The sequence below is a fragment of the Carcharodon carcharias genome, chromosome 11 (genome assembly GCF_017639515.1).
Source record: "Carcharodon carcharias isolate sCarCar2 chromosome 11, sCarCar2.pri, whole genome shotgun sequence".
NCBI classification, from domain to species: domain Eukaryota; kingdom Metazoa; phylum Chordata; class Chondrichthyes; order Lamniformes; family Lamnidae; genus Carcharodon; species Carcharodon carcharias.
Window position 1 is genome coordinate 94,928,098 of NC_054477.1, and position 139,821 is coordinate 95,067,918.

Genomic DNA, 139,821 nt, shown 5'->3' on the forward strand with positions numbered 1-139,821 from the left:
ACACTTCTCTACATTGAACTTCATCTATTATGCTTCTATATTTCTGCCCATTTATCCAGCCCATCAAGATCATCCTGAATTCTACAATTCTTCCCCATCTACCATACTGCCAAGTTTGCAAACTATAATAATTCTCCCTAAACAGAGTCCAGACTGTTTATAAAAATTAGAGAGAGAAGCGGATCCAACCTAATCCTTAGAGAATACCAATGTAAACCGCCTCCCAGTCAAAAAACTACCAATCCACCACTCCCCTCTGCATCTTGCCACTGAGCTAATAGCATATTGATACCGCTACTTTCTAATTAATCAATGGGGCTTCCATCTTCTTAACAAATCTGTATAGCACTTTGTTGAATGCCTTCCAAAGGTCGATAATATACATCTACTTCACCACCTGGATCAACCTTCACTGTTACCTTAAGGGACTCAAACACTTGCCTTTAACAAATCCATGCTGGTTGCTCTTGATAAACCCATGCTTTTCCAGATGAAAGTTTATTTTGTCCCTGTTGATGTTAATACTTGCACCAAATCTTGCACTGTGACGCACAATAAAATCATAGATTAAGATATATTAATAATTCACTTTGTTCATGCTAATAGTGGCTCTATTTTAAATTAAAATAAAACAATGGTTTTACGAATAACATTTATTTTTAAAATTGGGGTAAGTCTAGTAACAAAATGTCTTATTCCTCAGTGGGTTGAAACTGATTTGCCGATGAAAGTCATACCTTTATATCTTGCATTACACCAAGAGAGCGGCACCTTAGTTTTAACACAAACTGTTATTGCTCATAACTTACAATTAAATATTCACTATATGTTTCAAGACATACAAATGTCCTTAGACTTTTCCAGAAAAAAACACTATATGCAAATTATATTCTGCTAACTACATTGATTAAAAAAAAATATTTTTAAGATGGCAAAAACAGTTAGGTGGCAACTCACACTGATGCAACATGTGGTTAATAAAGAAATAGGACACAAGTTCAACTGAGTCTCCTCCTTCCTATGTCACCAAGCTCTTAATTTCATTTGTGATGCAACAGGATGCACTGGAGTAGAAATCAGGTGCTTCATGAATAGGTGTACAAATATTTCCTGGGCTGCTTATGTCTGCCACTGACAGAAACTTCAAAGTAGATGATTTTCTTCTGGAGTTTAGCTGCAAGGTCCGAGGGGGCAAATAGGGAGGAAAATAGAGTTTACCATCCTTGGAGGGGGAAGAAAAACATGTTTTCTGTAACTATTGAACAGCAATAGAGTATTTGATGCCAATTATTTAATGTACTTTTCCATAAACTTCTTGTGGAATTCTGAGCGAAGTGTATCATTCACAAATCTTTTATCCCTCTTTGATTCATCTATTCCTTTAGCACAGTTCTTGAACACCACATCATCATCCCACCTAAAAGAGAAACAAAATTAAATGATGGCACTAATATCCTAGGTACAAAAACATCTGAATGTTTTTTTGTCATTTGTCACTCTTGTAATTTTCATGGGATGATGTGAGCAAAATTTAAATTTATGCCCTCCCAAATCGGCACATCCTACTCCCAGTCATGAGCACAATTTACTAGATTGTTCCCTGTTCAGTTATGCAATGCTGTTAGTATCATTAGACAGATCTCATAATGACTGTTTTAAGACAAGACTTATTACTTCCCAGCCTTAATTGCATGCATTGTCTTTCAAGCATGGAAGTAGGAAAATCAGGCTCAAAACTTGAACTAACTACGCAAGACCCAACATGGTGCCTCCATATACAGGACATCAGTACGCCTAAATCTTTAAGACTGCTTAAAGTGCTACTGCAGCAAAACACTAACATTCTTCAGTATCAGGACAGGAACATAAAATCTACATAACCAGCTTGCAAGCAGCTTCAAAGGCATCCTCTGAGCTACATGTCCACTGCAGGGGTAGGAAGGAATCTAACTTTCCCTGAGGGTTCTTCCCCACCAGAAAATAAGACTACATATATTTACGATGCTATTTCATACTTGTTAGAAAAGGTATAAATTTAAATTTTGCCCTGAAATGAAAAAAATTGTTGTGTAGGTTACAACTCTGACATTTGAGAGGAATGCCAGAACTAGCAGATTAACCTTTGATGGAAGGAGATTTACGAAATACGAATTAGAAGTAGGCCACTTGGACCTTCGAGCCTGTGCCACCATTCAATAAGGTCATGGCTGATCTGATCGTAACCTCAATTCCACATTCCAGACTATCCCCAATAACCTTTCATCCCCTTGCTTATTAAGAATCTATCTACCTCTGCTTTAAAAATATTCAAAGACTCTGTTTCCACTGCCTTTTGAGGAAGAGTGTTCTAAAGACTCTCAACCTTCGGAGAAAAAAAATTCTCATCTCTGTCCTAAATGGGCGACCCCTTATTTTTAAACAGTGGCCGAGTACTAGATACGCCCACAAAAGGAAACATCCTCTACACATTCACCCCTCAGGATCTTATATGTTTCAATCAAGTTGCCTCTTACTCTTCTAAACTCCTGCGGATACAAGCCTAGCCTGTCCAACCTTTCCTGATAAGGCAGCCCACCCAATCCAGGTATTAGTCTAGTAAACCTTCTCTGAACTGCGTCCAACGCATTTACATCCTTCCTTAAGGGGACCTATACCGTAAACAGTACTCCAGATGTGGTCTTATCAATGCCCTGTACAACTGAAGCATAACCTCCCTATTTTTATATTCAATTCTCCTTGTAATAAATGATAATATTAACTTTACTAATTACTTGCTGTACCAGCATACTAACCTTTTGCAATTCATGTACTAGGAACCCTAAATGCTTCTGCATCTCAGAGCTCTGCAATCTCTCACCATTTAGATAATGTTTCTTTTTTATTTTTCCTGCTAAAACGGACAATTTCACTTTTTCCCACATTACACTGCATTTGCCAGGTCTTTGCCCACTCACTTAACCTATCGATATCCTTGTGACCTCTTCACATCTCACTATCCCACCTATCTTTGTGTCATCAGCAAACTTAGCAACCATACCTTTGGTTACTTCATCCAAGTCATTTATATAAATCCTAAAAAGTTGAGGCCCCAGCACTAATCTCTGTGGCATACTACTCATTACATCTTGCCAACCAGAAAGGCCCATCTATGCTATTTTCCAATCAAATGGAATCACCCCTGAATCGAGGGGATTTTGGAAAATTAAAACCAACACATTAACTACCTCACTAGCCACTTCTTTTATGAACTAGGATGGAGTCCATCAGGACCCAGGGACTTATCAGTCCGCAGCTCCAACAATTTTCTCAGTACCACATCCCTGGTGATTGTAATTTTCCAGAGTTCCTCCCTCCCTTCCATTTCTTGATTTACAACCATTTCTGGGGTGTGACCTGCATCTTCTATAGTGAAGACCGATGCAAAATAACAGTTCAATTCATCTGCCACCCCCTTATTAATTCCCCATACTTACTTTCTATAGGATCTTCTACAGAACACTCACTTTGTTAACTCTTCTCTTTAAAATATTGACAGAAACTCTTATTATCTGTCTTTATATTTCTAGCTAGCTTTCTCATGTACTCTAATTTTACCTTCCTTATCAATCTTTTGGTCATTCTTTGCTGTTTTTGCTCACACAAATCCATAGGTTCAGAGAGTTCTAACATTCTAGTCAAATAAATTCTAATTCCTAGTGGGGGTAAATGGCAGAACGAAAGCCTGAATGTTTTGTGCTGTTTGCAATGGGGAAATAAAAATTAAGGGAGCAGCCCTGAACTAAGTCTCGAGTACAAAGCAGATTAGGAGAGACTGTGTGACTGTATAGCTATGCATGGTGCACAATGCTAAAAAGAACACTGTCACATGGTGATTTTCTTTTTAGCATTTAAATGAGCACCTTCGTCGCAAAACACTTTACAGCCAATGAAGTATTTCTGAAGTGTATTGTAAGGAAATGCAGCAAAGTTTTGCATAGCAAACTCCCACAAACAGCAATAAGATGAAAGACCAATTGAACTGATTTAGTCATGTTGGTTGAGGAATAAATGTTAGCCAGGGCACCGGGTGATCCCCATGCTCTGCAAGGAATAGCGATATGAAAGCTTTCAAGTCCAGCTGAGAGGGCACATGGAGTCTCAGTTTAATGTCTCACCTGACAGATGGTGCCTCAGGCAGTTTAGCACTTCCTCAATACTGAATCTGTCAGCTTCAATTGCGTTTTGAAGCCTTGAGAGCTTGAACCTATGACCTTGAAATTCAGCCAAGAGTGCAATGAACACAAATTAATTTGCCATACCCTTTAGTTTTATTCTAAATGTAGAAAGGCTCACTTCTTCAATATCATTTTCATACAGGGAAATCTATAATGAAGACTGATGACATTCATCTCATCCATCTAGATGAAATAAGGTACATCTCCAGACTACACTATACTCAACACGGGTGAGAAAGTGGATTTGAGGCAGATATTCCATGAGCCATGATCATAATGAATGGCAGAGCAGACTCAAGGGGCATATGGTCTACTCCTGCTCCTATTTCTTACATTCTTCAAGTTGCCCTGCCTTCAAGACATTTTATTCCACAAGATTTTAGTTTCGTGCAAACAATTTTATTCACTGGAAATTATGCTCAAGTTGCTTAAGAACCCATTTTGATGATTTATCATATTTTATTACAGCAGGGAAACAAAAAAAGATATGCCATTGACAATATTATAAAATGTAGCTACTGATTACTGCATAGAACATCTTCAGTATTAGGTCAGTGGGTATTACAAAATGTATTTCCAACTCCAAGCCTACAGAAAAAGTCAGCACACTGGCTACTCAAACAGTCATGTGTATTCTTCTGTTAACAGAATATTCTAAATGGTTGTCTTTCACTTTACCTTCGTTTCACTTTAAAGTTTGACTGTCCGATGAGGTTCAAGAGAGGATTGCCACTCAGAATATTTTCCATTCTAATTCTTTCTTCTTCAGCTTTCTGTTCACGCTCCTATGGAAGTTATAAATTCAATTATGTACAACATGCCAGCTGTAAACTTGTGATTCCTGAATATGTTTATTTTCTAACAGGTCTGATATGAGGTTTTGGCAAAAGCACTTTCCCCCCCAAATTTGAGGAGTGTTACAAGTCAGACTCTATTAAGGCCTCTCAAATTCCCAAAAACATATTATAGAAGTTTTCCAGTTCACAATAGGTAAGATTCATACCAGTTGTCCTCGATGGCTCTCATTTCTGCTGTCACTCATATGCTAAATTTACAATACTGCCAGGAAAGCAGAGGAACATAGAAACAAGAGTAGGTCATTCAGCTCTTCAAGTCTGTTTTTCCATTCAAGGGAATTGTGACTGATCTGCAGCCTACCTCCATAAACTGCTTTTCCCCATACCCCTTAGTACCTTGGCCAACAAAAGTCTATTAATCTCAATTTTAAAATTAACTGATCTAGTATCAATTGTTATATGTGGAAGAGAATTCCAAATTCCAACACCCTTTGCGTGAAGAAGTATTTCCTCACTTCACTTGTGAAAAGTCTGCCTCTAAATTTTTGTTCACATCCCCAATCCTAGACTACCTAATTGGCAGCAATTATTATTTTTTTTTTTAAAAATTCATTCATGGGGTTTATTGCCCATCTCTAGTTGCCCTTGAGAAGGTGGTGGTGAGCTGCCTTCTTGAATCACTACAGTCCATGTGGTGTGGGTACACCCACAGTGCTTTTAGGGAGGGAGTTCCAGGATTTTGACCCAGCGACAGTGAAGGAATGGTGACATACTTCCAAATCAGGATGGTGAGTGACCTGGAGCAGAACTTCTAGGTGGTGGTGTTCCCATCTATCTGCAGCCCTTGTCCTTCTAGATGGTAGAAGTCGTGGGTTTGGAAGATGCTGTCAAAGAAGCCTTGGTGAATTCCTGCAGTGCATCTTGTAGATGGTAAACACTGCTGCTACTGTGCGTCAGTGATGGAGGGAGTGGATGTGGTGCCAATCAAGTGGACTGCTTTGCCCTGTATGATGTCAAGCTTCTTGAGTGTTGTGGGAGCTGCACTCATCCAGGCAAGTGGGGAGTATTCCATCACACTCCTGACTTGTCGATGGTGGACAGGCTTTGGGGAGTCAGGAGGTGAGTCTCCCAAGCAAATTACAGGAACTTCATTTTTAAAAACTCCATACAAAATGTAATTGGTGCTTCGACTTATACACAAAATTTTAAAAAAAATACAGCAGCCTATTTTCACTATAATTCAAATCTACAGAATATAACCATTTTCTCCACATGGCCAATAATTCTTTTGGCACAAGGGAAAGAGTGGGAAATTTATGTAAGATATAATTTTTCAAAAATGCAATTAGAAAAGTTAGAATCAAAGTTGATTTCTGTATTTCTTTTAACTGCAGCTACCAGAAACATCCCATTCTCAAGTCAATTGTGTATTAGAAAAACAAGAACAACTTACTTTCCTGATAAAAGATTCTTAGTTTTTTTTTAAATAGCCAATCATTTTTAAACTTTAGGTTTATAGACAGCTAGCTGGTTAACTATGAAACAGACTTGATATATTGACATATGAAACTTGGGAAGATCAAAGACATTGCTTTAACTTCTATCACAACCTCTGTACCCTTGCACTAATTGCATCCCCTTCATGATTTGGGCAGAACCACAATGTTCACAATTATAGCATCCTATTCGACATTGCGAGCTCCTGTCTCTATATACACTCTATCACAAAGTCCACCTAATTCCATTTCAATAGCATTGCTCATCTCTTCATTCTTGATTCAGTTGTTGCTGAAACCCTCATTCATGACCAGGGACTAGGAACTGTGGAGCAGCAGTGTGACCGAGTACATAAATCACTAAAAGCCAATGCACAGATACAAAAGGTAATCAGAAAGGCTAATGGAATGTTGGCTTTCATCTCAAGGGGGCTGAAATACAAAGGGGTGGATGTTATTCTTCAATTATACAGAAACTTAGTCATACGCCATCTGAAGCACTGCTTTCAGAATTGGGCACTGCATCTCAGCAAAAATATATCAGCCTTGGAGGGAGACACAAGTGCAGATTCACCAGCATGATATCAAGTGTTAAAGCATTAAATTGTGAAGGCAGGTTGCATAAACATAGTTTGCATTCCAATGAGTTAAGATAGTTGAGGGGTGATCTACTTGAGATGCTTAAAACAATGGTGACTCAATAGAATTGATACAGAGAAGGGAGAGAGGATCCACAACCAAGGATGTAATCTTAAAATTACAGCTACGAATTTTGAGACTGAAATCAGGAAGCACCACCCACCCCCCCAACAAAGAGTAGTATAAATCTGTAACTTGCTCTCCCGAAGGGTCTGGATGCTGGGTCAATTTAAAATTTCAAGACTGAGATCAATAGATTTTTGCTAGCTAAGGGTATCAATGGATATAGGTCAAAGGCTGGTAAATGGAGTTGAGATACTGATCAGTCTTGATGCTTTAAGAGCAGAACGAGGTTGAGGAGCTGAATAGCCAACTCCCATTCCCATGGGAGCATAAATAGGCTATTTACCTATTCAAGCCTGTTCACCATTCAATGAGATCATGGCTAATCAGTAACCTAAGTTCATATGCCTGTCTTTGCCCCATATATTTTAAGCCTTTGGGTAACAAAAATCTCAAACTTAAAATTAACAACTGGCCTAACATATGTGCTGAATATGGAAGAGAGTCCAAGCTTCTACCATCCTGTGCACATATAAGTTTTCCAAGCTTCATTCCAGAAAAATCTAGCTCCAATTTTAGTCCATGTCCCCCTATCCTAGACTCCTCAACCAGCAAAATTAGTTAAAAGCAAAATACTGCAGATGCTGGAAGTCTGAAACAAAAACAGAAATAGCTGGAAAAACTCAGCAGGTCTGACAGCATCTGTGGAGAGGAATACAGTTAACATTTCGAGTCCATATGACTCTTCATCAGAACTGAGGAAATATAGCCTGTCTATCTACCTCAGGAGTTTCCCTCAATATCTCAAAAACACTGATAAATCACTCCTACAACTTCTAAATTCCAGATTGTGTAATCTCTCCTCGCAATTTTCCCCTTGGAGTCCAGGCATCATTCTAGCAAATCTTCAATGCACTTCCTCCTTAAGGTGTGGAGCTCAGAACTGCACACAGTGCTCCAGGTGCTATCTAATTTAAGCTTAGTATAGCTGCAACATAATGTCTACCTCCTTGTATTATGGGTCAAATATTCCGGTCTCCGGATTGCAGTCTGGATTTATGATTGAAGATGCGCGTCGGGACCCTGTAGAAGTCCTGCTGTGCGGACCTACGTGGAAATTTCCCAGGAAGTTTAAACTTCCGATAGGCAACACCCCTGCTCCGAGGGCCCTCTGCAAGTTTCTCCAACTATAAATCAGAGTCCAGAGTTTGGACAGTCCCACTGGGATTTACCTGGGTAGTTACCCAGGAAACGTTAGACAGATTAAAACAGTCTGACATCTGAGTAACTCCACAACTGACCCCCAATCACCCCTTCTGACCCCCCAACTACCCACGACTCGACTAGCCTAACACCCTGACCCACTCTCCACCTCCTAAATCGCCGACTGCCCGGCTAACCACACCCTCACCGACCGCCTGGCTAACTTCACCCCCACTAACCAACTCCAGCAGCCAGCTGGCTAATCCCATCCTTTCCCCCTCCCTCACCAACCAACCAGCTAACATCCGTCTGACCCCCACTCTGTACCAACCACCCAGCTAACCCCACTGCAAACTGACCACCCAACCCATCCACCCACCCTATCCCTTTGCCCAACCCAACCAGCCATTCACTCACTCATCCATTCATTCATCCATTCAGCAAAGTTCAGATTAGGCATTTAAATTTACCATACGGTAGCCGTAAAAAGGGTGCATGTCCAGTCTTTCCCCAACTCTACTCTGTTCCAATGGAGCTCCCCGAATGATGCTGTGCTCCGCATTTATTCGACAGCCGGGCTTGGGAGGTCCCAGAAGAAATGCACAGCAGTGTCAAGTTGGGGGAATTTTTGAGCGTAGGGGCAATCCGATTGTTGCTGTTGCTTGGAAGATCCAAGCCCCAAGTCTTCTAGATATAAAGCCCTATCAACCTTTTAAAATATTTTCTGTATCTGTCTGTGACATTTAATGATCCATGTGCATGGATTCCCAAATCTCTTTGGACTTAAACTGTTTCTTGCTTTTCATCATTTGGGAAGTACACTGATCGATCCTTTTTAGGTCCAATCTGGATGATCCGAAATCTATTTGCCACTGTTTTGCCCATTCACTTAATCGTTCAATCTCTTTACAATTTTATGCTTCCATCTACACTGCTTATCTGTGTCATTGGTAAGCTTGGATATGTGGCTCTCTATCCTGTCTTCTAAGTCGTTAATAAATATGGTGAATAGATGAGGCCTCAAACAGATGTGGGACACAAATAGTCAATCGATCAGAGTACCTACTGGTAACCTATAGGGCTACTTGGAGCAGCCATCCCCGCTCTGTCTCCTGCCCTTAAGCCAATTTCCTAACCATGTCAATAATTTATCTTCAATACGATGAACTTCAACTTGAGCTAACAGACTCCTGCATTATTTTCCAATCTAAAGAAATGGTTCCTTAATCAAGAGAACTTTGCAAAATTATAGTTAGGGCATCTCCAATGTTCTCAACTATTTCCTTTAAAATCCGAGGATGGACACCATCTGGTCAGAGGGGGGGTGTGTCATTTTTAGTGCCATTATTTTCTTCATTACTGTTATTTTGGTTACATTAATATTAATGAGGCCTTAACCCTTATTTAAGGTGTTTGTTTGGAATGTCCTGCATGGTAACTTCTTCCTCTATTGTAAATTCTGATGCCAGGTCTGATTCAACATGTCGTCATTTCCTTATTATCACTGACTGCCCATATTGATCTTGCCCACCCTCTTTTCCGGAACATATCTAATTTGTGTGTGTTATATCCCTTGTAAGCTTCTATACTCTTCCTCTATTATAAATATTGACATGAAGTAATTATTCATTGTCAGCCATCTCTTTATTTTCATTTATATTATCACAGTTATCAGTTCTGTGGGGGCCCTGGCCACACTTTCCCCCCCCCTAATATATTTGTAAAATAAATTACAAGTTTCCTTTTATAGTTCTTAATCTGTTTTGTCATCTTTTGTTGTTTATTTCTAATACTCCTGCAGATTATCACTGGCAGATAATTGGGCAAATCTGTTAATGAGTAAAATGACAGATTATCAGTGGCTGGTGTTTAAAAAGTCAAATTTAACATGATGTGGAACCATTTATATTCCTAAGGAGCAAGAGCTTTCCTTGCTTTTTTTGATTTTTTATATGCATTTTCTTTTTTTTTTTGTTGTGTTCTTTAGTCACCCATTGCTGTTTTTTTTTGGCAAGGAGAGCTCTTTCTCCTTAGGAGTATAAACTGGTCCCACATCATGTTAAATTTAATTTTTAAACACCTGCCACTGATGATCTGTCATTTTATTCATTAACATATTTGCCCAACTTTATCTACCACTAATAATCAGTCATCTTGCCCGATAACAGATACGCCCAGTTTATTGTAGACTGTCTGTCTCAACCCATTGAGGTCAGCCTTACCTTAATCTAGTACCTTAGAAGCCCTGTTCCTTTGTCACGTCCAGACTCAACTATTATAATGCTCTGATCAGCCATCCTCAAAAAACTCAGCTCATCCTAAATGCTGTTCCCTGCTAACAAAACAATCCTGTCCTTGCTAGATTAAAATGGTTCTTTGCCCTAAAACTTTTTATTCTCATCCTTGTTAAATTACTTAATAGCCTGCCCCTCCCTATCTCTAACATCCTCCAGTGCAACACCCTCGTTCAGCCTTTGCTCTTCACCACCCCCAATTTTGACCTCTTCAGCAGACACCTCCATAGTACCCTCCAATCTGCCACCACAATGTTAAAGGCTTCCATAGCTGCCTAAGCCCCATGTCCTTGAATTCATTCTCTAAATACTGCCATCTCTCTATCTTCCTCTCCCTTTTTGAGGCCCTCCCTAAAACACAATGACTATTTTTTATTATGAAGTGGCATGGGATATTTTCTATGTTAAGGGTACTACATAAATAGAAGTTTTGTTATTGATAATATGGTTAAATACTCCACAAATTAAAAAAAAAATCAACAATACTTTAGAAAACAAAACAAAACATGCATTTATATAGTGCTTTTCATAACCACCAGATGTCTCAAAACACTTTACAGCCAATGAAGTATTTTCAATGAGTGGTCGCTGTTGTAATGTAGGAAACACAACAGCCAATTTGTGCTCAAACTTCTACAAACAGCAATGTTATAATGACCAAATAATCTGTTTTTGTGGTGATATTTGAGGGGTAAATATTGGCTAGTGCACCAGGAATAACTCCCCTAATATAGTGAAATTGAAACCTTTTACATCCAACCGAACAGGTAGATGGGGCAAAAACAGAAAATGCTGGAAAAACTCAACAGGTCTAACAGCATCTGTGGAGGGAAAGACAGAGTTAACGTTTCGAGTCCGTATGACTCTTCTTCAGAGGTACATGGGGCCTTGGTTTAACGTCCCATCTGAGAGACAGCGTCTCCGACAGCACAGTGCTCCCTCAGTAATGTACTGGAGTGTTGGCCTTCATTTTTGTGCTCAAACCCTGGAGTGGGACTTGAACCTGAAACCTTGTGATTTACAGCGAGCGTGCCACCGACTGACGCTAAAAATATCACACTGGCAGTAATACAAGGAACAGAGCATTTTAATTCCAGAAGGAAGAGAGTTTGAGCCCAAGTGCAGCAGGTACACAAATATTTCTTTAAACAATTCTTATCTGAGTCACTAGAGGGACTGCAACTCATTATTGAGTCAGGTTATGACTTCTGCTGGTCAATCATAAAACAGCATGATTGGTAGCAGCAACAGCAGAGAAGACTGCAGTCTACACACTACAGACTACTTAGTTGAAAAATATAGAGGCCAGCAGTCCTTGAGGGAAAAAGTAATTTAAGAAATTAAATGGCACTTTCAATTATTTTATTACAGATGCTAATGCACAACTCCAGCATTAGGTATGAAAATTGGCCTCATTCCTGGGCAAGCAAATGTATACAATTGCTAATATTTTATCATTTGAAATTAAACAGTCAATTGTTCAATTGCATTGGTGCACATCAGCCAGCTAGCTCCTACTCTCTGCAATTCTTTCCCAAACCATTCCACCCATCTACCTTCACCCCTTCCTTGAAATCTACATCTATGTCCACGGCTTTAGTCATTCTTCATAATCATCTCCATTGGTTCAGCTGCTTTTTCACCATGCTTCTTGAGCACCTTGAGACATTTGTTTATATTAAAAGGTGCTATATAAATACACATGGTGGCATTGTTCAAAAACAACAACAAAAAAATGCTAGCAGTACTACACTGGGCCCTGTACCAAGTAGCTAATTTAAATGAAGTGCCCCCATTCTGCAAGTTCCAACAATTCATAGTTGGCCTCTGAACCAAAGAAGAATACAATGCAGGAACGCATCTCCTGGCCAGTTAAGAAATTAAAACAATAAGTGCCTGTGGAGAAAACCACAACTCAGCCTGCTCCATCCTCATGACTAAAGGATGAAATGCAGTAGCAGGAAGCAATACCGGCAACCAAAGCAGAAAAGTATGTATAAAAATGTGTTGGGAATAAGAGACCTGAAAAGAACATTCATGTTTTCCAAGATAAATGTTACTGAAGTAGTACAGTAAATTGATTTAATCCATGTCCCTGGAATCTGCCAACAACAGAACAACTGTTCATGATCTTAAGTCTCTGCGCATCATATATTTAAAAAATCCTATTGGTCTAGGTTTAAAACTCCTAAGACATGTCTGACTAAACTCCTAAATGCCATTTATATATTCACTGTAACCAAGTGCACGTCAAACTGCCAACTCCTTTTTGAAAAGGCAGTTCCAAATCGCAAGACAGGAAATACTTTGTAAAAAGCCACAGTTTACCAAATATAGGCTACAAATACACGTGCTGAAATCAAGCATTTACTAAACACCAAGATCAACCAGGCAGTACTGAATTATAAACATTTCCAAATTTTATAAACTCTTATTTCACGGCTACATGAATCATGATTTTCAGCAGGGTAAATATTCACTTTACTTCCTCAGAACTTATTCAAGTTTAGCCAGTCCCACCCAAAAGATTAAAGGATATAAAAGCAATTAAACTTCTGATAGAGGACCTGAGGGGAGGAACGAGTAGAATCCTCAAATGGTCACAATCAGTGTCATTCTCAAGTTAAAAATAACCTCCCTTCAAAGTGAGCATTATTTGTGATTGGAGAGGACAGTGTGCAGTGTAGCAAACAGGGGGAGCATTGATGGGTCTGATCCTTTTCATATGTTTGTATAACCAATTGTATCAGTCTTCCTTCTTCCCTCCACCGCCACCCCCCACCCCCCCCCCCCACCCCCCCCCAAACAACTACGAATACCTAACAAATGGACAAAACTGTAATTCCTCTAACTGTATCTCAAGTTATTTTTTCAGCCAACATAATAATTGAGCCACTGATGACTGAATTTATTCAATGTGTCTATCACTTTTGTGTACAAACTCATGCCAAACTTCCCTTTTTACTTCCTAATTCCAGTGTATGTATAAATTAAGCAACTAGAACGACATGTTGTTTACAGTAAAGAAACGTATTGGACATACAGGGCACTGATTACAATAATCTGCATTGTCACTGTTTAAGATATTTCCAACCTCTGCATGGTATATGTTCTACAGGTCAGGTCACCAAATTTTGGAAAGGGAAAGGGCACAGATGAGCAAAATATCAGTAATGTGTTATGAGGAAATGTTAGAGTTTGGGCTTGTGAAGAAATTTCAAAATGGTTTGAATAAAGTCTTCAAATTTGCAATTGTTCATGATGGCAAAGGTTTCAAGAGTCAAAGGACAAGTTAAAAATTAAAGACAGAAGGGAAAGCAGGTCTTTTTTTTTTTAAAGCAGGCTAACAAAGTAACTTGCCAAAGAAAGTCTTTGAAGTGGGTGGTTTAAAGAGGACTAACAAAAAAGGATGACTCAATGGGTCAAAAATTCTTTTACTACACTTGAAAATTCTTACGTTCATAAAATACAGGCATTAATTAAAAAGAGTGCCCAAACTGCAGCCTCTGACCCTGAACAACCTGGCACACTAAAAGGTTACATTTATTTGTTGGTTTGTTCCATTTGAATTTTCTCCAGCAGTACTGTCTCATTAATGAATAAATGCAAAATAAGAGCAATCACCAGCAATTTCATGCATGTACAAATTAATGAGAACATGGTTTTAAATTTTATGATCTCTAATATCTTATGGTACAAATAGACTTGGCCAATGAAGGCTAAAAGCTCGGACAACCTACAAGATAAGTAATCTGTGAAACAAAATAGGCCAGATTTTGCGATGCCAGTAAAGGTTGTAAACTCAGCATTCACCTCTAACTGGATGTCAGACAGGCCATGCAACGTCTGGAGTGTGCACTCTGTAGAGTGCAAAGTTGTGGTGGGTCAACCAACTCTACTCCCAAGGGTTGGTTACTTCAAACGGCAAGTATGGAACCAGTGTAGATTTGGCTTAATTGACCACTAATTACAAACTAAATACACATTAAAATTTTACACCTGTATTTTTTTGCATAAAGAGTGTCCTTTCAATTTGCAAATGCTTAATGAGGAGGCCCACGCAGGGATTGGAGAGTTGTCGGCCAGCTCTCTAAGGTGAGATTTCTTCCTGAGTGAGGGGCAGAAGTCCTGCCTGCAGCTGCTTAACGCTCATTTGAGCATGAAATGGCTGTGGGGCACTCTGAGTTGGCAGGGCTATGTTTCCCGTTACTCTTCAGATGGCAGGAAATTGAGATGCCGCCATTCAAAAAATTCAGACTAGTGAAATCAAGGCTGCACCACAGAAAAATTTTAACATGTAAACTCCTGTCCACTAAGATTCTTAATTACTATCAGATTAAATTTATGCAACTTGTACTGGATTTTAACCTAAGAATCTACCACTTGAAACTGAAGATTTTTTGCACTCTTCTTGTACTGGGATTTCTTGGACATCTGTGAAACGTACTGAATTCAACAGGTTAAAACAAGTATTAACTAGTACGGCTATATTAAAAGAAAACTGACTTTAGGATGAGCACAATATTAACTTTTTTAACAAAATGAGGAAAAATAATGAAAATACTTTTAATTTGAAACATAACTATGAACGAGTTAATAAAAAAAGTTCTGTCTACGGCAACAAATCTTTAGATAGAAGGGAAAATGTTACTAAACTTGTTTTGGCCTAAAAAGAAACTGTGGTGATGCACAAAAACAGTACATGTTACAACTGATAGTCACAATACAAATAAGGAACATTCTAAGCTCTCAAGGGTCGATTCAGTTAAACTGGGAAACAACCCACAAACTGAAACAGGGTCATAACATACAGATTTGAAACAACATAGTGGAGGATCTTTAGCAGCTCTTTCGCATGAGAAATTTCATGGGAAGTATTTATTTGGATTGTTTCCAGTTATTTTTCCACATCATTTTCCATTTTAAAACAAACTCCAAAGAAACTGCTCTGGCTCTATCTAGCCAAAATTTATACATGCACTAGTATGTCAGTAAATTTCAATAGCTCAATACAATTTTTCCCAAATACTCTGCACCAACATAGTACAAAATCCATGGTCAACTTGAGGTCAACATGTCTTTTTGCAACAAAGGTGAAGAATGCAGACTCGAACAGATATGGCGGACAACTGGTTTAGCCAATCAGCACCAGATCTGATTGGACCACTCTCACGAAAACACGCTTGCCAAACAATGATTTTTAATCCACCAGCTAGAAAACCGAACTAAGACTAAATGTGTGACTTGAATTCACAAAGATGGCTACCCAATGTGCATCACTGTACACTCCAAAATGCAACCCACTGAGATGGAGCTGAGGATAATAGCCTCAGAAGAATATGAGTGAGCCACATATCCATTAACAAAGCAGCAAGGCAATCACCTGGGTTATTCAACAGGGGGTTGCCAGAATGAACTCATCAAGCTACAATGGGAACACACTAAACCCAATCACTTGAACAGCAGAGCCCTAAGCTGAGGGGATTCCTAGACATGAACTGATTAAGTTACAAAGGGGAACACTCTATGAACATGTTTGAATAACTGGGGATGGTCATATGACAGATCCACACTTTGCCTGTATAAATTTCTGCTTTCTCTGCAGTAGGAATACAATAAGCTGATTTGCTAAACAGAAGCCCTGAGAGAGAAACTCTGTCCCCCCTCCCTCCCTCTCGAACCCACCTCACAAGCTTCAAACCCTGTTTGCTGACCGTGACCATCTAGGGGTGCCCCTGCTGCAGACAGAGGCTTCTTAGAAGAATTCAACCCAGCATTATTGTCTCCAGAACTGTAAAATCAGCTGCCTACATCTTTAAATCAGAAGCATTGGGACCACCAAAGGAAAGTTGCAAGACCACAGAATTTAGCCTGAAACCAACCAAGTCACCAAACTACAGACTGTGGCACAAATGTTACTTCCCACTTATCAGCCCAAGCCCAAATATTGTCCAGATCTTGCTGCATGCAGGCACAGACCACTTTATTATCTGAGGATTTGCAAATGGAAAAGAACAATGCGCAATCATCAATGAGCATCATCACTTATGATCTAACAGAATCACAGAATGTCACAGTGCAGAAGAGGCCCTTCGGCCCATCAAGTCTGCACCGACACGTGAGAAACACCTGACCTACCTACCTAAACCCATTTACCAGCGCTTAGCCCATAGCCTTGAATGTTATGACGTACCAGGTGCTTTTTAAAGGATGTGAGGCAACCTGCTTCTGCCACCCTTCCAGACTGTCACCACCCACTGGGTAAAAAAGTTTTTCTTCACATCCCCCCTAAACTTCCTGCCCCTTACCTTGAACTTGTGTCCCCTCGTGACTGACCCTTCAACTAAGAGGGACGTCTGCTCCCTATCCACCTTATCCATGCCCCTCATAATCTTGTACACCTCGATCAGGTCGCCCCTCAGTCTTCTCTGCTCCAATGAAAACAAGTCTATCCAGCCAACGATAGAGGGAAAGGCATTGATGGAGCAGCTGAGGTCTGTTGGGTCTAGAACACTGCCCTGAGGTACTCCTGCAGCAATGCTCTGGGCTGAGATGATTGGCCTCCAACTGCAGCTATATTCCTTTGACTCTAACCAGTGAAGTTTGCCTCCAGTCCTCAATCCTCATTGACTTCACTTTATGCTAGGGCTCCGTGGCGCCATACCTAAATCAAATACTGCCTCAATGTCAATAGTCATCACTCTCACCTCAGCTCTGGAACTTGGCTCATTCGTCCAAGTTTGGATAACGGCTGTGATGAGGTCTGGTGGTGAATGGTTCTGTTGGAACCCAAAGCGGGCATCAGTGTGCAGGTTATTGGCAAGTGTCATGTGATAGCCCTGTCATAAACATCCTTCCATCAGTTTGCCGGTGATTGAGAGTAGGTTGCTGGGATGGTAATTGCCCAGATTGGATTTATCTTGTTTATTGTGAACAGAACAAACCTGGGCAATTTTCTACATTCTCAGGTAGATACCAGTCTTGTTGCTGTACTGGAACAGCTTGGCTAGAGGCCTGACTAGTTCTGAAGTATAGCATTACAGCTGGGCTGTTGTCAGGGCCTACAGACTTTGCTGTATCCAGTGTGCTCAGCCATTTCTTGATAACACATGGTTCAAGTCAATTGCTGAAGATTGGTAGCTGTGATACTGGGATCCTCAGTGGATGGATCACCCACTTGGTACTTCTGGCTGGAGAAAACAGCAAGTGCTTTGGCCTCATCTTTTGCACACATGCATTAGGTTCCACCATCGTTGAGGATGGGAAAGTTCAAGGAGTTCCTTCTTCCGGTCAGTTGTTTAATTGTCAAGCATTATTCACAACTGGATGTGACAGGACTACAGAGCTTTGATCAGATCAGTTGGCTATGGGATCGCTTAGTTCTGTGTATAGCATGCTGTTTCTGCTATTTAGCATACATGCAGTCCTCTGTTCTAGTTTCACCAGATTGCTGCCTTATCTTCAACAAACTTAAACTTCACTGACCTTTCGCCTTTGCTGCAATAATTTGGCACAAGTGCAAAAAAAAAGCCCAGTGATATCAGCCTATTGTACTGATGAGCAGATCTAGAAAAGTAGCTGAAGACCAACAATAATTTGTTTTTGGGGGCAGAGGAGGGGTCTGAACTGCCCTCTTCGATTCATTGGCTTTTAATTTCTTGGGTCTCACTTACTTTGAAATTACACTGGAATTCACACTGCTTTCAAATGGGGATTTCTGCTCAAACTGACTGCAGAGTTCATTTACAAATGTCAGAACATTAAAACCACCCTAAAACAAGTACAAATGCTTTGTTGCCAAAAAAGTTAATAGCATCTTCTGCCATGGACCCAAACTCGCAACCTCTCGTCTCTGTTGCTCCTCTCCCTCCTAAATTAATAGGCAGAACGGGGTATGCTCATTAGGTAGCCCATTTCAACTGCTTTGTCCTTCTGAACATGTGCACAGTTGATGAAGGCTTTCAGATACACCAAAACTGATAATATTTTGCTAAGCATAGTGCAGGTCTCAGTAAGAATTCTTTTTTCTTAAAAAGTACAAAGAAATTTGCCATACAACTCGAGAAGTTTGTTATACTGATGCCAGATGACTACATTTTTTGGTTTAAATGTACACCAGCACATTATGGCATTAAGTGCATTGTACTTATCAATGGCTGGAGCTATGTAAATGAGCAGCAGAGATCAGTGAAGATAGAATTTTGCACAAAGCTGGTGTAAATCAGTTACCCACAAATTTCCTTGGGGTGGGGTGGTGGAAAACAGCGCAATGCTGCTTTTATACTGTAGTCATATCTAAAAACTCCGGTACATTCTGGATGATTAATTTCATTTGTGGGACCACACAGAACCTTTGACGAAGGCAGCCTGAAACTTTACCACTGCAACTTATTTTATTACAGCTCCCTCTGGTGGAAATAATAAAGTTTAATACAGTATTTAATAGTGCAAATCTTTGGCGTTTGCATGGTGTACCAACCTCTGACAAATTGTGAAGTGTTAACCACAACTGTGCATATTTCTAACCTTTTATGATGTACACTATGTACATCATAAAACCAAACTTACCTACAACTGAAACATTAAATCATCTGCCTGTTCAGCAGGATGTTAAAGAAGCTATAGCAAAAACCAGGGATCTTCTGGTATCCGAGCCAACAATCAAAAACAAATTAACTGGTCCTTTATATCATAACTACTGGTGAGCTGTTGTGGGACAGAATAGCTGCTACATTTTCCTCTACCACCTCATGAAAGATAGAATGCAAATTCACCACAATAATACCAAGGCATAAGAGGCTGAATTATATCGATAGGGTACATAAACTGGATTTCTATTCCTTTGAGTTCAGAAGGTGAAGTGATCATATTTCAGCCTTTAAAAGGACTTGATACAGTAGGGAAAGAGAAACTATTTTCTCTACAAGGATAATTAACAACAAAGAGGCATAACCTTAAAAATGAATTTAGCAGTGAAATCAGAAAACACTATTGCCACACACAAAAATAGCAGAAATCTGGATACCATTTCCTCAAAAGGTTGTGGATGATAGGTCAATTGAGGTTTCCAAGACTGTGATAGATTTTTATTACTAGTCGTTTGGTAGTACAGAACTTGAGTAATGCTGATAAAAGAGACATGTCTAAGCTTTTCATCTTGCACTCATCAGGACACTCGCAAGAATATCAGTATAAGGGGGAAAATAACAATTTATACTGTATGTGAAGAGTGTGCTGAATGGTTGGCAAGTGGCGTTGCCATGGAGAATGCACCACTGATGGTGACTGAGAGTTAACTGCCAAGCATTATTTGAAATTTAACTGGGACATGCTGTCCTAGCCACTGTTCACAACGGGCAGGGTACAGACCATACCCAACTAGCCCATGCTTCCAAAACTCAAAACATAGTGAACAACATTAGATGTGATTCCGCGATTCGGCAACTTTTACTACATAATCCTCAATGTGTTAAGAATTATGCTGATAACTAATTTAAGATTGTTAGTCGGGCTTGCAATGTAGCACATTTGCGTGTACTGGAGTTACATGTATCAATACACAGAGCCCTGTTCTTTGCAGAAAGAAAGAACATGCGCATACAATGCGCCTGTTTCAGCTAAACAAAATAAGTGACAGCCTTTCTTTGACTCATTTCTCAGGACAATGCAGTGACCAATCAGGGTCAAGCTGCGTGGTTTAAATTTCAAATAATGCTTGGCAGTTAACTGTCAGTCACCATCAGTGGTGCATTCTGATGAACCAATCAACACTCTCTTCACATACAGTATAAATTGTTGTTTTCCCCCTTATATTGCAAGTCTGCTGATGAACACAAGATGAAAAGCTTAGACATGTCTCTTTTTTCGGCTATTAGTTAAAGGTATCAAAAGAATATGGAACAAAGGTGAGTAAACAGGAATACAGATCAACCTTAAAGAAATAGGAACAGGGGAAGGCCATACACCCCCATAAGCCAGCTTTGCCATTCATGGCTAAACTTCTACATCAACTCTACTTTCCTGCCCTAAGTCCACGTTCCTCAATTCCCTCACTACACATAAAACTACTGATCTCAGTCTCAAATATACAATCCTTTTGAGTGAAGACATTTTTAATCTCAGTCTTAATGGCTGATCGCTTATCCTGAAACTATGATTCCTATTTCCAAACTCTCCAGCTAGGGAAAATAGCCTCTTAGCATCTACTCTGTTAAACCCTCTAAGAGCTTTACAAGTTTCAATTAGATCACTCCACATTCTTCCAAACTTCAGAGAATATAGGCCCATTCAATCTCTCTTATCCCAGGTACCAATATGGTGAACCTTCGTCACATCCCCTCCAAGGCAAGATTATCCTTTCTTAGGGAAGACCATCAACATTGTACACAGTACCCCAGGCGTCATCTTGCCAAAGCCCCATATAATTGCAGCAGGACTTCTTTACTTATACCTCAAACCCTTTGCAATAAAAGCTACCCTGCCATTTTCCTTTCTAATTGCTTGCTGTTCTTGCATTTTAACTTCCTATGATTCCTGTACAAGGGTAACCAAATCCCTCCGAATCCCAACATTTACTAGTTCATCTTTTAAAAAAAAATCTGCCTTTCCATTCTTCCTGCCAAAGTGGATAATTTCACATTTCCCCACGATAGTCCATCTGCCACCTCCAATCACTTAACCAGCCTATTTCCCATAGCAGCCTCTGTCATCCTCCTCATCACTTACTTTTTAACTTAGCTTTGTATTGTCAGAAAACTTGGATACATCGCTCTCACTTGCCTCATCCAAGTTATTGATATAGATTGTAAGTAGTTGAGGCCATGGCAGTGATACTTGTGGCACACCACTAGTTCTACTCTGCCAATCTGAAGATGACCAAATCGAAAATCAGAACACGCTCAATGGGCTGAATGGCCTACTCCTGTTCCTATAATCATTTCGCTTAAAAAAAACCAAGTAAATAAATGTGCGAAATGCTGCAAAACTATGTAAATGTTTCTTAAGAGTTTACTAAGGTGTTATATTAAAAAATATCTGGGAGCAAAAGGTTCAGCAAAGAACAAGAGTATTGCTGTAGTAAACGTATGCAGCATAGCAAAGCTAGAAGGGTGAAGCGAAATACTGTAGAACTTCTCCCACTTAACAGATTATCACAACATCAATCAAGTATGTTAACATTCCTGTGAATAAAACTTAGACATCACTGATAACTTCCTTTGCTTCACTGACAACACAGCAGCCCAATTTCTAAAGTTTAAGTTAACCACTCAAGTATAATTTGCATAGAAGACATGCAATAAATTCTTAGAACACAATACTGATAGTCTCTGACATTTATCACTACATTAGTACACTCAAAAACAAACAATCTTAGGTTTTGAAAGTAGCAAATTATTCAGAAACCCTTCATGATAACCATGAATTAATAGCATAACGGCCTGGATTTTGAGGTGGTAATAATAGCAAAACTGTCAACATTTATGGTCATTTACTTCACTGAAATTGAAGTCTACACACGTGCAGGATAACATGAAAATCCAGAAGTTGCTGTCAGAGATTATATGCTTCTCCAGAGGATGCATTGTTGAGACATCTACACCCCACCAGACTGCAAAGGGATTCATGAAAACAACCACTTTTACAAAGCTTTGGAAAACTCTACACCTTGTTGTGCCTGGGTTTTTATTGGTATTCTAACTTCATAAATACTACTAAAATGCCCTCGCTGGCCCTGAAAAGATTTTATATTTGTGGAGTGTTATCCTTTTTAAACAGAAATATCTCACCTTTCTTTAAAAAAAATGTTTATTTTAGTTTTTATCTTAGTTTAATCAATCATTTAGTTTCCTATTTGAAAATTTAAATTGAAGTGCATATTAAGTTATTTTTACCTCCTGGTTTGCTTAGTGGTAATACTTCAATGTGATTGAACCTGCTTGCTGACATCACTGCTGCTGCACACCAAGAAATTCCCTCGACTTGGTGCCCGATTTAAACTGTTGTCAGGAAAGGAGAAAACCATGTCACAGAGATCGCTAGATCGTTGTGGGCGGATTTCTTCGAAGTCAGTGGCCAATGACCTTACTTCACTGCTGACTGCAAAATTTGGCTCAACGTTGAGTATATTAAATCATTTCTGTATTGGTTTTACACAATTAAGTATTTTGAGAAGCCACGGTTGGAGATCAAGAGTTCTGCAATCTAATGAAAAGTTAGCTGGAGCCTGATCATGCTACGCAAGATCTTTATTTAATCTTTTCCAGATGTTATACAGTGTACTGTTCATTGTTCAGATCCTCCATGAGTTAATGAAGGAGTACTGATGAAACGAACCAAATAAATGAACAACAGGAAATGCCTCTGAATCTAGGAGGCATAGAGAAACCCTGTTTTAGAGGTTCCCCTAAAATGTTATGAAAGGACGCTGATATGTTTCTATAGGATTCTTATGAGGAAATGCTATACATGGAAAGTATCCATTTTATACCCTAAATTGTTAATGGCCTTAATTTTCAGCTCGGCAGGTGGGCGCTATTGGCAGGCCCGGAGGCAGTTGGGAAACGGACTGCCGACTGTGATTTCACACTGGCTGGCCAATTAACAGCCAGCCAGCATGAAATGCACACTGAAAAGCTCAGCACTGCTGGGGTGGAGGCGGGAGGAGGGCGGGTGATGATGTTTCCGCGGGCGAGCGCTGAGAGAAAGTTCCCCGAAGGCCGAGAGCTGTCTCAGGGAGCTGCAGGTCTGAAAACCATGGAATAAAGTTTTGAAAATCAGGAAAAAAAAGTCCAAGCATCACAATCAGGCACCTGAAGATACAGATGATAAAAATGCTGTCCACAGATTTTTCTTTTCTTTTATTTAATAACGGAAACCTCATCCCCCCATTGGGTGAGGTTTGGTAAAAAAATGCAAAGTCCACCTGGCTGATTCGCCTGTCCTCCAACTGTAAGGTTGGATGAGCTATGAAAAATTGGAGACAATTGCGCCGTTAATGGGCTTAATTGTTCTCTTAATTGTTGGCGGACGCGCTTCTGACATTTGTGTGCTCCCCCGAGCAAAATATCACGTGGGATGATGTAGGGAAGCTCGCCTGACGTCTTTGCGCACAATTTTACGGCCGATCGGGTTGGGCACGCACCTGCCTGCGGGACGTAGAATTCTGCCCTACGTTATAAAACGATAAAGTTGAATTCAGCTGATCCCATTGATTTTTAAGTGACAGAAATACAAACTTGTTTAAAAGATATACAAACATAAATCTAACCTATCTAGTACATTAGGTTAAATTTACTGAATTATCAGGTACAGATTCCTATAGGGTCATACATATTCATGTAAAATAAAGCAAGCTGTATGAACATGAGTAAATTTCACAAATATAGGCTTTAATTCAACCTATAGCTAGCTGGTATAATGTTATAGAAGGAAAATAGAAAATGCTGGGAAAACTCAGCAGGTCTGACAGCATTTGTGGAGAGAAAAACAGAGTTAATGTTTCAAGTCTGTGTGACCCTTCTTTAGCAGAATTTTGCTTTTATCTTGGCATTATGTTATACTTATCCCAGTTTTACTTTGCAGACACATTAATTCGTTTTTGTGGGTGTCGCTGGCTCGGCTAGCATTTATTACCCATCCCCAATTGCCCTTGCTCAGAGGGCATTTAAGGGTCAACCACATTGTTGTGGGTCTGGAGTCACATGTAGGCCAGACCAGGTGAGGATGGCAGATTTCCTTCCCTAATGGACACTGGTGAACCAGATGGGTTTTTATGACAATCAGCAATGGGTTCATGGTCATCATTAGTCTTTTAAGACCAGATTTTTATTGGATTCAAATTCCACCATCTGCCATGGTGGGATTTGAACCCCAATTCCCAGAGCATTACCCCTAGGTTTCCGGATTACTGGTCCAGTGACAATACCACCACGCCACCACCATGCTATTATTAGGAGATCTACAGGATAATATGCCTTGAGGAGAAGAGAAGCAGAAAGCTCACAAGACAACTTTTGTAGCATTTCAACCATAAAAACACCCTCAGCGTCATACCTGTGAGACAAATCACTATAATAGATTAAGCTTAACGAGACTGACATTATTTATAGATTTAAGTACATGTCCGAACAGAGCTTCTGGTTGTGGGGTTACTGAATATATGAATCTAGATAAAAAGTGCTATGTACAGAAATTTCAGCAAGTAATCGCATTTTGGAATTAACTGCGGGGAATGCAAAGGCAGTATCACAATAAAGACACTAAGCGTGGTGAATAAGTTTGGTGAACGACAAACACAAATAGCCAAGTGGGAATATGTTGTAGTGGCAACAATGGAAACGTGGCTTTAAAATGGTGAGAACGAGTTGTTTGATTTACAAGGATATAAATTGCTTGAAAAACAAGAAAAAATGGAGATGGGGTGGCAGTACTGAATAGGGAAGACTTTGTCATTTTTGAAAGAAGGGATACCCTTCAGGGAGCAAGGACAGAATCCATTTAGAGTTTAGAGGCAAAAAGAATATGATTACACCACTGGGGGTATTTTATAAGCCTCCATATAGTAAGAGATAGAGGATCAATTCTGCAAGGAAATCACAATGTGCAAGAACTATAGAATGGTGATATTGGGGAACTCTAACATTATACCAATCAATATTTGGATAATATTGGGTAATTAAGGAACTAGGAAGAGTAGGCCACTTGGCCTTTCAAGTCTGCTCTGCCATTCAATAGGATCATGGCTGGTCTGACTGTAACTTCCCATCTACACCCGATAACCTCTCACCCTCTTGTTAATCAAGAATCTATCTAGCTCTGCCTTAACAACATTAAATGACCCTGCTTCCACTGCCTCTTGAGGAAGAGAATTCCAAAGACACATGACCCTCCCAGAAAATTTTTCCTCGTTACTGTCTTAAATGAGAACCCCCTTTTTTTTTTTTAAAACCATGACCCCTAGTTCTAGATTCTCCCACAAGAGTAAACATCCTCTTCACATCCACTCTGCCAAGACCCCTCAGGATCTTAAAGGTTTTGATCAAGACAATTCTTGCTCTTCTAAACTCCAGTGGATACAAGCCTAACCTGTCCAACCTTTCCTCATAAGACAACCCACCCATTCCAGGTATTAGCGTAGGAAAGCTTCTCTGGACTGCTTCTAACACATTTGTATCTTTCCTTAAATAAGGAGAACAATATAGTACACAGTACTCCGGATGTGGTCTCACCGGTGCCCTCCATAACTGAACCATAACCTCTTAACTTTTGCATTCAATTCATTAGCTTTCCTAATTACTTGCTGTACCAGTATACTAGCCTTTTGTGATTCATGCACTAGGACACCCAGATCCCTTAATCTCAGGGTTCTGCAATCTCTCGCCATTTAGGTAATATGCTTCTTTTATTTTTCTACCAAAATAGACAATTTCACATTTGCCCACATTATACTCCAATTGCCAGGTCTTTGCCCACTCACTTAACCTAGGTCACTGTAGCCCCTTACGTACTCTTCACAACTTACCTTCCTACCTATCTTTGTGCCTTCAGCAAATTTAACAACCATACCATCTGTCCCTTCATTCAAGTTTATTTATATAAATTGCAAAAAGTTGAGGCCCCAGCACTGATCCTTGTGGCACACCACTGGTTACATCCTGCCAAGAAAAAGACCCATTTATAGCTACCCTCTGTTTCCTGTAGCTAGCCAATCTCCTATCCATGCCAATATGCTACCCCTACACCATGAGCTTTTATTTTCCACAATAACATTTGATGTGGTACCTTATCAAATTCCTTCTGGAAATCTAAGTATAGAACATCCATCAGTACCCCATCATCCACAGCACACAACTCCTTCAAAGAACTCCACTAGATAGGTTAAATATGATTTCCCTTTCACAAAACCTTTCTGACTCCCCCTGATGGCCTTGAGCTTATCCAAGTGCCCTGCTATAACATCTTTACTAATAGCTTCTAACATTTTCTCAATGGCAGATGTTAGGCTAGCTGGCCTGTAGTTTCCTGCTTTCTGTCTCCCTCCCTTTTTGGATAAAGGAGTCACATTTGCTATTTTCCAATCTAATGGAGCCTTCCCCAAATCTAGGGAATCTTGGAAAACTAAAACCAACGCATCAACTATTTCACTAGCCACTTCTTTTAAGACCTTAGGTTGAAGTCCATCAGGACCCAGGGACTTGTAGGCCCATAGTTCCAACAATTTGCTCAATGCCACTTCTCTGGTGATTGTAATTTTCCTGAGTTCCTCCCTTCCATTTCCTGATTTACAGCTATGTCTGGGAAGTTAACTGTATTCTCTATAGCAAAATCCGATGTAAAATACCTGTTCAATTCATCTGCCATCTCCTTATTTTCCATTATTAATTCTCCAGACTCACTTTCCATAGGATCAACGCTCACTTTGTTAACTCTTTCCTTTTTCAAATATCTATAGAAACTCTTACTACCTGTCTTTATGTTTCCAGCTAGCTTTCCCTTGTACTCTAATTTCTCCCTCCTTATTAATCTTTTTGTCATTCTTCACTGTTCTTTATAGTCTGTCCAATTTTCTGACTTGCCACCCATGTTTGCACAATTATATGCTTTTTCTTTAAGTTTGATACTGTCTTTAACTCTTTCGATAAGCATGGATGATGGGCTTTCTCCTTGGAAGTTTTCTTTAACATTGAAATGTATTATTCTGAAACATGCCTTTAACAGTCTGCCAATGCATCTCTGTGGACCTATCCCTTAACCTCATTTGCCAGTTCACTCTAGCTAGCTCTGCTTTCATGCCCTCATTTAATTTTAAAACACTAGTCTTGGGCCCACTCTTCTCTCTCTCTCAAACTGAATGGAAAATTCAATATTATGATTGCTGCTACCTAGGGGGTGCCTTCACTATGAGGTTATCAATTAATCCCATCTCATTACACAGTATCAAGTCTAGTATAGATTGCTCTCTGGTTGGCTCCAGAACGTGCTGTTCCTGAAAACATTCTATGAGCTCCTCATCCAGGCTACCTTTGCCCATCTGATTTTTCCAGTCTGTCTATAGATTAAAACCCATGATTATCGCTTTACCTTTCTGACAAACTCCTATTATCTCTTTCCTTTATACTCTGTCCTATTGTGTAGTTACAATTAGAGGGCCTGTACACCACTCTCAAAAGTGACTTTTTGCCTTTATGGTTTCTCATCTCAACCCAAACTGCTTCTACATTCTGGCTTCCTGAGCTTAGGTCATCCCTCTCCAATACACTAATACCATCCTTACTTATCAGAGCCATCCCTCAACCTTTTCCTAGCTTCCTGTCCTTCCTAAATGTCATATACCCTTCAACATCCAGCCTATGTCATCCTGCAGCCATATTTCTGGAATGGCCATCAGATAGTACTTATTTATTTCTATTTGCGCTATCAGTTCATCTGTTTTGTTTCGAGTGCTAGATGCATTTAGATACAGAGCCTTTAATTTTGCCCTTTTATTATCTTTGTAAAACTGTAATGGAACAATGGGTGATCTTTAGGGAAGAGATGCTTCAGGTACAATTCAACATAGGCAAAAGATAGGGGAACCAAACACAGGATCCCTTGGTTGACAGGGAGGTAGGCATTATGATGCAACAAATAGAGGGTATATACTGCATGTCAGGTGAATTCTTCAAGTGGGAACCAGGTCAAACACAATAGGTTGAAAGGAGAGGTAAAAAGGAAAATAAAACTGGCAAGGAGAGAATATGAGAATAAAATGGCAGTCAACGTAAAAGGGAATCCAACAACAGTATGTAAATAGTAAATGGGTAGTAAGAGGTGGAGAGAGTTCTATTAGGACAAAGAGCTGATATATGTTTAGAGGTGCAGGACAAGGCTAGAATACTTAATGAGTTTTTTGTATCAGAGTTTACTAAGGTAGAGGAAAAGATCATTAGAAGCAGCTGGAAATTGAGAAGAAGTTACTGGAAATGCTAGCTATCCTTAGGGTAGATAAGTCACCTGGTCCAATAAGCTTGAATCCCAGGTTGCTAAAGGAAATTGGGGTGGAGATAGTGGAAGGACTTGCCATAAGCTTCCAATCTTCCCTAGATATAGGGGAGGTGCTAGAGGATTGGAGAGTGGCAAATGGGGCAGCGATGGTGTAGTGGTATTGTCACTGAATTAGTAATCCAGGGTAATGCTCTGGGGACCCAGGTTCAAATCCCGCCACGGCAGATGGTGGAATTTGAATTCAATAAAAACCTGGAATTAAGTCTAATGATGACAGTTGTTGATTGTTGTAAAGACCCATCTGGTTCACTAATGTCCTTTAGGGAAAGAAATCTACCATCCTTACCTGGTCTGGCCTACATGTGACTCCAGATCCACAGCAATGTAGTTGACTGTTAACTGTCCTTTGAAATAGACAACAGCAAACTCAGCCCTGTCGACCCTACAAAGTCCTCCTTACAAACATCTGGGGGCTACTGCCAAAATTGGGAAAGCCGTCCTACAGACTAATCAAGCAACAGCCTGACATAGTCACGGAATCATACCTTACAGGTAATATCCCAGACACCACCATCACCGGCCCTGGGTGAGTCCTGTCCCACCGGCAGGACAGACCCAGCAGAGGTGGCAGCACAGTGATATACAGTCCTTAACATCAACTCCAGACCCCTTGAAGTCACAAACATGCGCAAGGAAACCTCCTGCTGATTACCATGTACTGCCCTCCCTCAGCTGATGAATCAGTGCTCCTCCATGTTGAACACCAGTTGGTGGAAGCACCAAGGGTGGCAAGAGCACAGAATGTATTCTGGGTGAGGGACTTCAATTACCATCACCAAGAGTGGCTCGGTAGCACCACTACTGACCGAGCTGGCTGAGTCCTAAAGGCCATGCTGCTAGACTGGGGGGTCTGCGGCAGTTGTTGAGGGAACCAATAAAAGGGGAAACATACTTGACCTCATCCTCACCAGCCTGCCTGGCAGAGATGGATCTGTCCATGACAGTATCAAAAAGAGTCACCACCGCACAGTCGTTGTGGAGGCGAAGTCCCATCTTCGCATTGAGGATACCCTTCATCGTGTTGTGTGGCACTACCACTGTGCTAAATGGGATAGATTTTGAATAGATTTAGCAACTCAAGACTGGGTGTCCATGAGGTGCTATGGGCTGTAAGCAGCAGCAGAATTGTACTCAAACACAATCTGTAACCTCATGGCTCAGCATATTCCCCACTCTATCATTCCCATCATGCCAGGGTATCAACCCTGGTTCAATGAAGAGTGCAGGGGATCATGCCAGGAGCAGCACCAGGCATACCTAAAAATGAGGCATCAACCTGGTGAAGTTTTAACACAGGACTACTTGCACGCAAAGAAGCAAGTGATAGACAGAGCTAAGCGATCCCACAGTCAACGGATCAGATCTAAGCTCCAGTCCTGAATGGTGGTGGACAATTAAACAGCTCACTGGAGGAGGAGGCTCCACAGATGTCCCCATCCTCAATGATGGGGGAGCCTGGCACATAAGTGCAAAAGATAAGGCTGAAGCACTTGGCACTTCTGGCTGAAGATGTAGCGAGTGGATGATACATCTCGGCCTCCTCCGGATGTTCCCGGCATTATAGATGCCAGTCTTCAGTCAATTCAATTTACTTCACATGATATCAGGAAATAGCTGAAGGCACTGGATTCTGCAAAGGCTGTGGACCTTGACAATGTTCCGGTAATAGTACTGAAGACTTGCGCTCCAGAATTAGCCGCGCCGCTAGCCAAGCTGTTCCATTACAGCTACAACATTGGCATCTACCCGGCTATGTTGAAAATTGCCTAGGTATGTCCTGTACACAAAACGCAGAACAAATCCAACCTGGCCAATTACCGCCCTTTCAGTCTACTCTCAATTATCAGCAAAGTAATGGCAGGGATCATCAACAGTGCTATCAAGTGGCACTTTCTGAGCAATAATCTACTCACTGACTCCCAGTTTGGGTTCATCAGGGCCACTCAGTTCCTGACCTCATTACAGCCTTGGTTCAAACATGGACAAAAGAGCTGAACTCCAGAGGTTGAGGTGAGAGTGGCTACCCTTGACATCAAGGCCACATTTGACCGAGTGTGGCATCAACGAACCCTAGCAAAACTGGCGTCAATGGGAATCAGGGAGAGAACTCTCTGCTGGTTGGATTCATACCTAGCATAAAGGAAGATGGTTGTAGCTATTGGAGGTCAGTCAACTCAGCTTCAGGGCATCACTGCAGGAGTTCCACAGTGTAGTGTCCTCAGACCAACCATCTTCAGCTGCTTCATCAATGACCTTCCTTCCATCATAAGGTCAGAAGTGGGGATGTTTGCTGATGATTGCACAATGTTCAGCACTATTCGCGACGCCTCAGATACTGAAGTAGTCCATGTCCAAATGCTGCAAGTTGTGGACAACATCCAGGCTTGGGCTGACAAGTAACATTCGCATCACACAATGACCATATCCAACAAGAGAGAATCTAACCATCGCCCCTTGACATTCAATGGCATTACCATCACTCAATCTCCCAATATCAACATCCTGGGGGTTACCATTGACCAAAAATTGAACTGAACTAGCCATATAAATACTGTGGCTATAAGAGGTCAGATGCTAGGAATCCTTCGACAAGTATCTCATTTCCTGACTTCCCAAAGCCTGCCTACCATATACAAGGCACAAGTCAGAAGTGCGATGGAATTTTCCCCATTTACCTGGATGACTGCAGCTCCCACAACACTCAAGAAGCTTGACACCATCCGAGACAAAGCAGCCCACTTGATTGGCACCACATCCACAAACATTCACTCCCTCACCACCAAAGCACAGTGACAGCAGTGTCTACCATCTACAAGATGCACAACAGGAATTCACCAAGGCTCCTTAGACAGTACCTTCCAAACCCATGACCACTACTATCTGGAAGGGGAAGGGCAACAGGTAGATGGGAACACCACCACCTGGAAGTTCCCTCTAAGTCACTCACCATCCTGATTTGGAAATATATCACCATTCCTTCACTGTCGCTGGGTCAAAATCTTGGAACTCCCTTCCTAACAGCACTATGGGTGTACCTATACCACACGGATTGCAGCAATTCAAGAAGACAGCTCATCACCACTTTTTCAAGGGCAACTAGGCGTGGGCAATAAATGCTGGCCTAGGCAGCGAAGCCCACACCCCATGAATAAACTTTTTAAAAAAGTGACAGCCTTATTCAAGAAAGACCACAAGGACAGAGCTAGCAGCTATAGGCCAGTTAAGAAACAATAATCAGGAGAAAAAAAGCAGGTACTTAAAGAAGTTGAAGTTAACTAAGGTTAGCCAGCACAACTTGTAAAAGGCAGATCATGCTTGACTGATCTAATTGGCTATTCTGATGAAGTAACAGACAAAGGAACGCAGTGGGGATGTTGTCTACGTGGATTTTAAGAAGGTATTTGACAAAAATACCATATAACAGGATGATTACAAAAACGATTCATGGAATAGGAATCCAATAGTGTCCAACTTGATTTTTAAAAATTAGTTTAAGGGCAGGAAACAATGAGTTGTGGTAAATGGCTGTTCTTCAGAACTGGAGCACGGTGGAATGATTTTCCCATGGGTCAGTACTAGGACCACTGCTTTTTTTGCTATATATAAATTTGCCAATGATACCAAACTTGGAGGAGTAGCAAACAATCAAGATGATACAAACCGTTGTAACATGACAGATAGGCTAGGAGAATAGACAGGCATGTGGCAGATGGAATTTAATATAAATTGTGAGGTAATGCATTTCAGCAGAAGAGATAGGGAGAGACAATGTAAACTTGATGGTACAACTCTAAAGACTTTGCAGGGACAGGGCACCTGGGGGTGGATGTGCATTGATCTTTGAAGGTGGCAGGACATATTGAGTGTGTGGTTAGCAAAGCAAACGGGATCTTGGGCTTCATAAATAAAGCCACTGTTTACAGAAGCAGGGGAGATATGCTCAAACATTATAAAGCACTGGTTAGGCCCCAACTAGAGTACTGCATCCACAATTTAGGAAGGATGTCAGGATCCTTGAGTGGGTGCAGAAGAGATTTACTGGAATGGTTCCAGGGATGGGGAATTTTAGTTACAATGTTAGGTTAGAAAAGCCAAGGTCGTTCTCTTTGGAACAAAGGCAATTGAGGGGAGATTTGACATAAGTGGACAAGATTTATGACTGGTTTAGATAAGGTAGACAAGGAAAATCTGCTCAGTTTAGTTGATAAGACAAGGATAAGGGCACACAGGTTTAAGGCTTTAGCCAAGAGATCCAGGGCGATGTGAGGAGGAACTTTTTTTACATATTGAATGGCAATGGCCTGGAACTCGCTGCTCATGAGGGTGAAGGAAGCGGAAGCAACCAATGATTTCAAAAGCAAGTTGGATTTGTATTTGAAGGAAATAAACCTGCGGGATTATGGGGATGGAGCAGGTGAATGGGACTGACTGGATTGCTCCACAGAGAGCTAGCCTGGACTCAATGGGCCAAAAGGCCTTGTTCTGTACCTTAAACAAAGCGCAGGTTTCATCCATTTGCAGTTTTTCTCAGCTACAGCAATTTTAAACAAAAAAAAATGAGGTGGTTTTGCGAAATGAAAACTTTCAAATAAACATCCATTTTAAAAGGCCACAAATCAGATTACTTATAAGGGTAAACAAAACATTTGCATTTAGGGTTAAGGGAAAATTTAAAACATTATGAAGAGGATCTATATGGAACTTACCTTCCGTGCTTGCTCTTCAGCACGTTCTTTTTTAATTTTCTCGAGCTCAGCTAAAAGAGCAGCAGTGTCATCATCATCATCATCTTCACTACTACTGTCTCTATCAGAATCTTCCTCCTCTTCTTCCTAAAAGTCAATAGAAATTAGAAATTACAACAAAGTATAAGCTTAAGAAATCCAACATGGTCTATACTGACTACCTCCAAAGAGCTTACACAGTAACTGAAAAGACTTCCTCTAGTTTCACTGCGATTTAGAGATAACAAAATATTCAGAACTTGTCTGAAATGGACCAGGTCTTAGCTTTTCAATTTCTGTAACATATTTTTAGATTTTGTAAGTTGACATCTTGCCTGTGCATACAAAAGTCATTGAACAACAGAATCTAGGCCTCCACAAATGTCATACTAAATAAGACATTAAACAGTACATGAAAGAAGCTTAGGTTTGAATTTTGGGGGCATCATAAGGTGGTAAAGGAGAGTCGATATCCTATACTTCTCTGGCACGGAATTTCAGTGCACTCATGTGCTGCACAACTGGGCCATCCAGTGACTGAAATCATCATTGCAGAAATATAAGAAAATTTCAAACTCTCATTATATTAATAGGGAAAATATGAAATTAAACTAACCAACACGTTCTAAAAAGAAACAAATTGAAGTTATTTTACTCAATTACAGCTCAAACATCTGCCCCTCAAAAAATTTAAAATTAGTTTATAAAATCCCAATTCAAATTAGGAAAATATGGCACACTTTAAAGAAGAGCGCTAAATGTATTCATTAGTAGAAATCTTGGTTGGCGGTTAGCATATGTAGTTGTGTCAGGCAACTTTAACAGCATACTGACCATGTGCTACTTGGTAACAACTATAAAGGCTCCTATGTGCAAGTCAAATCTTACCTCAGTAGAATTCTCCTGGGAAAACAATTCATTAGTAATTGGGTAACTGGTGTCATTTAAGTTGCTGAAATATATTTGCAGCCACCTGTAAATTTTTTGAGGATGCGATACTTAAGTTTACACTGCTGAAAAATCACTAGTGCAAATACAGCTTTTTCATATTACATTCAATGTAGAAAAATAAAATTCCAGAACAGGCACATCTAGCAGCTTTAAAGCAAAGATTCATTCTGTATGAAGCTGTGAAAGGGATAAAAGGAAAAGCCCTAACAATATCTTTGTTCAAGTATTAACTGAAAAATACACACCAATTCAATGCAATAACACAAACCAACAGGCGGTTAGTCTGCTAGCTGCAGCTTCCAACATCTTGGAAAAACAAAGAAACAAAATATTTTGTTTATAAGACTCAGTTGCCAGCATCTCCACTGCTTTTACTGAAATTGCAGGAAAGGAAAGACAAAACAAAAAAACATTTTAGGCGAGACACCAATGGCAGATCTTCAAAAGACATGGCTTACAAGTCAGTGTGGAGAATCCCAAACCTCACCTCAAATACTGAACTTGGGGATATTTGTATAAAGGGAGTAACCACCAGTATAATTGTCAGCTAGACAATTAATCATAGAATTAAGAGACCATTTAGCTCACCATGCCTGTGTCCACCCTTGGTACAGTTATCCAAGTAACTCCATTTCCCTGATTTTCCCCCTTAGACCCACTTCCCTACGTTTTTCTACTTCAAGTGTTTATCCAATTTCCTTCTGATGCTATTACAGAATCTGTTTCCACAATCCTTTGAGGTAGTGCATACCAGATACTAGCAACTCGCAACATAATTTTTTTTTCACATGCTTAATTCTCTGCTCCTTTTGCAATTATTTCAACCCGTGTTCTCTGATTGTTGATCCTTTTGCATAGAAAACAGTTTCTCCTTATTTACTCTATCAAAACTCTTTTGAACACCTCTATCAAATCACCCATTAACCTCTCTGTTCTAAGCTGTACTTTAGAATCCGTTCCACTTCCCTGGTATCATTCCAGTAAATCTTCTCTACAACAATTTAAAGCATTGATATCCTTCTAAAACATGGTGCCTGGAATTGGCCACACTACTCTAGCTGGGACCTAACAAGTGCCTCGCTTTTGTAATCTATGCCTCTATTTATAATTTCCAAGAATCCCTTCAAGGATATGTGTACACACACCCTCAGATCTCCCTGTTCCTGCAACCCTTTAAAATTGAACCAGTTAGTTTATATTGCATCTTCCCATTCTTCATACTAAAATGGATCACTTCACACGCTAAGGTTCACCTGCCGTTTGTCTGCTCATTTTGTCAGTCCATGATCTCCTGAAATCTGCCACTGGCTGCAAACCTGTCACTTGCAAACTTAGAAATTATGCCCTGTATACCAAAGTCCAGGTCATTAACGGATGGTTAAAAAAAGAGCAGTCCGAATACCAACCTTTGGGAGCATTATTGTATACTTCTCTCCAGTCGAGAAAAGCAATACCCTTTGCTTTCTACCCCTTAGCCGATTTCGTACCCATGCGGCCCCTCCCACTTTCATCCAGTGGCCTTCAATTTTGCTTGTGTTTTATCATGCGGTACTTATCAAATGCCTTTTGAAATTTCATTTATACAACATCAACTACAGTGCCCTCATCCACTCTCACTATTACTTCAACAAAACACAAAGTTAGTCAAACACAATTGGCTTAATAATTTTATGCTGACTTTCGTTTATTAATCCATATTTTTCCAGGTTCCAATTAATTCTGCCCCAAGTTATTGTCTCAAAGTTTTCCCACCACTGATGCTAGCCTGACTCGCCTGTACAGGTACAGTGTCAAATCTGGCTATATTAAAACTGGAGGTGAACAAAAAAACAGAAATTTTTAAGCTTCCATGCATGAATTTTAATTATTAGACAAGTAACATAACTTAGCAAGACTGCACTCTCCCCTCCCCCAACAGGCCCAGGAATTGTGACTCTCACTCTGTTCATTTCCACATCTGAGGTGCATCAAAGAGGTTGCATCTCTTTTGAGAGGCCAGCCACCTTGTAGTAAGATTTTCAAGAGCAATCTAAGAGTGCAATTAAGGAACAGACCACGAAAGTAATCGATATTCTTTAAGTAAACCAAGTGGTAAAATCATAACCTACATCCGTCAGTGGATCATCAGCATCAAGGTTTGCTGCAGGTATCTGATCCAGCCGTGGTCTCTTTGAAGATGATGTAGTATGTTCTGCAAGAATAGCCAAAAAAATTTAGGGGTTTTCAAAGAAAAATTAGACTATGATAAGTAAATACCTGTTTTGTCTTTCAACAGTCAGTCTTGACTCAATAGTGCATAGTTGGAGTAGAAGTAGGCCACCTGAGCTGACTCCATCATTCAATAAGATCATGGCTGATTTTCGATCTCAACTACACTTTCCCACATTACCCCATATCCCTGGATTCTCTTAGTATCCAAAAATCTATCAACCTCTGACTTGAATATATTTAACGACTGAGCATCCATAGCTCTCTGGGGTAGAGAATTCTAAAGGGTTCACAACCCTCATCTCAGTCCGAAATGATCAACCCTTATTCTGAGACAGTGGCCCATAGATCTAGACTTCCCAACCAGGGGAAACATCCTCCCAGCATCTACACCATCAAGACCCTTAAGAATTTTATAGCTTTCAATGAAATCGCTTCTCGTCCTTCTAAACTTTATAGGACACAGGCCTGGTCTACTTTCCTACTCTTTTTATAGGAACTAGTCAAGTGAACCTTTGCTGTACTTTCTAAGCCAGTATATCCTTTCTTGGGTAAGGAAACCAAAATTGTACACAGTACTGCTGGTGGGGTTTCATCAATGCCCTATATAATTACAGTAAGACATTTGTAGTCCAACTCAACCCCTTTGTAATGAAAGCTAACATACCATTTGCTTTCCCAACTGTTTGCTGTATTTGCATGTAAACTTTCTGCAATTTACAAGCAAGGACACCCAGATCCTTCTGGATACTATCATTCCCAATCTCTCACCATTTAAAAAATATTCTGTTTTTCTATATTTTCTACCAGAGTGGACAAGTTCATATTTCTTCACTAATATTCCATTTGTCACTTTCATGCGCACTCATCTTTGTGTCCTCCTCACAGCCTACTTTCCCACCTAGCATTGTACAGTCAGCAAACTTGGATACATTACACTCGATTTCCTCATCTAAGTCACTGATATAGATTCTAAATAGCCGAGGTCTGAGTACTAATCCTCGAGGTACCCCACTATTTACAGCTTGCAAACTGGAAAATGACCTGCTTATTCCTCCTCTGTTTTCTTTCTTTAATTAATCCTCAATCCATGGTAATATTTTACCCCAATTTCATGAGCCCTAACATTATGTAATAACCTACTGTATAGCAAGTATTGAATACTTTTTGAAAATCCAAATACAATACATTCATTGGTTTCCCACTTACCTGCTCCACTAGATAGAACCTCAGAAACTTTGTCAACAATTTCTCTTTCATAAATTTGTGTTGATTCTGCCTAATAAAATTATAATTTTCAAAATGCCCAGTTATCACACCTCTAATAACAGATTCTAATATTTTCCCTAGTACTGATTTCAAACGAACTAGCATACAGTTCCTTGTTTTCTCTCTCCCTCCTTTCTTGAATGATGGAATTACATTGTGTACCTTCCAAGCCATGGGGATCATTCTAGATAGTGCAAGCACTATCGGTAGCCACCGCTTTTAAAACCTTAGCGCATAAGCCATCAGATCCAGGGGATTTGTCGGCTTTTAGGCCCATTAATTTTTCCAATACTATTTTTTCCACTAATACTACTTTCTTTAAGTTACTTATTTCCACTGGACCCTTAGTTCCTCACAACATCTGAAATATTTTATGTCTGTCTTCTGCCATGAAGTCAAATGCAAAGAATTTGCTTAATGTCTCTCATTTCTCATAATTTTTTATGTCTCTGCCTCTAAGAGGGTCAAGTTTACTTTCATTAATCTATTCTTTTTTTTAAACTATTTATTTGATTGTCTCTAGCCAGTTTATTCTCATGTCCTATTTTCTCTTGATCACTTTTTTGATCATTCTTTGCCCTCCCAATATTCAGGCCTACTGCTCTTTTTGGCAACATTATAAATCTTTGCCTTTAATCCAATAGTTACTTTAACTTTTCTTGGCCCATGGTGTTTTTATTCCCTAACAAAATGTATATTAATTGCAAATTATGAATTAATTCTTTAAATGTTTGCCATCCCTCAACTACCAAGCATATTTTTAATCTAATCCCCCGATCTACTTTAGCCAATTTTCCCCTTATACCTACATAACACATTTTGTTCAGAATGAAAATCCTGATATTTCTTAAACTAAATCACTCTGAACGTAGAAACATACATACATATGAAGCTCAATGTAAAATTCTGTTATACTATGATCATTCTTCCCTGGAGGCTCCTTTCAAGGTTACTTAACCCCACTTCGTTGCACAATACAAGATTTAAAATAATCTGTTCCCTAGTTGGCTCCTTGGCATACTAATCCAGGAAACCATCTTGAATACAATCCAGATAGCACTCTCAGATCCAAGAATGGAGGATGTGAGTATAAGTCCCACTACACAGTCTTGAGCATATAATCTAGGCAGACATTTCAGTTCAGTACCAAGGGAGTTCTGCACTGTTAGTGGTGCCACCTTTTGGTTGAGACATTATGAGATTTAAAAGATCCATGGAGCTATGTGAAAAGTGGGGGGGGGCTTGGGATCTATATTTTTAAATTTAATTTGTATATTTTGAGGCAGAGTCAACTTCAAAATAGAAACTGAAATGGGGAGCAGAAAAGACAAACACAGAAATGAAACTGAACTTCCCAGTCTCTAAGGAAGTCAGGAGCAAGCTGAGTTTGCAAAAGCAAATCTAAATCTTTGTGAAAAATATAACAGTTCACAGATCAGTCCAAGCTGTGCAGCAGCAGTTGTTGAGTCCACTGGAGCATAACAAACAAGCTGAAGACTCAAAGAGAGAGGAGGCCAGATCCAGGAGCCGAGAACAAGCAAAGAGAATAAGTTGCTGCAGCTGTTTCTATTACTTGAAGGTAACATTGGATCTATGCCATCCAGAACAAGTTGAGCAGGTTTTGCAGACATGCGACTTTTGAGGTGAAAGGTTTGCTGTGCACTGCTGCTGGCGGGGATCAGATTAGCTCCTAGGAGGGTGAGCTGAAATTCCTCATGAGGAAGACAGTGCTTGAAGGGCTTTGTTATCACTACAAGCTGAGTGGACTGCTGAGCAAATTCATAAGAACTGCCTAGTTGTATCTGCCATTCACTGTGCAATTTATAGTTTAGATTTACCCACAATTTGCCTGTTAATTCATGTTCAACTAATGTTAATTCTGGATGTTAGAGTATAGGTTAGGTAATACTTAGTGTTTGCTTTGTTTACGCTTGTATGGTTAAAAAAAAATCTTCTGTTTTAAACTGTGAAATCTTGTGCCTTCGTTCCTTTAGTGAATAACTGGGGTTTCGTATTTCTTCTATTAAAAATAACTTTATTCGTCTCTACCAAGATCATGCAGTATTGGTCTCCTTATTTAAGGAAGGATGTAAATGCTTTGGAAGCAGTTCAGGGAAAAGTTTTACTAGGCTAATATCTGGAAAGGGCAGGGTGCCTTATGAGGAAAGGTTAAACAGGCTAAGCTTGTATCTGCTGGCGTTTAGAAGAGTAAGAGGCAGCTTGATTGAAACATCTGAGATCCTAAAGGGTCTTGACAAGGTGGATGTGAAGAGGATGTTTCCTGTTGTGGGGGAATCTAGAACTAGTGGTCACTATTTAAAAATAAGGGGTCGTCCATTTAAAACAGAGCTGAGGAGAACATTTCTCTCTCGGAGGGTCGTGAGTCTTTGGAACTCTTCCTCAAAAGGCAGTGGAAGCAGTGTCTTTGAATATTTTTAAGGCAGAGGTAGATAGATTCTTGATAAGCAAGGGGTGAAAGGTTATGGGGTAGTCAGGAATGCGGAGTTGAGGTTACAATCAGTGCAGCCATGATCTTATTGAATGGCAGAGCAGGCTCGAAGGGCCAAGTGGCCTGCTCCTAATTTGTATGTTTATATATGTATATATAACCGACCACACTTCAAAAGTATTTCATTGGTATAAAGCACTTTGGGGAATCCCATGGTCATGGAGAATGCTATATAAATATTGAATCATAGAATGGTTATAGCACAGGAGGCGGCCAGTTGGCCCATCGTGTCCAAGCTGGCACTCTGCAAGAGCAACTCAGTCTCACTCCATCTCCTTCCCCCAATAGCTCCTCAAATTTCCTCTCTTCACAAAATTATGCAAATCTCTTTTGAAAACCAAGATTGAATCTGCCTCCATCATACTGTCAAACAGCACATTCCTAAGAACATGCTATGTAAAATGTATACTTTTTTTTTCCAACTCATTGGGCTCTTGCTTGCATTATCTTCCTGCTGCAGAAAAAGGAAAAATGTTTCAACAATACAGCATTGTCAGCTGACATCACCACTGCTTCCTCCGAGGCAAGACAACCTGCAGCAATTTTGTCAAACACAAGGGATGTATGTTCATCTCTTTCAACTGCTTATTAAGCATAACCTAATCATAACTGGCCAGACCTTGCAATCGACATGTTAGCCTACTTGCCTTTCTGCATTGCATTTAGGGAACGATTAATATCTAGGCCAGGGGCTCGCAAGCCATGGGTCGCAATTCCCAACTGGGTTACAGAATAAGAAATTGGGGTCACGAGCTCAGTGACAGCAATGCTGGCCGTGGAGCTCAGACTGAGTTTTGGCAGCTGCAAGGTCCCTTTGAATGTTCACTTCTCTCTTAGTGGGCACGGTTTAATTGTCTCTTCAGTTGAGGCCCAATTGCTGCTACAAGCACAACCTATAAAAAGGTAGGATTTCACTAATGCAAACACAGCAGTTTTAAACCCCACCCACTCAACAACTCTCCCCACTACCACTCACACTCAACAAATCTCTAATCGTATCCCCTCCCCAGTTTTCACTCTGGAGTCACACAATGTCTGATGCACTGGGGAACAAGTTTGGGAAGCACTGACCTATGCAATAAAGATGAAAATGTACCCTGAAATATTAGGTTTGGCCCTTTGCTGTCATACTAAGCTAGGAACACTTTCTTGATTAAATAATAGACTAGGACTGAGTTATACATTCTCAAAAATATCCCAAAGATGGTAAGATAAAATGCTTGGGGTGATTTTCTCATCACCCATGTGAAAGTAATCAGTCCCTGCTCATTACGTTTACATAACTGTACAAAAGCTGTATATTGATTGTTGGGTCTTGTTTTGCACAATAGCATATATTTTTTATAGCAGAGTGATTCAATATTGATCCTCCTGTAAAGTACCTTTAATTGTTCATTTTGAATAAAATCTAGGATGGAAAATTTAAAAAAAAATCAGGCTCTTTGCCATGAAGGGAATGGTAGCCAAAAATCTACACTCCATCAATCCAACATTTGATTCTCAAACATATGGCACAACCATATCACTCTTGCTACAAGGTTTTCTATTTAACAGCCTGGCAGATAAATAAAATACATTTAATACACAGATCCACAGTTGTAGAGCACAGAAAAGTAGCCCTAGATGTTAATCTGAACATTTGTTTGGGTTAACAGGGAGTTCACATTTTAGACAGGTTTTTATTTAAAATGACAATGAAAAAATTCTGTACCTTTTATCACAAAAAGTAAAATATAGATATCAGTAACTCTTGTGACAAATTGCCAAGATCCTACGAACATACATGTATACATGAAACAGTAGGAGGCCACTTGGCCCCTCAAGCCTGTTCCACCATTCAATAAGATAATGGCTGATCTGACTGTCACCTCCCGCCTAGCCCCAATAAACCTTCACTCTCTTTTTAATCAAGAATCTATCTAGCTCTGCCTTAAAAATATCCAAAGACCCTGTTTCCACTGCCTTTTGATGAAGAGAGATCCAAAGGCTCATAGCCTTCAGAGAAAAACATTTCTCCTTATCTGTCTTAAATGAGCAACCACTTATTTTTAAACCATGACCCCTGTTCTAGATTCTCCCACAAGAGAAAACCATCCTCTCCACATCCCAAGTAGTTAAAGACTCTTATGCTTCTAGTTCAAAATTATTCATTTCTGGAGTTCTATAGCCCCAACAGTCCTAGGGACACAATTTTGCTAAGCAGGAAAGTTAATTGCAACTTATTAAGCTTTAAAGTCAAGGAAAACTGATTTTACACTATTACAGTTAACCATAAATTGTAGAAGTTTGCTCCTTTTGTTCAGAAAAAGAGTTTTAATTTCAACACAACACCCCAGTTTTGGAAAGGAACTTCGTATATACCTCTGGGCGGTCGGTCTCTATTCTTTTCACGTACTACTACTCGCTCTCTCTCCTCCAGTTCCCTACGGAAGTCACGGCTACGCAGCTCTTCAGGGACATCCTGGGTTGGTTGCCTGTAAGCAAATTGTACAAATTCCTTTATAATTTGCAGTATTTTTCATTGATATTTCCATATCAAGCTCAAAGCTAGTTTAAAAATGATATTTAGGGCAGCATTGTTATAAATACTGCTGTGCCAGAGCAGTTCAATCTCAGAGTATATCAATCTCAATGAACCAGAGGTCTGTCATGAAGTAACTGGACTGGCACACCACATAATGATCAGTCCAAATTGGAATTGGCAAAGGTTCATGGAGAGGTCAATAACATTCTAATAGATGTAATGCACTTCCCAGTGGCTGGTTCAAAAGGAACTGGAAAAGGCCTAAAGGCAAACATAAACATCTTTGCAGTCACAAGTGGTGTTCGACATACTTATACCAAAAAGGGGATAGAGGAGGAAAAAATGCAAATGTGAAAATGGGATTTGTTAAACAATTTCATTAATCATGACATTCCATTTATATCATGTATATAACATTCGTTCATACATGTGTGATGGATATAGATGATGGGATTTGTTAAACAATCAACTGCAATAAGCATGATTTTCCTAATCATGATAAGTAAAGGTCTAACTGCCATGTTTCTCCACACTCTAGAAATAGAATAGGCCATCCAGCTCCTGAAGCTCATGCCACCATTTAATTTGATCATGGATGATTTGTACCACAACTCCATTTACCTGCTTTTGTTACAAATCCCTTGGTAAACTAACCTAATAAAAATCTCTCTCGAAATCTCCAATTGTCCTAGCATCCAGAGATGGAGTGGGCCAGATTTTGACTACCCTGTGTGTGAAAAATGAATTACCGATTTTGTTCCTGAATGGCCATCACAAATTTTATGATTATGCCTCTTTGTTTTAGGCTCCATTCCCCATCACTCCAAAGGAAGCAAATTCTCCTTTTTTATTCTATCAAATCCTTTTACAATTTTAAGCACCTTGATCAGATTATCCCTTAATCTTCAAAGCTAAAGAGAAGTCAGGCCAAATTTCTTGACGATGTGTATGGAAAACACTGTCCTTCAAAAGTAGATAGCAGTCTGGAGCGACTAAGAATAGTTGCTCTTTTATAGTATCTCCCACCTCCAAAACAGGAGGTGGTCATTCAAATGAAAACACATACTTTTGAGAGCTTCATAGGTTACTGCAATGGTACCTAAAATATAGTGTATAAGCCATTTCTGACCTGAATCTGGCCCATGAAGCTGAGACAAATCATTATATTTATACTTATTTCTTATTAAGTGCTCTGCCCCAACTGACTTGCATGCATCTTGAAAAGACCTTTATTTGTACTACTGTTTCATTGATGGACAAATCCTTCATCAAAATGCCTAGATCTTTAATAGACAATCGTTCAGGTTGATGACTTTTCATAAGAACTGGAAAAAGTTAGAGATAAAACCTGTTTAAGGCAGGCACAGAAGCAGGGAAAGGGAGTGGTGAGAGGAAAGAACAAAAGGCAATATCTGTGATAGGGTGGAAGGCAGGGGAAGTTAAACGACAAAAGGGATGATGGCACAAGGCAAAAAAGGAGATAGTAATTGGACAAGTAAAGGGATAAAAAAAATGGGTCTAGGGTATACATGGCCACAGCAGAACCATCTCTAACAGCTTGCATCCAAAAAAAATGAAAACATAATACAGTATTAGAAATAGAAGCAGGAGTAGGCCATTCAGCTCTTTGAGCCTGCTCCACTAAGATCGTGGCTGGTCAATTAATCAATTCCATTTTCCTGCACTATATAAATGATGTCAGAGGTTATCTGAAATTGCTGAATACAATGCCAAGCCCAGAAAGATGCAAAGTGCGTATGGAAAAACAATGTGCTACCCTTGGAGCTTATGTTGAGCTTAATTGGAAGAGTGTAGGCAGCCAAAGACAAAGGATTAGAGTGGGACTGAGGCAGAGAATTAAAACAACCGACGGCTGATAACTCAAGGTCACACTTGTTGAATGAACAGAGGTGTTTTGCAAAGCAGTTGTCCAGCCTGCATTTGGTCTCCCCAATACAAAGGAGACCATATCATGAACAGCAAATAGTCATGAATTTAAGAAAAAAAAATATAAGTAAACTGCTGTTTCACCAAGAAGGAGCATTTGGGGGCCTGAACAGTAGGAAGGGAGAATGCAAAATAGGAGTTGAATCTCCTACACTTGCATGGAAGATGCCATTCAAAGGGAAGGGTACGTTGGACAGGATTGAGGAGTGGAGGGTGTAAGGGAGGGAACTTCGGAATGCTGAGGGAGGAGAGGGGAAAATGCATTTGGCAGTGGCATCAGGCTGGAGGTGGCAGAAATGGTGGAGATGGATCCATTGAACGTGAAAACTGGTGGGGTGGAATCAAGGACAAGGGAATCCATATGCTGGTTGGGGGTGGGGGGGGGGGGAGGAAGTGGTGACAGGCCAAGTGCAGGAAATGGAATGGATATGGTCAGGGGCCCCGTCACCCACAGGGGAGGAATATAGAAGAATGTAGGGAGGTGTAGTTGAAGCATAATCTTATTGATGATGTAGCAGTCTCAAAGGGCCGAATAGCCTGCTCTTATTTAATTTGTTTTTTTATTTGGAGGAAGTAAGTACAGTCACGGGTTCAATGTTTCAAGAAGCTCAGATGGGCAAAGGAGGGTGGTGGTGATGGTGATGAATGAGGTCTGGTTGGGCCTCCATTCAAAGCAGCAGCAGAGGGCCCTCAAGCTTTCTTAGTGAGGTGGGGGTGGAGGTGATGGATTGTAAAGTGATCGGATATCCATGATGAAAAGGGAACAGGTAGGGCAAGGAAGCTAGAAACTATTAAAGTAGCAGGCTACGTCAAAAGCCACAGATGCAGATAGGAAGAGACAGGACAAAGGGAGAAAAAAAGATTTGAAATATGAAGAAATCAGTTCCATGAGGCAAGAACAGGCTGGAGTGATGGAATTACTTGGGCAGTCCTGTTTGTGGACTTTGGAAAGCAAGTAGAAGTGGGTTGCGGAGCAATTAGGTTGGAGGTCATGGAAAGAATTTGCCCAGAGATGAGGTCAGTGACAATCCTGGAAACTTTTCTACTTTTGACAAAGAAATCACTGACCTAAAACATTAATGCAGTTTCTCTCCCTACAGGTGCTGCCTGTCCTGCTGATCATCTCTTTGCATTTTCTGTTTTTATTTCAGATTTCCAGAAATCGGCATTATTTTGCTTTGGTATTATTGTTTAATTCACTGATACTTTTCTTTCAGTATGTCCACCTTGAAGTAGTTCAGCTCTTCAACTGGGTTTGTTTGCTTGTTTTATCCTGTTCATCACCTTTGTTTTGTTTCTCTTCCCATGTTTCATCAGTTATCTACCAAACCTTGTTTTTACTGCCACATCTCCTTCCTCAGCAACTGTCTCTGGCTCCAACCTATCCTATGTGGAATCCAACTGAAATTCCATTGTTAATGTTTCAGATTCACCCATGATTACAGATAATGTCAAGATATTTAGTGTCTCACCACTGCTCTCGCCACATTGTGAAATCACATTCCATGCAATGTGCCACCACATGCATGCTCTTGATCACTCTCATCAGTAGCACCAATTCTCTCTCTCAAAGCTGTCCTGATCCTCGCTCAAACCTATCCCCCTCTGAACTTGCGGCACTCCATTCTCTCAAATCCAACCTTAACATTGTCATTAAACTAGGTGGCACAGTTGTTGTTTGCCATGCCAACCTGCACCTAGCCTAGGTTGAATGACAAATCTGACATTCCTTCCTACCTCCCCCTGGACAATATCACCATTGCAATCAAGCCACTGTTTTCAAGATTGTCACTATTACAATTATCAGGTTTATAAGATTGTTATGTTTGGGACTGTCTTTAAGGTAAAATGATGGGGGTCATGTGACCTGCTGTGAAGTCTGCCTGACAGCAAGCTTGGGTGATTTGATTGTTAGAAATTAAAAGTGGCCCATGTGGTTTTACAGGAAGAAAGTGCAAGGTGTTTACACTTGGAGGCAATGGCAGCAGCCTGTGTGCTAACAAAGTCTCCAAACAGTTTCCAAAGTCCCAAAGAAACGTTGAGAATGTTGGGTTGTAAAAAGTTATGCTTTAAACTGTCCATTTATTTGCAGGATAAAAGAGAGTTTGGGGTGGCTGTGTTCAAGGATAGATAATGAGCATTTCTGCCTGGTTACAAAGACCTGAGAGCTCTTAGACCAGGTTAGTCTACCAAGATCTGGGAGAGGGAGAACAGCTATAGACAGCAGGGCGCTGTGGTTTACTGCACAAGAATATGTGTGGAAGGTCCTGCTTGGATTAGAAGGACCAAATTTGAGGAGTGTTAAAGCGAGGTTGCAAGATTTGCCCAGCTTTATTTAGAGGGAGAAGTCTCCAGGAGATCTCGCATGGTGAAAGGTAGCTCTGGAATTAAAAACTTCCAGGCTGGGAAATGAAAAGATTGGAAATTAATCCTTGGGACTTTGGACTAGCTCTGAAAGAATTGAATGTCTACTTACAGGACAGTGTAATGTATACTTAACAGTAGGTTTTTTTGGTTATGTTAAAAGTTCTGTCCTGTAGTTTAAAGCATAAGTTGTGTATAAAAAGGTGGTTTGTCGAGAGTGCTTTTGGTTTGTTTGTTACAGTAAACATCTGAAAACATGACAGCTTGTATCATCCGTTCAGTTATTAACTGGAATTAATATGACTGAATTTTTAGAAGTTATCGGTCTCCACAGGATCGTAACATCACTGACATCTTCTCTGGAGCTCTCCCCTGCATGGCTTCCAACCTCACCATCCCCGACCTCTTATAACCTGCTTCTACCTCTGCCCCATGATCTTAAAACAGGGCCGGCCTGGCAGAACCAACATTTCAAACAGTTTTTAGCAAACAGAGCTTATCTTGTCCTATCTTGAGTCTTTTTGTCCCCCTTGTCCAATGTCTTCCCACTAAATCAACAATTCTTCCAAAGGCCCTCATCACAGTTTCCTAGCCCTGACCGACTCCTTTTCACTATGCCCATCCAATTTGATTATATCCCACACTCTCTACCTGCTTCCTTAAACGGAGGTCCAATCTGTCTCCATCCATTACCACCACCACCCTCTGCCTGGTTAAATGTGTTCACATTCACTTCCAAATAAAAAGGCGTTGTTATAAGAACCTATACATCATCCTAGCTATGCCGCCCTTTTCCTGAGATATGTGGAACATTTTGTTCCAGTCTTAGTCAGGTCCCCTCCCTCACCTTTCTGGTACACTGATGATTGTATTGGTGCAGTTTATTGTCTCATTTCGAACTGGAAAATTTCATCAACATTGCTACCAAATGCCAACCTTCCCTCATTTTCACATGGTCCATTTTCAACGTTTCCCTTCCCTTCCCTGACTTCTGTCTTCATTTCTAGAAATTAACCCATTGACCAATATCCACTATAAGCGCAGACTCCCACAGTAACATTGCTCACCCTGATTCCTGTAAGAATTCTTTTCCATTCTCCCAGTTCATCCATCTCTGTTGCATCTCTTCTACCTTTCATACCAGTGTTTCTGAAACATCCTCCTTTTTCAACTGAGAATTACGCTCCTCGACTGTGTCCATTCCCCACATTTCTCCTCTCACCCCTTCCCCTCCCTCCCAGAACCACAACAAGATTTTCCTCATCTTCACCTTCCACTCTACCAACCTTCACATTCAAGGGATCATCTTCTGTATTTCTGCCACCTCCAGCGTGAGGAGACAGTGACATAGTGTTAATGTCAGTGGACTAGTAATCCAGAGGCCCAGGCGCTGGAGACTCTAGTGGAATTTAAATTTAATTAATAAATCTGGAATATAAAGCTAAGATCAGTAATGGTGACCATGAACTTATCATCGATTGCTGTAAAAACCCATCTAGCTCATTAGTGTCCCTTGGCAAATGAAATCTGCCTGGTCAGGCCTACACATGACCCCAGATCCACAGTAATAAGGTGGACTCTTAACTGTCCTTCGAAATGGCCTAGCAAGTCACATTGTTCAAGGGCAACCCACAGCCCTGAAAGAATAAAATCCAAACACACTTTCCCCAACTCTTTCAGCATTCCAAAAGGAGTATCCTTTCCTTGATACCCTAGTCCACTCAATCATCCCTTATGAGTCCTCCCCTTTCCATGCAAGTGCAAGAGATGCAACATCTGCCTTTTGCTTCCATTCAATTCATCGACTAGGGCCTTAAACACACCTTCCAGGTGAAACAGTGATTTCTTTGTATTTCTTGCAATTTAGTATATTATAACGTATTTGTTCAAAATACAGGTTGACCTCTGCCATTTTTTCAGGTTGCAGCTATTGGTGACGATTCTGCGATTTCCATGTACACATCCTCGAGACCCACCTTTGTTTCCTTACTTGACCTATTCTGTCTCCTTTTGCCTTGCATCAGACAACGTCATTAAATTTTTCCTGTCTACCACCCCATCATAGACCTCTCCTTTTGGTTCCCTCCTTCCCCTTTGCCTTCATCTTTACTTCATTAAAACTGTTTAGTTCTCTAAATGTTTCCAGTTCTGTTTCTGTCTCCACAAGTGCTACCTGACTTGCTGAGTGTTTCCAGCATTTTCTGTTTTTATTTAGATTTCCAGGATCTGTATTTTGCTCTGGTACCAGATCAATTGACAGCTATCGCTTCAAATACATAGATTAATGACTAAATGACTTTACTACACAGCAACATAGGCCAGAATTTCACACTTCCCCCTGCCCCCAGTGGGCTTTTAGTGGGGGAGCATGAAATTGAAGGAACGGGATTCCCTTCAGGTTCCTGCCCACGGCGACCACGCAGCAATTTAACTGGGGTGATCAAGGTTTCGGATTAGAAGCCCACTCTTGCCCCAGTTGAGGCATTTAAATGACCAATTATTTGCCACTTAGGGGCCATTTTCCACCCAGCCTCAATTAAGGCTAGGGGGAGAATTTATATGGCGTGGTGGAAGTCTAAAAGTGAACAGTCCTAAATCATTGGTTGGGGGGGGGGGGGGGGGGGGGGGGAAGAGAGAGAGAGAGAGAGAGAGAGAGAGAGAGAGAGAGAGAGAGTTGTGGTTGCCTCCAATCAGAAGCCCCCTTCTGATAGCAGGCACCCCCCCCCCCACCCCCCCCCCCCCCCCTAATGATCTCTGTACCTGGACCCCCAAATCACTTTGGAACTCCAACCTTTCTAGCTTTTCACTATTTATAGAGTATCCTGTTCTATCCCTTTTAGGTCCAAATTTGTCTGCATTTAAATACATTTGCCAAATTTTGCCCATTGACTTTATCAATACTTCTGTAATCTTATGCTTCTATCTACACTGCTTACAACGTCACCTGAGCCATCAACAAAGTTGGATATGCGGCTTTCTATTCCACTATCTAAATCGTTAATAAATACAATGAATACTTGTGGCCCCAACACAGATCCTTGCCAAACACATATCCTGCCAACTGGAGCACCTGTCCATTTTCCCTACTCTTTCACTTGCCACTCAGTAAATTTGCTAACCAAGTTAATAATTTAACTTCAAACCCATGAGTTTACCCAATACCTTCTGGAAGGTCGTATAAATAGCATCCATAAACATTTCCCTGTCCACCACTTTAGACACCTCTCCAAAATATTAAATCAGGTTCATGAGGCATGATCTACTCTTTACAAATCCACGTGGGTTTTCTCTGATCAGCTGCAAATTTTCAAGGTGCTCATTCACCTAATAACTTCTCAACAACAAATGTTAGGCTAATTAGACTATAATTCCCTGGCTGTTCTTGCTCAATAAGTGTGCCACTTTGCTATTTAAGGGCTTACACTAGGATGAGGGTTCTACAGATAGGGTGTGAAGGAAATTTGCATTTTTAGATAAGTGAAGGGGTTGTTTGATTTTTCAAAGGGATGGTGCAATGTTTACAACTAACAAGATAGGTGAGGCAAAGCAATGTTTATTTTTCCCCAGAAGTGTTGACCATAATGATGCATGAAAGATTTTTATATTATGGGAAAAGTAAATTTCCAAAGATATGTAGAACAATGGGATTTTACACATTAAAGAGAGAAACATACATAAAGAAGGATGGAAGGTGATGTGGGGGCGTAGCTTTGTAAAATCTTGAAAGGTACACTGAATGAGACAGACTTGGAAGAAGCCCTAGCCACTCTGAAGTAGTGCTGCTCCAGTAACTAAAATTGTGTTTAAAGCCTTTGGAATTCCATTGCTGAGTGGGTGCTGTGGTAACCTTGCTGGATTGCTTATTTAAATTTAAAATCTGTTTTGGACTATTGCCTTAATGGGGGTGTGTAGTTGAAAGTCAGGTTAATTAGGAATTTTGGGATTTGTTATAGTATTAAGTAACTGTAATCATACATATGTTTTAATTTAATTTTTAAAATCACTGAAGGTGTTCATGGACTCATTACTTCTGAATTCAGTGCACAAATCTTCTCGTAATAAATACAAATTGCAAATCCCTGTTGTGATGGCGAAACCAAGTTTCCTTTGTGGATTTGGTTCACCTGGCACATATCACCTGCCATATTATAATTCACCAGAATCTGTACTTTTTTTGCGTTTTTGTGTGCTTTTTTATGTTCTGTCTTACATCTTTAGTCATCCATGAATTTTTTTTTTGGCAGATAGTGTAGAACTCTTGCCCCTTCAGGGAATAAACTGATTCTGTGTCAATTATATTCTTTTTCAGACAATTAAACATACAACCTGCAGTGTATGCCTTTTGAAGGCAGTTTAGATTATTGGACATCTTCAAGGTGACCTAGACCTTGCAAAAAGAAAGGCAGCATCTCTTGCTCACTGTGAAAAGGCTTAGTGGAAAATGTCAAAGCATTTATGCAAGGCAATAGAGGGTAGGGTTTCCATCTTAGTACACAATTTTTTGAAGCTGAATTTGTCCAAAATTGGTGCAACCTGCAAAAAGGATTGTAGAATTTTAAACAAAATTAAGTTCAGTACAAATTCCTCTGCCACAATATTTTGCACTATTTTTAAAAATCACTAGAAGCTGGCTCCACTTGGCAATCCAGCCACACCACCACCACTGCCCCCCACCCAAACCACAAGGGGAATTAATCGGCATTGGGTGCTTCCACTAATTGCGCTCATTTACAGGCCTGTAAGGATGCTCTAAAAATCAGACTTTTTTTTATGCCCAAGGGCTATCACCAATAGGAAATTAGATTTACTAAGAAACTGACTACTGTCCTCTAACACAGTAGGTGATGATTTTGTATAATTTCTTTAGGAGTCATGTTCATAATTTAAAATCAGGATAGACACAGGTGATAGATTGGAACTGTGATTAAGAATTTTTTTAATCATGTAACCACATGTTAAACAAACTACACTAAGTTACCATTCAAATATATGTTTTAAAACAATTTTTTAAAAAAACTATGTTTTAAAATGCTGTCATTGGTGGTTCATTGCAGATTTTGCATTAGGTGATAGTAAAGGTAAGAAATTAGTGGGGATGGTTTATAGGACCCCTAATAGTAACCACACTGTAGAATGGGGTACACAGGAAGCAATAATGTGGGCTTGTGAAAAAAGGTACAGCAATAATCATGAGTGACTTTAATCTAGATACAGATTGAACGAATCAGGTTGGCAAAGGTAGCTTGGATGAGTTCAGAGAGTGTTTTTTGAGATAGTTTCTTAGATCAGCACATTCCAGAGCCAACCAGTGAGCAGGCTATAATAGATCTGGTAATGAGACAGGATTAATGACCTCATAGTGATGGTGCCCCCAGGTAGCAGTGATCATAATGTGATTGAGTTTCACATTTTGAGTTTGAGGGAGAGAAGAGTGGGTCTAAGGCTAGTGTTTAAACTTAAATAAGGGCAATTATGAGGGCACAAAGACAGAGCTGGCTGAAGTAAATTGGAAATTTTGGTTAAGGGATAGGTCAGTAGAGACGCAAGAGCACATTTAAGGAGGTAATACAAAATACTCAGGAAGGATACATTCCAGTGAAAAAGACAGATTCCAAGGGAAGGATGCACCATCTGTGGCTAACTAAGGAAGTTAAAGGTAGTATCAAAGTAAAAGAAAAAGCATATAATTCTGCAAAGATGAGTGGCTGGTTAGAAGATTGGACAGAATATAAAGAACAGCAAAGAGTGACTAAGATTAATAAGGAGGGAGAAATTAGAATATTTGAAAAGGAAAAGAGTAAGCAAAGATTGTTTGAGTGAGTGTCTGGGAAATAAGGAAATAGCAGATGAATTGAACAGATACTTTGCAGCCATCTTCATTGCAGAGGATAAAAGTAACATCTCAGAAATAATTGTGAATCAGGAGTTGAAAGGGAGGTAGGAACTAAAAACAATTACAATCACCAAAGAAAGAGTACTGAGAAAATTATTAGAGCTAAAGATTGACAAGTCCCCAAGTCCTGATGGACTTCGTTTTAAGGTCTTAAAAGATGTAGCTGTTGAGATAGTATATCCATTGGTTTTACGTTTCCAAAATTCCCTACATTCTGGAAAGGTACCACCGAATTGGAAAATAGTGAATGTGACTCCTCTATTCAAGAAAGGAGGGATACAGAAAGCATACAACTACAGGCCAGTTAGCTTAACATCTGTCATAGGGAAAATGCTGGAATCTATTATTAAGGAGGTTATAGTGGGGCACTTAGAAAATGTCAAATGTTGACTCTGTATGATACCTGGGATGGGGGGTGGGTTATCTTATGAGGAAAGGTTGGACCTGTATGCATTGGAGTGTAGAAGAATGACAGGCTGTCTTATTGAATTGTATAAGATCCTGAGCTGACTTGACAGCGGTGGATGCTGAAAGGATGTTTCCTCTTGTGGGAGAGATTAGAAATAGGGGACACAGTCTAAGGATAAAGGGTATCCCATTTAAGATGGAGGTGAGGAGAAAATTTCTGCTCTGAGGGTCATGAGTCTTTGGAACTCTCTCTTTTCCAGAGGGCAGTGGAGGCAAGGTCATTGAATATTTTGAAGGCAGAGGTAGATAGGTTCTTGACTAACATGGGTGTCAAGGGGTATCAGGAGTACATTGCCTGGTGGAGCACGCTCAAGGGGCCAAATGGCCTAATCCTGCTCCTAATTCATATGTATTTGCAGATGATTGGGTAGAAACTCAAGGAAAAAAAATTTGAAAATGGGTGCAATTTTGGTTGCAATTTATGCCAGGATTCATGATTGCACCCAAAGTGGATATTCTACCTCATCGAATATGGTTACTTTCAGTCCCATGATTCAAGTATTATGCATAAAAGGTGCCCCTCCACTGTCCTTTAGAGATTACAGCACTCAAATTGCATTGTCCTGAAATGCTTCTGAAAGACTATGAACTCAGTGCTGTAGACCAAGCCAAAATGAAGGACAGTTCTGGATTGCCTTCAACTGCAAGTTTTACTTAAATTTATAACTAAGCCCAATTTCCTTCAGAGTCTGGATCTCAGAATTCAGAGCTCTGAGGGGCAGCTCTGATCAACTGGACATTTTGATTAAGAAAAGGAGGTGGTGTAATTTGCCAGCAGGCAAATGGAAAATAATGAAGTAAACAAAGAAGGTCATATATTGATAATGGATGGTTTACATGCTGAACTTCTTGTGGAACACTTGAATCCTTATCTCCCCCAATGCATAGTCTGAATTATGTATGGTATGTTGGCCCAGATTTTTCAGTCCCAAAGCGTTGAGACATTGTGGCCGCAACTACATCAAAAGTTCCGGGAAGCTGATTTATGCCTGAAACCTGAACTTCCGGTTTGTCAGAAATGACTCCATGGGAGACCTAACTGATGACTGTTTGCCAAGTACTTACACAGATTTTTACCCTGATTTATTTATTTATTTAGAGCTGTTCCTAGCAGACCTAAAATGCCTGCTTAGGAATGTAGACCTTTAAATCATTGTCTAAGTACTCCAGCACACCTGTCACCCACCCCTCACCCAGCTACACTCACCAGAGCAGAGCTGGGGGTGCAGGGGATGGGTGAACAATGCTGGGTAGGTTGGGGGGGGGGGGGGGGGGGGGGGGGGCACCTAAAAATAAACTCACAGATACATTTAAAAACACTGAAAGTTACTGAACCGAAGGCAGACCTCAAGGGACATGTCTTCAGTTCAAGACATGAAAGGGGGAGTGCATTAATGCAATTGCACCTCACCACTAGGACTCATTAGTCAACTCACCGATGGTTCCACATTGAAGCCAGGATAGGAAGCTCTTAAGACTCCAGTGCAAAAAAGTATGGATACAGTTTCAAAGATGGTCATGGTGCGTGCTCCCGCTGTTAATTTGCAATAGTTAGGGGACGTGGTGGCATAGTGATATTGTCACTGGACCAGTATTCTAGAGACCCAGAGTAATGCTCTGGGGACCCGGGTTCAAATTCCACCACAACAGATGGTCGAATTTGAATTCAATAAAAATCTGGAATTAAAAGTCACGATGACTGAGAACCCATTGCTGATTGTTGTAAAAACTCATCCGGTTCAATAATGTCCTTTAGGGAAGGAAATCTGCCGTCCTTACCTGCTCTGGCCTACAAAGACTCCAGCCCCACAGTAATGTGGTTGACTCTTAAAATGCCCTCTGAACCAGGGCAATAAGGGATGGGCAATAAATGTTGGCCTAGCCAGTAATGCCCACATCCCGTGAATGAATAAAAAAAACTTTCCAATATAGTTCAGGACCCACGAGTCCAACCAGTGTTAAAATTACCCTACCCCCAAAACAGAAGCTGGAGTTTTACAAATATCCACTGAAAGTAGCAGTTCACTTACTTTGCTGCTGGTAGACAATTGGAAAAGAATGAGAGAGATAAAACTAAGGTAGTCATATACTGATGATGATGGTTTTCATGCTGAAATTCATGTACTTCTTGTGGAACTCTTGAATCCTTATTTCCCTGAACACTTAGTCTATCTAAATTACTCTGAGATTTTCACTGAAACCTAAACTTACAGTTCATCATGCAGATGGCTGCTTACCAAGTACTTTATTCACCAAATTATGCTATCTCCGTGCTGACTGCCTTTACAGAAATAAATCGTCTGAATTTTGGGTGCAATTTGGTAGAGCAAAGGACCCACCTTTCATGATATTGTACCTTGTGATTAAATAATACAAATCTAAACTACAACAGTTACACAAGAATCTCTTAAAAATGTTGATCACCTTCATCTGCATTCTAGTTGCTTTGTTTCAAATAATTTTCAATACAATTTACTACTTTATGCGCCTGTAATAGGCCAGACCCAGACTCATTCTTTTGAGACTGAGAGCCCGAGTTTTTCCAGCCATTTTCCATGCTATTAATACCAAGGATCCAACTCACAATTCTAATCTGAATTGCCTGACGTTTTGACAGCCATAGGTGAATACAGCACTCAAGATGTGGCCCGACCAAAACACTGCACAGTTTGGGCCTGATTTCCTTGACCATTTGGCTATATATTCAGTATTATATCTGCTTTGCTGATTGTTGCTCTACGGTAGTTGCACTTGTCAAGTGGCATGCAGCAGAAGCCCTTATTTTTCTTCACTTCATTGATAACTTTATCGGTAGCATTCATGGAGCAGTCACATTACCTGTTTTATGAATGTGCATCACTTAATTTCTTTTGTCACTGTTGCATCTACCCACGAGATATTTCACCAACTTATTTTTTTCTTTTTGATTCAAATGTGGCTTATGAAGTTCCTTGGTATGCACACAAGAGGCCCATAAAGATAAACCTGAATACTCCTCAGCGAGAGCAGAAACAATATGCTGTCACTGAATAAATTTGAAGAACTAATTATTAGAGATTCATGAATTTTAAATTGTTGTTTGCCTTTCTTTCCCATCTCCCACCAAACTCACTGTGTCATACAACAATCTACACAATATATCAAAACAGGTAATCCTGCACTCAGATTTCTGGCCAAAAGGCTCACTGGAGTAATCCAGAGTGATCCGGGTTGCTCCAGCTCTGTCTCTCTCTCCACAAATGCTGCTGGACCAGCTGAGTTTTTCCAGCATTTTCTGTTATTATTTGACCAGTGATGTGCTTTTCAATTGTATTCCTGTAAGGAAACGTTGACTATTTACCTGCTGTTCACTTGCTCCTCTGTCAAGCGCCTCAAACATTTGAGCAAAGATTATTTTCCTGCTAAGAAAACAAACCTCAGGCACATAACACACATTATCACTCCAACTCCACAGTATTATACCAAGATTGTCTCCATCGATACAAAAACAGAAAATGCTGGAAAAATTCAGTAGGTCTAGCAGCATATGCTAGACCTGAGTTTTTTCAGCATTTTCTGTTTTTGTTCAGATTTCCAGCATCCACAGTATTTTGCTTTTGTCTGTTGACTAATTTTCCACTCAATTTAAATAAAAAAGTTAACACTTTAACACAAATGAAAAAAGCACTTCACTCAAACTGTCCACTTACCCACACCCTAAAGAATAAACATATGATCTAACCTGTATTTGATTTTAGTATGTGAAGGAAGGTCCCGACTTGAATACTGCTTGGAAAGTTGACTGAGATCTCCTTCACCTTTTCCTTTTCCTCCTCTAGCTGGTTCAAAAGTTGGTCGGGCAGCAGTAGTCATATTTTAAGTATTCTGCATAAAAGATCATCAGAAAAACAGTTACTTGAAAAGGAAAAAGGATAGTTGCTGTGTATATCCATGTTCAAGAAGCAGGACAAACAGTATTTATACTTTTAAAAAGTACAGAAATGTTTCCAGACAAATCGGAACTTTCTGTTCAAATGCAGTTATAAGAAAATCAAACTGTTACAATGGTCTACAATACAGCACAACTGTCAAAGTACCTACAAAAAATATCTTACTCCGTACATAAGAAAATTTAGTGTTTGCTTACATGAATTTCTCATTTGTTTGACCTCTACACAGAACCATATATTTAACAGGGCAAAGCAACTTTGGGTTGCCCCCCTTCCTTTGAAATGTCACGTTACACAGTGTCATCATGGTCAGAAGTGCTTCCCTGCCTCTATCTCCTGTCATCAAGGGCAGTCCTGACCATTTACAATGCAAATATTGAAGGAAGCCAAACTGTTCTATTTTCCATCTTACAATAATATACACAAAATGGAAAAGTGTCCAGGTATGGGAATATTGACAGTAAAGATGTGAGGTTTATCCAGAGCCTACAGGGGGGCAAATAGTGAGTGCCAGACTAGAAGATAGGCAATCAGATATGTTTCAAGAGAAGTATACGGCAAGGCTGTGTACTATTGCCAAACTTATTCAATCTGTACAGAGAGCAAATATTCAGCGAATTAGATGTACTCCCAGGCAGTGGTGGATTTACAGGCAATGGGGCCTTGTATTCAGATTTATTTTTGCCTAGATATTATGCTTTCTTAGTGATGGTTAAAGGGTAACTATTTTATCTCATTTCTTTGTGTGACTATGCTGTGAGCAAACTGGCTACCAAGTTTCCTACATTACAATAGTGACTAAAATTCAACAAATGTATTACTGTAAAATACTTCAGAACAACCCAAGGTTGTGAAACTTCTTTATTTGACATTCAAATGTCAACTTAAATAAGGGTTAATGACAACTGACAAGGCACAGCAGTTAACCACGCTCATTGTATACAATTTTTTTGAGATTGAAGGAAAATTCACTTGTGAAGAGTCAGAAAAAGACATTTTGTCTTGTTCGAAAGAAATGAATGTATGGAACTCAAAGAGAACCAAAGCCAACAGCTAAACGTTGTCAATAAAGGTTACACCAGAGCTATGAAATTGCATTACAAAGGGAAGTACAGAGAACTTTGGCTCCAAATCCAAGTATTTACCATTTATGCATCTTGTAAAAACATGCATATTTGTCAATATTTCTTGCTGAAGCAGTCTGACGTGACACTGCCTAAAATTTCCTAGCATTTAAATTCTAAACAAATGCTCAATTGCATTTCATAAATTATCTGGCAACAAAAAACACTGATATTACTTACCAATGTAAAATCGGAACTATCATTGCATTTACAGGGGCCCTGAATTTCCAAAAAGGTTTTCCCCAATCTCCTACTGGAACTTCAGTGGGAGTGCTCCAGCAAACCAAACTTCCAGCTGTTTACCCCACTTCTCAGAATTCTGCTAGCCTCCTACTAAAGTTAAAATATCAGGACAATACCCATGGAAATTCAAGTCCTGCAGGCTCAGCTTATTCCAGTTAAAATCTGTGGTACAGCAGACAGTGTGATGCAAATATTTTCAGTGCGTTTTTTATGTTTTGATCAAGAATAATCAGGTGAGGCTGATATGCTTGCTCCACATTTCATGGCTGTCTCGCCATGAGTAGTGTCTTAACTTTAAAAAATACCCTTTGGATGTCATAACACTGGTAAGACCATATTTATTGTCCAACCTCCCAACTGTTCTGAAAAGACGGGGGTGGTGTGCTTTCTTCAACTGCTCCAGTACTTTAGTAATGATACTCCCACAATTAGGTTAGGTAGGGAATTCTGGGATTTTGGGTCAATAGTCTTTTTTTAAAAGAAGGCGGGAGTAATAATAGCAGGTTTTAAGGAGAGGAGAACATTACCAAAGAGGGAACCACGTACAGTCAGTATCAGCTGGCAGGAGTGTCAGGAAGATAAATAGGGTGCTCAAATGTTTCTCTACCTAGTCCTTACCCAACTTGAATTATCACTTCGGAAATTTTAATTACTCAAATCCCACCCTTCATTCGTCTCTTCCCTTCTCCCATTCAACCAAACTGCAGAACTAATAATTGGGCTGAATCCAGGATGAGTTTATTTGCTGGTCAGTCTCACTTGAATCCTTCAAAGCATTGTCGTTTAAGCAATAAAAATAAGCTCAAGTTCAACAAGTTGAAGAATTTAATTCAAATTTTATCCCATAAATATGCTGAACCAATTACACGCATCAAAGTCTCAACATCTATCTGTACAAATGTTGGCATGAGGATTGGTTATTTTTCCAGTTTATCCAATTACCAAGCAAAAAGGAAATCCAGGGAATAGCTGACTTCAAATTAACTGAAAGGAAGTGGGGTCATTAAAGATGATAACCTAATTTTATCTTTCTGCTGCTAACTAATGTGCTGCGCATTTCCAGAAATTGTGGGTTGCATTTCAGATTTCCATCATTTGCACATCAGAGTAAAAAGAGAAACAATTTATGTTGCAAGATTACTAGTGTTTTTGTTAACATTAACATTTGAGAATTTAATTCACTTCTGTAAAAAAAGGTACAGCCCTGTATAAACTACTCCAAAATATAAATTAACTTTTTACTACTTACAAAATCCCTCTTTAAAATGTTAGCACACTATTATTCAAGTTGCAGCTGTCACTTTTGCAGGCAATCACCAAATATTCGGCAGAAGAACTCCTGGAACATACTGCCCACGAGGGTGGTATCAAAATGAAGTTGGATGGGCACTTGCAGGTGCAGGTTTACAGGGATATAACAGGAGAATGGGACTAGCTGGATTGCTCCTCAGAGAGCTGGCATAGACTTGATGGGCTGAATGGCCTTCTTCCAGAAATGACTTTGACTTTATGATTTTGAAGGAATGGCCACAAATATCAGGTGGAATGATATATGAGTTGGAGGGAAAATTACATGTGATGAATGTTCCTATGACATTGTTACTCCGACCCTAACCCCAGGAGTAGAGCTTCTGGAAATGGAAACTTCTCAGTAAGTTTAAAAAGTTGCTGCAGTGCATTCTGGACAGGCTGCATAAACCTGGTTTATATTCCCTTGCTTTTAGAAGGTTGAGTAATCTAAAATGATAAAGGGATTTTTAAAAAAATTATTCATGGGATGTGGGCATCACTGTCTGGACCAGCATTTATTTTCCATCCCTAATAAGGTGGTGGTGAGCTGCTTTCTTGAACGACTACAGTCCCTGTGGTGTAGATTTTCATTCCTTTTAGACTTTTTAGCAGCTTCATACAATCGAATAGCTTGCTAGACCATTTCATCGGGCGTTTAAGAGTCAACTACATTGCTGTGGATCTAGAGTTAAATGTAGGCCAGACCAGATAAGGGCAGATTTCCTTCCCTAAAAGACAGTAAGGAAATTTGATCGTTTCTCTGAATCTACCCTATTTCCTCTAACAAGGGAGTCCAGAACAAGGAGGCACAAGCTTAAAATTAAAGCTTGCCATTTACAAGTCAGATCAGGAAGCACTTCCCCCCGACAAAGGTTAATGAAAATCTGTAACACTCTCCCCAAAAGGTTGTGATTTGGGGTTAACTATAAATTTCGAGACAGATGATAGATATTTGTTTCCTAAAGTTATTGATGGATATGAAGCAAAACCAGGTAAATGAAACTGGGGTAGAGATCAGCTACGATCTAATTAAATGGAGTTGGATGGCCTAATCTTGCTCTTATATAATACATAATGCAGCCACAATAAGTCAATAGTGGAGGGGGTCAATCGAGAGTCCATTAATATCTGCCAGAATCTACTTGATAGGTGTGCTTAAGTATTCTATTACACATCTGACTTCAGTCTTGTAGACAAGCTTCTAGGGGTCAAGAAGTGACCTATTCATCGCAAAATGCCTAATGTCTTCCTTGGCCTTGCATCCATGGTGTTAACATGACGGGTCCAATTATGCTTTTGTTTATGGTGACCCCAGAGATGTTAATGGTGGGGGAATTCAGCAGTGGTGGCACTATTGATGACTGTAGAGGAGTTGTAGAGATTAAGGGTTAAGCAAGGTGAAGAGAGATCCAAAGTATTACTGGCCCGGCAATCTTCATTTGTATGATGTCAAAAAGAAACACACAATGAAATTTATGGGCTGAGCATAGGTTGCCAATTACCACTAATATCATCAGTCACAATGCAATTCTGTAAATTATTTGTGCATAAGCAGCATCCTGTTTCCTCAAGACAAAGAATCCAAATCACAATTTTATAACACACTTTTTTCAGGCTGAGAACAAATTTGGGTGAAACTTAAGTTTTTGCTTGGCCCTCTACTTAAAACTTTTTCATGCCACGTTAGCTTGCCTGTCTTCAAAGTAATCTTCCAAGTGGCTTTTCTTTCCACAAGGCAAGCAAATAAATTCCAAGCATTACTTATGACAACACTGCATGAAAATACTCTTTGGACTATAATTTTTTCCGCCATTCATTCACAGGAAATGGGCATCACTGGCAAGGCCAGCATCCACTACCCATCCTTAATTACCCCTGTGAAGGCAGTGGTGAGCCACCTTCTTGAACTGCTGCAGTACATACAGTGTAGGTACACCCACTTTGCTATTAGGGAGTGAATTCCAGTTCTTGACTTAACAATGAAGAAGCAACAGCAATACACTTCCAAGTCAGGATTGTGTGAGATTTGTAGAGGAACTTGTAGCTAGTGGTATTCCAAGCACTTGCTACCCTTGTTGTTCTAGGTGATGAGGTCAGAGGTGCTGTTGAAGAAGCCTTGGCAAGTTCCTGCAGTACATCTTCAGCACTACAGCTGAAATGCAGTCAGTGTCTATAGCCTTTGACACATCCAGTGCACTCAGTCTTTTCTTGATTTCACATGGAGTTAAGTTAAATTAGGACTAGCACGTCATCTTCCAATTAGAGGCTTTACAGCCTTCTGGACTCAACATTTGAGTTTAAACAACTTCAGGCCATGAACTCTGTCTTAAAATTTTGTATCTAATCTCCTAGTGCCAGTCTGTATCTTGTTCTCATGTTTTGCCCTCAGACAGCACTGATCTTTATTCTGCTATTAACACCTAATCTGGACAAATGCTTTGTTCCTTTACTACTACCATTCCCAAACTCTTTGCCTTTTGTTCCATGACATTTTCGGTAATTTACTCTCCAACTAACCTTCCCCCTTTTTGCTCCATCTGCTCACCGTCCCCCATCCCCCCTGACTTTTTCAACCACATAAAACCGAAAAGAGTCACGTTGGACTGGAAATGTCAGGCAGAATTTTTGAAACTAAATGCAGTGGCGGGCAGATTCCATGGTGCATTTCCAACTGGCGGCGTAGAAGGAAATTGCATCCGATTTCGCACTAGTTTGCTCATTAGTTATGCATAGGTGAGTTTCTCTCCAATTCATGTGGCAGGTCGAGAACTGATTTGTCCGCCCCACTGTCACCCATGGGCTTGAAGGTCCGGGCACCATATTTAAAACACCAAGCACAGTCTCTCCAGCCCAGCTTTCAGGGGAGGACCTGCGGAAATGGCTGCTGCAAAGAAAGCCACTCCTAGGTTTTGCAATGACTCACTAACTGCAACATAGGGATACTCTTTACCCCAGGGATGACCCCAGGAAGCCCACTAGCCTCACCTCACCAGCCTGGGGGGCCATTGCAAAGGCAGTGAGTGCATCAGGTCACCATGCTCGAAACACAATCTAGTACAGGAAGAGGATGAATGATCACATCCACTCCGCCAGAGAAAGTCATCCTGCTCCTAACTCTCATTATGGCATCATGCACACAAAGGGATACAATGCTCAGGGATCTCACACAATATCAGCGTGAGACACACGACCACTGATTGTCTCACGGGCACTTAAGCATCACCAACATCTAATCTATCGTGCTGCATAAACTCCATCATCGCCCCTTACTGGGGAGGGCTCAGTACACACAGTAGGCATACATGCTTCCCTGCTTCTCCTCCACCTCTTTTCATCACATTCCACCTACTTGCCTTCGTCCAAGCCAAGCTTGCGCACAAGAGGGAGAGATCCCAGTCCAGAGGAGGGAGAGCCAATAAGGCAGGCCTGAATAAATTTGAGCAGGATGCCACCAAGTTGGCAAGGGGGGACAGGGACCACTCCTATTGGGAAGGCGAGATCCACTTCTCCCAGCAAGCCAGTACGGATGAGGCCATGAGTTCATCACATCCTAATATTCTCAGCAAGTGACATGCAATGTTGTATTCAGTCTGGTCGTGAACTAAATCTATCTGCTTTCTCTTTCAGGCACCAGCAGGTCCAGACACACCACCAGAGTCAACATAAGCCCCACCCATCTCAGGCTAGGAAGCTGAGGATCCATTCGAGGAAGACCCACCACTGCATTCACCAGCACCCTCCACCAGCTCAGGAAGGCACATCTCGGTGGGTCCTAGTTGCAGAGTCAGCTCAGGATCACAATGTGGGGAACATCTCACAGACATGTTCCACAGCAGTTGGAGGCAGAGTAAGCCCAGGTCTCTGGCACTCAGAGGTCTGCAGGAGAACAGGCACCCGCTGAGTCCAAGTTTGATGATGAGCCTCTGGAAGCAACCATGTCAAACATGCTGGAGATGCAATGACCCAGCAGTGAAAAATCAGGTAAAGTTGGAAGAGGCAGTCAGCAGACGAGCAAAGGATAGAGGGGGTCCGCCTTTGTTCTGTCTGATGCAGCTCCGACAAGGACTCCATAGGAAGGCTGGCGACCACCCTGGAGACTTTGGTCCAGGGGATCCTGCCAGATTCACGCTCAGACCTGCTCTCCATCACTATAGACATGGGTGAGTTCCATCAGTGGCTAGGCAAGTGCGGGAGGGGGGAGCGCGCCACCTTGGCCTCCCTCCAGGTGCCTCTTCTCCTCGGAGTCAGGCAGCAGTTTTTGGGCACCCACAGGTACATGGATACCCCAGGGCCATCCACCCAGGTGACTCCGACAGTATCCAGCCAATCCCAATCCCTTCTACCTATGACCTCATCACCTCCAGCTGTACAGGCTGAGGAGGGTGCACCTGCCCCACAGCAAGACACCCAAAGCAGGCCGGAGCCCTCCACCCCCGATCTTCTAGAGGACAGCCGCCAAAGTCAAAGACAACAGGGCATACCAATCAGCAGGCTGCCTCCACCTCTGCTGCGGACATGGGGATGCACCTAGACTTAGCAGTAGGGTTAGAAAAATTAAGAAGCTTTGATTTAACTTCTGGGTCAAATCATTGTAAATATCATGCACCTTTGTAAATATATTCGTTGTTCATGAGAATGGTGTCTTCATTTGAAAGCCCTCTTATTGCAAGGGTGATCCATGCTTCCACTCAGTGTTTGCCTCCCTTTGTAGCCTCAAATTCATGTGATAGGCAGCTGACTCATGATACTTATTCTACCCTTGCGTCATGTCAGGGGGAAGCGTAAAACTCTTTACTGAAGCACATGCAAAATGTACTAGCAACCATACTCTTCACAAGATAGAATGAAGTTAGGTACCCTCACTAGGCAGGGAGGGGTAGCTGTAATTGTGTCTCCAATGGAGAAGGCTGCCTTCATTGGTAATGTCAAAGCACAGACCTGCAGCCATGATGCTCTGTCCAACCACATGCACATCTCAGTGTCTGCAAAAACCTTTCTAGAAAGATGGCCAGCACTGCATCAAGGCTTTTTACAGTGCCTGCACTGTTATGACAACAATCACTTCCCTGAGCGCACCACTGAAGGGTTCGCTGCTAACCTTTCCAATGAACAGGGCCTAGTGAATCACGAGGTTTGAAGGTGCAAGACGAATGCTGAAATTGCTCTTGATGTCACTGGCTGTGAAGGCCTTTCAGTCCACAGGCATGACAGTAGGGTTGGAAGCAATGTGGATGTGTGCTATTGCCTGTACCTTACCCCTTCTGGAATCTTACGGCTATCAGCATGTCACGGGCACATCTTCCACATGGTGCTTCTTCAAGGGCACCCTCACCTTCCTCTTCAGGTTCCTGCCCATCCTGCTCGTCATTGTCCAAGGAGCTCTCAGCCTTCTTCATGTCTCCCTCTGGCGATGGATGCTCCTTTGAAGAGCCAGGTTGTGAAGGGTGCAATAGATCACAATGATGTGGGACAGCGCTCTAGAGAGCGCTCCAAGCTTCAGAAGTGCATCTTCAGAATGCCAACATTTGCTCAATGATGGGTCGTGTTGCCTTATGCACCTCATTGTATCTCTCCTCAGAGCGACTCAGAGGATGACACATGTGATCAGGTATCCCTTATCCCCAAAGAGCCATCTCTTTATTCGCTGAGGCCCTTTGAATATGTGAGGCACCTGGAGGTGACTGAGGATGTACGAGTCATAGCAACTCCCAGGACACCTGGCACAAGTGTTCATAATGTGCTTGATGATCGCACACCAGTCGAATGTTTGGGGTGGAACCCTTTCCTATTAACGAACATTGGGGGCTGTTGCCATGGAGCTCTCAATGGCACATGCATGCAATCGATTGCACCCTGCACTCTAGGGAGGCCCGAAATCTCTGCAAATCCTAAAATCTCTGCAAACCCTGAAATCTAGCAGCCGGCTAGCTTCATCAAGCATGAAGCTGACATAATGATCAGTCTTACTGTGACCTCCTTGATACATTTATGTGCTGAGGGCTGAGATATGCTGCATGGGTCCCATATGGATCCCTGGAATGAACCACATGCAAAAGAAATTGAGTACAGTGGTGACCTTCAGGGCCACTGGTAGGGGATGCCCTCCCAGTCCACAGGGAGTTAGATCCTCCTGCAGAATATGGCAGATATTGTCCACCAGCTCTCTTGACAAGGACAGACAGGCACAGCATTGTCTGTCGTTCATCTCCAGATAAAAGAGTCTTTTGCTATAGACCCATGGTCATGCGAGTCCCCTCCTTGGGATGGCTCTAACCTCCTCATCCTGTGGTTGTTGCTGAGGCTCCCCTAGATCATGGACCTCAGGCCAGGCCTCCTCTCGAAGCTGGGCTAGGCAGCGCCAGGCCCTTCTCCTCCCCCTCAGTCAGATTACAGCCATCAATATGGAAGCACTGACCACAGGTTCCATTCTTCAATCCTCATTCCCCAAGGAGAAGGATAGATGCAAGAAATTAATGAACATAGGGCAGATACAGTGGACCTCCCACTTGCACACAGAAAGACAATATCATGCCCCAGAGCTGCATCTGCGTTCATCGCTTTTCGCTGATACTGCCCTGCAGCTGAGGCATACACTTACATATCTAGGTGCCCACGATGCCAACCCTGACACTTTACATCTCAATCCCACAGAACTTGAGAGCGCTTTGCAGACATCATGAAATGTGTGGCCTTACCAAAGGAACTCCTGCAATCTATTATCATGTATGCTAATCAACCTTGACTTGCACTTCAACAATTACTAGATGCCCTTTGGCCTATGATCCATGCCAATTGGATGGAGCACATATGCAGCAGCTATGCTTCCTAGACGCTTGCTCTCATTAATGTCCTCACATACCTCTCTGTTGAAGTTCAAATGGAGCGAAAGCATTGTGAAGCCAGTGACCCCTGCTCTCTCTCTTTAAAGTGCTAAAAAAAAAGGCAATGGCACCAATGGAGCCTTCTCAAGGAGACCTTCCATTTTTCTCTCAACTCTGACTCCATTTCAATGTTTTAAGTGCAAACAGGTTGGGGCAGCCCCATGAAGTGAGTCCAAGTGCAGCCCTGGGCTCCTCCCACAATGACTCCGACTCCAACCGTCCAGAGTCTTTTCCAGCTTTGATTTCTGACTACACCATAACTTCCATTTGCTAAGATAGTGGTGCTCAGATTCTACTATGAGATCCACTACCACTCTCCCTCTGTGACTGTTACTGTCCCTCCAATCTTCCTAGAATCCCCTGCTGTACAGGTAGAGATGGCCTCTTGTTATTCTCCAGCCTCCCCCAATAATCCTGGATCCCAGAGTCATTGTGTCAATATTCCAACCATAGAACCATAGAAAAGTTACCGCACAGAAGGAGGCCATTCGGCCCATCTTGTCCATGCCAGCCCGGGGACACCCAGGTGCCCTTTCTAATCCGAACTTCCTGCACCTAGCCCATAGCCCTGCAGCTTACAGCACTTAAGGTGCAGATCCAAGTACTTTTTAAGAGTTTAAAGTGTCTGCCTCTACCAACAACTTGGGCAGCAAATTCCAGACACCCACTACCCTCTGCATAAAAAAGTTCTTCATGTTCCCCCTATACCTTCTGCCACTTATCTTGAATCTATGCCCCGTGGTTCTAGAACTCTCCATCAAGGGAAACAACTTTATCCTGTCTACTCTATCTATTCCCCTCATAATTTTGTACACCTCAATCAAGTCACCTCTCAGCCTTCTTTGTTCTAAGGAAAATAACCCCAACCTATCCAATATCTCCTCATAGCTACACTTTTCTAATCCTGGCAACATTCTTGTAAACCTCCTCTGCACTCTCTCCAGAGCTATTACATCCTTCCTGTAATGTGGTGGCCAGAACTGCACACAACACTCCAGTTGTGGCCTCACCAGTGTTTTATACAATTCCAACATTATATCCTCACTTTTATATTCTATACCACTGCCAATGAAGGACAGCATTCCATATGCCTTCTTTACAACCTTGTCTACTTGAACTGCTGCCTTCAGGGACCTGTGTATTTGTACACCAAGATCTCTCACTTCATCTATCCCTCTTAGTATATTCCCATTTATTTTGTAATCCTTGTAACTGTTTGACCTCCCTAAATGTATGACCTCACACTTCTCTATGTTAAAATCCATCTGCCACTTTACCGCCCACTCCACCAACCCATCTATATCGTTTGAGATTATGGTTAGCCTCTACACTATCCACTACTCGGCCAATCTTAGTGTCATCTGTAAATTTCCCAATCATGCCCCCTACTTTCACATCCAAATCGTTAATATATAACGCAAACAGCAAAAGTCGCAACACCGAGCCCTGTGGAACACCACCTGAGACAACTTCCCATTTGCAAGGGAATCCATCGACCATTACCCTTTGTTTCCTGTTACAAAGCCAACCTTTTATCCAGTTTGCCACATTACCCTGAATCCCATGGGCTTTTACTTTCCTGACCAATCTGCCACCTGAACCTATTAGTGTAGATATCCCAATGCCCACTGTGGACTTCACCCTTCCCCATCTCAAGGCTGTGTACATGGTCATGTACAGTGGAGATATGCTCTCTCTCTCTCTCTCTCTCTCTCTCTCTCTCCCCCCCCCCCCCCCCCCCCCCCCCGCCCACCCACTCACCTCAGGAATGTTTTGAATACCCACCTCTGTATTGTTTTCCACCCTTTACAGGCTGCAGATGCCTCCCCTGACCCTCACCATTCCATATGCAGTCCAGTACCAAGACAGACAAGACCACAGACAGTGACATTAAGACCATGAACACGCCCTGCACACCAAGCTGTGCCTTATCCCAACTGAGCACACAGCCCTTGCCCCTCTCTGAAGCAGGATTATGACGTGGGCTATACATAGCCCTGTAGCATGGCCCACAAAGCCCCAGGACTGACTTCACTCTTGCACCCTGACTGCTTGACCCCAGGCCAGGGATTATGACTGTCTTTCTCTTAGCCATTCTTTCTTGATTGCTGACACCAATGTCCCTCCCATCCTTCCACGAGTCTCTGCAATCCATCCCTCATGTGCAATCCTTTCCTGTCCCCCATCTCCAAGAGTCTTTGCGCAAGCTTTACCCTCTTTTGTCAAATGAACACAACCTCCCCTCGTATTGTGAAGTCTGCATGCGTTCCCTCCAAGTTCTGTAGTTATATACCCATTCCACCCCCTACTGTGTCTGCATTCCAGTCTTTCATGTTGGGCTTCAGCTTCCCAATCCTCAGTCTCCCCTCTGCCTGCCATTGCACCCTCCCCAAACTCACCTTTGTCCATTGTCCCGTGTCTCTTTTCTCCCCTCTCTCTCTCTCCACCCCCCCAAACAACCAACCAACAACCGGATACAGTGTTGGTCTCTGACTGGGTTGCTGCCCTGCCTGAGCCCCCAGATAACACCCTCCCAGACAACAGAGGAAGCCAGTGAGGATAGCAAACCTACACCCCCACCAGGGTGGCATCTCACTGGCTTTGGTGAGAACCCGGAGATGCGCTGCTGCAGGTAGGCTTTGAGTGTTTCACTTCGCTCCTGACTTCGAGGTGAGTGCGGGCTGTCAGCTGCACGCCACTTCTGCCCAAACGTTTTTCAGACCGGTCTAATTTCTCATTGACATAGCACTAGATTGGGAGGTGCTACGTGATTCTGGCAAGTAGCGTTTTTAATGAGCATTCATGAAATGGTAGTGCATGCAGATTAGGTTCCCACCATCCGCCTGCCATAAACCTAGTGAGGGGAAAATTCCAAACTGTTTTCCTGCCAACAGGTTTCTGATTTTTGGCCTGTCTCCAAATTTTCTGGCCCCATCCACCACAAAACCCATCACGGGCTGGAGGGGAAAATTCCACCCATTAATTCTGTTTCTCTCTCCACCAATGCTGCCAGACCTGTTGAGTTTTTCTAGCACTTATTGTTTTTATTATGGCTGAAGACGGTTTGCAAAATGTGCAAACTAACTTTGGCTGTATTTGGAAAAATGTGTAAAATAATTCAGGAACACATTTTGTTACAATACCAATACCTTAGTGATCAGCAAACTTAAATATAAAATGAAAAGAAAGGATCCACCCCTAGAATTACCATCATTAGTCTTAGTCAGAGATTTCTAAAAAGCAACATGGACACAATTATTTGAAGTCATTACATTAGATGTTCAAGTGAAAATCCACATCATTTTAAATAACCTTAGTTAAAACAGAACAGCAAATGTAAAAATAGCTCAGATGCTTCATACACATGTTAGGAAAGAACTTTTTCCCCCATTTCCTCAAGATGTCCTAGACAGCTTCCAAGCCAATTCTGAAGTGCAGCCGCTTATAATATAGGAAAATACTACGAACAATCTGCATACTGCAAGTTCCCACAAACAGAAAACAAAATAAAGAACCAGGCAATCTATTTTGGTAGTGTTGCGGAAGTCAGAGTTCTACAGTGTGGAAAGAGGCCCTTCAGCCTATCGTGTCCTCGCCAATCATCAAACCCTTATCTACTCTAATCCCATTTTCCAGCACTTAGCTCGTAGCCTTGTATGCTATGGCATTTCAAGTGTTCTTCTTAATACTTCTTAACTGTTCCTGCCCCTATCACCCTTTCAGGCAGTGAGTTCCAAATACCCTCCACCTGCTATGAAAAAGATTTTCCTCCAATCCCTTCTAAACCTCCTGCCCCTTACCTTGAATCCATGCCCCCTGGTTATTGACCCCTCCACTAAGGGGAAAAGTTTCTTCTTATCTACCCTATCTATGCTCCTTAAAATTTTGTACACCTCAGTCAGGTCCCCCCCTCAGCCTTCTCTGCTTTAAGGAAAACAACCCCAGCCTATTTAGCCTCACTTCATAGCTGAAACGCTCCATCTCCATCCCAGGCAACATCCTGGTGGAATCTCGTGTGCACTCTCTCCAGTGCAATCATATCGTTCCTATAGTGCGGCGACCAGAATTGCACACAGTACTCCAGCTGCAGCCTAACTAGCGTTTTATACAGCTCCATCATAACCTCCCTGTTCTTGTATTCAATGCCTTGACTAATAAAGGCAAGTATCCCATATGCCTTCTTAATCACCTTATCTCCCTGTCCTGCTGCCTTCAAGGCTCTATGGACATGTACACTAAGGCCACCCTGATCCTCTGTACTTCCTAGGGTCCCACCATTCATTATGTATCCCCTTGCTCTGTTATTCCTCCCAAAATACATCACCTCACCACACTTCTCAGGATTAAATTCCATTCGCCACTGTTCTGCCCATCTGACCAGCCCGTCTATATCGTCCTGTAGTCTAAGGCTTTCCTCTTCACTATTAACCACACCACCAATTTTCACGTCATCTGCGAACTTACTGAACATACCTCCTACATTCACGTCTAGATCATTAACACACACTACAAACAGCAAGGGACCCAGCGGTATGCAACTGGACACAGGCTTCCAGTCACAAAAACAAACTTTGGCCATCACCCTCTACCTCCTGCCACTAAGCCAATTTTGGATCCAATTTACAAAACTGCCCTGGACCCCATGGGCTCTTACCTACTTAACCATTCTCCCAAAAACCTTACTGAAGTCCATGCAGACTACATCAACTGCACTACCCTCATCTACACACCTAGTCGCCTCCTTGAAAAATTCAATCAAATTGGTTAGACATGATCTCCCCTGACAAAGCTATGCTGACTATCTTTGGCTAATCCTCGATTTTCCAAGTAGAGATTAATTCTGTCCCTCAAGACTTTTCCAAAAGTTTCCCTACCACTGATGCTAGAGTCACTGGCCTATAGTTCCCTGGTTTATTCCTACAACCCTTCCTGAATAATGATACCACATTAGCTGTCCTCCAATCCTCTGGCACCTCTCCTGTGGCCAGAAAGGATTTTTAATTATTAGTGTCAGAGCCCTTGCAATCTCCTCCCTTGCCTCCCACCGCAGCCTGGGATACATCTCATTCGGGCCTGGGGATTTATCCGCTTTTAAGCCTGCTAAAACAGCTAATAACTCCTCCCTCTCAATGCTAATTTGTTCAAGTATATCACAGTCCCCCTCCCTCATCCTCTATAGTGAATGTAAATGCAAAGTTCTCATTTAAAACTTCACCTACGTCTTCCAGCTCGTCACACAGATTGCCACTTTGGTCCCTTATGGGCCCTACTCTTTCCCTGGTTATCCTAGAATACTGGAAAGGACACCAGGAGAACATAATGCTCCTCTTTGAACGGAGCCATTCATTTTTTCCCCCCATCCAGTTGAACTACTCACCTGAAGGTGTGCCCTTCTGACAATGCAACAGGCACTCGTGTCCTAGAGAGGGAGTTCAAAGCCCAAACTTTTGATTCAAGGGGGAGAATGCTATTACACCAGGATGTCACTGGCTTATCCTTTTATTGAATCATAGAACACTTTCAGTCCAGCATGTCTGTGCCAGCTCTTTGAAAGGGCTATCTATCCAATCCGTCCTTGACCTTTCCTAAGAACACTTATTTTCCTTTTCAAGTATTTATCCCGTTCCCTTTTGAAAGTTACTCTGTTTCCAGATCACCTCAACAAACATCGTTTCTGATTTCGGAGGCCGACTTCTATCCCAAGAAAGTCCCTAAGAAATGTATTTTTTCCTCATTTCTGTGTCTCCCTCACATGAACCAACCCTGACCCCTGGTCGCGTCCTATAACCCCACTGCTCTGCCTCGGGTCCTATTAACGCTGCCCCTACAGGCACTCCCGAATAAATTTAAACCATGAACACCATCGGACTTGCCGCTAACCCCGGGTGAAGGAAGATGTTATTATGGACAAAGGCAGCACCTGGGGTTAACTATAAGATTCAAAACAGGTGCCGCGGGAGGCGCAGGAGATGTACTCGCCCCCCGCGGCCTCGCGCCCTGCCCGTTACCTGGGAACACAACCGCCGCGCGTTCCAAGCCGGATTCCAGCCACCGCTCACGAGCGATGGCACTTCACTATCCCACAATGCACCAAACTATGGTGGCCCAACTGGAAAATGAAGCGAGCGCGTTTTCGATTTAAATTCGCCAGTGTGCGCCATTTGAGCGACACGGAGGTCTTTGTCCTTAATTGTCACGGGCATTTGAAAGTGCAGGAGATTGTCCGCTTCGGAAATACTTGTCCATACCAGCTGTGAATATTATGGGATAGTCAAATTAAACTAAAAAAGTGGCAAACTAAGCACCAATAAAAAGAAAACGACACCTTCCCAAGTAAATTAAGACATCATTGGTGTCCACAAGGCACTCTATACCCTGTTGTATGTACCAACAAACACCACAAGCTCCCATCCCAGCACCACCTAGGCATAGACAGGTCTGTGGAAAAGATCTGAAGGGCTCCTCTCCTCCCCCATTCCACCCATTCTCCCCTCTTTCAAATTGCTGTTTTAGCACATGAGCAGGCCCACAAGAAGATCCAACGATTAACTCATCCCCCTCCACGCCGTAGTGAACTTTCTTCAACCCTCAGTGTCGCCTCCTTCACCTCATTGTTTACTGAGATAATCAGCAGCACTTCACAACTGTTCAGCCCCAGGATAGCAAGACCATCTATTTCAGTGATGTGAAACATGCAGTTAATATCTTTTCCTTTGTCCCCCTGATTTAGGTTGTTCCTTGCTGTTGAATCTCAGTTCTTCCAAATGCTGTTAGCATGACATTGCTCGGTTTCAGAACACTTTTTTGGATAACCATCTTTTTCCAAATTTTCAGGAAAGATCTTTTGGTATAGTCTGAGCTGGATGATGTTGCTTTGCAATCCGGTATCAATCTTCACTTTCTGATTTATCGATTTGGGATTTTTCTGTCACCCTCTTCCTGATCTGAATGGTTATGTGAATTTTTTTTTTCTCTGGGAGGTGCTACATCCAGTTATTTCATGAAATTGTATGGTTCCTATGTCTATGCTGTTCTCAGACTTCACCATCATCTTGGAGGGTATGGATGTTGTGATTTCTTTTCCTGTCCATTCACCCTAGCTCTGGTACCTCGTCTACCACCCCTCTCTTTGTTCTGCACACCTTTGCCCAATGATTGGCCATTCCACAAACACTGCAGATTGATCCATATGTGGGAAATTTCCTTCTGTTTGTGAATTCTTGTGTTTGTCCACAGCTCCTGCGTGCCTTTCTCTCTGGTGTTCTGGTTGCTGCTGCACTGCATTAATCCTGCTGCCTTTCTCTTGATTTAACTGAAGGCTAGCAGTTTGCATAGTCAGTGTCTTCATCTGTCTGCTCATGGCTTCATGTGGTCTGGCAATGTCTACCGCCTGTGATATTGTGAGCTTGTCCCTCCCAATTAGGGCTTTCTTTACACACGGGTGTGCAGAACCCCAAATTAGTTGATCTATCAGCCTTTCATCTAGGTTGTTAAACTTACATTTTCTAGTTGCATTTTTTAATCTTACAAAGTTATCAATAGTCTCACCTAATTCATGTCCAGGGCCTTGAAATTCATACCAGTAGATCTGATGTTTAGATTTTAGTTAGAGATGGGTGCTGAATCTTTCAAAAATTTTTGTTTGGGTTTTTGCTGTGATCTTCTGTAAGCTTTCATCTGGTTAACTGTAAGCCCATGGGTGAAACTGTCCCAGATTTGCACTAAATCCAGTGGTGGGCAGGTAACAAAATTTTACCTGCTGGCCGCAATGGCAGGTTTTCATGCCATATCATCCCAAACCCACCACATTAGTTATGTATTCTCAGGAAACACCCCATTTCGATGGCGGGTGGGCAATCATTCACCCGCCATGCCATCACCTCACTGCTTCATCACTCCAGGTGCCATATTTAAAGTCCAGATGCGTGTGCACACATCTCAGTGCTTCCAGCCCACGACTACTTCAGGGAAGATGTCCACGAAAGGCGAAAAAGACTGCAGCCCCCAGGTTTAGTGGCACATCACTGGAACACCTTTTGATAGCTGTGGAGGCCTGTCGGGATATTCTCTACCCCAGCTCTGGCCACAGGATGGGCAGTGGTGTGACCAACCAGGCTTGGGGGGCAGTGGCAATGGTGATCAGTGCCAATGCTGCACAGAAGAGGTTGGCCATCCAATGCAGATAGAAATCTCATCTGTGCAGCCAGGGAATGGCAACCATCTCATCACTCTAAACTCACACACTCAAGCCCATCACACATTCACTGGCATCTCACTCACTGCCAGCTCAAGGGACATCACCACCCATTCTCACACACATACCCTCACATGCCCTTCTGGCCTCATCTCCTCTGAAGACTACCTCCTCAGCCCTCACCATCTTGAGGCCATTTGCACAGATCAACATGAGTCCCCACACAGACCCTGGGTTACCCTAGTCCTACAGCTTCTTCCCTTGCCTGAGGCCACTTCTCCTCCTTTGCCAAGCAAGCCCTAGCCTGCAGCCATTGAAAAGCCACCCACATATGGCTGATCTGGTAGGTAGAGACCTGCCATGAGCTCCCCTAAAAGTGACGTGGTGCTGCCTGTGAAGCCTGGTGCTGATGACTGAGAGTGCTGACTGAAGCAAGGTAGGCAAATAAACCTTGAGGTCCCGAGCAAAGTGCAGCTAGCCAGGTGCACATTGCTTATGTGCAGTTGTGAAACACGTCAGCGTGTTTTTCTGTTGGCGTGTTTTCCTGCCAACATGGGTGGATGATCCAGTGGAGGAAGGACAATTCCGGTGGGCTGGCCTAATAATGATATGCAGATTTATTACAATGAGGTTCTTGATGTCAGATGACAGGAAACGTGGCCCACCATCAGCAGGTTAAGCAGACAATCGCAAACTTGTTTCACGCTGTCGTGAAACTGATGGCACTATATTGTCCGCTCATGCCACCGAACACACCCAACACTGGCGGGCATGCAAAATTCCAGCCTATATCTCCTACCCACAGAAGAATATAGCTGACCCTCTCTTCATTGCTAGTGCCTTTCAGGAAACTGGATGTCAATCTGTGCTTTTGTTTAAACTTTGCAAATGCCTCTACGACATCATCAGCTTCCCAAATCATTATGGCCTGTAGCTGTGCACTTCTGTGCCAATCGACATTTCATTTTTCATTTTCACACAATTTACTCAGATTTTCTTCTGGCACTAATGTGGGATAATTTTCCAAATAAGAACTAAATTAATCTAAAATGCTTTAGGTTTACTCACAGACATCCACTGCCACCATGCTATGTGTTCTTGTTGTTTTTTGGTTTCCAGATGTTGGTGATAATCACACTTCAAACTTGGAAAGATTAGAGCTCTTTATGTTAAATATTTGCCATGTTGCTTTGTACAAAACAAGGACCGGTTTGAAATGGTTCTTTTACACATCACATGACTCTATAGTGCAACAATGAAAAGTGGCCCCTGGAATGCTTACACATAACAATTAGTTCCTAGCTCTTCACAGATATATATATAGATAATACAGCATATAACAGTTCCCTGATTACTTTCTTAAATCTTAAGTTGACTCACTCAGTTGTATTCCATGAAGAATGATTCCAACCCAAGGCTGCTCTGAGCTCAGCCCCAGCACCCCCACTTCAGTCTCTGAGCCCAAGCCACCCCTCCCCCAACACCCACTGGCCTCTGAGCCCATCCCTCCCTTATACCCCTTCAGCCTCCAAGCCCAACACCCCCATCCCAACCCTGCTCCAGCTTCCGCGCCATTCCCTCCCCCATCCTGCTCTGGCCTCTGAGCCTGGCTCCCAGCTCCTGCCCTTGGCCCCCTCTACCCCACAGTTCCAGCCTCCAAGCCTAGTTCCCACAACACTACCCCCCCACCCATGTCTGTCATAATGCAGTTCATGACACAGAAAGCAATCTTAAGTCCGTTTTGTCACACATCTTATGAATACATAAGATTTTATGTGGTATGATGACCAAACACCATAATCCGTCCATCTATTCCATTCAGCACGAGCATGATTCTTGAATGGCTTGTTAAGGCACACATCCAAAGGTTGAACTTTTGACATTAGACCCTGGTATAATTGCAATTTGGGTACTATTTCTTCACAGGCGCGCCTTGATCGCATTGGTTATATGGGATCTGAACATATCCCACACTAATAAGCTGCCCTCTTTGCGTAGGCCACTGAGATATCTTTTCCACACTGTACCAAGTGATAACTTCACTCCATCCTCATCCATCCAACTGCAGGGAGTTGGAACACCTGCTCTTCCTGATCTATATTAATGATCTAGAACTTGGTGTACAGAGCAGAATTTCAAAATGTGTGGATGATACGAAACTTGGTAGCATTGTGAACTATGAAGAGGATTGTATAGAACTTCATAAGGACATGGACAAATTGGTGAAATGGGCAGTCAGGTGACAGATGAAGTTCAATGCAGGGAAATGTGAAGCAATTCATTTTGGTAGGAAGCACATGGAGAGACAATATAAGATAAAAAGTACAACTCTAAAGGGAGTGCTGAAACAGAAGGACTTAGTGTATATGTGCATAAGTCATTGAAGGTGGCAAGACAGTTGAGAGAGAAATTAATAAAGCATACAGTATCCTAGGGCACAAGAGAGGTTATGTTAAATTTGTGTAACACACTAGATCAGCCTCAGCTGGAGTATTGTGTCCAGTTCTGGCTGCACTTTAGGAAGGATGTGAAGACATTGGAGAGAGTGCAGAAAAGATTCACAAGAATGGTTCCAGGGATGAGGAACTTCAGATTGATAGATTGGAGAAGTTAGCATTATTTTCCTTGGAGAAGAGAAGGCTGAGAGGAGATTTGATAGAGGTATTCAAAATCATGAGGGGTCTAGACAGCGTAGTTAGGAAGAAACTGTTCTCACACGTGATATGATCAAGAATGAGAGGGCACAGATTTAAACTAATTTGCAAAACAAGCAAAAATGGTATGAGAAAAAATATTTCTCATGCAGCGCGTTGTTAAGGTTTGGAATGCACTGCCTGAGAGTGTGGTGGAGGCAGGTTTAATCGAAGAATTCAGAAGGGAATTAGACCATCATTTGAAAAGGCAGAATGTGCAGAATTACGGGGAGAAGTTGGGAGAATGGCACTAAGTTAATTGCTCATCCAGAGAGGCAGTACAGACACAAAGGGCTAAATGGCCTCTTTCTGCACTGTAACAATTCTGTGATTCACAATTAGAGCATTAAAAGGAATTATAGTTTTCCCTTATCTCTTTTCTCCTGAACTAAAGCTCATTTCTTCATTGATATCATATTTTGCTGTTATATTCAAGCGCTATGCAACCCAAAGCATAGCAAATCGACACTGGCTGATGCTAAAGATGCCACATATGATTCAGTCATCTAGGCCCACATTCTGCAATTTTGATCCTATTCCCCTCCATTCCTCAAGCTCCTTCTCTTCCGTTAAGGTCCTGTGTAAAAACCCCTTTTATAACCAAGTTATGATCACCCCTTTGTCTAATCATTTATTTTTGTCTGATTATCCCTTTGTGATGTGCATCGGGACATTTCTATTGTAAAGGCACTATATAAATCTATATAAAAGCAAGTTGTTATTGGTGTTAATGGCTGCATCCATATAACTCTGAGAGCTTCAATAGACAGAAGTGTGCCTTACATGAATTCTAAGAGATACAACTCTATCAACTTTCAGATAGATGTGGTCAACTGATTATATAAGTGAATACCAGCTCATACAATGCTTTGACCCTTCACCATTCCAGAATTCCATTATGCTTCAAGGATATGCAAGGATCCAAGGATCAGCTGGTAGGGAACCATGGCTATTCCTTGTTGTTGTGGCTGCTAATTCCTCTGAAATCACCACTTCCAATAGAGAAGAAGAGGTACAATGATGCTCATTCACCCCACAGAGTCACCACAAATTCCATTTGTACCACAACCACAGGGAATTCAGAGGAGACACAGTGAGAAACATATAGCTTGTCGCTGTAAGCAAGGCCAAGCCTGACATGTGGAAATGCACATTTGGAGGAAGAAGTTTGACTACCTGCCAAAATAAGAGCAAAGTCAGTAGTTTACCTGCTTCACCAATTAGCGCGTGCCAGTATGAAGCCGGAACCTAGTTCAGATTGAGGCCTCATTACTATGCTGCCAGTGAGCTGTGGTTGGAAAAGCGGAATCCTGCTGAAGCTCACTGACTCCAGTTGTCCAATATTTTACAGTCCAGAGGCCTATCTGGTCAGCAGGAAATTTAATCAGAAGGGGAATCACTCCTTTTCCTCCTGGCCTCAAAAAATAATTTTTCACTTGCCTTTTTGAGGATCTTCCTCCTCATGAACTGGCAGATACACCACCTATTTGTAATTGAATTTTGTGATTGAAGCTCTACAACCAGCCATAAGAACTGATTTGATTTTTAAACAAGAAATAAAATATAACTTAAATCAACCTTGTTCCATTTCAATAAAAGTAACAACAATATCTATTCTTGCGCTATTTATGGGTTGAGCTTTAAACTGGAATAAGGAACTATAACTAGACAAAATGAGCCCAGATTTTCACCGAGTTGGGCCTACGCAGGAGCCCTTTAGTAGGTGGGACCCAATTCTCATCCCCATTCCCGCTTCTGGCAGTTTTCACTGGCGCAGTATAAGAGTGCTGGTAGTCCACTCGCACTCAACACTTCCGCCACTGCCGCATCCATTGCAGGGGTCAGCAGCTTAACCCTCCCGCTGCAATTTTGGTGGAGGCAAAGCCTTTCGGTAAGAATACTCTGAAAAGGAGACACGATCCACAGGGGAACTCCTGTCCCAAGTGGGAAACCAAAAAAAAGCCATCTACTCCTGTAATTCTTTCATTGACAAGTTTTGAAATATCGAAAAACTTGTTCTTTCAATTTCAATTGTTAGATGCTGTATTATAAGTTAGATATGATTTTACTATCGTGATTGATTATAGGGCTCTGTCCTACAAAAGTAAGCTCAGCGTTACATTGATCAGCACTGTATAAGTGTTGAAATGCATTAAAGTACTTTCTCCATCTGTAAAAGTGCATTCAAAGCTTAAAAAAACACTGGAATCTTGAGTATAAAACATGAATCTGCTGGGCCATTTGAAATTAGTGCTGACCCATTTTCACTTTTCCAAGGGTCTTAACTGGCAAAGTGGGGGCCACAAGTTTATGGTGGAGGCATAAACACTTCTGAAGGCCTCATTTAAGGTGTGTAACCCTTGTTTAGAGCTCTTCAAACTAACAATTTAAACACTGAAGCCTAACTTCAAAGATTGAGGTTGGTGTCAGACTACTTGGGAGGGAGGGGTGTGCAAAAAAAGAAGAAAGATCTGTGTGGCCCCCCTGGATTCTTCCTTGCTTCAAGCAGCCAAATGGGTGACAGGACAGACTGCCTCACTTGCTGGTAGAAGAGTATATTGTGAAGGAAGGAAGAATTTTTAAAAAGGGTGCAGTAACTTTCTACATAGGATCAATAGAGACAGGGCAGTGGCCGCAATGTGTGGCCAGAGCCAGGGTACCTGGGCAACAGGTGACAAAGCCACCCGAGGAAGCAGCAGAAAGTAGGGGGAGGAGTTACTACCCTGAGCGAAGGTGTACTGCAACCCAATAAGCTTCCTTGAGATGTCTGAAAGACAGTGTAGGCGAAGACTGCAAGTTACATGTTGCCATGCCCTGCTTTTTAAAAATTTGTTCATGGGATGTGAGTGTCACTGGCTAGGCCAGCATTTATTGTACATTGCCAATTGCCCTTGTTCAGAGGGCATTTAAGAGTCAACCACATTGTAGACCAGACCAGGTAAGGACAGCAGATTTCCTTCCTTAAAGGACTTTAGTGAACCAGATGGTTTTTTTATGTCAACAAGCAATGGTTTTAGACTTTTAATTGCTGATTTTTATTGGATTCAAATTCCACCATCTGCTGTGGTGGGATTTGAACCTGGGTCCCCCAGTTCTGGATACCCCTGGGTTTCTGGATTACTAGTCGAGTGACAATACCACTATGTCACTGCCTCCCCCTGCTTGTTGCAGTCCAGGTCATCATGGTCCTCAATTTCTATCCAGCCAGCTACTTTCAGGACTTTGCTGCAGACCTCCGTGGCTTCTCTCAAGCAGTCACCCACCAGTGCACCACCTCCTTCACTGACGCACTTTTCACTCAAGTGTGAGAGCACATCACCTTCCCCACAAATGTGAAATCAAAGACACAGAGGGCAACAGGGCTCACCTTCATTGCCAGCTTCCCAAAAGTTCAAGGCGGTAGACTGTACCCAAGTCGGTATTAGGGCACCAATGCAGCAGCCGGAGACACTCATGAGTGTAAAACTTTCAGTGACCACAATAAGGCCTTCCTGCATGTAGGTGTACATTCCCCCAGCAGCTGCTGTGACTCATTCATTCTGAGGCAGTCATGTCTGCCACCGCTTTTCTATCCTGAACCCCAGGCCTGTGGCTGGCTACTGGGAAACAAAGGATATCCATTAAGGAGGTGACTGTTCATCCCCTTGAAGTAACTGGGGACTGGGCCCCAACATTGCTACATCTGCAAAAGCACAGAGCTTTAACTAAAGAGCTTGGCAAGAGTTCAATGAATCTGCTAAAGCAAGCGGATTGCTAAACAGAGTGATTACAGAAATTTGATGAGGGTGGCAATTCAGTCGAAGTAATTTAAACCAAAGAGCATCAGTAAATAAATAAATATAGAAATAATCACAATTAATTATAACTAAGAAAATAAAATTAAAATTAATCAAGTTGATGATTTTAACATTAAAAAAGAAAGACTTGTTTTAGAGCCTTTCATGACCATTGAACATCCCAAAGCATTTTTCAGCGACTGAAGTACTTTTTAAGTGTAGCCACTGTTGTAATTTTGCAGCTAGTTTGCAAAAATCAATCTCTGACAAACAGCAACATGATGATGTCCAGATAATCTGTTTTTACAATGTTGATTGAGGGATAAACATTGACCAGGCCACCAAGGGTAACTCCCCAACTCTTCTTCGAAAGAGTACTATGGCATATTTTACATCCATTTGAGAGAGCAGACAGGACCTTGGTTTAATATCTGATCCAAAAGAAAGCACCCCCAACATTGTCTCAGTAATGCACTGGACAGTCAACTTTGATTGTTGCACTCAAGTCTTGAGCCTACAGTCTTCTGACTCAGAGTTGAGAGTGCTACCAACTAAGCTACTAAGGGAGTTGAGTTGCTTTGAGTGAATACTTCATGTACTTAAATAATGAAACAAATGGGATATATATATATATATATATATATATAACATCATATTGATTATATGTAGCATGTATATATATATAAATTCATTTAAACATACATATATGATAAAAGTAGATACACTTTTAAGAAAAAATGATGGGCTAGCTGAGACCTGTTACCTGCAATTCCTATACCATGTGCGGACTCCAGAATGCTTTGTGTGTCCTGGAGAAAGACATATGAAGGAATTGCCTCCTGCTGCTCAAACTTAAGCTCAGAGTGTTATATATTTTATAACTCGGATCAATGCAGAGATGACACTAGTTTCTATGTGTGTAATGTTTTATTCACAGTGGTTTAAAATGTCTACTCCATGCTTCCAGCTCTTTCTATACTTTGTTTACTTTTCTCTGAGTCCATAAATAGTAAACAGTCTCACATAATCAAACACAGGACAACTTAACCATCGCCTACTAAATCGCTTCCCTCTTGTAAAACTGAAGACCTTATTTTAAATTAAACCACCCTAAACATATGTACGCCAAGTAATTTCTTACAGTTCAGCATGTCCCTTTCCTTTAAGTACAGAAATAGTGTTTGAGAAGTTCTCCAATAACTACTCTGAGATCTATGAATTTGAGGTTGTGGTTCTGCATGATCAACTTGGTGAGGCAGATGATCAACAACACAGTCCCTCATTGAAAAAGGAAATGTATCCTCATAATCACTGTCCTCGAAATTTTCTGGTCTGCTCACTATCAAGTACCTCACACTCCACTTTGTGATCTCATCCAACAGATAAACATTGGTATCAAGCAACCACTTGACCTGCTTTGGTCCAAATAGAGATGATGCAAGTTTGTGGTCACAATTTGGCTGTTTGAAGCAAACCCAATTTCCAACTTCAAATTGTGGTTTCTTTGTGTCGGTTCATTTCTCGAAGTACACTTCACCTTTACCTTGCCATTTTGCAATTTCTTCTGCTTTCACTCTGGCATTCTCATTGAGTGGCAGTGATTGCTTAAGATTTGGCATACAAAAGTCTTTCTCGTCAGAAAGTGTGGGGTTTATCAATATGTGTGAAATAGGATGTGAATGGATTGTTCAAATGTCTTCCCCTCCAACATATTAGCTTTCAGACAGTCCTTTACCACCCTGTTGCATTGTTCAACATTACCATTCAATTGTAGGTTGTATCATGATGTTAGATGGTGATAAATTCTGTAGCTTGCTAGGAATTCCATGAACTGACTGGAAACAAACTGCAGTCCATTGTCTGTAGTGACAGTATCTGGCAAGCTCCATTTTGTAAGCAACTAGACCAGAATGCCAAATTGGTGGTTATAGAATTTGTTGTAGCAATTTCCAGCTATTTGCTCCATAGATCATAAACAATAAGCAAAATTTTCTGATTCCTAGGAGCTACTTATACTCCTATAGAAATATCAACTTGGAGTCGTTGCCATGGTCTTGTTGGCCTTGGGGTTGGTGGAGGTGCATGACTTGGTTTAAGAAATTTTTCACATTACAAGGCATGCAGTTACTAATGATTTCTTCTATACAGCGATCTGTTGCTGGCTACCAGGCTGCTTCATGGAATCATTGTTTCATTTTGTAGCAAAATCCAACACTTGCCTTGGTTTTGAATCGGCAGTCGCAGTTTGGGAATTTCAGTTCCTGGCGGACCTTGGGACTTCTACGCATGCATGGTCCTTTCCCGCAGTTCTTTTTTTATGTTCTTTAGGCAGGGAACTGGTCCTGCTTGCCTGTGCAGAAGGAAAAGAAGAAAGGAAGGGAAATGGCATGAAACAGCAGGTCAGGTGACGTGAACCAGAGCGTCATTCAATAGGTGTCCCAGGGAGCAGGACATTGGGAGGGAGAGAGGGAATAGGTCCCAAACCAAGAAGAAGGTCCCAAACTAGGGAGTGGGACAGAAGGAGGTCCCAGAAGAAGGTCCCAGGCAGGGACAAAGACAGGGATCAGAGAGAGGTCCCAGAAGACAGTCCCAGGTAAGGGACAAGGACAGAGATCAGAAACAGATCCTGTTAAGTAAAGTTGAAAGAAAGGAGTGGAGAAATAGGCTCCTGATTAAAGAGAGAGCTGTGAGGAACAGGCTTGAAATGAAGCAGGCTTGAGAGAAGCCCTGAAGAACCGTGAGGTGGATCATGTGCTGTGGGCCATAGGGGCAAAGATACCCATTTGCAGCAGTGGTGTTCTCCTTGGCATGGCTGAAGATCTGAAAGTGTGCTGGGAAGGTGAAGTGTAAGTGTACTCGAAGATGCCTGGAAAGGAGATTGAAACCCTTGAGATGGATCCTTGTTTAAGCTGCCTGAGTGGGAGCGACTTTTGGAGAGAATTCCAAGGAGAGTTCTTCAAATGTGGAGATCGGAAACCCTCGGTAGAAAGACAGAGGGTGGAACTGTCCAGATTTGCACTAAGTGCATTAACAGGCGGGAAAAACGACGTTTTACCCGCCAGCCACCATGGCGGCTTTTCACGCCGTATTGTCCCAATCCCACCTCATTAATCATGCATTCCTGGGAAACACACCGTTTTGATAGCAGGCAGGCTCCAATTTGCCCGCTGCACAGTCACCTTGCCATTTCATCATGCTGGGTGCCACATTTAAAATGCAGCTGCATGCACGCACCTCTCAGTGCTCCCAGCCCAAGACTGCTGCAAAGAAAACATGGTCCTAAAAGGCAAGAAGATTGCAGCACCACACCCACCAACACCCCCCTCCCCCACCCACAACCGCCTGTTTAGTGTCACGTCCTTTGAGCGCCTTTTAGACGCTGTGGAGGCTCGCTGTGATGTCCTCTACCCCAGCTTCAGCTGCAGGAGGGGCAGCAATATTACCACTCCAGCTTGATAGGCAATGGCAGTGTTGATCAGTGCCAATGCTGCACAGAAGAGGTTGGCCATGCAATGCAGATAGAGGCTGATTGATCAGCCATGGTATGGCAACCATCTCAGCACTCTAAACTCACACACTCAAGCCCATCACACATTCACTGTCATCTCACTCATTGCCAGCTCAAGGGACATCACCACTCACTCTCTCAACCACACCCTTACATCTCCATCTGGCCTGATCTCCTCAGGAGACTGCCTCCTCAGCCCTCACCATCTTGAGGCCACTTGCACAGATCAACTTGTGCCCCCATGCACACCCTGGGATACCCCCTTCCCCAGTGCAGCCCTTGCCCTGCAGCCATTGAGAAGCCACCCTCGCCTTATGACTGGTTTGGTAGGTAGAGACCGGCCCCAGAGTCCCCATAAAAGTGGTGTGGTGCTGCCTGCGAAGCCTGGTGCTGATGACTGTGAGTGCTGCCCGAAGCAAGATAGGCAAACAAACCTCAAAGTCCCGAGCGAAGTGCAACTTGCCAGGTGCACGTCGTTTATGTAGAGTTGTGAAATACAGCGGTGTGTTTCCTGCTGACATAGACGGATGATTCAATGTTGGGGGATGATTCTGGCGGGTTGGCCTTATAACGATATGCAGACGCATATGTTGGTTCCCAACATCTGACAATGGGAAATGCGGCCTGCCATTGATGGGCAGAGCAGACGATTGCAAACTGGTTTCATGATGTCATGAAACTGATTTTTGGCCTTCTCGTCATATTGCCCACTCACACTGCTAAACACGCCCGACACCAGCAGGCACAGAAAATTCTGTTCAGAGTTTCAATGAGACCGATCGGCTCACAGTGTAACAAGCAGCCAGGTGGGTTGTTCATAAATGCATAGAATCTGCTTTGGTCACACCTGTCATTTACCTTGGAGTGTGATACGTCTGACCACAGTTCGCCAGTTGGTTCACATATACTGCATACTTACCCTGAATATTAGAGTATAAGATAAATATAGTAAATTGTTTTATCATTCTGAATTTGTATGTGTCTTATTAGTAATGTATTTTAATTTTCTTGGACTGTGGCTTTATAAACTACCATGGTTGCAGCTGAAAGACATGTTCATTGGAATAGGATGAGGAATAACTACAGTGTTGCTATCCTGAAACATAGGGTGCCACAAGAGAACAGGATGGTTCTGGAAAGGAGTTCTGGACTGAGGGGAACTGTCTGATGACAGCATTTTAATTGGCTTCAGTGGTAACAGTGCAGGCAGAACAGTCTCTAGCATGAAAAGAGGGAAGACCTGAAACCTCTCTCTCTTGTGTTTATAAGATTCTGGCAATTCTGCCATAATAGCTAGCTGGCTATCCCTCATATTTCTGTAACCTGCTTTTTCTGAAAACCCTTGTCAGGAGGAAAAGGGAAAATAAATCACGAGTAGAGACATTGTAAAGCAAATTTTTCAACCAGTGAACTACAGATTGAAAGTGCTGGGAGACCACCAACAACAAACTGCAAGGAATTTGGAAGCCATCAATCAAAATCAACATACTTAATCCTGTATTCCAGATTGGTGCTATTGAACTGTTTTATCTTACCCTTAGAATCCATGTTTTGTGTGACTTATGTGTGTGTGTGGGTGTTTGTGTATAGTTATTTAAGAAATTATTGAGTTAGAAGTTAGTTCATATTTATTTCTTTTGCCACTAGTTAAAAACAATTTGTTCAATAAATAGTTATTTATTTATTAAGTTTACAAACTTGGTGCTCTGTTAACCTAAATTAAACAGTTAGGTAGAATTGGGGCAATCTGGTGGTTTGGTCAAACTTTTCACATTTGTTGAGGCTCAGGGAACATTGGGGCTTGATATTACAGCGCACTATCCCCAGTGAGTCATGACAGTTTGGGGTGAAGGAATAGTGGTAAACCAAAAAGTAGAGACAAGGCAAGAAAGTCAGGTATTAATATAGGAAATGATAAACAGACTGTGATAAGAAGGGACAGAGAGTACAATTCTAAGATGCTACAAAAATAATAAAAGGACAAAACTAAAGGCTCTGTATCTAAGCACATGTAGTATTCAAAACAAAACAGATGAACTGTTAGCGCAAATATAAATAAATAAGTATGATTTGATAGCCATTCTAGAGACATGGCTACAGGATTACATCGATTGGGACCTGAATATTGAAAGTTTCATGACATTTAGAAAGGGCAGGAAGTCAGGAAAAGGTGGAGGGTGGCTCTGTTAATTAATGATGGCATTAGCACCTTAAAGAGGGATGACCTAATTTCATGAAACCATGATGTAAAAGCTTTTAGGTTGAGGTGAGGAACAGTAAAGGCAAGAAGTCACTTGTGGGAGTGGTGTAGACCTCCTAATCACAGCTACACAGTAGGACAGAGTATAAATGAAGAGATAATGGGAGCTTGCCAGAGAGGTACAACAATAATCAAGGGGCATTTTAATCTACATATAGATTGGAAAAATCAGATGGGCAAAGGTAGCGTAGATGAAGAGTTCATAGAATGTTTTCAGGATAGTTTATTAAAACAGCCAACCAGAGAGCAGGCTACGCTAGACCTGGTACTGAGCAATGAGATAGGATTAATTGATAAAGGCACCCCTAGGTAGCAGCTAGCATAATATGATTGAATTTTACAATCAGTTTGAGGGAGAAATGAGTACGTCCAAGACTAGTAGTTTAAACTTAAATAAGGACAATTATGAGGGCATGAAAGCAGAGCTAAAGTGAGCTGGCAAATGAGGTTAAGGGATATGTCAACAGAAGTTCAGTGGCAGACATTTATAGGGATATTTCAGAATGTACAGCATATATATATCCCAACGAGAAAGAAAAATTCCAAGGAGAGGGCCCACCATCTGTGGTTAGCTAAAAAAAGTTAAAAACATCATCAAACTTAAAGAAAAAGCATACAATTATGCAAAGATGGGTGGCAGGTCAGAAGACTGGAAAAAGTGTAAAGAACAGCAAAGAATGACAAAAAGATTAATAAAGAGCGAAAAATTAGAATATGAAAGAAAGCTAGTTAGTAATATAAAGACGAATGATAAGAGTTTCTATAGATATTTAAATAAGAAAAGAGTTAACAAAGTGAGCGTTGATCCTAAAGAGAGTGCATCTGGGGAATTGATAATGGAAAGTGGGGAGATGACAGATCAATTAAACAGGTATTTTGCTTCAGTCTTCACTGCAGAGGACACAAGTAACATCCCAGAAATAGTTGTAAATCAGGAAATGGAAGGGAGGGAGAAACTCGGGAAAATTACAATCACCAGGAAGTGGTATTGAGCAAATTGTTGGGGCTACAGGCTGACAAATCCCCAAGTCCAGATAGACTTCATCCTAACATCTTGAAAGAAATGACCAGTGAGATAGTTGATGCGCTGATTTTAATTTTCCAAAATTCCCTAGATTCAGGGAAGATTCCATTAGATTGGAAAATAGCAAATATAATTCCTTTATTCAAAAAGGGAGGGAGACATAAAGAAGGAAACTATAGGCCAGTTAGCCTAGCATCTGTCAAATGGAAAATGTTAGAAGATATTATTAAAGATGTTATAGCAGGGCACTTAGTAAAATTCAAGACAATCAGGCAGAGTAAACATGGTTTTGTAAAAGGGAAGTCATGTTTAACCAATTTATTGGAGTTCTTTGAAGGAGTCACATGTGCTGTGGACAAAGGGGAACCAGTGGATGTACTGTACTTAGATTTCCAGAAGCATTTGATAAAGTGCATATCAAAGGTTATTGCAGAAAATAAAAGTTCATGGTAGGGGGTAACATATTGGCATGGATTGAAGATTGGCTAGCTTACAGGAAGCAGAGAGTTGGCATAAATGGGTCTTTTTATGGTTGGCAGGATGTGATGAGTGGTGTGCCACAGGGATCAGTGCTAAGGCCACAATTATTTACAATTTATATAAATGACTTGGATGAGATTGAGGGGGGACATGATTGAGGTGAATAAAATTATGAGGGGCATAGATAGGGTAGACAGGAAGGAACTTTTCCCCTCGGTGGAGGGATCAATAACCAGGGGGTATAGATTTAAGGTAAGGGGCAGAAGGTTTAGAGGGGATGTGAGGAAGAATCTTTTCACCCAGATGGTAGTGGGAATCTGGGACTCACTGCCTGAAAGGGATGGTAGAGGTAGAAACCCTCATAACATTTAAGAAGTATTTGGATGTGCACTTGCGATGCCATGGCATACAAGGCTATGGGCCTAGTGTTGGAAAATGGGATTAAAATAGTTAGGTACTCATTTGACTGGCGCAGACTGGATGGGCCGAAGGGCCTTTTTCTTTGCTGTAGACCTCTATCACTCTATAAGGGACCGAAGGAATGGCTGTCAAATTTGCTGATGACACAAAGATAGGTAGGAAAGTAAATTGTGAAGAGCAGGTAAGGAGACTACAAAGTAACATAGATAGATTAAGCAAGTGAGCAAACATCTGTCAAGTGGAGTATAATGTGAGCAAATGTGCAATAGTCCATTTTGGCAGGAAGAATAAAAAGAAAGCTTATTCTCTAAATGGTGAGAGATTGCAGCGCTCTGAGATTCAGTGGGATCTGGGTGTCCTAGTGCATGAATCACAAAAGGTTAGTATGCAGGTACAGCAAGTAATTAGGAAAGCTAATAGAATGTTATCATTTATTATGAAGGAAATTGAATACAAAAGTAGGGAAGTTATGCTTCAGCTATACAGGGCACTTCTGAGAACACATCTGGAGTACTGTATACAGTACTGGCCTCCTTATTTAAAGAAGAATGTAAATGCGTTGGAAGCAGTTCAAAGAAGGTTTACTAGCCTAATACCAGGAAAGGCTGGACAGGTTAGGCTTGTATCCACTGGAATTTAGAAGAGTAAGAGGTGACTTAATTGAAACCTTTAAGATCCTGAGGGGTCTTGACAGGGTGGATGTGGCGAGGATGTTTTCTCTTGTGGGAGAATCTAGAACTAGGGGTCACTGTTTAAAAATAATGGGTCACTCATTTAAGACAGAGTTGAGGAGAATTTTTTTCTTTGACGGTTGTGAATCTTTGGAACTCTCTTCCTCAAAAGGCGGTGGAAGCAGCGTATTTGATTATTTTTAAGGCAGAGGTAGATAGATTCTTGATTAACAAGGAGATGAAAGGTTTTTTGGGGTTAGGCAGGATTGTGGGTTGAGGTTACATTCAGATTAGCCATTATCTTATTGAATGGTGGAGCAGGCTCGTGGGACCGAGCGGCCTACTCCTGCTCCTAGTTCACATGTTCGTATGTATGTTCGTATGTATAGTGAATATTTGAATCATTTTCTTGTCTTTGTACTGAGATCCTTCCAACCTTTTTGTCTGGTGTAATATACTTCTTTTTTCTTGTCTTAATAAATATTTTATTCTTTGTGTTAAAAGTTCATCAGCTGACTCCTGTGAATTTGTTCAGCAACTTTCCTCCACAGTTTCTAAAAAAAAATCTATCAAGCCAGGTTTCAATCTGGGATTTGACTTGTCCTGTATTAACATCAACTAGGATCGTAACAATTTTAAAAACAACTGGATGTCCTTCATGGGCAGGTGCAATACACATTGCTGTAGCACTTTTGGAATAAGTGCTCAAGTTCCGGTTAGAATTCAGGTGTCATGAAATAATGCGAGTCCGTCGTGTTCCCTGTAATATGGGACCAATTCTTCCTCTGTTTCACAAGGCCACTCAATTTTTAGGTAGTGGCTTACTTTCTGCAGTAGGCTGTCTGTTGCCAATTCTGCCTTTAGCTTCTCTCATAAGAATCACAATCACGTGCAAAATCATTGTGACCACATAGTCTTTAATGTCGCAAGTTGCTTTGCTATTGCTAACACTATCTGCAGTGGTAATACAGCCAAGCATGTCAGCTACTCAAATACATGAACCTGTGAAATACTCAATCTTGCTGTTGGGCTGACGAAGGCAATCTGACCATCCGTATATGCGTAGAGGTCCATGACCAGGTCCTGACATAACTAACAATGTAGTCAGTGCTTGGTGATTGGTGTGGACAGTGGATTTTCTACTGTAGAGATAGATGTACCAATGTTTATAATCATAGATGCAGGCTAGTGCTTCCCACTATCCAATAGAGTATTTGTGTTCAGTTTCCGGCAACAGGCGGGACGCATAAGTGATTGGTCATTTGCTTCCTTCAATACTAAGAGAGTACAGCTCCAGTTGTAGTTCCTGATGTATCTGTTGTGACCTACATTTCTGCACGTGGGTTGAAAAGTGCGAGGACTGGCGATGCTGTCTTTGCCTTTACTGTGCCAAATGCTGTTTACTGTGTGATTGTCCATTCCCATTGTGCATCTTTGCGCAGTACCCTCCAAAGAGGATCCGTGATCGCTGCGAATGAATTTGTGATAAAGGTTGGTAATACTGAGGAACGATGCCAACTCTTTCATGTTAGACAGAGTTGAAAGCATGTGAATGGCTTTGATATTGCCTTATATAGGCTTTATTCTAGCTTCTGTTACTCTGTACCCTAGAAAGTCATCTTGAGTGCTGTGAATATGCATTTGTCCATACCGAGCGTCAAATTGTGTGGTGCAAGTCAAGTGAGTACTGCTTATATCCACTGATTGTGTTTTGCTTTGTCCCTTCCATCGACAATGACTTTGTCAAGTACGTTGAGCATCCCCTCAACATGTGACAAGTCTGAAGAAACAACCTCCTGGAATGCTCTAGGCGCTGAACTTAGTTCATGGAGCATTCTGCAGTACTGAAACATTTCTTCATGAGTAACAAAAACTGTAAGATATTGGTTTTGCTTTGCTAATGGTATCTGAAGATAGTTCCGTCTCATATCAAGCTTCGTGAAGACTGTGGAGTCATGAAATGATGCTGACAGTTCTTGGATCATTGGAAATGAATACTTGTCCAGAATGATAGCTTTGTTGACCGCCTTAAGGTTGACGCTTTAGCATAAGGGCCTGGCACATACAGGGTTAATGCGGGACTTAGTACAGCATGAGAACATATGGGCCAGGGTTTTACTCTCGTCAAGTAGGTTCGGCAACGGCGGGCGGGAGTAGTTGGGAAGCCAACCGCTGCTCGCGATCGGGGCCCGGCCGTGATTTCATGCTGGTGGGCCAATTAAGGCCTGCCCATTGTGAAATGCACACTGCAGTGCTCAGCGCTGCCTGTGTCGGGGGGGGGGAGGATGGTGAGCGGGGAACTTTGCGCATGTGCATGGGTGCGCGCAAGAAAAGTTCCCTGAGGCACAGAGCTGCCTCAGGGAGATGAAAATTTTAAAAATTAAAAATAAAGAACTTTAAAATGTTACAAAACATCCCCTCATGTGACTCTGTCACATGAGCAGGGACATGTTATTAACAAAATGTTAAAATTTTAATCTAATTTTTAATAGCTGTTGGGAACCTTGTCCTGCCTGTGGATGAGATTTCCTAAAAAATTCAAAGGCCGCTTGGCCTTTTCGCCTGCCCACCAATCGTAAGATTGCACGAGCAGTGAAAAATTTAATTCAATTATTACTTTAATGGCCTTAATCGGCTTTTCAATTGTCAGCGGGGGCGCTGCCGACTTCCTGTGTGCCCGCCGACTGAAATATCGCGCAAGTCACGATAGCATCGGGATGCTCGCCCGACGTCATTTTATGTTCATTCGGGTTGGGCACCCGTCTGCCCGAAGCACTAGAAATTCTGGCCGTGACCCACACTTAGGAGTCAGTCTAGTGTTGGACAGAGCTGTATGCACAAACAAGCAGGGAGACAGCTCCTAGCTTGAACCCTTTACTATATATATATAAAACATTTATATACACACAGTTCTTGTGCTTAATAAGTACATACTGTTAACCTACTTAAGACTTACTGCAAAGACTTCATTAATACCTACCAAATGGCATCCAACACCCTACAATATGGTGGCAGTGAATGGAAAAACCCAAAATCTCATAAAAATTTAGAGAAAAACTGAAATCCTGCAAGACCAAAGAAAAATTTGAAGTAGTATTCTGGCCTGAAGAAAAGCTCGGGAAGCAAAGACGCAGAAGAAAATTGCCAGGGAAAAGCTCCAAAGAAAGGCTTGGAAGCTGAAGGCAGAAATTTAAAATTCCTCACAGCTGCAGAAGACACCATAGAATCTCTTGGAAGTCCAGTTTCAATTCCCAGAAGGCAGAGTCAGCAGACCTAACAGGGATGAGTTAAACCTTCAAATTCCAGGATCCAGCAAGTCCTGAGAAATTTCTAAATAATTCAGCGACCAGAAGTTGCTGGTTAAAAACTCTATTCGATAATCCAGATTCTCAAGTCTGTGCCTGTCTATGCTCACTCCAAAAAGTTAATAAGTTACTTAATTCAGAAGAATTGCGACAAAAGAATCAGCTTTAAGGACCAGCAAAAGCCAGGATTTGATGCTTTTATGACCATAAAGCATAGCGCTAAAAAGAAGCAAGCCGATTCAAGCAGCCATTGTTTGAAATTATTTCAAGGCTGAGTCCTGGCGCCATTGTAGTGGGAGCCTGTCAATAACAGCAAGGGTGGGTAACCCCTTTGTTTTCAAACAAACAGTGGCACCATCTTGGATTTCAGCAACTTCTTAAAGCTGAACATTCACTTTAAAATTTTTTAACCATTGATCAAAAATCCAACTTATCAGATCAGTTTGGACTCATCTAAGGACCAAACCCAATGGAAAATAGGGTGCCCTGGAGAAGAGAGTTTTTAAGCTATCTGAGTACATTAGTTCAATGTAGAAAGTGAGGAAAAATTCCAGATTAACACTTTTTTACATTGGTTTGGTGAATTTGCTGATGAAGTAATCCTAACACAGTGCATTGATGAACCCTCAACCAGTTCCGATGAAATATTAAGAATCTTTGACGAATAATTTAATCTTCAAGTTGTGGAGTGCACAGTGCTTAAAAAGAGGCAGAGAAAACTCCCAGTAAAGCACTGAAAGAAAAAAGACAATACTCCATTAAACACACAAGGGTGCCAAAGAAGCAGAAAACTTGCCGGAAGTCTCAAAAATATACCTTCTTGGAAATGCCGACACAGTACCTGAACTGCAATAACAGGTGACAGTGAGGAGCAAACAGCTGGTTGTGAATGAAGAAAAGCTATCTGATGAAACCCAAAATAAACAAACTCTACAAAAGGAAAATGAAATAAGGTTGGAAAATGTTCATATCAGAACTGAATTGGAAGATTCAAAACTTAAGATTTAAACTGAGTATATACTCTTGGAAATGCACGAGACACTAAAGTCATCAATGAACCAAACTGTTCAAGATCTGAATAAACACATTTTTGAGATTTCACGGAGGTAGGATAAAGAGAATACAGAGCTAAAGGAAATGGTTGGACATTTGGAAGAAAACTTGGAAAAACATTATATTTCCAAGGAGATCCATGAAGAGACAAAAATCAAGAACTTAGAATGGCAAAGGAAAGTAGAATTTCCCACAAAAGAGTGTGAGGAATCTGAAAAACAATTAGCAGAAGCACAATAACAGAATGCAAGTTTGCATATTGGCACAGAGGAATTATACTCTGCCAAGGAAAGCTGATCAATGCAGAGAATCAACTTTCACATACGAAAGATGCATTTGATAAGGAAAAGCAAGAGCTACTGAGAACAATGGAGTGTAGTTCACAGGAATTAGAACATTTGAAAGAGGAATGATGAACTTGTAGAAACAAATTCAATAAAAATGGATCTTCAATTAAAGTTTGATGAACTTAAAGCATCAGAAGCCTCCAGTAAACATCACACAAAATGCTGGGAATAGGGGAAGGAATTGCTGATGAATCAGAGCAGTTGTTTGAAAGCAGAATTAACAACAAGAACTGATGAACTTTCTAAACTTTGGTGTAATCCGAACAACATGAAGGATGAGATCCACAGTATGGAAGAGCAAATCCGGACTTTAAAAGCAGAAGAGGTGAATTCTATGGAACAGATTGAAGATCTATCAAATGAATTGAAAGAGTCCAAGGGGCAGTTCAGAAACCATGGAAGAAAGATCCTGAAAAGAGCTAACTGCCCAGGTGAAGTTGTTAAACTTAAATCAGAGTTCGCAGATAACTCTGAAACAAAAACAACTCAACTTAGCAGAGTTGTTGCTGCACTGAATGAAAAGATTCATAAGCTCGAAAAACAACTGGAAAAGAAGAAAGTAATCAAAAGTTTGGCTAAAATTGTGAAACAAGTGGGAATGAAGATTCCATTGTTGAAACATAAGCTTTCATATGCATTGCAGTGAGCTGTACAATGGAAGAAGAGGGAAAAACGCTATGGGGATGTGCACAGCATTCATCCACCCTGGAAAAAAATAGGATAAATCAACAACTACCTATCATCACAACTGCCAAATTGACCAAGTGTGGTTCAATACCAAGGAATGTAAAAGTGGGATGAAAAAATAGCCAGGTGTCAGAACAGCCACGAAAACAACAGAGTTGGCCTGCAATGACAGAGCCTACTAGTATTGCCAACCAGATATGGATGGATTATAAGGCCTTCAGATTGCCTGAACCTATGAACTCTTGAACTCTATGCGACTTGAAGGGGATTGATGGGGTAGTAATAATGATGTAAATACATGGGGTAAACTTGAATAACTTGAAATACATTGGATAAAGACTTGGGGGAGTTGTATATAAGGGTCTGGGACATACAGGTTAATATGGAACTGAGTGCAGTACTATACACACAGTGATGTAAGAGAACATGTGACCTGCAACTTAAAGTCAGTCTAGTGTTGGACAGAGCCACGTGCACAAGCAAGCAGGGTGACAGCTCCCAGCTTGAATCCTTTACTGTATATATAGTTAATAAATACATACAATCTACTTAAGAATGCAAAGGCTTCATTAAGACCTACTGAGGGTATCCAACACATTACAGTAGACACATAGTTTAAGTTCAACATTTTTGTGTTGTGCAAGGACTAGATTTGATGTCCACGCTGATGAGTCAATTTGCTCATTGATACCATCTGCTTCTGGTCGTTTCAGCTCCTGTGATACTTTGCTATGAATTACAAACAGCAATCATCTCAAATTATGCAAAACTGATGCAACTGATGTGTCAATGCGAGGAGCATGGCAGTACTCCTTGATCTCCCCAAACCCAGTAAATAAGGAAGGATACCAGCATGTATAGCTTGCGTCTTTGATCATGTTATTATGTGCTCCAGTGGGGTCTTGAAGTTTGAAACCTACCGAAAAGTTTTACCCCCAAAAGTCTTCTGCTTTTAGCTACATAGACCATGAACCTGTCTAGGAGGACGTTTTGATAATGCATTGGGACTGTGCTCTTTCCCAAAACTGCAATAATTGTGTTGTCATAATCTTGAAGAATGTTTATCACAGGGGTGAGAGAACGTTGTGAAAAATACGGATGGTAAAGCTTGTTGCTCAAAGTAGACACTTCCGTGCCAACAACAGAGAGGCATTAGAATAAAAAGTAAGTAAGAAATAGGAAGGATCAGAATGGGATATGTAGGAAATGAGAGGCAGACTAGGAGAGGTTTACAGTGACTTTGTGTAAATGCGTGGAACATGGTAAATAAGCTCGGTGAGCTAAAGGCACAAGTATCCATATGGAATTATAATATAGTGAAATAATGGAGAGCAGGTTCAATCAAGGGGAATAATGGACACTTAACATGGCTCAAAATATTTGGAAAAGATAGGGAATTTTAAAAGAAGGGGTTGCCTATATTGATCAGAAATATTGTTACACCACTAGAAGGGAATGCTGTTCTTGCGTGTCCAAAAACAGAAGCAAGTTGGTTAGAATTAAAAAACACTGGAGAAGCTACTAGGCTACTGGTTATATGTTATGGGCCACTAAATAGTGGGAAAGTGATAGAAGAGCAAATTGCATGAAATGCAAGAACTTAAGAGTGGTGATAATGGGGGATTTCAATTATCGTAATATAAAATAAGAGTGTAAAGGGCAAAGAGGGGAAGGAATTCCTGAAATGTGCACAAGAGGACATTCTTGATCAATTTGTTTCCAAGCCAACGAGAAAGGTAGCAGAAATAAAAACAGAAAATGCCAGAAATGCTCACTATGGATATTATAGGCCTGTGACCTTTCATCAGAACCGTTTGATGAAAGGCCACAGACATGAAACGTTAATTGTTTCTCCCTCCACAGATGCTGCCAAACCTACTGAGCAGAATTTTACGGGCCCCTGGTGCCACTTTGTAGATGGGTGGTTGGGGGCTCGTGGGGGGGTGAGGAGCCCGTACAGTTCACCCGGTGGCCTTCCTGCCACCCTCCAGTCTGCTCTGACCTGTACAAGAGTTTATATGGTGTGCACGAAGCCTAAGACAGCCCACCACCCTTGCCCCAACTGAGGCCCTTAAATGGCCAACCAGTTTTGAGACTAGCAGGAGGAGATCAGCGACAGGGGAAACCTGGCAGGTCACCTTGCATGGGTCTCAGAAATGAAAGGCGATGGTCCTTCTTCAAGGGCCTCCTTCCATAAGAATCATGCACCGCCCCCCACCTTCCCAATTGCCTGCTTCCTATGGGTGCTCCCTCCACCTCAGGCCTCTCCATCAAGACCCCCACCCCTTCTTTAAACCCCCTTCAGGCTTCACCTTCCTTCCCTGCCATGAGATCCCCACGTTTATTGGGTCTTAGTCCCCGGGATTTAGAATCTGGGGACTGCTTGTAGTCCCAGCCCTGGCCCCTGCTGCCACTGATGGTGCTGGGCCAATCTGATTGGCCGGCAGCTCTTTGAAGCGAGACTTCCGCCCGAGTGAGGGGCAGAAATCCCATCTCCAGCAACTTAATACTGTGGGGCTGCTCTGATCGGTGGGGATGCATCCCCTCCTGACTCTTTGGATGGCAGGGCAGGAAATCCCACCATCTGAAAAATCCTGCCCAATGAGTTTTTTCAGCATTCCCTGTTCTTATTCCAGAGCTCCACTGCATGTACTGCTTTTCTTTTGTCTGGAAGGATGCAGTGCTGGATCTAGTTCTGGGGAATGAAATGGGTTGTATAGAGCATGTTTCAGTGAAGGAGCACTTGGAAAACAGTGATCACAATATCATAAGATTTAGAGCAATTATGGAAAGGAACAAGGAAAAATCAAACATGAAAATGGAAGAGGACTAACTTCAATGAGATGTAAAAGCATCTGGTAGATTGGGATCGAGGATTGCAGGTAAAACAGTAAATGAGCAATTTAAGAACTTCAAAGAAAAGAGAGTTTGGCTACAGACTAGACACATTCCCAGAAAGGGAATGTTCCCACTATTGCTAAACAAATAAAAAAGGCTTATAATAAACGCTGGGTTTATAATTCAGGAAAAAAACAAGCTGAATATAAAAAGTAAGGGAAGAACTGGGAAAAAATAAGAAGGATAAAGACAGTTTATGAGAATGGATTAGCAGGTGATATAAAATGGAACACAAAAGTCTTTTAAAAACATATAAATAGTAAAAAGTTAGTCAATGAAAGTGTGGGCTGATTCAAGATAACAAAAGAAATCTTGTAGAAACAGGGAACATGGTTGAGGTGTTGGAGGGAATGGATACAGTTAATCTTCAGCAAAGAAGATGATATTACCAATGCCACAGAAAATGAAAAGATAGTCAAGAAATTGGATAAGACAAAAGTAGAATAGTGGCAGTACTTAAAGGGTTGGTAGCACTCAAAGTAGAAAAGTCAACTAATGTATCCTAATTTGTTGAAGGAGTTGTGGTTGGACATTGCAGAAGCTCTACCCACAACTTTCCAATCTTCCTTAGAAATGAGGGTGGTGACAGAGGGCTGGAGGATTACAAATGTTACATTTTGATATATAAAGGGGAGAGGGCTAAACCCAGTAAAGAGAGGCCAGATAATCTAATATTGGTTGTGACAAAGCTTTTAAAGAGTCTAGTCCACACCAAAATTAATTGGCATGGGAAAAAAATGGATTTCTTAAAGGCAAAAGTCATATTTGATTAACTTCAGTCAGTTTCATAACAGGAGAATAATAAAGGAATTATTTTCCTGTTAGGAAGGAACTACAGGACTATTAAGTTAATTGTGCACAATACATGATTAATAAAAATAGAATTGCTAAAAATACACTTAAATAGAAAATAATAGGTTAACATTTTTGGTGTAAACCTCTTCCCAGCAAAGAAAACGCAACGGGAAGGAACTACAGGACTATTAAGTTAATGATGCACAATACATGATTAATAAAAATAGAAATGCTAAAAATACACTTAAATAGAAAATAATAGGTTAACATTTTTGGTGTAAACCTCTTCCTAGCAAAGAAAACGCAACAAATTTATTGTGGTGCACTGCAGAAAAGCTCAGTGCCGGGATTAGCATTGGACTAATAATTGAGCTTCCTTATTAATCCTGTGTGATCCTGTGCAGATTATCCTAAACTGAAGTAAATATAAAAGACAACTTCAAAAAATTGCTTCGAGAGGGATTGATAAAGTATTATCCCCAATAAACCAGTTACATACTATATCATGGTATAATACAACTAATACTACTATGACATTGTCCACAAGGTGGCAGGCTAGTTAATAAATACATCAGCATTTGCTGGCTCTTCAAGATTGGCTCGGTTGGCTGACTGCAGTTGATTAATTTAATGGTATTTTTGCAGTCAAACAACTCGCTTTTTTACAGTGCCTTTAACATAATAAAATACCTCAAGGTGCTTTGAAGGATCATAATTGGTTCAGCCTCAATTTTTGTTTAAAGAAGGAGATATGAGAAGAAGTGACCAAAATTTTGGTCTAAAGCAGTTCTTCCCAATTTTTTACTGGTGTGATCCCACTTTAACTCCATTTGATGTGACCCCAGAATTGTTGGTCCTGCATTCAGTTTTTTAGTTGAGGAGGGGTCGGGGGGGGGGGGTGGCGGTGGGGGGCGGCGGTGGGGAGAGGTGCATGGTGCCAAAATAAGACAAACAGCAGGATAAGAACCTTCACTGATGTATTATTGAAGTGCCAAAATAAAATGAAGCAGCAGGATAATAACATTCACTGCTGTATCACATTGCCAAAATAAAACAAAATGGTAGGATAATAACTTCCAGTATTGTATCAAAATGTTAAAATAAACAAAACAGCAAGATAATAAGCTTCACTGCTGTGTCAATGTACCAAAATACAAACACGTTTACTACCTTCTTGTTTTTCCTTTGCAAAGGAGTCAGAAGGCTCGCTGCTGGAGGTGGCAGCTCTGCTAAAAAAATTCCCCATGGTATGACCTGCAAGTAATTATCAAATAGTTCCTGGCCTGTTCAACTGCAGATTAGAGAAGCTCCATACCAATGAGAAGTTTGCGAGTTTTATGCATGCTGAGGTTACTTCCTGGACCCATTTTCTCATCACAACCCTCCAATTGCAGCATGTCGTCCATCCCCCGTTCCTCCAATCGGAATTCCTGTTGAGGCTGCTCGTGGGGAACTTACTCACTCTGCTCCTCTGATCTTGCAAATCCCATGATGACTGAGGCACATTGGCCATAAATCACTGTCTTCCCCAACATGTGCACTGAAGTCACCCAGGATGAATAGCCTCTTGCCATTTGGAATGTCCCTCAGAATATCACTGAGGCAATTGTAGGCATGTTCTTTGTCTGAGATCCTGGCATATAGAGTTGGTGCGTAAGCATATATGATGTTAACTGTGCCACCATCAGTTGACAGCTTCATGGGAAATGAGATGCTCTAAGGTTGCTACTGATGACTCAGTTGACCATGTCAGCTGATTGCTCAACGCAAAGTCCACACCGCTCTCACAGTGGTCTTTAGCGCTCTTTTCATGCCAGTAGAAGGTGTAATTAGCCTCATGAATAGAGCCTACAGCCTGTGTTGGCTAACCTTGTTCCTGTAGAGCGGCAATGTTGACACCAAGCATGTGCATCTCATGGTCAATCAGGGCCATCTTGCATACATTTGCTGTGGAATGTGGGCACACTGTCCTGACATTCCAGTTTCCAAGCCAAAAGGTTACCTTTCTTTGCTTGCTGCATGGCCTAGGCATGGTTTTAGGAGGTGCAGACTTACTTTACATCTGTACCCACCTCTTGACTTCATTGGCTGGTATCCAGAGGGAAGACAAAAGCTTATACGTATGGGGCCTAGTCAGCCGCTGGAGCTGCTGGAAGGTTTAACTTGAGGGAAACCCCAGTTGCCGAATGGGACTCCTTCAGGTTTTGTGCTGGGTTTACTCCCTTAGCCATTAACTCTTGGGACTGGATTTTATGGCCGAGAGGGCGGGTGGGGGTACATAAAATATGAGGGGTGACAGACCTACCACTTTCTAGCCCAGCCCCAAGCTGTCCCACGTAATACGATAGGTGGACGGGAGCCGAAGTCAGCAGCCCACCTGCCATTTTTAAATAAATAATTAACAGTCAAGTAAGCTTGTTACCAAGCTAATTGACCTATATATTACACTGCCCAGGCCTTAATACAGTTGGTATGGGTAAGTGACTTTTTAAACGTGTGTTTAAAAGTCGGGAAGGAAGTGGGGGATGCCCTTTGGGAGGTGCCTTGTGTGCATCAGGGGCACTCCCCCCAAGATGTTACCCACCAATTTGTTCCTCCCCAACTGGCCTCCAAAACCTGCCTTCCCCTCTCACCCCTCCAGGTGGCCCGATCCCTTCCTACCGTAAAATGCCAGGACATATATCACTATAGACACCATTGCTCTTAGCAAGGGCCCGCTTGCAGTCCCAACAACCCCTACTACAGAGTTCCAGCGCTATTGGGGCTGCTAGAATCAGATTGGCCAGCAGCTCTTAAGGGTGGGATTTCATCCCACTAAGGGGCCTAAGGCATGGAAGCCCCACCCTCTGCCCAGTTAGCCCGCTGGCAGCATTTTATGGCTGTGGCCCAGGCCGGCATTTTTCTTTTTTAGGTACGTTAGCTGCCTGTTGACTCTTGCAATGGTGGGTTGGGGTGGGAGGGTGGCGGTAGAGGTAGGGAGTGGGGTTGGGGTATAAGCAGTCCATCCCCCTGTGAAGTCCAGCTCTTGGTGTTGTTATTGTAACATTGAAAAGCACCGACTGGCAGAACCCACAGACGTAGATGTGATCTTGTCCTCCAGGTGTGTCACTCATTCCCTGGTGACCAGCCTCCCAGCTCCAGGGCCCATTGGTGAAACTCAGCCTAGCCACTAGTCACCATCGATAGAGTCCTCACCTCAGCAATTTAAATTAAATTAAAGACTCTCTTTAGTCCACCACCTCAGCAATTTAATCCCCTCAGTAAAACACACACCACAGTACTAAAGTACCTCAGTAAGCCCTCAATAAAGCACTAAAACGACAAAGCACCAAAAGGCCTACACCACAGCACTAACTCCCCCCAACAGCCCCTCACGATAACATTAATCCCCACCCCCACAACAAAGAATTCATCAATAAACCTTTCACCACAGCTCTAAATCCCCCCAAAAGACATCCACCACACCACAGCACTGAAGCCCCCCCAGATAAAGTCCACCACAGTACTAAAACTCACTAATCAATCCAATCACCGATCAATCACAGGCATCAATCCTCAGAAAACACTCAGCTCAGCACCTAATCTCACAAAAATAACTCCCCACAATAGCAAAATCTCCCCCATTATGACACTCATGTGCCCATCACTCAGCGTGAAAGACTTGACAGGAAAACATGTGACCTCTGGTTAACCAGTGAGATGTCTCCCACCCACGATGTCAGGGCAGGCCCAGCTGTACCAATAGTGCTGGGAGAGGAGCTCCCCAGGTCTTTTTCTTATTCATTCATGGCATGTGGGTGTCACTGGCTAGGCCAGCACTTATTTTCCGTCCCTAATTATCCTTGCCCTTGTTCAGAGGGCATTTAAGAGTCAACCACGTTGCTGTGGGTCTGGAGTCACATGTAGGACCTTAGTAATCCAGATGGACTTTTACAACAATCAACAATTGTTTCATGGACATCATTAGACTTTTAATTCAAATCCCCCCATCTGCCGTGGCAGGATTCGTATCCGGATCCCCAGAGCATTACCCTGGGTCTCTAGATTACCAGTCCAGCGACAATACCACTACGCCATCGCCTCCCTGGTTTGCTGAAGTGGTGAAGGATGTAGGTGAGAATAATGCAGATGCCATAACTATAATCTTCTAAAGTTCTCCCAAATCATGAACTGTATCTTTAGATTGAAAACCTGTGCACATCACACTGCTATTTAAGAAAGGTGAGAGGGGGAACTCAGAAAATTATAGAACAGTTTGCCCAATCTCTGTTGTTGGGAAATTAATAGAATCTATAATTAAAGGATAAGGTGAAGAGCTTGTTGAAAATTTTCAGCTGATCAGTGAAAACCGTCATGGATTTGTAAAATGTACGTCTTGCCGGTCAAATCTGATTGAGATTTTTGAAGAGATGCCTTAAGTAATGGACTGGAGAATGGGTTATGGATCCTATTCACATGGACTTCCAGAAGACATTTGATGAAATCGCTCATAAGTTAACTAAAGTTGAAACCCATGAAATTGAAGGAAAATTATTGACCTGGTCAGGAAAGTGGTTGCGCAGCAGAAGATAGAGAGTGGGGTTAATGAGCAGATAATCAAATTGGCAGAACATGAACTAGTGCAGCTGGAATTTCATTCCGAGATCAGGAACCTGATGCCTGGAATATTTCTGGTCCGATCCTACACCGCACCAGCTTCAGAGACGAAATGCGATTTTTAAACCGTCAGCCACTAATTGCCCTGGACCCAAGTTTGGCCATCCATTTAGGGGCACCAGGTGGAGGCAGGAGCCATGCATGGAAGGATAATTTAAAAAGCAAACGGCAGCCATGACTGGGCTTCCTGTTGTCTTTGGAAATGGAGGGAGAGCAGAAGGCCAGTGGTGATTTGGGCAGCTGTCCCCAGGCTGCACCACATTTTCCAGTTACCTCCCTTGAGGCCCTGATCAAGGCTGTAATGGACAGGAGAAATGTACTCTTCGTTCAATCTGAAAGAAGAGTTCCAGGTATGACTAGAGGTAGCCATGGATGCCAGCAGCTTCATGTTCCTCTCAAGAGTTCAAACGCTCTCCCCTCACAAAATTGAGCCTCTCAGCTCCAGCGAAGGCAACTTTGTGCCTCTTTATCAACAACTGAGTTTAAGTCTCCCCTCTTACATAATTTTTTCACACTGCAGTCATGAACACTAATGGCTAGCTGCTGTGTTCATGACAGCTATGGTTAAACACGTCCCAGAGTCTCTGGGATCCCTATAATAATAGAGATAAAAACAAAAAAACTGCGGATGCTGGAAATCCAAAACAAAAACAAAAACAGAATTACCTGGAAAAACTCAGCAGGTCTGGCAGCGTCGGTGGAGAAGAAAAGAGTTGACGTTTCGAGTTCTCATGACCCTTCGACAGAACTTGAGTTCGAGTCCAAGAAAGAGTTGAAATATAAGCTGGTTTAAGGTGTGTGTGTGGGGGGGCGGAGAGAGAGAGAGAGGGAGAGGTGGAGGGGGGGTGTGGTTGTAGGGACAAACAAGCAGTGATAGAAGCAGATCATCAAAAGATGTCAACAACAATGGTACAAAAGAACACATAGGTGTTAAAGTTAAAGTTGGTGATATTATCTAAATGAATGTGCTAATTAAGAATGGATGGTAGGGCACTCAAGGTATAGCTCTAGTGGGGGTGTTTTTTTTCAAAAATAATGGAAATAGGTGGGAAAAGGAAAATCTTTATAATTTATTGGAAAAAAAAAGGAAGGGGGAAACAGAAAGGGGGTGGGGATGGGGGAGGGACCTCATGACCTAAAGTTGTTGAATTCAATATTCAGTCCGGAAGGCTGTAAAGTGCCTAGTCGGAAGATGAGGTGTTGTTCATCCAGTTTGCATTGGGCTTCACTGGAACAATGCAGCAAGCCAAGGACAGACATGTGGGCAAGAGAGCAGGGTGGAGTGTTAAAATGGCAAGCGACAGGGAGGTTTGGGTCATTCTTGCGGACAGACCGCAGGTGTTCTGCAAAGCGGTCGCCCAGTTTACGTTTGGTCTCTCCAATGTAGAGGAGACCACATTGGGAGCAACGAATGCAGTAGAATAAGTTGGGGGAAATGCAAGTGAAATGCTGCTTCACTTGAAAGGAGTGTTTGGGTCCTTGGACGTTGAGGAGAGAGAAAGTGAAGGGGCAGGTGTTGCATCTTTTGCGTGGGCATGGGGTGGTGCCATAGGAGGGGGTTGAGGAGTAGGGGGTGATGGAGGAGTGGACCAGGGTGTCCCGGAGGGAGCGATCCCTACGGAATGCCGATTGGGGGGGTGAAGGGAAGATGTGTTTGGTGGTGGCATCATGCTGGAGTTGGCGGAAATGACGGAGGATGATCCTTTGAATGCGGAGGCTGGTGGGGTGATAATTGAGGACAAGGGGGACCCTATCATGTTTCTGGGAGGGAGGAGAAGGCTTGAGGGCGGATGCGCAGGAGATGGGCCGGACACGGTTGAGGGCCCTGTCAACGACCGTGGGTGGAAAACCTCGGTTAAGGAAGAAGGAGGACATGTCAGAGGAACTGTTTTTGAAGGTAGCATCATCGGAACAGATGCGACGGAGGCGAAGGAACTGAGAGAATGGGATGGAGTCCTTACAGGAAGCGGGGTGTGAGGAGCTGTAGTCGAGATAGCTGTGGGAGTCGGTGGGTTTGTAATGGATATTGGTGGACAGTCTATCACCAGAGATTGAGACAGAGAGGTCAAGGAAGGGAAGGGAAGTGTCAGAGATGGACCATGTGAAAATGATGGAGGGGTGGAGATTGGAAGCAAAATTAATAAATTTTTCCAAGTCCCGACGAGAGCATGAAGTGGCACCAAAATAATCATCGATGTACCGGAGAAAGAGTTGTGGAAGGGGGCCGGAGTAGGACTGGAAAAAGAAATGTTCCACATACCCCATAAAGAGACAGGCATAGCTGGGGCCCATGCGGGTACCCATAGCCACACCTCTTATTTGGAGGAAGTGAGAGGAGTTGAAGGAGAAATTGTTCAGCGTGAGAACAAGTTCAGCCAGACGGAGGAGAGTAGTGGTGGATGGGGATTGTTCGGGCCTCTGTTCGAGGAAGAAGCTAAGGGCCCTCAGACCATCCTGGTGGGGGATGGAGGTGTAGAGGGATTGGACGTCCATGGTGAAGAGGAAGCGGTTGGAGCCAGGGAACTGGAAATTGTTGATGTGACTTAAGGTGTCAGAGGAATCATGGATGTAGGTGGGAAGGGACTGGACAAGGGGAGAGAGAAGGGAGTCAAGATGATGAGAAATGAGTTCTGTGGGGCAGGAGCAAGCTGAGACAATCGGTCTACTGGGGCAGTTCTGTTTGTGGATTTTGGGTAGGAGATAGAAGCGGGCCGTCCGAGGTTGGGCGACTATCAGGTTGGAAGCTGTGGGAGGGAGATCCCCAGAGGAGATGAGGTCAGTGACAGTCCTGGAAACAATGGCTTGATGTTCAGTGGTGGGGTCATGGTCCAGGGAGAGGTAGGAGGAAGTGTCTGCGAATTGACGCTCAGCCTCCGCGAGGTAGAGATCAGTGCGCCAGACAACAACAGCACCACCCTTGTCAGCGGGTTTGATGACAATGTCAGGGTTGGACCTGAGAGAATGGAGTGCAGTAAGTTCAGAGAGAGACAGGTTAGAATGGGTGAGAGGAGCAGAGAAATTGAGACGACTAATGTCGCGCCGACAGTTCTCAATGAAAAGATCAAGAGAAGGTAAGAATCCAGAGGGAGGGGTCCAGGTGGAGGGAGAATATTGGAGATGGGTAAAAGGATCCATTGAACTGGGAGAGAACACCTGCCCAAAGAAGTGAGCCCGGAGACGAAGACGGCAGAAGAGGAGTTCAGCATCATGCCGAGCCCGAAATTCATTGAGGTGAGGGCGTAAGGTATGAAACTAAGTCCTTTGCTGAGCACTGAACGTTCAGCATCGGAGAGGGGAAGGTCAGGGGGTATAGTGAATACACGGCTGGGGTTGGGATTGGAAGAAAGGGTGGGGACGGAGGGACAGGCAGGGGTGGAGGGTCCTAGATAGATGTTGGTGTCGATGAGTTGTTGGAGCTTGCGTTCCTTAGCACTTGAGAGAAAGAGAAAAAGTTTCTTGTTGAGGCGTCGGATGAGCCGAAGAATAAAATGAAACTGGGGGCACGCGCAGCTTTGAAAAAGTGTACGGCGGTGCTGCTGGAGGGAGAGGTCGAGTGTGTTCATATGGCGGCGCATGGCACTGAGTGTGGATCTCAGAATGTGACGGGAACAGCAGTCCGAGAAACGTTTTATGTCCCGGAGATACCTGTAATCCTGGGTGGGTTCGAAACATGAGGGGTGGAATTTCAGTTGAAATCCACGTGTGGTAAGTCGGAGATGGAGACAGTCACTGAGAAAGCGAGTTTTAGTAAACACCTTGTCAAACACCAGGAGGGAAATGGAAAGCAAGGAAGGTGAGCAGGGCAAAAGAGAGGAACGGAAATCTTGTCGCAGAAAAGAACAGAACTTCTTCAAGGAGGTAGGCATTTCTTGAAGAGCAGTGGCAGTCAATTAAACACAGAGATAAAAACAAAAAAACTGTGGATGCTGGAAATCCAAAACAAAAACAAAAACAAAAACAGAATTACCTGGAAAAACTCAGCAGGTCTGGCAGCATCGGCGGAGAAGAAAAGAGTTGACGTTTCGAGTCCTCATGACCCTTCGACAGAACTTGAGTTCGAGTCCAAGAAAGAGTTGAAATATAAGCTGGTTTAAGGTGTGTGTGTGGGGGGCGGAGAGAGAGAGAGAGAGAGAGAGGTGGAGGGGGGGGGGTGTGGTTGTAGGGACAAACAAGCAGTGACAGAAGCAGATCATCAAAAGATGTCAACAACAATGGTACAAAAGAACACATAGGTGTTAAAGTTGAAGTTGGTGATATTATCTAAACGAATGTGCTAATTAAGAATGGATGATAGGGCACTCAAGGTATAGCTCTAGTGGGGGTGTTTTTTTTTAAAAATAATGGAAATAGGTGGGAAAAGGAAAATCTTTATAATTTATTGGAAAAAAAAAGGAAGGGGGAAACAGAAAGGAGGTGGGGATGGGGGAGGGAGCTCACGACCTAAAGTTGTTGAATTCAATATTCAGTCCGGAAGGCTGTAAAGTCCCTAGTGCCTGGGATCCCTATACTTGCCACTTGAAAATTGTTGCTCCCCACAGTCCTATAGCAAGTTCTACAATGAGCTTAACAAGCAATTAATGGGAGGTGTGGAGGTTACTATCTCCCCCTCTCCTCCCTTCCCTTTGAAATTCTAATCTCGTCACCTGTTGGGAAGCATTAACACCTCCCAAGTGCACAATTTTCTGCCAACCCCACTGCCCCAGAACACACAAATTTGCCTCCAGGGGTAATTGAAAATTCAGCACACAGTGTCCTGCAAGTATCCGTTTTGGGGTCGCAACTATTCACTATTTATTAACAACTTAGTTGATATATAGAAGTCACACATTCAAATTTGTTGATGACACAAGGCTAGGTGGCATTGTAAACTTTGTAGATAGAAGCATAAAACTACAAAGAGATATTGATAAATTAAGTGAATGGGCAAAACTGTGGCAAATGCATTTCAATTAAAACAAATGTGAGATCATCTACTTTCGACCTAAGAAGTATAGAACAGGATACTTTTTAAATGGGGAAAAGCTAGAAACGGTGAAGCTCCAAAGAGGCTTTGGGTCCATATACTTTGGTCATTAAAATGTGATGCACAGATACAGAAAATAATCAAAAAGCTAATGGAATTATGGCCTTTACAGGTGGGATTTTCCAGTTTTCAGACTAAGTGGGCGGGATAGCCAACATGTTTCCCGTTGGTCTGCAGGGTGGGTTCGCTTGAAGCTTCGTTAAATATGCATCAGCAAGCTGCTTGTTGAATCACGTGGCGGGGTGGACACTGATTCGTCCACCTGCTGTTACCTCATTGGTTCAAATTTCCTCCCCACTGAACCGATAACTCTGGATGTCCCTATATCTCATGTGGACTTTACCCGTCCCCAGCTCGAGGCCATATACACCGTGACTTAAAGGGACCCCCTCTCCCCATGAGATCTTCGAGTACCTCCCACTGTATTTATTACTAGCTCCCCATTTACAGGCCGTATTTGCCTTCCCTGACCTTAACTGTGCCACGTGCAGTCCAGTGCCGAACCTCCCACCTCCAGGATCACTGTATGTGAAGAACTGACAATGCCCTGCACACCATACTGTGCACGGCCCCCATTGCAGACAGGCCTCCCACCGCCCCCCCCCTTCCAGGATTGGGCACAAGCCTGGCGTGCCATGCATAGCCCTGTAGCATGGAGTGCGTTGTCTCAGGATTGGTGTCAATTTCTAACCCCGACCATCTGCCAACAGCCCCTGGAATACACGGCTGATAGATATTTATTCCCCCGCATCCTTCAGACCACCCCTTCAGCAGTCATGAGTCTTTGCGTACCCCTTCCCTCTCATGCAATACTAATCCCCACCCACTCCTCTGAGTGCACTCCTTCCATGTTGGCCTCCAGCTCCCCTGGCCCCAGTCATGCCTGTGCCTGCCATCCCCTCCCACTCTCCCTTGTTCCTCCAAACCCATATCCATCTTTGCTCTAGCCGGTATGACTTTGCCTATTGCTTTCGCACCCCTCCTCTCCCAGCCCAGTCTCGCCTGAGACACCACAGTCCTGTGCGCAAACCCCAACAGCTTCTCACCTGAGACATCCCAGTCCTGCCTGTGAACCCTAACAGCCTCTCACCTGAGATAGCAGCTTGGCCAGTGCTCAGGATCGGAGCAGGGCGAGAGATGGCAGCAGAACCATTGCAGGTAGGCTTTGAATGAAGTAAAGATATGCAGGTTGTGAATCAGACCGGTCTAATTACCCATTGGCATGGCACTTAATTTGATGAGATTCCAGTGAGTTGTGGTTTTAATGAGTATTCGTGACATAGTAATACATGCAAATAGGGCTCCTGAAATGGATCAGCGGGAAAGTCGATCCACTATTTGGCCCCCATGAAGACCCTGAGGGGAAAATTCAAAACTGTTTTCCCACCAGCAGGAATCTGACTTTTGGCCTCGAGCCCAATTTTGTACTTTTGCCCGCCACAATTCACACCACTGCTGGGATCGGAAAATTTTGCACTAAATCTCGAGGAGAAAATACAAAGAGGGTAGAAGAGTGCTTCAGCAATAAAAGGCTCTGTTTAGACCCATGTGAAATACTGTGAGCACTTCTGGGCAATTGATATTAGGAGCATATATTGGCTTTGGAGTGAGTGCAGCATAGGTTTACCAGAATGATACCTGTATTTCAAGGGAAGGAAAGATGAGACAGACTCGGTTTGTATTCCCTTGAATTTAGAAGGTTAAAGGATGATCTGGTCACCATTTGCAAGATATTGCAAATGTGGAGTAAGAAAAAGCTTTTTCACACAAGGAGTGATTTGGGTCTGGAATGCATTGCCTGGAAGTGTGGCGGAGGTAGGTTCAATCAAGGTGTTCAAGAGGGCATTAGATGATTATTTGAATAGAAACAATGTGCAGGGGTACAGGGAAAGGGTAGGGCAATGGCACTAGGTCATAACGCTCATTTGGAGAGCAGGTGCAGACACGATGAGCCGAATGGCCTCCTTCTGTGCTGTTAAAATACTGTGATTCTGTGATATTAATGGGAACTGATGGAAACGATTTCTGCTGAATGTGGAGTCCAGGACTAGAGGGCATAGAGTAAAGATGACAGCCAGACTTTCCAGGAGTTAAATTGCGAAACACTCTTACACACAAAGGGTGGTAGTTTGGAACTCTTTTCCACAAATGAGAATTGATGCTGGTGCTAAATTTTAAATCTGACATGGACAGATTTTTGTTAACTAAAGTTATTAAGGGATTCAGGGCAAAGGCGGGTTTATGGAGTTAAGTACAGATCAGCCATGATCTTGAGGGGCTAAATGGCCTCCGCTTATTCCTATGTTTCTATCCCTATGACATTCAGTCCATCAAATCTCTTTTGAAAAGCACTCCATTTAGTCCCAATCCCTCACTCTATCCCTATTTTACTATGGCCAGAATTTTACGCCTCGAGAGTGGGCACGTGCCTGACCTGAACAGACATGAAATAGCACAAGATGACATTGGGTGGGCATCCCAACGTCATCCCGCACCCGCGCAATCTTCCGGTCAGCAGGCGCACATGGGCGGAGTCACACAGGCCAACAATTGAAGGGCCACTTAAGGCCATAAGAAAAGGTAATTGATCCCAACGGTGCCTATGCGATTTCACGCTCGTCACACGGGCAAAATGGGCAGGCGGGCAGCCCACTTTTAACGAAACCTCATCCAAGAGTGGGATGAAAAGGGTCAGCAGCAAAGCCATTGTGAGTAGTGAGGAGTTTAGGAGATAGTTTGCTGTTGGTCTCATCTCAGTTCTGAGCTACATTCTTAGCATTTCTAGGCTTCATTTCAGGACTCGTTGGTGTCTCCAAAGCACCTGGAGGATTTTGACCACGTGGACCCTTCCAGGCACCAGACAGCCTTCTGTAACACTGGTAATGGGGATTGTGGTCTCTGCTGGAGGCACCTCCTCTGAGAAGGAAGAGAGGGACAGAAGGGAGAGGAGGCCAAGTGTCCCAATGCAGCTTCCAGGCAAGGGACCTGTGGGAGGAGAGGCGCAGGCACAAGGAGCACAGGGCCAGCAGGTAGTCCAAGATGGAAGGGGCCACAGAAGATGCCACTATCCTGCTGCCAGGGGGTTTACAGGCAGTGATGCAGCTACCTCAATATATCCAAGGTGCAATGCTGAAGAAGGCTCTGTGTCTTCAGGGAGACTGTGTAAGCATCATGGGAGCTCCCAGAGTACCTTGCACGGACTTATAGAATCTGCATCTTGTGGTCACACACTATCTGGATGTCCATCGAGTGGAATCCTCCCCTGTTGACAAAGGCACGTTTGTTAGTTGATTGGACCTGAGATCAGCTCCAACTGTGTGGGTAGACACCCCATGTCAGTGGCTCTGAAGGTCACAGTGGCCCTCAACTTCTATGCCTCTGGCTCTTTCCAGGGGTCAGTGGGAGATCGTTGTGGAGTATCCCAATCAGCTGTCCACAGTTGCATCAAGCTGGTGACTGATGCTCTGTTTAGGTGGGTAATGACATTCATTCATTTCTGTATGGATGACGTCAGTCAGGCTAAGCAAGCCAAAGGTTTTGCAGTGATTGTTGGGTTTCCCTGCATCCAGAGTGCAATTGACTGCACACATGTGGCCATCAAGGTGCCAGAGGGTGGGCCGAGTGCCTTTGTCAACAGGAAGGGCTTCCACTCCATGAACATGCAGATAGTGTGTGACCACAGGATGCAGATTCTGTAAGTCTGTGCAAGGTACTCTGGGAGCCTCCATTATGCTTACATCCTGAGACACTCCCAGGCTGTTCAGTGCTCCAGCCCGACTGGATGGATGGCTGCTGGGTGACATGGGCTATCCCTTGAAAATGTGGCTTATGATGCCACCCAAGAACAGAGGCAGAGCAGCGTTATAATAGGAGACATACCTCCAAAAGGGCGGTGATAGAGAGAACCATAGATCTTCTACAGATGCACTTCTGATGCCTGGACCATTCAGGGGGAGCACTACAATGCCCTCCAAGGTGGATGTCACAGATAGTGGTTGCATGCTGTGCTCTCCACAATCTGGCACTGGCAAGGGGGGACCCACTGGAGGAAGAGGATCTTGAGACAGCTGCACAGGTCACAGAGGATGAATCCCATGGTGGATTGGGGATGAGCATGGTGAGGAGCTTGGCAACGACATGGAGGCAGACCTCTGGATCCTTCAGGGAGGCTGGGACACCAGGGATGCCTTGATCCAACACTCCTTCAGCTCGGCTGCCAAAGGTCTGCTTACGCCTCATGCCAGGGCTGCCACCTTCATCCTGGATGTCTGAAATGACCCTTTCATTTGAACCCAAAGTCCTCTCAGTGCCTGTGCAATAAAGTTTAGAGCCACTCATGTCCAGCATGAGGTACTGGTGTGCCCTGCACTTACAAAACAAGTGAAGCATACTCAGGCCTTTAAGACAAAAAAAAATTATATCATGTTGGCACTCACAACAAACGAACATAATAATATCTGGTATTTATGGTCACATCAGTAAACATATTAATAAAACTGACAGAACAGAAAACCACCTGTGAACTGTCCCTCTTGTGCTTATGGTGTCTTCAACTTATGTTTGCGAGTGCTGCATCTTGGTGCCGCCCCCACCCCCCCACCAACCCCCCACCCCCTCCCCCCCCCGCCACTGGCACCGGCATTGGAGACAGCCTACTGACTCTGCTGTCTTGGTGGCCTTGATGATCTTGGTGGTCATCCTCAGATCAGTGGAGCCTGTGCTGGCCTTGCCTGGGAGGGAGCGGCCAGTGCCACAGCTGGCATCTCGCCAGTTATCGCAGCCTCATCGGATGTCATGGTCACTAGCAGAGGGGCGGAGGAGCTGCTGCCATCATCTAGAGTGTCTTGAGAGGAGACCACAAAGATGACAAGCAGCTCGTGCACCAATGTGAGATTACTCTGGACCACCTTGTTCGTTACTGAGGGACGGGCACCTAGCTGGGATAGACTTCCTAGTCAAAGGAAGGACAGAAACCTGGAAAAGGTCCTGCTGAGTGAAGTTAAGAGTGAAAGGCAGAGAAAGGTTCCAAGCTTCAAGCTTACAGAGATAAAGGTTTGGAAAAAGTCTGAAGGTCCAAAGAGACAACTGAAGGTCGGTAACTCTTTGCTATGGGCAAATGAGGCAATGGTGTACTATTGAAAGCTGAGTCAGTGAGAGAGAGTGCGTGGAAGAAAGCTTGAATGAATGTGGTGACCCAGGAGAGAAAACGTCAGAAAGAGAGTTCGAAATCCTGGAGGTGAACCCTTGCAGATGATTCAAAGCGAGTTCTTGGAAATTGGAGATTGGAAACCCTCGTGTGAAAGATGGAGTTCAGTGAGACTGATTGGCCCATGGTATGACAAGCATCTGGGGGGGAGCTGTGGAGAGATTCATAGCATCTGGTTGGAGTGGCATCTGTCACTTAGTTTCAGAGTGTGGTGTGTCTGAACACAGCTCACAAATGGTTTACACGGACTGTGTACTTATACGAACATTAGAGTAAAAGATAGCTTTTGTAACTTGTGTTATCCTTATGAATCTGTATATATCTGTAAAGGTATAGATGTGGGTGAAGGCGTATTGTAATATAGTTCATCTTTTCTTGTTTAATAAATGTTTTACGCTTTTGTTAAAAGTTCATTAGCTGACATCTGTGATTCTGTTCAGTAGCCCCTCTCCACGTATCAAAACAAACAAATAAAAGTTAGGATCTATCAAGCTGGGTTCCAGTCTGGGATCAGGCTTGTCCAGGGGTAACTTCAGCTGGGGATCATAACAACAGAATCACAGAAAATATTCCTGGATGCATATGCATCACCGATAACATCAGAATGATAGACAAAACCAAAGAAGGACATGATCAAAATCCTCACTCACTGATGGCCATGAGAGGCTTGTCTTCAACAGCAGGCATGAGTCAGATCAATTTCTTTGGTTCTATCTATTCAGGCAAAGTCGAAGATGTCAGACACATGTCTACCCAACAAGTCAAAGGCGGCCTACGGAAATGCCTTGGGTTTTTCAACTTCTTGGCACCATACATTCCGAGCTTTTCCAACAAAGCTTCATCCTTGAGAGAGCTACTGAAGAAAGAAGTACTGTGGAGGACCACCAACCTATGTTCGAGTCTCTCAAACAATCATTGTCAAGAGATAGCTGCACGTACAGTACTATGACTCAAGGAAGAAGACAAGCCTTGCAGAAAGTACTAGGAACTCCTTTGGTAAGGAGTTTGCTGTAGAAACTGATCTCAAACCACTGAACATGATCTGGTGCAAACCAATGACATGTATACCACCTCGACTACAATGACTCCTCGTAAAAGTACAGGGATACAACTTTGGCATCCGCTACAAAGCTGGCATCAAAATGGTCACCATGGACGCACTGAGCAGATTGCTGAATCCGAACAAGAATGCAGACATTTCACTGGATCTACAATTAGACAGCATGGACATTGAAGTAGAAGCTGTGCTCAAACTCGATCTGTTGTATTTTGGTCAGCACAAGCGCGACCAGCTTCAATCAGGAATATCCAATGGCCTGCAACTGAAGGCACTGTGGAAAGCTATCATAGAAGGATGACCCGACACAATAAAAGAGGTGCCAGCCAACCACAGAGATGTTTTGGCCGTACAGGGATGAACTCCGTATCGAGAGGCATAATTTTCAAAGGAAATCAAGTACTCTTGCCTGAAGCTGTCCGAAAGATGTATTGTCACAACTACACTAAGGACATATGGGCATGGAGTGGACGAGATGACTGGCATGAGAAATGATCTATTGGCCAGGGATTAACGGCAACATCGAGAAGTTAGTGAGGATGTGCGAGGCATGCCAGAGCCACCAGCCACAGCAATGTAAAGACCTCTACACCACAACAAGGTTCTGTCAGTTCCTTGGTCCAAAATCACCATCGATCTACTTAATGTAAATGGAGATGACTTTATCTTAGTCACGGATTACTTCTCCAAATTTCCAATTGTCAGGCAGGCAAGGAACATGCCAGGAGGCAGACACATTGGGTGCAATATTTAGTCTGTTCAGTGCGCTTGATGAAATCATTTTGGCAATGGACCACGGTATATGGGCAGACCTTTCAGGGACATGTGTGCCAAATGGGTTGTGAACCATGTGATGTCCTCACAATACTACCCCTGATCTAATGCCCTCGCTGAGCGGATGTTCCACACTGTCAAATCACTTATCCTGGAGCGTAAGACAACAAAACAAGATTCTTGTGTCTCCATGTTACACCCTCAAATCTCTGGATATGGATTTACCATCGCCAGCAGAGATCATGTTTGAAAGGCAAACGAGAACAATGTTGCCTACCAAATTCTTCGAGATGCAGGACACACTTCTTGAAAAATAAGAGAGGATGAAGATGATGCATGACCAGCATGCAGGCACAGAACTATCTTAACTACACGTAGGACGAAAGGTCAGGGTCCACACCCCACAATTGGAGCATGGTTACTCGCAGGGGTATCCAAAGCTGTTCACAATATATATCAATGGTTTGGATGTGGGAACTAAATCTAATATTTCCAAGTTCGTGGATGACACAAAGCTAGGTGGGAATGTACATTTTACAACTGCCCCCACCCCGATGGGTTCTCCCGCGGTGGGACCGGTGAGCTATTGAAATCTCCATTCACATCAGCAGGACCAGAAGATCCCACCGGTGTGAAGGGCCAGAAAATTCCGGCCAATGTTCTATTTTGTCCCAAACTATTGATCTGCACAGCCAAAGATTTTGCTTAACTCAATGTGTGGTGCCTGACTGCATCCACAAATTTAGCAGTCCTTCCCAGTTTAACATCAATGGTAAATTTAACACATTTGCATTGAATTTATGTGAGTGTTATGTTTCTAGAAACCAAAGATTTGCCAACTTTCTTGGCTGAATGCTTCTCCTACATTTTGATTTCAATGGGATTCATTCTACAATGGGTGGGAAGTCTGCCTCACCAGATCATTGGCCAGGCAGTGAAGTTGAAGTTTTATTGGTGTTTGAAGGCAAATTTCCAAAATTCACATAAAATTGTTGTAATTGTATGTCACATTTACTTAGGGTTTTTGTTTATTTTTTAATGCTCAAGCAATTAGAATTGGAGAATTAGGCCTTGTAGTAAGTCTATTTGAATAAACAGGAACAGATGGAGATAAGTGAAAACATTAACTATGTAAGTAAAAATCATTTTCTTGATGTGTTTGTCAGTGTACACTACTTGGTAGCATTGAAATACATAGTTTCAATGGCTTCCTATGGTGATATGGAGCGTATTTCGAGCTGAGGCAATGTTTATACTACTAAATAAATATTATTGGCCTAATTTGTGAATCAGAATGCATATCACTAAGCCTCAATCGATGGGTCTACACAGAACAAACATTCTGCATCTAGATTTCAATAATTTTGTCCACTACCTCATTGGATGAGTCAAAGTAAGTATGACTTTGTTAGAATATTCATTAATCTGACAGATTCCTCCTATACTCAGAATAAAAGTAGTGAAAGAAAGGCATGTCTTGTTCCTCTGATGTTGTCAGGTTCTAGAATCAAGCCCCTTTACCTGGTTTGAGCTTACAATGACGCACCAGTGCAATACTTCAGCCTGATTTTAATTCTGTGCAAGAGTTAAAGGGTTTTGAATGGGTTAAAATTGGGTCCAGTGTGCCCTTGTTGCATTCCTTAGCTGAAAAGTGGATGGGAATGAAAGGTCTTATTCAGGCACTATTTACGTGAGTTGTGTCCCAGTGTCTTGGCCAATATTCCTCCCTCAGTCAATTGCACTCAGCATTCAGGCAAGTTATCAGCTATATTTCCTAGGAGGAGGTGAAATTGCAGCCAGGCTTGTACAGTAGCAATCTGAGTATAAATGATCACTTCCATGAGAACTGCGCATTGAAGTTTCTCCCAGTATAGAGCCAGCACTCCCTAGAAACTGTTGCAGAGACTATGGGCAGAATTTTCCCCCTGTCGGGGGGAAGTTGATGGGGTGGCATGTGCGGGCGTGCTTCTGATCGGCGCCGCTGATTGGAGGCGTGGTGCCATTTAGCGTGGGTGGGCCCATTAAGCTATGCGCTTCCTGTACGGGCAGGGGGAATCCCTAAAGTCGAGAGAACGCTCTTTCGCACACGCGCACGAAAAAGCGCACTCACCTCCCTGAGGCTAAGTGCTGCCTCAGGGAAATCAGCTCTACTTTCAACAATATTAAAAATAGAGAAAAAAAAATTCCCTTACATGTCCCCTCATGTGACAATGTCCCATGAGTTGGGACATGTTCATAATTTCCATAACAACTTTATTAAAATTTTTAAAACCCTACATGAAACGTCATCCTGCTGGTGGATGAGTTTTCATGTTTTTTTCCAGTTGCCGCCGGAGCTCCTGGCCTGCTCACCAACCTTAAGGTTGGACAGGCAGTTCCTTTAATTGTTTAATTGATCCTGTCAATGGCCTCAATTGGCTATTGACAGGTCGGCCGGCCCACAGCTGATTTTGCTGTGCCCCGGCCTTCCTGAAAATTTAAATGGGGTGGGGTGATGTCGGGAGTTCTGCCTGACGTTATCCCGTGTCATTTTATGTGTCGGTGAGCAGGCCCAGTCCACCGATGGTAAAATCCTGCCCTATATATCTGTCGCATGGCACCAGCAGCCCTCCACTTTGACTGGAAATAAAGGGACCTCCCTTTGATCAGGCAACCTTTGGTGGGGTCAGTACAAGGTTCTGGGTGTTCACATCCTGACACTTATGGCAAAGTGCTTCAAGTTAATTTTATTCCCAGAATATTCCAGGGGCAGAAATGTTTGCTCGGAGGGCAGGCATGCACCCGACCCACTCGAGCGTGAAATGACGCACGTTGATGTCAGCCAAGTGTGCAGACATCAACGTGCAATGGTGTGATATTTCGGTTGGTGGGTGCGCGCCGGAGACAGCAGCGTGCCAGCCGACAATTAAAAGGTCTATTAAAGCCATTAAGTTTTAAATTAAATTAAATTTTTTTGCTGCCCGTTCAACCTAACGGTTGACGGGCAGGTGAAAAGGCCAAGCGGCCTTTGCATTTTTTTGGAAACCTCATCCATAAGCTGATGAGGTTTCCAAAAGCAAATAAAAATAAAATAAAAGCTTTAATTTTTCATTATTAACATACCCCTGCTCATGCGACAGAGTCACATGTTTCGTTACATTTTTATATATTTTTTTCATATCTCTTCATGCCCCTAAGGCAGCTCTGTGCCTCAGGAAGATTATGAAGCGCTCAGTCGCACGCATGCATGAAGTTCGCCCTTGGCCTACTCACCTCGCTCGCCCTCCTCCCCCCACCTACACAGGCAGGGCTCAGCGTTGCCACTCATGTTTCATGCGGGGTGGGCCTTAATTGGCCCGCCAGCATGAAATCGCGGTGTGGTGCTGAACACAGGTGGCTGTTGGCTTCCCAAACGCCCCTACCTGCCCCCGCTGAGGGCAAAATTCTGCCCCAGATATATTTAGTTAGCTGGCTATTAAAATGGAAACTGTTGTCTTCAGTGGATACACAGGATTTCTTCAATTACCTATCTAACTTGCTAATGGGTTGATATGTCTCTGTTTCAATCATTAACTTTGGTATTACATTATAGAGTCTTACAACATGGGAACAGGAATACACCATTCAGCCCTCAAGCTTGCTCAACCATTCAATTAGGTTGTGGCTGATAAGTACTTTAAGACATGAATGGAGTTATCTATAACTTCTACTGATACTTAATCCTCCAATCCCCACCTCCTCGATTCATCTTTCTGTCACCATGAGGCCGAAGCAGTTCTAGGAAATTAGGTCAGATAATTGATACTCTCCTAGGCATGGCTGACTGGTCGTGTGATAATCTCCATCTGGTTGAAATCGTGTTGAAACATAAAATTCTTTAATAGTATTAACATTTTCATGCAATGGAAACATTAAAACGCTTCACAGAATGAATCATCTTGTGAATGTAGTGAACCTATTTATTTAGCAACCTTATTCAGGCAAATGTAGCTATTGAGCAGTTACATATGAGTACCAGTTGCTTTTTCCCTACACGTTGTTTGATTATTTTTGCCGGACCATCTCGTGGGCTCCCTAGGGCACTGCAGACCCCCTGTTGAGAACCTTTGTATTAGATGATGTCCATCCGTTGAATTTCCTGGATAGAAAGAAGTTCCACTCCCTCAATGTTCAAATCACCTGTGACAGCTAAAATTAATCTAACACGCTAAATGCCAGATTGCAAAGAGTTGTCACTAAACTCGTTTCTAGAGCAGTAGTTTCCAAACTTTAAAATCCCGCGAACCCCTTTCATTAAAATGCCAAATCTCGCGAACACCCCACTCCTAAAAATAAACTTCTTCCTGGGGTTTTTCTTCCTTACCTGAGTATAAATTATAAAAGTAGTGATCTTGGAAATATAAAATTTGTTTTTCATATGACAAATAGTCATTTGGTAGTACAAAACTTAAGTATCACAAAAAAAGACATTTTTTAAAGTTTTTTGATTTGCACACAGCAAGACAATTCTCAAGAATACAACGGAAAGGAAAACAGCAAATTTATACTGTATTGGAAAAGAGTGCTGATTGGTTGACATGTGAACCCTGATTGGAAGAGGCATTACCATAGCAAATGCACCAGTTGATGGTGACTGACAGTTACCTGCCAAGCATTGTTTGAAATTTAAACCAGTCCCCTTGACTCCAATTGGTCAAGGCATTTCCCTGAGTAATAAACCAGTGAATGGCTCACTTATTTTATTTATCTGAAACAGATGCAATTTGTGTACATGTTCCTTCTGCAAAGAATAGGGCCCTATGTATTGATATGTATAGCTTCCAGTGCACACAAATGCAACACACTGCGAGCCTGACTGACAATCTTAAATTGGTTGCCAGCGTAATTCTTAGCACACAGAGGATTATTTAGCAAATGTTGTCCAAAGAATCTGACAGTCAGTAGCCTCCCCGCACCCATGTTGTAGCTTTTAAATGCCTTATAGAAGCACCAGGATAGACAAAAGCATATGAATATATGAACAAGGAGCAGGAATAGGCCATTCAGCCCCTTGAGCCTGCTCTGCCATTTAATAAGATCATGGCTGATCTGATAGTAACCTGAAATCTGCATCCCACCTTTCCCTGATAACATATCACCCCTTGCTTACCAAGAATCTATCAACCTCTGCCTTAAAAATATTCAAGGACCTTCCTGAAAAGGTGGTGGAAGTAGAGAGTTCCAAAGACTCACGACCCTCTGAGTGAAAAAATTTTGCCTCATCTCTGTGTTAAATGGGCGATGCCTTATTTTTAAACTGTGACCCTTAGTTCTAGATTTTTCTACAAGAGGAAACATCATCTCCACATCCACCCTGTCAAGACCCCTCAGGATCTTATATGTTTCAATCAAGTCACCTCCTGCTCTTCTAAACTCCAGCAGATACAAGCCTAGCCTGTCCAACCTTTCCTCATAAGACAACCCAACCATTCCTGGTATTAGTCTGGTAAACCTTCTCTGAACTGCTTCCAATGCATTTACATCCTTCCTTAAATAAGATGACCAATACTGTATACAGTACTCCAAATGTTGTATCACTAATGCCCTGTACAACTGAAGCATAACCTCCCTACTTTTGTATTAAATTCCCCTTGTAATAAATTATAATATTCTACTAGTTTTCTTAATTACTTGCTGTACTTGTATATTAGACTTTTGTGATTCATACGCTAGGACACCCAGATCTCTCTGCACCTCAGAGCTCTCACCATTTAGATAATCTGCTTCTCTTTTATTCTTCCTGCTAAAATGGACAATTTCACATTTTCCCACATAATACTGCGCTTGCTAGCTCTTTGCCCACTCACGTAACCTATCTATATTTTTTTGTAGCCTCCTTATGTCCTCTTCAGAACTTACTTTCCTAACTATCTTTGTGTCATCAGCAAATTTGGCAACCGTTCCTTCAATCTCTTCATCCAAGTCATTTATATAAATCATAAACAGTTGCGGTACCCGTACTAATCCCTGTGGCATACCACTCATTGCATTCTGCCAACCTGGGTCAAAATCCAGGAACTCCATCCCTAACAGCACTGTGGGTGTACCTACACCACATGGACTGCAGCAGTTCAAGAAGGCAGCTCACCACCACCTTCTCAAGGGCAACTAGGGATGAGCAATAAATGCTGTGGGTGAAGCCCACATCCCATAAATGAATAATAAAAAACCTGAAAAATACCCATTTATACCTACTCTTTGCTTCCTGTTAGCCAGCCAATCTTTTATTCATGCCAATGTTACCCCTATACCATGAGCTTTTATTTTCTGCAATAACCTTTGATGTGGCACTTTAAAAATGCCTTCTGGAAATCTAAGTACAGTACATCCACAGGTTGCCCTTTATCCGCAGCACATGTCACTTCCTCAAAGAACTCCAATAAGTTGGCTGAACGTGATTTCCCTTGCACAAAACCATGTTGACTCTGCCTGATGACCTTGAACTTATCCTGCTATAAATTCTTTAAGAATAGCTTCTAACATTTTCCCTCTGACAGATGTTAAGCTAACTAGCCTGTAGTTTCCGGCTTTCTCTCTCCCTCCCTTTTTGAATAATGGAGTTATATTTGTTATCTTCCAATCTAATGGGATCTTACCGAAATCTAGGGAGTTTGGAAAATTAAAACCAATGTATCAACTATCTCACTAGACTTCTTTTAGACCCAAGGATGAAGTTCATCAGGACCTGAGTGCTTGTCAACCCCCAGCTTCAACAATTTATTCAGTATCACTTCTCTAGTGACTGTAATTTTCCTGACTTCCTTCCCCACTTCCATTTCCTGGTTTATAGCTGCTTCTGGGATGTTATTTGCATCTTCTGTAGTGAAAGCTGATGCAAAATACCTGTTCGATTCATCTGCCATCTCCTTCTTTTCCATTATCAATTCTCCAGACTCACTTTCTATAGGACCGATGCTCACTTGTTTTCTTTTAAAAATATTTATAAAAACTCTGTTTTTATATTTCTGGCTGGCTTTCTCTCATACTCTAATTTTTCCATCCTTATTAGTCTTTTAGTATCCTTTGTTGTTCCTTATATTCTGTCCAATCTCCCAACCTGCCACCTATCTTTGCACAATCATATGCTTCTTCTTTAAGTTTGATACTATCTTTAACCTTTCTCGTTAACCACGGATGGTGTGTCCGTCCCTTGGACTTTTTCTTATTCATTGAAATTTATCTATTCTGTGCTTTCTGAAATATCCCCTTAAATATTAGCCACTGCACCTCTATTAACCTATCCCTTAACATAATTTGCCAATTCACTTTAGCCAGCTCATAATTACCCTTATTTAACTTTAAAAACTTCAACTCAGACCCACTCCTCTCTCCCTCAAACTGAATGTAAAATACAATCATTTTATGGTTGCTGCTGCCTAGGGGTGCCTTCACTATGAGATCATTAATTACTCCTATCTCATTGCACAATACCAGGTCTAGTATAGCCTGCTCTTTGGTTGAAGAACATGCTGTTCTAAGAAACGTTCCTGAAAACATTCAATGTACTCCTCATCTAGGTTATCTTTGCCCATCTGACTTTCCCAGTTTATATATAAATTAAAATCTCCCATGATTATTGCCATGCCTTTCTGACAAGTTCCAATTATTTTTTCCTTTATTTTCAAACCTATTATGTGGTTACTTTTAGGGGATTGTATACAACTCCCACAAGTGACTTCTTGCCATTACCATTTCTCAATTCTACCCAAGCCGTTTCCACATCCTGGTTTCCTGAGCTTAGGTCATCCCTCTCTAATGTGCTAATACCATCATTAATTAACAGGGCCACTCCACCACCTTTTCCTCACTTAACTGTCCTTCCTAAATATCCTGTGCCCTTCAATATTCAAGTCCCAATCCATGTCCCCCTGCAGCCATGTTTCCATAATGGCTATCAAATCGTACTTATTTATTTTTGTGTGTGCTGTTCTGTTTCGAATGCTATGTGCATTCAGATACAGAGCTTTTAGTTTTATCCTTTTATTCTTTTAATAACCTCTAGTTTCATCTGTTGATTTACTGTTAGATTTGTACTCTCTATCCCTTCCTGTCATGTTGTGTTTTTCATTTCCCATAATAATATCTTTCTCTTTTGTTTTGTATCTGCTCTTTGATTTACCACATCTTTCCAAATTTGATCCTTTGCTCCCACTATTTAGTTTAAAACCCTTTCTACTTCCCTAGTTATGCAACTCACAAGGACATTAGTCCCAGCACAGTTTGGGTATAGATTGTTTCAAAGGTACAGATCCCACTTTCCTCATTACTGGTGCCTGTGCCCCATGAACCAGAACCCACTTCTCCCACACCAGGCTTTGAGCCACAGATTCATCTCCCTAATCTGATTTGTCCTATGTCAATTTGCACATGGAAGACAGGCACTAACAGAATGCACAAGAGTGAATATAATGCAAACAAAGTTTAATTAATGAGTGAATTTATAAATTTGAATTGGAATGTGAATTTTCTGATTTTTTTATTTTTATCAGGAAGAGAACAATATAATGATATAATAATAGAGGACAAAATAAGGAATGTGAAACTGGTGATAAATGTGGAGGTGTGGTTGAGGTTATGTGTACTGCACATAAATTATTTGATCATAGAGCATGGGCAGAAAGGGGCTGCCCCTGTTGTAGTCCCACTTCTTCTTCCTGTTGAACTTCCTCCTGGTCAGCTTCTTTCCTGGTGGGTAGTGGCAAAAGCTATTTACTTATAATGGCCAAGTTTGTACAGCATGTACCATATAACCAAAAATCTTGATATCCATTTAGCCAAGTAGGGCAGGGCTCCTCCACAGTGGTTCAAGCTGCGTTGCCTGGGGCACTGATGGTGTGCTCTACAATATTCCTGGGACAGCAAGGCTGCCAGTGTGGACTTGCTGTGCATGTGGGTTTGGGCTCCAGGCAGGAGTAATGAACTATGTTATGAGGGGGCAATTCTTTCCACCCAATAGCCAGCCTTATATTTAATGTATCACTGGATTCTAAATGGCACAGAGGATTGCCACAGAATGAAGGAATCATGACTACAGCCAGTAGGATGGGCATTCAGCCGCATGACAAGCTACCTGTGGTCACACACACACATACACAAGTTACACATTGAGGGAGTGAAAACCCTTCCACTCATGAAAATAGCAAGTTCAAATGAGATGCATGTAAGGCAATGTGCATGCAGTCAATAGTGCCCTACACCATGGAGAGATCTGCAATCTATACAAACCTTTGTGAGCATTTCACCTAATTGTCCATAGCATGACGGAATGAGAATAAACTATTTGACAATGTAAATGACATCCCTTATGCAGCAGTGCACTGCAAACTATGAGATGGCGCTTGTATGTCCAGCACGAGCCTGGAAGGAACCAGACACAAAGTTAAGATCCACAACAAAAACAAAATTACCTGGAAAAACTCAGCAGGTCTGGCAGCATTGGCGGAGAAGAACAGAGGTGACATCCAAACTTTGACAGCATCCGCAGTTTTTTGTTTTTATAAGTTAATATCCACAGTCATTTTGACAGCCACAGACAATGTTGCCCTTGTTCTAGCTGCTTTGAGCTTGCAGTTATGGCTGCAGCAGTTGGCAGGTTTCAGTCACAACTGCCTTTGTGAAGCAAAGATATCTCATTTAATGGTCCTTGCTGAAATTCAGGTGATATTATTGTTCCTAAAGACCCTCAGCAATTATAGTCTCCTGGTAAAACCCCTCTCCCTTCCTCCTTTCTCTTCTAGTTGCTTGTCCTGCTCTACGTGACCTCTCTTCATTCTCTCATGTATGTTCCATTCCCAGTCAAAGTCTTACTAGGCCACCCATGTCTGTTTACGTTGACAGGCAAAAGCTTCAACACTGGCCAGGCCACTCATTGCAGACTATCCAAACTTTGAAGTAGTATAGGAAAGCTTCAAAAGCAAATGCAATTGCACCAACAGCCAGAAAAACTAATCAGCAAATAACCCATAAATAGTTTGTGATCCATTTAAATAACATTGATGAGAGAGGTTCTTCATTCGATTTGGCATGTTCAACTATGTGAGGTTAAAACAGGGTGTTGACTGGAGTGTGCAACTGGAAAATGGCAGTGCTGGCATCTAATCATCACTGCATGCTAATTGGCATTATAACTTATTTGCTGTGCATGCTGTTTGTTGTGTAAACAAGCCCCCTTAGCAAGGTACTACCCTGCATACTTCCAGTCAGAAATCTGCGTGCACATCTCCTAACTCACTGTCAAAGAACATGAAGGAGTCCAGCTCCAGCTTGGCACAGGGCATTGTGCAGTTCCTGCTTTCTCTGCAGCCTCTGCTCCATCTCCTTGTCGTGAGGCAGACCCAGAGGCAATGCCAATGCTGTTCCCACTACCTGTTGCAGCCTTTATGGACATAGGCCACCTATTCCTCTGGCCCCCTTGTAAGGATGTGACAAGACTCCCTGGCCAATGCAACTTCAGAAACACTCTAAAGTACTTCCGAACATGTGCAATAGAGAAAAATCAAGAAATTTAACTTACACGCAATTGGACCTTTAAATAATGCTGGGGCCCATCTTGCAGCTTCACACTGATTTTTTTTTTGTTGAGCAAATAACAAAGACACTACCTGGACATATTATTCAAATTTGGAATCATTGTGTGAAATTAGCCAGTTGGACCATATGATGTCAGGATTGTATCAAATCAGACTCTTCTGGTGCATGCATAAGAGACACCCTTACCTGGCAGAACTCTGAGGCTACATAGGAAGCAACCAATGGTGTGGGAGGACAATGCCACTCACTCTGTACAAGCAGCACTATGCAAGGGAATTTATGGCCCATGACTCTCAAACAAGCCAACTGTAAACACCATGTTTCCTAATAATGCATCAGATATGGGGATCTCATTGTAAAATTCTTTAAATTACATAAAGCACATCACCCTATCTCCTATTGTTTTCAACCTGGCAATTCTGCAAATGACATGACAACTAAATTTAATTAAACCTTTTCATCTTCAAAAACATTTGTAAAAGTCGTGAAGAAAATAAATCTTCACAATAGATAGCTCTCAGGCATGCTGCAGAAAGCTTTCTGTGGAAAATTGAAAAAAAAACTGCTGTATTTTAACATTAGGTAGAAACACTAAACACAATTATTATTGAAATGTTCAGAAACCATCATCTGCAAAGATTGCTACCTCGAGTTTATATGCATTAATGTCTGATTGATTGATGTTTCTAATAGCCTTCAATTCCAGTATCCAACCAAACATATATTTGATAATGCAAACTTGGTGAAAAACAAAACAGCCTTTTCTTGTAGAATGCTGACAAGCTGATATGTGGATAAAAAACATTGACTGTCAGCTTAACTTGACAGCTGGCATTCAGTTAAGTTTTATCTCCATGTTTCCACCGAGTGCCTAGATGTGCTTTCCTGATACTTATCCTGCATTAGGGTTGCATCTATTTGACACCCGAGGACTGGTATCATGAGCGGTGGCTAGCTGCTGCTCTTGCACAAGAGAACTCTTAGCGCTAATGTGGCCCATGTCTCTTTATAGCTGAATACAGCATTGTAGGCTGTATCTCAGGCATTTGCCTGAGAAGCCTGTTCCTGCATCCTATGTGCACTTTCAGCAAGCCTCTGAGCACATGTGCTGTTATCTAGAAAAACAGCAGCATCACGTCACTTTACTCCAATTGTGCATCTGGTCCTGGGCTCGCATCCTAATTGGCAACAGATAGCAAAAGTTGTTAGAAACAATCAAATCAGCAGGATGGCAGATCTATTGCTCACACCAGATCCTGAAATTGCTGAGAAATTGTTTCCTGTAACCTGGCCCCATGTCTCTGAAGGCCAGAATGCAGTTCTCTCTCAACCATGTTTCCCCTGGCCTCCAGAGCTGCAGACTGCATCTGATGATGACAAAATCTTGAGCAATCACAAAGGAATCCTTTGGTAAGAAATATTCTCAAAAGTAAAAACACACCTGTGCTTCCAGGAAACGGCTTCCACTTTAAGTTGCTACAGGCTTTTAAATCCTAGAAGCAACAATTTTCCTCTCACTCAACTTTTTAATTTCATGTTACACAGTAGTTGTTTTTAAGTGTAAATATTGAATGGTGGGACTGAGCGGACCCACAATTCACCAGTGAGCAGATGTTCTGCTTTGTCAGGATTACTCCAGTGCAAAAACTGATATTACATTTTGACCCCATCGTTTTTGAAAATGGCACAATTTAGATTCAAGGGCAAGTATGCTTTCATATCAATCTTGACTGTATGTTCCCAGAAATACGCAAATTAAATGGTCTTCCTGTGCTTTTTTGTTGAATGTAATCTTAAATTTAACTGCTCTGTGGTTCTCTCTTCATGCTTCTAACTCCAATTCACAGATATTCTAAACACTGCTCTATCAAAATTGATTTTCTTCCTCTGTTGCTGTAGTGTCCTGGCTTGAAATATTTCTTCTTCCATCTTTTTAACCTCATTCCTGCCTTAATGTTTACTCATTCATAGTTTGAAATATATTTTTCTACTCACTTTCTGACCTACTCATTCATTGGAATTTTGACATTTATGTTTATCAAGCTGCCTTTGGTAACAAAATATTTGGTAACAGAAGTCAGTTCTTAAGAGGCAATAAGCCAAAAAAGCTTAAGCTCAATCTTTTCCATTTTTAGTTGGATAAATTCTTTGGCATTTGCCTGCACACTATCTCAGAGCAAAGTTGCATATTAACTGTTTGAGTACTAAATGTTTTAAAATTTTACATTCTAATAATTTCTCCCTGTCCAAACTCTGAAAAATGAGTTTTTCTTTGCAGAATACAATTAGCAGTGGTATAGACTGTTAACTAAATCATACATTCAAAGAAAGAGAGAAGGTACAGTTCATTTGGTACTATTTTGGTATAGTAATATAATTCTTCTTGCTGGGCTTAATGCAATAATTTACTTCAAGATAATTGGTTCACTGTTTGAGACTCGGATATTTTAACTGGAGAGAGCAAATGTTAATGTGCTGGGATTGAAGCAATAAACATAAGTGTGTAGTAATTTGAATTAATAACAATTTATGGACAATAGAAGCACACTGTCATTTCACTACTGGGACTTGAGCTTGATTCACACTCAAGTTTCCTTTCTTTGTTGGCTATAAAAGGTTGTTAGTGAAATTAGTTTGAGAAGTCTTTAAGCTTTACCATGAGGGCTCACGTTGCCCAGATGTTAGAGATTATACACTGTGGGTAAGATTTTGTCTGCATGCTATATGTAAATTAAATATAAACCCACTGTTTATAAACACTGTGGCAGAATTAAATGAGCTTTACTCACTGGCTGGCCTATCAGATGCCTGAAGCTTACATGTTTGATCCTGTTATTGGATGCTAAAACAATTCATTCACCAGCATTGATAATATTCTGCTTATCAAGCAGAGTTTAAAAGTGGGAAAATTTACTCAGCAATCTTTTCATTTTATCTAACCCTCTAGGCCCCAGTCATCCATAGCCAAGACATGGCCAAACACCGCCCCCAAGGGCAGGTCTTCTATCCTATGTCTCTCATTCTGCATCTCAAATGAAAACTCAGGCAAGATCTGGAACTGTATTTATGGGGAATAATTTCCAAAATACTTGAATAGTATTTTAAAATTCAGATTATTTTTGGAATATAATCATAGAAATTACATTGATGTTACTAAGTGAACAGTTAGCAGGCAGAATCTTATGGTCCCCCACTGGCGGGTTTGCAGGCTGGGTTGGGGTGGGGGTGGGGGAGGGGATGTAAAATTCCCTGGGTGGACTTCCTGCCACCCATCTGCCCGGCTTGACCTATCTGCAATTTTATGTGGGCAGGCAAAGCCAAGGCCAATTAAGGGCCACTTCCCACCCTGGCTCAATTTTGAGGTGATGGAGGGATTCAGGGGCAGTGGGAGAAGCCTAGTAGGTCACCCTCCTCGGATCTTGGGTGGGAAGTGGAGGGTGGGGGGCACTTGTCTCAAGGACCTCTTTCAATGTCAGGTGCAATGCTGCTCAAGGTCTGCACCCCTCCCCCCACCCCCCCAAGGTGTTCCCTCCATCGCTGGCCTTCTCATCAAGGCCCCCACCACTCTGACTCTCACCTACCCTCTCCACTGAAAGATCCAGGACTTAGAATCTGGGGACTGCAGATTGGCCAGCAGTTCTCAGAGGTGGGACTTCCACCCAAGTGACAGCCTGAAGTCCTGCCTCCAGCCAATTTATGTGCCTGGGTGTTAAATAGCTGCAGGCCTGCTGTGATCGGCAGGGACATGATCCCCACTGACTCTTTGGGTGGCAGGGCAGGAAAACTTTGCCATTGTAAAGTCCTGTCCAATATGTTTGTATGAAACTCCTCTGTCTTCTAATTTAAAGCTAGCATTAACCCATTTCACATGGAATTAATGCCTTTGTTAAAATAGCATACAGGAATACTGTATAAATGCAATTCAAGTGCTAACAATAATTTCTAAGTGACATACAGGAAAAAATATGATTCGATAATCTGGTTTAGTTGTGAAAGTGTTAAGCAAACATACGAAAACATAAGCCATGTTGTAAATAAAATCTTATTTCCAGACTATACCAGATTGCTCTAGCCATATCCTGTGTATTGGGTCATAAGTTAATGCAGCTATTGTTGCCAACAGTTTAGATAGTTGTAAATCTATTAAATCTGCTATGTATCTGCTGTTGTAACAAGATTAATGATGCTACAAGAGGCATTGAATCCCATAAGGACCGTTTTCAAATGTACTTACAAAACAATAAACAATTTAATTAGACACAAATAAAAAGGTCAGTTAGTCTGAGTAGCTGTTTCTATATTTAACTATCCAATAATAATTTCAGATTTGTAGATACTAGTAAATGACATATACCACACCATAACAGATTCCTACTAAATATCAAGAGAAGCGGTTATTTCTTCGATATTGGATTTCTACAAAAAGTAACAATTATTATCAAGATGAAGGTACATTTAGTTTTCACCTATAGCCACAGCCAGACCCATACCAGTTTTTACATGTCTGAGATCGGGGGAGGGGATTTTATGGAGTGCACAATAGTGGGAAACTTGGTGTGTGGGGTGACTGGATTAGGCAGGATGCAAAATTTTGATTTCCCAAAGGTGGATTGAGATGCAGAGATAAAGTTAGCAGAGTGTTTACAGTGTGTTGAGCATTATGCCAGCCTGTGGCCGGTTCATACTCACAAATCATTTGCAAGCCATGAGTACTCATTAGCATAACATTTTTAAAAAATAAAGTCCTATCTTCAAGATGAAGTCAGCAGGGCATGAGAATCTCGTCGCACCTGGTTTAAGTTTGTTTAAAGGTGGCATGCACCAGTTGACTTTGTATAGTTGTGTCTGAGGTCAGTGGTTTTCTTTGTTGAACTCTGCGGCACTAGGAAGGGAAGCAGAGGAATGGGAGCTCGCATGGAAGCTTGGGACTGGCAAGGGTGAGTCAGTGGTGAGGGAAAGGGTGTGGAGTGGGCTTGGGACATAGAAGAGTGAAGAGGCAAGGGCCTGGCACCCTGGGTATGGTGGGGCAGTCAATCAAGATAAGAAAATGAGGGGCCTAAAGGGCAGTGTCAGTACTGTCTAATTGTGGGTCCATCTTGGGGTGACAAAGTTTTTGCAGGGCTTTGAGCTCACCTACATCATTTCAATTATCCCCAATGAGAGTGATCTCGGACAATGTCCTTTACAATACATAGAAGGGAGGACCAGCTGAACCTGCAAGTTCAGCCATTTCATGCAGCGTGGCAAATACAACACTAGATACTAAGAGCAGAATTTTCCCTTTGGCATGCCCACGTGTAAAATGACGTGTGGTGAGGTTGGGCGAGTGTTCCGACATCATCGTGCACCATCGTGCTATTTCACTGGGTGGGCATGCGATGATGTCCGAAGCGTGCCCACCAGTAATTAACGGGCCACTTAAGGCCGAGGCGCAAATTGATGCTGATTTTTCTGCGACCTTACAAACTTTGGGCACAACGAGCAGGCGGGTAGGACACATTTGTATTAGCCTCACCCATGGGTGGGATAAGAGGGCTCATTGGGGTCGCAAGTGTGCACAGTCAAGCATTTATTTATGAAAGTTTTTGAAACTTGCCTGTGTGATCTGCAGTATTTCAAAACGCACACCAGCTGTTTTGCCTGGACTCTTAATCTTCAGGTCAGCACTCTGCAGTGAGGAATCTTTTCTGAGCCTTCAGCTTTCAGGAAGCCTTCCCTTAGCCTGGGAATGGGAGCTGTACTGGCCACTGGAGGCAATTCCTCTGAGTAACAAGGGAGGGCTAGAAGTGGGAGGAAGCCAGGAATGCACATTCAGCCTCCAGGGGAGCCACCTTTGATAGGTTAGGCACAGACACAAGGGGCGCAGGGCCAAGAGGTAGTCCAAGGCGGAAGGGGCCACAGAAGACGCCACTATCCTGCTGCCAGGGTATACAGGCGGTGAAGCAGCTACCTCAATGTGTCTGAGGTGCAATGCTGAAAGAGGTTCTGTCTCTCGAGGGAGATGGTCGACTATATCTGTCAGATGATTGGCCCTGAGATCTCCGTTAACCGGTGGACACCCAATGCCAGTGGCTCTGAAGGTCACAGCTGCCCTCCACTTCTATGCCTTTGGCTCCTCCCAGGGGTTGGCGGGTGATCTTTGCGGTGTCTCCCAATCAGCTGTCCACGCCTGTGTCAAGCAGGTTACAGATGCTCCGTTCAGGCATGCATTGACCACCATCCACTATCATTGCGACCAGGTAAGCCAGACACAGGGAGCCAGAGGCTTTGCAGCCATTGCTGGCTTCTCCCGCATCCAAGGTGCAACAGACTGCACACAGCTGAGGTCAATGACGATGTAAGGGCTTGCTGGTCAGAGCACATCCCCAGGAAGCCCTGATGGGTGTCCTGGAGGAGCCTCTCCACGAGAGTCGCCACTCTCTCCATGGAGGACGCTTGGCGCTCAGACATGTGGCTCATTGCTTTGGCAAGTGTCCGTGTAGACTCCTCCACCATGGAGACCATGCCAAGCATAGCCTCATGTATCTCCCCCAGATGCTCCCACACACCTGGCTGCATTTCCTACACCTGCTGCATCGCCGACGACTCCAGAGGCACATCATCAGGCACTGACTGAGCATGTGCCTGGTCCCCTGCAGTCCTGATGCCATGGGCACTCTCTCTCTCTGCCACTTCCTCCACCGACTGTGGAGTACCCTCACCGCCGCACTCCAGGACACTAGCCGATGATCTAATTCCCACTGAGGTGCTAGCATCTGCGCTGATGCCTGCCTCGCAGAAATGGTGTGATGCTGGTGAGACTTCAGGCCCCTCAGGTGTGAGAGGGGGCCTCTGCTGCTCCTCCTCCTGGCCCTGCTCTGATGATGCTGAAAGGAAAAAGAAGGACAGTGGATCAGTTAATGTGGAGACAATGTCAAAGTGCATCCCTGTCCCCGAATCATTATGCGCTCATCCTTCCATAAGCAAAGGTCAAGCCATATTGCAAAATTAAATCAATTAACATTCAGCACTGCTATGGCTGTTGGGAGAACAATGCTGACCTCACTGCTGGACATACATACCTGGCCGTGGCACCCCAGCCTCATCGACACCAGTAGACCTGGGCGCATGACGCATCTCCAGATCCAGGTCCTCCTGCTTGAAGCAGCTAAGAATGGCGATCTGTACCTGTCCGTCGTCAGTCCTTGCACGCTCTGCCGCGTTATGAGCATTCTTCTCCTGAAAATGAGAGATGAACATTGATTAGTGAAAATTGTACATGGACTCTCTTCACCCACAGCCCACCCCAACCAGAGTGGGACATATCAGGGCTCCAGTGTCTCCTCACCCTGCTGCTGCCAAACACTCACACAAAGATGCTAGGCCTGCTCCACATCCACCACCACCACCACCCCCACCCCCCCACCTTGGACACATGCTGCCTACATCACATTAGGCACCAAATGGTATTCCTTCCATAGCAAGGAGGCACAAGCACGTGGAGGGCAGAACGCAGCAGATGGTTTGTTGCCACGCCATCTTGAAGCTCCCCTCCCACCATCTCATCACCTTGACTAAGACAGGTCCCGGAGATCCAGCACATCGCCTAGGTGCAGCTCCTCCAGGTTGCCCCCAAACCAGTCATGTGGGACTCAGTGTAACACATGCTGTGGGGGCAAAACACATCTCCTCATCACCCTCTCAGGCTGACCTCAGCATGGGCACTATCTGCTGGCCCACCCAGCAGAGGACAAATGCTGTCAATGATTCAATGCAATCACTACACTCAGAACTGGGAGGCGGGGCAGGGGGGTTGGTGGAGAAGGAGCAGGGGGGTAAACCGACCTGCTGGGTTACATGACCAATGCCAACATGGTACTTACCCTGCCAGAACGCAACAAATCGTTGAAGCGCATGCGACACTGGATCCAGGTGTGCCGCACCACATCGCGGGAGCTCACCACCCCCTCCCAGGCACTTTTCGTCATGTGTGTGGTGGGGGGGGGGGCTCCTCCTCCCAGCCTGAGAACCAGTACCTCCCACTGTGCTGCCATCTCCTCAAGGAGGGTAACAAGGCAAGCCCTACCCTCCAGCCTTGCCTGCTCTGCTGGCCTACCCTCCGGACTGGTCTGCTCACCAGAAGCCTTCTGGTGAGCTCTTCCTCTTGCCATTGTGAGTAGCCTTGCAAAGGCTGCCAGTGCCTCAGATAAACAGGCCACCGGGTCACCATTGGACCCAGCAGAAAATACACTCCCGCTACCGCTATCCTCAGGAGTCGCGCATTACGCTGGGTGGGCCTTAATTGGCCCGTCTGTGTAAAATGGCAGTGCGGACCCGATCATGGGTGGCGATCAGGTCTGCACCTGCCCGCTCCACTGCCCCCCCCCACCCCCCCACCCACCCCCCCCAACCAAACAGAAAATTTAGCCCTGACATGAACATACAATGAAGAGTGAACAAAAAAGAACATTGTTTCTTTCACAATAAAGAAAATGTCCTCAACTCCCCTGTAACAATCAATGCGTGCCAACCATGAGGTGTGCCAGCACATTTAGATCTCTAAGCTAGCCTCAATAAGGGACAATGCTTTCACTTTGTGTGTACATCAGTATAACATGAATTATTTACAAGTGAAATTTAAAATTGAAAAAACACCCGTGCCAACTTTGTGCTATCAATAAGTCTGATGTTAATGGCAATGGAGGTGGGCAGAAAGGTTTTGGCCATGATGCTGAACCTCTGATCAGGAGGATTTTTTATTTTTTATAGCCCGCCTGTCACTGCAGCATTGTCAGCTGATGGTGGGTTTTACCGCTGAGCAGAAACCCCTAGTGCGGAATTGCACTTGTTTGCCATGCAAGCCGCTAACACTTTGAATTATAATTGCATGGGAAGCAGGATAAAGCAAGAGAGTGGAAGTGGCACACACATCCAGTTTTGCCGTTGGCAATAGTGCACCACTGACAAAATTCCGCCCAGTCTGTGCACAGCGCACCATATACTGTGTCTGGGGCACAATTAGAAAGCTTGGGTTTCCTGATAAACCTCATCCAAATACAGAATGTGGATTTTTAACACATATAGGGCAAAAATTTCCCCCCCACTGGGTGGGGGTGGGGGGTAGTGTGGGGGCAGGCGGGTGCAAACCTGATTGGTCCATGCCACCATTTTACATGGGTGGGCCAATTAAGGCCCACCTGCGTGACATGTGCCCGCATGTGTGAGCGGGGGAGAGGGGGATTCCTTGAGTTGGGGTCTGCACTCTTTCGCATGCATGCAGAAATCTTGCCTCAGGGAGATTAAATTTGGAATGAAAGTTTTGAATAAAGACAGAGAAAAATTATTTAGACATGTCCCCTCATGTGACATGTTTAAAAAATTTTTGTTTAATTAATCAACCCTTTATGAAACCTTAAGGTTGGACGGGCAGCATTCTTAACTCCTTTAATTACTTTCTTAATGGCCTTAATAGGCCTTTGACAGTTCAGCGGACGCATAGCCAAGTCGGCTGTGCGCTCGCCGACTAAAAATCTAAAAGACGCGCGGTGACGTCAAGATGCCCGACCCACGTCACCGTGCGTCATTTTATGCGTCGGCGAGCGGGACCCGTTCCCGCACATACCGACCCAAAAATTCTTCCCATAGAGACCCAATGGAAGGCCTGAACTTGGTCATTCCTGAGGAGGTATCCTACTTTGGAGGTAAAAGCACTCCATTCACACCAGACCAGTCTAAGCATCAAACTTCTTACTTGAGCACTCAAATAATCTGCTTTACAAAGCCTCTGGTTGACCTGTGTATTTAGTTATTGTGTAGTTTAGCTAGCAAGTGAGGGGTTCTGAGAAGAGGCAGGAGCCAACTTAGGGAACGGACAACCCTGGATCCCAAGCAGCCAATGTTTCAGTAGATTCATAAGGGCAATAAGTGGAGAATGGGGTAGGGTACAAGACAAAAGCATCATGGAATTTTCCAGGAAAGTAGGGAGACACCTATATGATCACCACATCCCATGGACACAGTAATAAAACAAAATCCTTTCCAGTTCATTGAAGTCATCTGCAGAGGTCCATGTGGTAATATGCATGAAGTATATGATAGTTAGGACTTTGGTGGAAGATAGCCTGAAAACTGTGCAGAGCCCAAACTTGTTGCCTTCTGGTTGTCCATGGAACTTTGCGAACATGGCATCAATTCCCTGATCAATGCAAAAATGAAGTGTGGGCTGATTGATGGTGTTGATATACTGTTGCAGCCTGGATGCAACAAGAGGTAAACTCAAGGCAATAAGCAACCTTGCCTGCAGTAGGCAATATAGCATCACTTGTGGCAGTGGGTTGCAGATCTTGTTACCGAAGTGACTCAGGTTTCTGACAACCTCTCTGGAAAAGTACAGAGAACTGCACTGGTGTAACTCTGGCCCTATAAATTCAGACAGGTGGGCAAGTAGTCTAGAGTTATTTTCCTCCTCTGTGGGTACACTCAGCTGCATATTTTCCTTCCACCTGTTGCTGTGCTTCTCTTCCCCTAACCAAAATTGAGTGGCCAAAATGAATTTTGAGCTTTTAAGAAAAAGAGCAAGGATGTGCCCAGATTATAGGAGCTCAGAGTAGATGATCAATTAAACTTTTGAGATGTTTAATTATACCAACTGTTATAACCTTGGATAAGACCAGAACCTTTAAGAAATATGAGCTCCCAGTTATTAATTGAAAGAGTTATGCCACAAGATTTCACGTTTTGAACAAAAAAAACTTTACCGTTAAACAAAGCAAATACTAACTTAACACTATATTTGGTAAATACTTATATTCATTAGGGCACTTCCCATTTTACTTTTATTGCCGTCCAAAAGTTCCCATATATTTTACAGGTTAAGGGTTCCTTCACTTGTGATACCAAACGTGAAGCCGACCACTGCCCTCGATTGGGCCCTGACACGAATTTCACGCTGGCTGGTCAATTAATGGGGTGGGGGTGGGAGGAGTGCGAGCACAGAAGTGTGCTCAGGTGTGGGGGTGCATGCAGCAAAAACTCTGAGGAACATAGCTGCCTCAGGTAGCTGAAGATTTTTAACAATAAAAAAATAAAGATATTCAAAATAATGAAAACATGTACCCTCATGTGACAATCACATGAGCAGGGACAGTTTAAATGAGTGCTAAAAGTTTTTAATTTAAAAAAAAATTACTAGTTGAAACCTCATTCCACCCGTGGATGAGGTTTTGCCAAAAAGTGAAGGTCGCTTGGCCTTTTTGCCTGCCTGCCAGCCGAACAGTTGGATGGGCAGCAAAAAATGAGTCAATTTAAGAGCTTTAATAGGCTGTTCAATTGTTGGCGGGTGCACTGCCGACTCCCACACACACCCGCCAATTAAAATATTGCAAGCACGTGATGATGTTGAGATGCTCCTCCCAATGTCATTGTGCTTTATTTTGCACTTGGTTGGGTCGGGCGTGGGCTCGCCAAATTGTAAAATTCTGCCCTTGATTGGAAGGATTCAAACATGGAGTGTTGGGTAAGGCTGGCAGATTTGTGAGGTGATAACACGTTCAATGATTTTAGGAAAGGGAGATGCAGATGCGGTGATAGTTTGCAAGGATAGAGGGATCAATAGTCATTTTTTATTGAGGAGGGGAGTGCTAACAGCAGATTTTAAAGAGAGAGGAATCAGTATCAGCATGCGTCAGGAAGGTAAATAGGGTGCTCAAATGTTTCTCTGCCTCATCTTTACCCACTTGCACTATCCCTTTGGAAATTTTAATTATTCAAATTCCACCCTCAATTTGCCGCTTCCCTTCTCCCATTCAGCCAGATTGTAGAATTAATAATTAGGCCAAATCCATGACGAGTTTTCTTTTTTACTGGTCATAGTCTCACTTGAATCCTTCAAAAGTATTGTTGTTTCATCAATTAAGTTAAGCTCAAGCTCAACAGGTTGAAGAATTAAATTCAAATTTCATCCCATAAATATGCTGAACCAATTACATGCATCAAAGTCTCAACATCTCAACAAATCTCAGCATGAGGATTGGTTATTATTCTGGTTTACCAAGTAAAAAAAACATCCAGGGAATAGATGACTCCAAATTAGTTGAAAGGAAGAGGGGTTATTAGAGATGATAACCTAGTTTCATCTTTCTGCTGCTAACTAATCTGCTGTGCATTTCCAGAAATTATGGTTTGTATTTCAGATTTCCATCATTTGCACATCGGGGTTAAAAAAGAGAAACAATTTATGTTGCAAGAATACTAGTGCTTTTGTTAACATTAAGATTTTGGAAGTTGCTAAATGAATAGACACTTTAAAAATATTAGAACCCTATATAAACTACTCCAAAAAAAAATAAAATGACCTGGAGTGGGTAACCTGCCACATGCGACCCATCAGGGTTGAGTGCAGCCTCAAAAACATTTTGTTGACCGTTGCCCACGCTCAGGATTGCCAGATTTCACTGGTTTCCATCCACATAGTTTTTGCCCCCTACCAGGGTCACTAAAAAGTGATATGCACGCAAAACAAAGGCAAGTGAAGAGAGGTGTGTGCTGATTGCACACAACAGCAACTATGAGAACCATGTGTTCCCTCTGTGTCCAAAGCATGGCTATGGTTTAATCTGCACACCCCTCAAATTCTTATTCATGGGATCACATGCCCGATTTCAATCTTGCGGCCACTGAGGTGAAGGAGGGGCACTTATGCGACCCACTCATTAGCCTAGATTGCCCACTGTTTTATTCTCTGCTTTTCCAAAAAAAATCTCAAATGTTAGCAAGCTATTAGTTGTCATTGTCTGCAAAAGTGAGAGTAATCACTAAATATTTGGCAGTGGAATACCCTGCCCACAACGGTATGTAAGCAGAGATGGTCAAATGGAAATTGGATGGGCACTGGAAGGAAATAAACTTGCAGGGTTACAGGAATAGAACAAGAGAATGGGGCTGGCTGGATTGATCCCGAGAACTTGATGCATAGATTCATTGGGCCAAATAGCCTCCTTCTGCGCCAGAAATGACTGACTTTATGAAGATTTGCATCTAATTATAGACAAAAACATTGAAATCATTGATAATCAACTTCTGATATAACAGAAGTATTAGAAATTGTTGCAATTAGATCAAAAAATTGAAACATAGATTGAAAGACCATTTGGTTTAACTAGATCTAGCTGGCCTGAGCTTTAAAAACAAAATAGATAGTTGCTACTCTCCAATATATGCTGCTGGCTCTGCCTGCTGAGCATTTCTAGCGTCTGCAGTATTTTGCTTTTATCACTACCTATATAATTCAAATGATTTTCTCTCCAAACGTTTGTCTAACTCAATGTCAATGGTCTAGATTTTGTGATAGGAATTGGGGTGAGGCAGTCAACCTTTAACACAACAACCAAGTAAATC

The 139,821-nt window shown here is 42.4% G+C and overlaps 1 protein-coding gene across 2 annotated transcripts; it reads right to left on the reverse strand.

Annotated features, from left to right (window-relative positions):
• Positions 1-638: 638 nt before the first annotated feature.
• Positions 639-76,477, reverse strand: cwc15 (CWC15 spliceosome associated protein homolog). 2 transcript variants are annotated; one of them, XM_041199916.1, is made up of 7 exons: positions 76,335-76,477; positions 57,327-57,469; positions 42,771-42,883; positions 36,532-36,614; positions 33,455-33,580; positions 4,893-4,999; positions 639-1,417 (listed from the first exon to the last, which is right to left on the reverse strand). In XM_041199916.1, exons 2-7 carry the CDS (start codon positions 57,455-57,457, stop codon positions 1,288-1,290), a joined length of 690 nt encoding a protein of 229 aa, XP_041055850.1. In that variant the 5' UTR covers positions 57,458-57,469; positions 76,335-76,477; the 3' UTR covers positions 639-1,287. The 2 variants fall into 2 exon arrangements, with proteins under 2 accessions (XP_041055850.1, XP_041055849.1); XM_041199915.1 differs by lacking the exon at positions 76,335-76,477 and adding an exon at positions 73,081-73,233.
• Positions 76,478-139,821: the final 63,344 nt, after the last annotated feature.

Coding starts and splice junctions, on each gene's coding strand:
- cwc15 (XM_041199916.1), bottom strand. CDS start 57,457: ATGACTACTGCTGCCCGACCAACTTTTGAACCAGCTAGAGGAGGAAAA. Junction 36,615..42,770: donor TAGAGACCGACCGCCCAGAG/GTATATACGAAG, acceptor CTATTCTTGCAG/AACATACTACATCATCTTCA. Junction 1,418..4,892: donor AACTTTAAAGTGAAACGAAG/GTAAAGTGAAAG, acceptor TTTCTCTTTTAG/GTGGGATGATGATGTGGTGT.